Source organism: Pholcus phalangioides, unplaced genomic scaffold (assembly GCF_987345545.1).
Source record: "Pholcus phalangioides strain wild (caught in Gottingen) unplaced genomic scaffold, Ppha-v1.0 ptg000027l_1, whole genome shotgun sequence".
Classification (NCBI taxonomy): Eukaryota; Metazoa; Arthropoda; class Arachnida; order Araneae; family Pholcidae; genus Pholcus; species Pholcus phalangioides.
The window spans coordinates 2,675,737-2,794,401 of NW_028301617.1; the positions used below are offsets into that span (position 1 = coordinate 2,675,737).

Consider the following 118,665-nt stretch of genomic DNA (forward strand, 5'->3'; position numbering starts at 1 on the left):
TAATTTTCTCAGCCACTCATTCCTAAAATTTGCCATCCTAGGCTATAACTCGCTAAGTGCCCCCTTGTCAATATGCCAATGCCCACATCCTCTATTGCTTGTAACAAAAAGCTGTGTTTTGTACTTTCAGTTGCAAGGATTTTGTTCAGGTTTAACCATGATTAGCCATTAATCTCGTCCATGGCTTGTCTTAACAATGCATTTGTATTTGGAACGTTAAGAAACAATTAAATGGAATAAAACCCTTGTTTATCTGGAACTCTCTGTTAATGTTGATTTACTCAAATGATAATTTTCTTTCTGTGAGTGGTGAGGAAACTATCGCCTAAGTCAGAAATCTTGCTTATGAAAATGAAGATTCCATTGGAGGTGGGGAGACTTCACAAATGCAAATGAGAAACAATGATTTTTTTTTAAAGTTTCTTCATGACTAAGTGTTTCTTTATAAGACTACATTCTGTTGGAGCTGCACGAATTGTGCAATGAACCATAAATAATATATAGGTAAGAAAAAATTTGCGATGCATGAGTAAAGCAGGGGATAGCAACAATGGTCTATATGTCAGTTGGACTCAGTTGAACCGACAGCAACTCATACTCCTGAACTCACCCCCCACCCCGGATGTTGAGTATATTTTTAGTTCTTTTCGAAAAAAATGAATTTTTTATAGAGCATTTTCCTCTGAGTTTTTACGTCGTGCGAATCCTAACCCCAATAATTAATGTAGATGAGGGAGTACTAGTTCGTCAAATTGATGTATGTTTGATTATCTAAAAATTTTGATGTATTGACATAAGGCTCATCCCAATGATGTCTTATAATCAACGTTACACCACATTAAAACCCCTCTGGATGTCTATAATAAAAGTTGGGGTTTGAGCTATCTACAGTCTTTACTGTCCATTTTCAGGCATATTTCAATGAAGGGATAGTGTAAATTTTTGAAGAGTAAGTCCCTGTTTTTGGTTGGAATCACTGTGTTTGTGAAAAGAGTTTCGGCCCACAAAGCATGCTCTTGTGAATGAAGAAAATATAATGGAATTATTCCTGCTGAAATGTTTAGATACCCTGCCATAAAGCTTGAGCAGTTTTACTTTTCCAAAATAATCAGCCTTACAAAAGTTCCAGATGTATTACATAGAATGTATTTATATGATTCCAGGCTAGAGAGCGGAATGGATACCTCAAAGAGAAATACAAGGAGCAGCAGGTCATCATTGATAATCTGCAGTCGTTCAATAAAACTATGGACTTACCACAAAGCATTGCTTCTCAAACTGGCAGTGAGTCATTTTGTTTAATAAGTTTGGCGTAAACATGATTAAGTAAAAAGGGGAAACACTGAAACACATTCTCTCAAGGGGGGGGGGGGTTATTTACTGTAATTGAATCTAAGTCAGTGTGAATGTCAGAAGAACCTGTTATCCCACACAATGCAGTAAATGTTGAGATGAAGGATGAATGCTATGCAGCTCAAAAATAAAGAGAATAATATTGAAGCTTAAATGATGATAGTGCTTAACTTAGTACCATAAGCACAATGTAAAGTTACAAAAGTAACATGAAGATTATATGACCCTCATGGTTCAGCCCACAACATAAAGGTTATGACCTTCATGTTACACTTTTTTACTTTTGTAGCTTTCCAAACCACTGAATGGGTGTAAAAAAAAGCATGTAAATGTCCCTTTAAAAAGCTGATTTTCATGATACATCATCCACAGGTGGCATTGTTTCTGATTTATCTGGAAGCCTTCCGATTTTTCAGCCTCATTGAAATCTTCTGGTTGGAAATCAGATGCTTCAGATTTTTCGTATCTTCATGGAAAAATCCCTGAAAACCCTCAAAAATCTATATGAAAAATATAAGAAATCCGGATTTCGAGCATGAAAAATCGGTAATCGTCAATTATTGGCAGGGTTGGTAAAAAAACCGGTTTTTTTGAAAAAAACCAAAAAACCGGGTTTTTTTTGTTTAAACCAGGTTTTTTTGGTTTAAACTGGTTTTTTTGTTTTAAATAGTATCAACATTAAAAACAATGAAATTTCTGAAAAATCATTCCCACTTCCAATAATTAACTAAAATAAAATGTTTATTAATGTAATTAACACTATTCCCATGCTAATTAAATCAATAAATATTTATTACATTTTAACAAAAACCAACTTTTGCAATTTAATTATTTTTTGCTTAACTCAATGGATTACTGTGTGTTTGAAAATTCTTTTAATGTTATTATTAACCATATAGTATATAAAGGTTTTTCTCCAGTTACTTTCAGGAAACTTAATTAGGAAGCTATTTTGCAAAAAGTAATAAAAATTAGGTGAATATAATGTATTTAATGAAGCATAAATAATGCAGATTAATTAGCAATGATTTACGATATACAGGGTGATTATAACTAAGGTTCTGATTTCAAAACACTGTAAAAAAGAACGATTGTCAGAATGACTTGCAAATTGACATGAATATTCCTGAAAAAATTCAATTTTATTTGATAAAGGGGAAAAAATACTTAAAAATGTAAAATTAATGACATCATCCAACACGTGGGAAATTTGCTCGCAGAATGGAAACGATAGCCAGTCATGGCAAAATGATACCTTAATTATAGCATTCACGATTTCATAATTCATGGAAACATCACAAAAAATGAAGTAATGGAACAAATAACTACAACTTACTTAAAAAGTGTTAAATATGTTGTCCACCGCGTGTTCTGGCTATAAGGTTGAAAGCACAAAAATTCTTGTTCAACAGCAGAATCGGAGTATGCCATGGTCATAATGTGGATGTGCTTGCAATTCAGCTTTACTAAACCAAGCGCGCGCCCTTTCCCATCCCATTAATATTCCTGAGGAACTTCTAACATATAGGGAATGTGCTGGAGATTGCAATTCACCAAAGTTTGCAATCTGACCACTGTTTATAGCATTTTGAGGTACCCCCACAGCCAGAAGTTGCAAGGGTTAAGGTGCATCCTGTCAAAATGGGTCTTCAGCAGCTGCTTTGCTGGTATTGCAATGTGCATCTTGATAGAAGTTCTATCCACCCACTGATGCTGTGGAAGTGCTGAAATGATGTGGTTGCACAAAATAGATTATACTGCGGGCCAAGTACAGCATCATCTACTTGCACATTTTGTACTTTTTTCTTTTGCGAAAGAAACTTCCATTGCTTCAGGAGTATCCATGCAAATTTTCAAATCATTCTGATCAGTACTTATTGTATAGTTTTGGAATCAAAACTTAAATCATAATCACCTTGTATATAGCTGATTATTTTTCATAAATCTGTTATTACTATACAGTAGAACCTTGATTAACTGGGCTTAACAGTGTGTGTGTGAAAGTATAAAAAAAACGATTGAATATATATATATTCAATATTCTGCCCACTTTTATGAGACTTTTTGAAAAAAACCACTCATAAAATCTTATGCATTTAAAGATATACCATCAGAATGTACCCCAAGGATATAAAATGTGGTAAAAATGAAACCTTTTGCTAATAATGAACCATTGTGATATTTTTCAAGGGAAAAAAATGATATTTAGGCAGCTTTTATTTGATTTTTTGAAAAAAACCAAAGTGGTTTTTTTAAAAACACCACTTGGTTAAAACCAAGGTTTAAACTATGGTTTAAACCAAACAACCCTGATTATTGGCAAGTAAAGTTGCTAATTATTGCTAAAAAAAATTGGGACAACGAAAATGAGATTTATGTATGGTTGCCACTCCCCCCCAAAAAATCCCTGAGCTTTCCCTTTTCCCTTTATTTGTTTTTTTTTAACATGTCATCACGTGATAAACTGCAGATTTTGCACGTCTATGAATTGGCACCTATATGATCATTGCTTACACATAATTCATTCTAGAAACATTTGCATTTGGCACTGCATTGTTTCGTATTAGGAAGAGAAATTTTTTTTTTTAACTTTCTCCTGGACTGATATGTAATATTAAATTTCTGTGCAGCAAATGTTCAGTGCCCAGAAGTGCTTTTTAGCTGTGTGGCGAGGAAGAACTTGGATGGAATGTTGGTAGTGGTCTAACTTCTGATATAAGTTTAGTTTGTGCCCCCCTCCAAGTTAGTTGTCTTTGTCAGAATTTGTTTTTTCTCATTATGGGTTCAATAATTAACCTATTTTCTAAAGTAATTCTTCGAATTTTGTTTTTAAAGTATTGAAAAAAAAACCCTATTTCTCTGAATGTTTCAGTTCCCGATATCATTGAAAGTGTGAAATTTTCCTTGGAGAAGGCTTCAGAACTGACACAAGCGCTGCAAACAGTAAGATAATGTGAGGATTAACCTCTAACCTTTTCTTCTTTTATTGTGTAACGAAATGCTGCGGTGAATTCATTTTTAGATTGTGCACACTTTATAATTCAGGACTGGTTTTGTCCAGCCCTGAATTATATTTCTTTTATCCATTCATCATATATGATCGGGCCACTTTTCTGGACAACCGAATACTATGATGTGCACTGAAAGTTTGTGTTGTGAGTATTATTGCTATAATATTCATACTCAAGTAATATTTCATTTGTAGGTTTGGCGTTAATTGACGGACAGTGTTAGAAGAAAGGCATCATTATTGATTCTGGTGCTATTTTTTTTCAATATACCGGTAGTTTTGATGTTTTAAAACCTGTGTCGTTGAAGGGACTGTGTAAAAAGTGCTTTTATTTTTAAATATTTGTGACCCCTTTTTTATAATAACAGATGCATTTTTCGTGTTTAATTAAATTGTGAAGTTCATATTTTACTCATGTGTGAAATTACTTGTATATTTTACTTATTGTCGCAATTTATTTTCTCTTTGTATTCAAAGATTGGCTCTCCAGTATGTCACAGTTTCATGTAACACTGAAATTAATCATAGGGAACCATTGAACCGATCAGAACCAAATTTTTCATTTTGTATAACAAATGAAGCTGTACATGAATAATGTGAGAGAATTTGCCTTGAAGGGTCAATATTTTTAAAATTGAATCAAGCAGCTTTCTCTTAATTATGCTGCATTGCTTTATGCATTATTGTTTGTTTTGTACGCAATTTATCGTTCCCATGCTTCACCAGAGTTTCTCTGAAATCACAACATGTTCACTTTTCATTCAAAGTGTCCAAATGAAAACTTTTCCAGTCTATTCCAAAAGCCTCCTCTTATCGGCCAAAAAGTGATCATATGATTTCCCAAGGAATCCCGATCAATCGTGGCAGCAATAAATTCAGTACCAGCGACAAGACTGCAGATCAAAGAAACAGTATAATAAATAAGGCAATATGTGCACCAGCATAGAGAGGAAGATGCAGAAAGTGTTGAATTTAATTAAAACAAAAAATGAATCCCTCTGGGTAAATGCTTCCATAACATTTTATAAACTTTGATAGAAGTTGAGGAATGTCCAAACTCATCATGGAAACATGACAACAATGGTTTCTTGTCTTCGATAATGACTTTTGTAATGTTTGCTTTGGTTATGATGGATCTTCAGGGCTCGGCACGGGTCACTTTTTTCCCTAAAAGTCACTTTTTTAGAAGCTGGTCACTTTTATTACCTATTTTCGGGCCTAGGTCACTTTTTCCACTTTTTTTAGCAAGAAAACCTAAGTCTCGCGCTCTTTTCCGCTGTCAGTGTTTTTCTTTTCTTCAAGGAGGAACTTTACCGGTTCAAGGTCGCTAATTTTCTCCCTCCCTTCATTGAACTACGATCGTACAAGGAACCCCTATATATATATATGAAGGCGTCTTTATCTTCCCGGGAGCATACCGTGTGACGTCAGCATAACTTGATTTCAAGGCGCTTGGAAAGAAAGCTCCTTATACTTGTAGTTAAAGAGTCGTCATTTTATGGAAAAGCCGGTCGGAAAAAAATAGCGTAAAAGGCTTATTTACAACAAAGAATTTTTTCCCCTCCTCTACTACCATTCTTTCTTATTTCCCCACTCATTCTTTCATTTTCATCTTATTTTAAAATTGATCCTTTATTTTATTTGTTTTAAAAAGTTTTAGTCCTAAGGGCCGAATTCCTTTCTTGGAGCATCGAGCAAGTTACATTTGTCGTTTGTTCTATCGTTACTTTTATTAATTTTTTTTAATATTTGAAATGACGATTTAAAGGCTCATTTACATTGAGCGAGTTTATAAAGAGAGCCCGTGCAGAAACTAACTTACGCGCAGCGGGAGAATACCAAAGCGCGCCTATTAAAGATGCGTACTATTAATACGTATTAAGCGTATTATTAGTACGCTTTGGAGAATTGAATTTCACTTGTAGCTGGCCAACGTTAAAGAAGCTCGCAAGTATTTTGAATTTACTTACAATAAAAAAAAAATCATCCGACTGAAAAACGCGATCTATCTAGAAATAAAATTCGTACTATTTTTCTAACTGGATTTAAATCTCAGCAAGAAACCGTAGCCCCAGATATGATCGAAAGGAGAACTATTTATGAAAAGATCACAGAATCCTGCAATTCAACGTTTATGGAAGGATGACGTCACTCTCCGCTACCATACGAAGGTTTTTAACAACTGGCTGTTGCGAAGATATATTTTGGAAAGAGAAAATTCAACTGCCCCTGCTGGGAATCGAACCCACGTCCTTTCACTTTCCGGTCGAATTTTCTCTTTCCAAAATATATCTTCGCAACAGCCAGTTGTTAAAAACCTTCGTGTGGTAGCGGAAAGTGACGTCATCCTTCCATAAGTCGCCATCTGGTGGCAGCGTCAGCAGTTGTGAGCTTGGCCTGAGTCTGGTCTGGCCGTCCATGTACGGTCCTTTTCAGTGTACACGAGCTCCAAGGAAAGATTGAGAGATTCGTTGCCTCTGTAGTCTAGTGGGTTCGATTCCCCGCAGGGGCAGTTGAATTTTCTCTTTCCAAAATATATCTTCGCAACAGCCAGTTGTTAAAACCTTCGGATTCAACGTTTAGTTTAACCAAATAAGATGAAAATTGGTCATCAGGCTGATGAAAACTCAGTTAATGTGCATGCGAGCCGTACATAGAGGTGGATTTAACGGTGGGCACATCGACCGCGCCTTTGGCCCCTACTTTATACTTTTTTCCTAATTTAAGGGGCGTAATATTAACTTTTTTTTATGCCCGGGGCCGTCAACAACTGACCTTCATCCGCCTCTGGTCGTAACTTAATTTAGAGCATCTTCACGATGCTGATTGTTGACTTAATATCGACATATTGCGCTCCATTCTCGGTGTTGTGTAAAAAAAGCCTTTTTAGACCTCGGAAGTTATTACAACGTTTTTGTCTCGAGTCGCTGTTATGACCGCAATAGGAGAGGGCGGGGTCTGGTTCCACGGGTGTTGAACGAGGAAGGGTGCCGAGTTTACTCTTTTTCCGTTAAAAAAATGGATACCGGCCCCGGGCGATAGTAAATTTTCGTTCGTACTTGCGGTGCGGGTTGCTACATACCGTGATCAAATCCAAAACACGGGGGGGGGGGGGCAATGCCTCGAATGGAATTTTTGATGGAATGGTATATTTAAGAAAAGGAAATAAATTCCTTTGCAAAATTATCGAATTTCACAGTCAAGGGGCAGTAAAATTACGTTTCCCCTCCAGAAAAAATATCGTATTACGGCCATGGTAAATCGGGTGCCCCGGGTGGGGGTGAATTCACTGTTTTTGTTCGTTGAAAATTACGGGAGGAGTCAGAGCTAACGTGGCGACTTTTTTTCGCATTAAAATAGGTAGCCCTGACAGCGGCATCCATAAACTGTATCAACCGCATTTATAAACCCCGTATGTCGTTGATTCGAATTTTGTGTTCATTTTATCCTAATTTTCCGTATTTCCCGATATATTTCTATCGATTTTCGCATATTTGGTTGATTCATGTTATAAATTATATATTTTTTTGTAATTTTATGTGGCCTTTGTCAGCCATCTTGAATTGACCGCCGCAAAACGGCGATTGGTTGGCGCGGAAAAAAGTCGCCACGTTGGTGCTTACAAGGTTCATGGGAAATTTACCGGGGAAGACCGCGGAGTCTTTTTCTGTTAAAAATTACGGGGGGGGGGGGGCAAAATTATATTGTTTCTGGGTAAAGTAGTAAATGTTTTTTTTGCTAGGGGTGTATGTTGTGTGTAAAAAAAAAGAAAAATATGTATTTACAAATTTTTCTCTCAAAAACCAATTTCAAAACTGATTTATTTTCTCCCTCGCCCAAGGGAGGGTATTATTTTGGAGCCCCCTCCGCCTGTAAAAGAGTAGACCCATCCACCCTTCCCAGTCCAGCCATAGGTGCAGATAGACTTGAAGGTCTTAGAGGTGCGGCAGATGACAATTGATATACATCATGTATACATCAGTAGGCTCTGCCATTGACGTTGGGGGGAGGATGGATTGCCCTCCCTCAACGTATAAGGGGCTGTTCAAGTATTACGTAAGCAAATTTTTAGCCATTTTTGACCCCCCCCCCCCTTGGCAGCAAAATTTCTTCATCAGCTCTGCCCCTCTGAATCCTAACTCATATTTTCATAAAGGGTGGTTGATGACGTAAGCATTATCGAAACCAACCCCCCCCCCATCGATGATGAGGTAATACTTGAACGGCCCCTAACAATTAAAATAATTTAGTTAATTTAATAATTTAAATAATTTATTTAATTCAGTAGTTTAAGTAATATTTTAATTTAATAATTTAAAATATTGTTTAAAATGTAATTTTAGTTTTTTTTTAAATCAATCATTATAGTAAATTTCTTAAAATTTGTTGGAAGATATTATACAAACCTAATTATGTAAATCAATTTGTACTAGTTAAAAAAAGTACATTTTGTATACTGTCATTCATAGCATAACATGAATGAAAAATCCACTAGAATGTAGATGGGACAAATTCTGTCATCAAATTTTGTGTTATTTCATTTTTTTTTCCTTCTTTGAATGTGAAAATGTTTTCTCGTTTTGAAGTTTTTCCGGCTTAAATTGATTTTAAGATGGGTTGTGGATAGCAATATGGGGGCCATTCAAGTATTACATAAGCAAATTTTTAGCCAATTTGACCCCCCCCCCTCCCGTCAGCAAAACGCTGACCCCTCTCCCCCCCCCTGTCAGCAAAATTTCGTCATCAGCTCTGCCCCCCCCTGAATCCTAACTCATATTTTCATAAAGGGTGGTTGATGACGTAAGCGTTATTCAACCTCCCCCCTTGTCATCAAAAGTCAGCAAATCGGAAACCCCCTCCCCCCCATCTATGATGACGTAATACTTTAACGGCCCCTATGGGGAGGGGAAAGGCATTGCTACTGTTACTTAGAAAGGATGTAATGTTACTCTCTCACACATAGTTGTTGATAAATTTGATAAGTTATTCAAAACTTTTCTGGTTAGCAGAATGCATTCGAGTTTGATTTATTTCACACTATTATGTAAAAAAAGCAATTTCGATGAGCTCCATTGAAATACAAAGTTTAGTGAAAACTAAATTCAATTTCAATTCATTCAATTTGGTAATAATCAAAATTCATTGTCCATTTGGTCTCTTTCTAAAATTATTTTGGTCACTATTGGGTCACTTTTTAAACATTTTGGTCACTATTTGCTCACTTTTTTAAACAATTTGGTCACTATTTTCACTATTTTTGAGGCCATGATCCGTGCTGACCCCTGGATCTTGAGCAATCTGTTTTCCTAACTCTAGTTCCGCGGAATAGGTAATGAGCCTAAATTGCCAGTGCAATTTCACACAAGTTTAATTCAATACTTCCTCTTTTACTTCAATCTTTGTCCATCATTTCGGCAAAACACAAAGTAGCTCGAATAGAAGATTTGCAGCTACGAGTGCAGTATTGCCACTGGCGTCATATGGCGGTGATACCTAGTGAGAGAGAAAAAAATGTGTGAATAACTGAGGATTTGATGTCTCATTCATTCCAATTTAATTTCATAGATTAAGAAAAATTGTTTTAATAATTACGCATTCAATAGTTTTTTTTGTAAAATATGATAGGGGTGACAAGATAAAGTTTGTAATTTTTGTAATAAAGTAAAGTGACAACTTTATTTTGCTTCAATGCTGAAATTCTGCAACTTTCATGAAAATTAGGAAAAATGCGAATTTTATAATTGTTACAAATTTCAAGCTTGTCATTTATTAATCACAACGATCTTGATGCAAATTAAAATCATAATTAACTAATTAGTCATTCAAATTCGTGAAAATTAGTGAAATTGCAATTTCTCTGATTTTTATAAATTTGAAAGCTTGTCATTTATCAATCACAATCAGACACCGTGGTCAGAATCAAGTGTGTCCTTCGCGTGGGCATTCTGACCACGGCCTACTTTTTCTCATGTAAGCAAAATTGGTCATTTAATAAAATGTGATACATAATTGTTCATTTTGATTAGCAATAACACTAATAAATGATTTGAACTCGAAATGTTCAACAATAAAGTTTGTGAAAAAAAAATCAAAATTCAATCGTTAAGATAAATTAGTTTTTTATCAATCAAGCCACTCATGTGGCATTCGTTGTTGTTTTAAGTAAATTCTGAAACGAGATCGAACGCGAGTATTTTCTTATTATATTACCTCATTTTCTGTTACGTTATTTCGGGTGTGAACGGTTCCACAGGAGGAAATAGAATTTCGCCAAGCAATGTAACAAGATAATGACCAAATAAAAAACAATAATGTCTGATATTGTATTTTGTTAAATTCCTATTAAAACATTTTATCCAAGTATTATTCACGAGATAGCCAAAATATTTGGACTCAAGCCAGAGAGGTTCTTATTCCTTAGATGAAACCACGATAATTAAACGTAAAAAAACAATCGAAAAATTCTCTGAGAGAGATATGATTGATAATTATTTAATAATAATCTTCGATATTTAGCGTATTAATTTGTAGGCAGGCATTTCTAGATAGGTATTTTTGATAGCTAGCAATTGTTTCCTCTTGAAATCCTCCCCTCTCGTTGGAGTTACCATCTGGTCTACAGGTACCAATAGTGCACACAAGGTGAATATTTGTAGTTTCATTCGGCGATGCTTCCACTATTGATGTTTCATAGTAGACTAGCATGGATATCTCTAGATGATGACTGCCCCGGAGCGAGGCAACTTCGACTGTCCTCTGGAGTGTTAATTGCATGCCTTCCTGGAAACCTGAACTGTCATGTTTCCCTAAGGAGGCTTGAGAATTTTTCAGTCGTAAACGTTACCATCTGAATCATTCTCTCATATATTCCGGAAGACGGATTTACAATGTGTAAATTCTAAATTTTGACAATTTTTACTACTGAGCTTCCGAAAAAAAAGTAAGACGTTTCTTTCTGATTTTTTTCTCAATCTAATTATTCGAATAGTACAGTACCAACATTAAAGGTATTTTGTTTCATGAACGGAGCCAGATCTTGAATCCTGCGAACTACGCGGCCGCAAAAGGCGCCAACTGAAAGGGGTAATTCTTTTTTCTCACCAAAACATTATTCGCTTACACTTGAAAAATGTCCAGAACCGATGTTCATGAATAGAGAGTTCATGCAAGAAAACATTTACGAGCCCAAATTTCCGAACATTTAGGATGTAGGTTACGTTGCTTACAGCCCCGGGTAGTTCATTGTCTACTATTAAATAAATTATATCTGAGGTTTAGGCTGATTGCAGCTAGTGTTGTTAATATATTCGACAACAACCTACTCCAGAGCGTCTTTTCGAATTTGAATATTCAAATATTGAGATTGCAATCTTGGATTTTGTTTGTGGCAAGAAACACAAGTAATAACATTGAAAAGCTCATATACAGTGAACCCCACTTATAGCGTTTTCCAAAAACTCATGAAAAACGTTGTTGGCGGGAAAACGTTTAAAACGGGAAATTTCAATATGGTAAAAGTTAGATACGAAAATAAGTCCTAATAAGCGAGAAAATTTTTTAAATGGGACCGTTAAGCGGAATATGCTGCAGTAATTTTAAATTAATCTGAATTTTTAAATGTAGTTCTAACGTATTTCACAGAATGTTTTTCTTTATTTTTGTGAATTCCACATCCCCCTCCCCACATCCTGGAGCAGGGCCCCTAGGCTGAGATTTTCAACGGGACCTTCTGTAATGAATTTATTGCATGAAAAAAAAAGATGGTTATTGTTTTTTTTCTCCTGGATCCCTGGGCTGGAGCCCTGTCAGCAGTGCCGTCTTAACGTATGGACCCACCCGGGCACGGCCCGTGGGGCCTCAAGATAAAAAAGGAGCCTCACAAAAATGAGATATAGTTGACATTTTCGAGGAGCATACATGTTAATTTGTCTGGTAGGGCCTCAGAAAAACCACTTGGCCCAAGGTGCTCTTAAGATGACTCTGATACCCGAACAAAGTGATATATCCACCCCCTCCTCCAGTAATAAGATCCACCCCCTCCCTTCTGGCTGTAAATGCTCACCTAATAATTTTTATGAAAAATGCTCCGAAAAAAGTTCACCAAATCCTATTATTCTGAGCCCCCTCCCGGGTGGATCCTGGCCCGTAAAAGGGCTGCGGCAACCAGAGTCCTGCCTCGAGCAAATGGGGGGTGGGGAGGCTTACAAAAAGATATACTTATTTTGCATGGTAATAAATCTTTTCAAGAGGCCCCCAAGAAAGTCTGCCCGGGGCCCCGAGAAGGCACTCTACGTCCCTGGGTGGATCCCCATAGGCTCCTTCCCACAAACAGGGTCGATGCTTGATCAGCCGGGCAAGATCACACTTTGGCGCCCTTTGTAATGTTTGGTGCCCTCTTTGGTCCGGTGCCACTTGCCCACCCCCACTAGTTGCGGCCCTGCCCACAAGAGTAGGCCGGACTGCAACTAGATGCTTATGTCATCCGGGGCAAGGACCATTTTGGTGCCCACCCCGTCTGATCCGACGCCCGGGGCACAAGACACGCTGCTCCCGAGGGCCGCAACTAGAGGGGAGCAGACACCGGGACAATAATTATCATTTTTTGTGTATTTTCCCACATTATAAACTTACTACGGGGGGGGGGGGGAGCATGAAAAGTTTGACCTGGAGGCATACCAGAGATCCCAGCCTAGGAGCCATGCTGTAGGATATGAGATCCATGGTTTTTTATAAATTCATTACTCTGTAATCAATTTATAAAAACCATGGATCCCATATGGCCCCATTCATTACAGAGTAATGAATATCCGGTAAAAAAATCTGACACAGCGGCCCTACTTCTGGAGGGTGGGGGGGGGGGGCCCTGGTGCACCAATATGTGTTAAGAACAGGGGTCACTCGAGAAGATATTTGTACTTGTGCGGAACATATTTTTGGTGTCCCCTGCCCATGTTTTTTTTTTTTTTGTCGACAAAGCTTCTCACTTTTCAACTCTGATTTCGCACTTCTCTTAGAACAGTGCCCAAGTGCCGATCCAGACGGGGAGCGATCACCCCCTCCCACGAGCCGAATAATACGGGAGAAATTTGTCGGTCCCGTGAAATACGGATGATCCAATGCACCTACACTCTAAGTCGCTTCTCCGACACATTGCCCTGGATCCGCCTGCCTTCACTCCATTCGAAGCTGAAGATGTCTGCCACGGCCTTATTCGCAGCTGAAGATGTCTGCCACGGCCTTATTCGCAGCTGAAGATCACTGCCTGAGCTCTATTTGCCGCTGAAGATATCTGCGTCGGCTTTATTCGCAGCTGAAGATGTCTGCCTTTGCTCAGGAACGAATCCAGGGGTGGGGGCGATAGGTAAGAACAGAATAATATTGGAAAATTTTCCTGCCCCGAAAAAATACGGGACGATTCAACTAACTTACACAATTTCGCTTCTCCCGACACATCGACTTGAATCCGCACCTGGCGGTGCCCCATACAGCCGCGCAGGTCGCACGGCTAAAGAACCGTCCCTAGTTAAGAACACCGATTATGGTTTCTTTTTCCGAATTGTTTCCAACTCTGCTTCAACATTACAAGCAGTGCTGTCTTAACGCGTGCCCGGGTGGACCTCAAGAGAAAAGGGCCCTCACAAAAATAAGATCCGGTAAAACATTTATAGAATTTACCAGTTAGGGCCTCAGAAAAACCACTTGGCCCGGGGGCCCTCGATGCTCTTAAGACGGCCCTAATTACAAGAGGGTGCCAAAATGCTTGCTTTACACAGCTAACCAAACCTCTAGTTGTGGCCCCGGGTCTACAATGGTCTTAAGTCGGCCTTGATGTACAAATGGATAAGGACAGAAAAGAGAAAGGAATCCCTGCCCGTGCGGGATCTATTTTTGGTGCCCACGATGACGTTTCTCAGCACAACAATTTTTTTTTACCTTCCAACTTGGATTTGGCACCCTTTCCTAAAGAGGTGCCCTATGTGGCTGAACAGGTAGCACGGCCTCTGTGGTGACTGAAACGCTTCAGCCTAATTTCTTATTATTTTTGTTTTCTTCATTCTATAAATTCTTTATCGAGGAAAAATCTGGTGAAGAATTCAGTGGAATCTGGAAATTCAGTGAAAAATCTGGCCTCTAAGGGTCCAACAAAGATCCCAGCCTAGTGATCCCTGCTGCAGGACGTGGGTGCGATAAACGCACCCAGTCTTCTCACTAGGCCAGTATGTCCTATAGATATTGTATCTAGGAGGTAATGAGTCCCGTATATACCGGGTGACTAGAAACGTTACGCCGTCCGCCTATAGCAATTTTTCTTTTTTTTGGCCTTGTAGCATTTGCAGCGAATTCACAATGGCACTAATAATTTTATGGAATTAAAATTAATTTAATACTCTCTAAAATACTTTAAGACATTCATTTTTAAAAATATTGTTGGCGCTGCTATCTACTTTCAAAATCAGAAGTGCCTAATGTGGTGATGACGATAAGCTCAGGTATAAAAAACTAAATTCTTCATTCCGCTTTGCTCCTTATAAACAAAGCTTATAAACTGGCCTGAAAGATCAAACTTCTAGTTCAGTAATTTTTTCAAGACCCAAGGAGACCTTTGTCCAAAACAAAGGACCTTCACACAAGCAGACGACAGGTAAAAATGATAAAAAGTGAATTTTTCCACACTCCACTTTATGGTAATGTGCTGCCCTCTAATCTCAAATTTAAAAGTGACTCATGTGGTGATGATGAAGTTCGAAGTAAAAAACTATATTCTTTATTCCGCTCCGTTCCTTATAAACAAAGCTCATAAACTGAGCTGGATATTTGAACTGAAAGTTCGGTTATTTTATTTGAGCACAAGGAGCCGTCCGAAACAAAGAACCTCTTAATGAGCAGACGACAGACGGTTTGTTCGGTTCCGTACAAGCTAAGCTCACAAACAGAACTGGAAGTTCGAACGGCCAGTTCAGTTATTTTTTCAGGGCACAAGGAGACAGACGTCCGAAACAAGTAACCTGGAGAGAAGCAGACGACAGAGATTCTCCGAGGCTTGCATCGAGCTTATATTACTGGGGGGAGCAACTAATCTAGCCGCCGCGACGGCAGCGACATCAAATGCAAGGAAATTACGTGACTCAGTGAAAACAAAGTTTTCGCCTGGCAATTTGCCCATCAGGTCGGTCTCTGGGTTTTATTGGGTTTTAATTATTATTTCTTTCATTACTTCTGGGGTAATTGTTTTCATCAATTCTGGATTTGTTTCTTTCATTAATGCTGAAATTATTTCTTTCATTAATGCTGGAATTATTTCTTTCCTTGATTCTGAAATTATATCTCATTAATTAAAGATTAAAAAAAGGATAGAGAAATTCATCCAAAGATGAAAAAAAGATGAAATTGTTTATTTCATTGATACTGGAATAATTTCTTTCATCAATTCTGGAATTTTCCTCCCTTAATTCTTGAATTTTCTTTCATTAATTCTGGAATTATTTCCTTTATTATAATTATTATTTCTTTCATTACTTCTGGAGCAATTGCTTTCATTACTTCTGGTTCTTGTTTCTTTTATTAATGCTGAAATTATTTCTTTTATTAATGCTGAAATTATTTCTTTTATTAATGCTGAAATTATTTCTTTTATTAATGCTGAAATTATTTCTTTTATTAATGCTGAAATTATTTCTTTTATTAATGCTGAAATTATTTCTTTTATTAATGCTGAAATTATTTCTTTCATTAATGCTGGAATTATTTCTTTTATTAATGCTGGAATTATTTCTTTCATTGATTCTCAAATTATATCTCATTAATTCTGGAACTGTCTCTTTCATTAATTTTGGAATTATATCTTTTTCATAAATTTTGGAATTATCTCTTTCATTTATTGTTTTAAACTCCTATTTATGCCATAAGAAAATAACGGGATCTTGTTACTTTTCACCGAGTCACGTGATGTTCCGACGAAAGATGTTCGGGAGACACTGTTCTCAGCGGAGACCGCTGACGTTATACTCTCTCCTGTAATATAAGCTGCCATCATATGTCGAAATTTCAGGCAACTCGTGCGATGATGAAAAAAGAGAGAAAGAGAGAGTTCTTGGTTATTTTTTAGCATAAAATTTTTTTGCGAGACGAAAATTTCGGTAACAAAATTCGTATATTTGCGATAATCGATTTTTTATGTAGAAAAAATAATTATTTTCTTTCCACAAAAAAATTCGGACAATATGGATGATCGAACAAATAAGTGAAAATACGGATTATGTGGTCTCCAGATAGGGTTACCAGATTCAATACTGAAAGGGAGGACGCCTGGTGCGAACCTTAGGCAGTACCGTCTTAACGCATGCCCTCCAGGCCGTGCCCGAAGGGCCTCAAGAGAAAAGACGTAGTTGAATTTTTCGATAATTTTTCAGGTAGGGCCTGCAAAAAATCCCTTGGCTCGGGAGCCCATGATGCTATTAAGACGATCCTGCCTGTCAGCCCCACCGTTGTGGGGGGGGGGGGGCCATGGAATTCCAATACTTGATTCCTTTACTTGTATTAATTTCCATTAATTAAGCAAAAACAATAAAAAATTCGAGAAATGATCAAAGTTACGTATATCTGATAGAGATGATGAAGCGCTTTAAAAGTATGACAAGAATTTATGCCTGTTCAATACGGTTCGGGCCACAATACGGCAGGTGGACCACGCTATGAATTTTGTAAATTTGAATGCCATTCTCTCTCAATGGATCGTGTTTGATTACGATCTAGACCAGTGGTTCTCAACCTTTGAAAGCCCGCGGCCCGGTTTCATTTATTTTTGTAAGTGGAAGGCCCGGTCAAACACATGATTAACGGAACATGAATGGGGGAAAAGGAAACGGCAGATCAGTCGCGGCCCAGTATGAATAATGTCAGGGGCCAGTACCTGGCCGCAGCCCGGCGGTTGAGAAACACTGATCTAGACTATCAACTTCCTGAAATATCAAAAAATGAGTGTTATAGAAAAAATGCGTTCTTTGAGGAAAAAAATCCCCTGTTCAAGATTTACGTCCGTAACTCGAAAAGTTTGTAAGTCGGGGAGCAACTGCATAAAATTTTTTTAGAAGGGCCGCGAAATTCTCCTAAGCTCAGACCTGTCTCTAATTTTTGAATTTAAATATCTCAGGGAATAATGCAGTTAAAAACATGTAATTTGTTTGTTGGGCTCAGAAGAGAAAGAGCAACAACTGTCTAATTGGAAGTTAGAGGACGGGGAAAGGGATCGTATAAAAATTTACATTTTTTATTTTGCGTACACTGTATTTTCATGTAGGAGCAGGTGGGTCTGGTGCCCCGGGCGCATCACAAAAGGGGGGGGGGCGCAAATTAAACCATTTAACCTACCCTTCAGCATTACGAGGGGGGGGGGTGCCTACATGAGTAGTTTTCCTGGATAACCAAGTATCTCCAGGTGCGGCCCTGCCAATAGGTATCTTATTTATGACGAATCACCGTTATATATTGGGTATTTTTTCTTTTAGATACATTTTCAAGTTTGTAATTTACACCTGGTAGCATTTCTTTTACTTCTACAGATCAAACTACACAGTTGATCCACTAATGACCCACAAAAATCCTGTCCTTATTCTGTAGAACTTGGTTTACTGCATGGGCCCATCTGGGCACTTCTGGCACCGGGATGTCAAGTGACTATTAGATCTGGTTCCGATTTTCAAGAGTAAATATGCAAATAGGTAGGTAGGAATTTTTAGCTAGGTTGTAGTCTAGTTTGCAATATTATTAGTTTCTCATCTTTAGTGCCATCCTTGCGATAATGATCTTCAATTAATACAATCAAGTGTTCTTAAAATTTTAGGGTCTTCTATCGGATGATCGCTATTGAAAAAAAATTGCACATTAAAAAAAAAATACCGTTTGATATGGGGCGCGGTAGCCCGGTCGATAAGATGCTCGCCTAAAGTACCAAAGGATGTTTAGATGTGTCGCGAGTTCGGTACCCGGTTCGTCCTTGTCAGAAAATTTTCTTGACACAGGGATACAACAAAAAACGGCGACTTAACCGCGGCAAAAAATTGCTACCGCAGGGAGTCCCCTCATCGAGGGTTTAGCGCACCAACCTCTCGACGAGTATAAAAACAAGCCTGCCGTTCGGAATCGGCAATGAATTGTAGGTCCCGGTCTAATTAGCCCTCGTGTGCAGAAAATGACCGTGGTGCGACAAAAATGATCAACCATTTGATATCTTTTTGTGATGCCCCTTTTGCACTGATGCCCTAAGCACGTGCTTATTTTGCTTAATGGTTAATCCGGGCCTGGATCTTTTCAATGTATGTGTGCGCGTGTGTGCATGGGTATAATTTCCCGGGGTTTGAGATTTTTTTTAGTAGTACCGTATGAGGGAGAACAACATAGAAAACACTTTTCCGTATTTATTTTCCATAAGGAATCCAGTATGCCATTAAGGGCCGTTCTAGTATTACGTCATCATCGATGGGGGGGGGGGGTTTCCGATTTGCTGACTTTTGATGACAGGGGGGCAGGGGCGGGGTTTGGATAATGCTTACGTCATCAACCACCCTTTATGAAAATATGAAATATTTTTAATGGCATCTTACTCGGTTCGCCAAAAACGAGAAAAACTTTTCGATAGTTTGTGTTCAATTGAAGTAACATCCCTCCTATTGATAAGTGCCCTACAGAGCCACTTTAGTGAACTCCAAATGTTTCGCGGATCCAAGTGATCTGGAAATGTGTCAGGGCCGCTTAAGTGCTCTGGAATTGTGCCACGCATCACTTAAATAATCTGAGAATGTGCCGCAGGTAATTTTAGTGATGTAGAACCGCACTGGGGGCCACTCAAGTGCTCTAAAACTACGTCACATGTCACTCAAGGTATCTCTAAAAGACTCACGGATCGCTTAAGTGTTCTGGAACTGTGTCTCGGGGTCATTTAAGTGATCTGAAAATATGCCACGGGCCGCTTAAATGTTCTGGAATTGTACCACGGGACATTTAAGTGATCTGTAAATGTGCCGTTTAGTTCATTTTTACAAAATTAGGTTTGAAGAGGGCAGGTCACATCAAGTAACCCCCAGGGCCATATTTGGTCCGCGGGCCAAGGAACTTTATGTGATTTATCATTATATGGCTTAGAGGGTGGGTCGCGATGAATTTATTAAAGATAAATTTTGAGCTCATAGCCTTCAAATAACATTGAAATTCACAGAAATTGATTATAATAACATATAAAGGTATTTTCTTCCGAAATTTCAATTTAAAAAAATTAATTTTCGATTGTGGAAAGGGGCACGAGAGAACCCCCCCCCCCATGTGCTCCCCCCCCCCCCTTGTGTGCGTCTCTGATCCCACCAATATGCGTTAGGTTTCAGAGGGCTGATGAAATTTTGCTGACGAGGGGGGGGGGGTCAACGTTTTGCTTACTTTTGCTGACAGGGGGGGGGGGTTCAAAAGTGGCTAAAAATTTGCTTACGTAATACTTGAACGGCCCCTTATTGGGTGGTCGATAAAGGATCTACCCTGTCTAGATTGACCGACTCACCTCCACAAGGTCGCCGCCAACAACATTGGTTCCTTTGAGTCCTCTAATTATCTCCAACATCTGTATAGTGGACAGACCTCCTATTTCTGGCGTACCTTCGAATAGAGAAAATTATTTATTGCATTTTTTTCAGCAGTAAACTGACGAACTGTATTTGAATAGATGACAAAATTTGTAGATTATCTGTAATTAGGGTGTCCCAGAACTCTACCGCCAAAATGAGGAAAGTCAAGACAAACATTTTTTTTTCAATGGAAACTAGCGTCGCATATGACTTTTATGTAACGTCCTGAATGAAATACCAGAAATTAAGGTTTCAAATACAGGAAAATACGGGACATCACCAATTATCGCCAAAAATGACACCAAAAGTGAACAAACTTCCTAAATATTACTCAAATTACGGAAAAATCATAATGTGGAGGAAAATGGAACATTACTGTAAATTGCAGTGGATTAAAACGAATTCCACAAAATAAAACGTTCATCAAGATAAATGTGGGAGATTGATATTCTTATATTTATAGTTGTAATTAACATAATATAATTAGGAGTCGAAAAATAATTTCAATCTTTGACTTCAATAAAGAATAAAGGTGTAGGTAGGCTTCGTGTAAAAAAACGGGAAAAACCGGGACACGTTTGCCAAAAAGTCGGAACGGCCAGAAATACAGGAAAAACCGGGACTGTAACGGGGAAAAAGGGACATATGGTCACTCTAGCAATAATGTTTGTGAGGAAAAACAGACGATACTAGAGGAAAGAAAAAAAATACAGTAAAACTCCTGTGTAAGACGTCCCACTCGGCGTTCCGCAAAAAAGTAACCGTCTGCAGAGGTGACCGCCGAATAGGAGGCTGTATGACAGGAAAAGCACATTTCGGGGGGTAGGGGGTTTGTCAAAATAACGGTTTTCAATGTCACAAAAGAAATCTTATTCTCTATTTACTTACAACGCCCACAAAACAGATATATTATACAGTGAAACCTCGCTATAATGATGTAAAGATAAATCCGATGTAACGATAAATCCCTCTACAATGGTATTTTTTCAAATGTCGTTTGGAACAGCCTATAGTCTATAATACAACTACAACGCTATACCACTACAACTTTTATTATTTTTATTTATTTTTCACTCGAAAAATATCCTTCGGTATATTTTTTTCAACTCATGTCACATGTTTCAGTTCTTCCTAGGATGTCTAATAATAATGTCGGTGCGTATAATCTGGTTGGCCTTTGTCATTCACGAGCTATTAGTTGATTGTTGACGCCGTCCATGTACGGTGCCTTTCAACATATATATATACGCTCCAAGGTTGAAACATTCTATCTGCTTCCATAGCTTAGATGGTAGAGCACTCGTCCGGCAAGCGAGAGACCGGGGTTCGAGTCCCCGTGGGGGGCAGTGATGAATTTTCTTCCTTGTAATCTTCATCTCCACAAATAACCAGTCTTTCGATGAATCTTGTAATAATGTCGGTGTTGGGTATCACCTAATCACCGAAAGTGTTTGGTATCGCTACTTTTCGTGCAATACACAAAAACGCATTGTGATAAACCCCCTTTACAGGAGCAATACACTTCTAACTGAATTTCTTCTATCAGCTAATCAGTTAAAATATTTTGTAACGAACTTAAATACTCAAAAGCGCATTTTTTTTGTTGATACTGAAAACGTCAATTTAGAAAAGTTGCCAACAGCAGCGTAAATTTGATGACACGTGATGATAATTTTGACCGTCGATTTCTCTACAAACATATTTTTCCTTGGTTCGGTATCGTAATATACATATCGAGGTTTTACTGTATCTTATTCTGCAACACAACATAATTTCTAATATTCCCATGTTCTACAATACAACTTGTAAGCTAAGATGCCAGATCATCCGATCAGTTCATTAATCTGTATTATCCGGAATCTGTTCTTTCTTTATAGCGAGCAATGTACGTGTCCTTTCATCACATTTCTTTTACTCCCTCACTGTTGTTCTACTGAATCTCTGAAGAAAATATCCTCAAAGCCGAAACTTCCACATCCTTTGTCTATTCGGTGAAGATCATGGACCATATTTGTCTGGTTTACCTTGTCATCCCGGGAGCAAATTTTTAAATTGTCTCACCAGCTAGCAGCAACCGTATAGAATTAGCCTTTGTAATCCTGTTTATTTGTTATCCGTTATTTTGACATACCCCCGAAATGTGCTTTTCCTGTCATACAACCTCCTATTCGGCGGTCACCTCTGCCACTACCTCCTATATACATATATCCTGTATATAGGAGGTAGTGCCTCTGCAGACGGCTACTTTTTTGCGGAACGCCGAGTGGGCCGTCTTACTGGAGTTTTACTGTATTTTTTTTCTTTCCGTCGTCTGTTATCGTCTTTTATCGTCTGTTTTCCTCACAAACATTATTGCTAGAGTGACCATATGTCCCTTTTTCCCCGTTACAGTCCCGGTTTTTCCTGTATTTCTGGCCGTTCCGACTTTTTGGCAAACGTGTCCCGGTTTTTCCCGTTTTTTTACACGAAGCCTACCTACACCTTTATTCTTTATTGAAGTCAAAGATTGGAATTATTTTTCGACTCCTAATTACATTATGTCTCTAATATATGAATAGGATTTTAGTGTCATTTATGAACATAAAATCCGATTGATCCGAAAAGGTACTATTGCTGACGTATAAAGATTATAAGGTTATACCTGCGGTAGACCCAAAACCAGCAACCAATGAAAGAGCAACATTTTATGACGTCGGTAAATCGGGAGTGGAAAAGAGGTTCTTTCTTTCATCTTTACCAGAGCTTGCTCGCAGGATATGGTCTTGGTTATTTGGCGCGATTGTTGATTGGCGCCAACATACGGAACCTCCACATAAAATTTTGTGGATATTTCTCACGTGTTCCTTAATTGGAGAGAATTTATTTTTGAAATCATTTTTACAGGCGCCACAAATTTCTTTCGCCATTATGACATACAAATCACCAAAGCAGGACAAGTCAACGTTAAGCGGGGGGGGGGGGGGGCTGCGCTTTTGGTGACGTCATGAAATGCTGCTTTTTCACTTGTTTTGGGTCTACCGTAGGCTGCAGACGCACGTCCGCGGAATGGGGGTGATTTTTGTATTATGTCTATGGAGCCTATTGTCCGTCCCGAGGAAAACTGGCCGCGAAGGGGGGTGGCGACCTAGGAGAGTTTCACTGTACTTTGGTGACTTCTGAAGCAGTGCCGTCTTAATGCATGGGCCCACCCGGGCACGGCTCGGGAGCCTCAAGAGGAGAGAGGGTCTCAAAAAATGAGGAATGGTTGAAAGTTTCGAGAATTTTCAAGGTAGGGTCTAAAAAACATCACTTGGCTCGGGGGCCCATGAAGCTCTTAAGACGGATCTGTTCTGTGAAGTTGAATAATACGTATCTCCCAAATGAACAGGTTCCAACCCTGTGCTCCCATTGGAAAAATTGTTTGTCTTGGCGTGTACTATCATCCTTCTCATTTTGGCGATAGAGTTCTGGGACTCCCTGTATACAGTATACCATTCCCGTATGCCCTATTTGGGTGGGTCAAAGTAAAGCTTGGCTATACAGTATACCTGTCCCGGGTGCGTATGCTGGATCCAAAGCATCGATATCCAAGCTGACGTAGATCGGTCTAGAACCCATCTTGGCTCTGACCTCTTCCATAAGCGGAGTCAACGATCTGTGCCAGCATTCTTCAGCCTTCACTACACAGAATCCCTAGAAATGATTTTCGCAAAATCAGGCACATAACGAATAGATATTTTTGACATATAATCGATCTTTATAAAATGTTCGTTTTCTAGCAAGATGAAGGTTACTTTATTGATGCTCCACTCGAAATCGTCCGCGGTGTACGAAGTACCTCGTATGCCTATCTGGACGATTCTTCCGGCGTCGAGGAGCCCGTCTTCAAATGCCCGTCGGAATGTGGTCCCGTGGGCTATTTTGCATCCCATCATGGTGTCGTTGGTGTCGGAATGGGCATCGACGTGGACAAGGCCGACTGGTCCGTATCTTTCCTGAAACAAATGCCCCATTAATTAAAAAAAACCAAAAAACATCAATGTTCTCGTCACGAGCATATTCCTGCGGGCCGCCTTGAGTTAGAGTTCGAAGGGAGGTGGGGGGAAGCAGGGCCGTCTTGAAAGCACCATGGACCCCCACGGGCCAAGTGATTTTTCTGAGGTTCTTCCAGGAAAATTTACGAGCATACTCCTCTTGAGGCCTCCCCTGGCCGTGCCAGGGCGGACCCGTGTCTCGAGACGGCACTGCTGGGGGGAAGGGGTTTGTTTTTGTATACGAGGCTTTTCGCATAGACGTCATAATCATCATTAGCATCGCTTTGAGGGACAAGCACAGGATGATTCCCCCCATAGAAATCAATGTTAGAATCGCCGATTTTACTGTAGAAACACGGAAATTTAGTGAAGTTTTCCACCACATCAATAACTTTAAAACTGAATTGAATTCTTGGTTCTCGAAATACTGAGTTCACTTAGAGGTACGAAATATGAGTATTAACTATAAAATAATTAGCCGGACCTACTTGGACCATCCATGCAATAACATTGATTTACACTTTTCATTCATATCTATTCAAGCATGGAAAATGAAAATTAATGTGTCAGTATTGTCTTTTGATATCCAACTGCATCAATTGATATAGTTTAAGATTGATTTTTTTAAATTAATTATGGTGCAAATATAAATTACATTGAAGAAATTCAGCAGCTTTTAGTAGAAAATTAGAGCTTTTTTTTTTTGTGAAGCAAAAACAGGCCGATCGACAACTTGAACTTCAAAAACATTTTCGAAATATTTAGCGCCCATCAAAAATATTTAAAAAAACATCGATTCATTTTTCTACATTTCTTTAATCTAGATTTCTTCCTTTCATGAGTCGCGCAGGAAGTCGCCATATTGGTTACCTTGGATACGGTTTTGTATGTCACGAGAGTCTCGCGACAGTAAGTCATCTGTCACAATGTATTGTATTTGTATGTCGTATGTACTTGTATTTGTATTTGTATAATTCACATGCGCAAAGTTGAAGAGGCAATTTCTTCAAATTAAATGGCGACTTACCGCCAAACGCTAGGTTAGTAGGGTTTTTTTTTATTTGAAGCCAAAAATATTTCAGAGAGATCAACGATTTCGCTCTTATTTTGTCATGATGGCTCACGCATTAGGGGCTTTTCGAGTATTACGTCAGCATCGATGGGGTTTCGGGTTTGCTGACTTTATATAAAAAGAGCGGGGCGTTGAATGATGCTTACGCCATCAACCAACCTTTATAAAAATATGCGGAAGGGTCAGCAGCGAAGGGTAAGTTAATAAAGATGAGCGTGTTGGTCGCTAATTGTCATAATCTTCTATATATTAACATTTAAGAATTATACGTAATTAGAATATTATTATTATCCACAATTATAGATCATTCCTAAAACTGAAAGTAAAAAAAGCTTAACAAAATTTAGATGGAGTTCGTACGTAGATAATCCTTCTCCATTGCAACATACGTGTAGACTTCCGCATTACAGTTCCTTCTATCGCCTGTCGCACTTTTTCTTTTCTCTACGCGTCCATGCATTTTTGCACACGGCGCGTCTTCAGCCATCAATCAGTGGGCCGCCGCAGTATCCTGCTCTAGAAAGAGCATTCTTGTAAACGAACCGGCAACCGAATGCGGCGCCAGAACTGGTAGTTTTTTTTCCGTTTTTTTCCGGGCCTCTTGCGGTTGCTCAGCAGGAATCGATGAAGGCTGCGCTGTCGTTGGGTCGTCCCTTGCTTCTGCAGATTTGTCAGAAGGAAGGCGGGTTTCACCCGATCTATGTCTTTACCATTTTTATGGATTTTGAAAGATTTATCATTTCTGCCCACAACTGGAAACGGTTCATCGTATAGTGGTCGTAGTGGGGCTAGAACTGCGTCATGCCAGAGGAAAACGTGACTTCCTGAATTGAATTCTTGGTGAGCAAACACCTTCGGCTTTCCGTGACATTTTGTTGGAGTTGGCAATAAGCTTTTCATGGTACGTCGAAGTTCCTTCACGAACTCTGGAGTAGTTATGTCACTAGGGGTTTCATCAAAGAATTCTCCTGGAAGACACGAATACCCCAGTTCACTCGCTGTGGCTTGTAGATCTACCTTGTAAATACATCGCAATCCTAGCAGGACAGTTGGAAGCGTTTTGGTCCGCCGCTCCGTCAAGTAAGCTTTTAGCGAGGACCTGAGCAATATAATGCCAGTTCTCTATGAGACCATTGGCTTGAGGGTGGAAAGCAGTGCTGTGTATATATGTTTAATGTCTAATAGCATGGCGAGGGATCGGAAAAGGCGTGATTCAAACTGTCGTGCCTGATCAGTGGTGATAACAGCTGGGATGTCGAAACGAGATATCTATGAGCGGTATAGTGCTTTGACCACAGCCGCTGTGGTGGTCGAGTTGTCATAGTGACGGACTCGCGTCGCGAGGTCCCAGGTTAGAACCCCACCATCGCCACAGTGGTGGTCGGCTGAAGTTGGTTTTCTGTGGTTCCCAACCTCAAGGCGTGAATGCGAGCCGATCTTCCCTTTAAAAAAAGTCTCGCCACAGAGAGCAACAGACCTACAAATGTAATTCAATCATAACACATCACTCACTTCACTTCTGAAATATATAGATGGCGGCGCTGAAAAAAATCAAACACAACACCACATACGCACTCAGACTGTTAGGTACACACACAGTTACACTCCCGGCACAACTCACTAGGTAGTAAATCACCCATAAACGGTGATAGACCTGAGTTGTGCTCGGTTTGAAAGAAAGAAAGTGCTTTGACCACTGTTAGTGCCTCGATGTTTGGTAAAGGTTGTGCCTCTACCCACCTAGTGAACCTGTCAATCATTGTCAAACAGCACGTGTTATTGTTTGAAGTAGGCAGAGGTCCTATTAATGTGAATGTAGTGAAAACGTGAATTTCTGACTGTGATATGTGTAACTGGGTTTTTCGTATGTTTGACTATTATTTACCTTTGGCAAGGTATGCATGATCTTGCCCACTTATTACAATCGGACATCAAAGTTTATTTTTGGCCAAATAAACCTGTCTGTGATGAGCTTGATCAAAGCTTTGGGTTTGTGAGGAAGTGAAAATGTTGTATCTCCAGGACTTTGGTACGAATGGGCGAATTTTGCCCGTAGAAATGCCACAACATAATCCGAAAGGGAAACCCGGAAGTTTTAACTTTTTCAAGTTTAATGATGAATGTTCGTATCTTAATGTATTCGAGTGTGGATGGCATAAAACATGGCAAAAAAAAGTTGAAGGTTTACGGCAGTATCTGAACAGTCAATCATTCAAACAAAATTGTTTCCTGCATTAAATCTGTGTCCCAAGGAAAATGTAAAAAATACTGCGTATAACATTCAGGTGATTAAAAATAGACTTGATGATGTGCACTGGGCCGTAACTACGATTTTTTGCCGCCCCCACAACTTTAAAAAATTCGATAGTTTTATAACGGTGTCCTTTGTTCCCACCTAAAATTGCCGACCCCTAAATTTTGCCGCCCGGGGCAGTTGCGTTCCCCCCCCCCCACCCCGGTTACGGTCCTGGCTGTGCATCAAGCTTTATGTGGAGACAGCGATGTCTCAACGCATGGGCTCACCCGGGCACCTCAAGAGAAAAGGGGGGGGGGCCTCACAAAAATGAGATCTGAGAAAAATCGCTTGGCCCTCGGGGCCCGTGATGGTCTCAAGACGGCCCTGAGAGATTTTATTTGGATATATATAGATATGATGTAGCAACAATTTTTTTTATCGCAAATTATCGAATAAACTAATTAGAACAAATACATTATTGAAGAAATTAACTACAAAAATCTTATATGTTTGGAAATTGTCAAATTGTATCTAACAATGTGAATATTTGATTTGGCAACTCCTCCCCCATCTTAAAAAAAATTTCCTGCCAAGAGTCGCACTGTAATCTACCTCAGAAATACTGTATATAGCGGCACCCATCTCACGGCACACCCCCCTCAGGAATAACTGCTCTACTCGGCACACTGTTTTATTTCGAAACTTGAAAAATATCGCTTCAAATGGAGCCATGGCTTCAGAAGGGAAGCAGGAAGTGCAAAAGGGGCCCTGTTGGCTCACCCGTTAAGAAGTTACTGACATCCTGCTATTTTCATATACAGTGTAACATCGATATAACGATACTCTATGGACAAAGAAAAAATATCAGTATCGTATCTTTTTCAACATCACCATGAACTATAGCATTGTTGAAATATTGGTTTTTTTTTTCTCCTGCCGTTCATCGACTGTTGACTTTTTTTTACAGGGATAGGCTGCTTCTGATGAAATGTTATACAGACAACCGTTGGCACCATCAGTCATGCAAGGTAGATCATTTTTGATCAGTAATTTGTTTCTATGCATAGGGTTGTAATCTGAAGTTTCTTGTGCCATTGACATTTCAATTTCATTGCTCGTGCCTGTGGATAGTTGCAGGGCCGTCTTAAGGGTATCATGGGCCCCCGACAAACCAGTCACGGCCCAGGCTCTGTCCCTCCAGGGATATAAGCCTTTTACCCTTGCGGGTTGGGTCGCGCTGGGGAAATATCATGGGCCCCCGGGCCAGTTGGTTTTTCGGAGGCCCTACCTGGTAAATCCTAGAAAATTTCAACCGGATCTCATTTTTGTGAGGGCCCCTCTTCTCTTGAGGCCCCCGGGCCGTGCCCGGGTGGGCCCATGCGTTAAGACGGCACTGGATAGTTGTATGTTTCCGTTATATTTAAACATTTACATAGTATATAATAAAAGCATGAATTTCAAACTCCCGATTAGCGGCCACCCTACTTTTGGGGACGAATTTTTTGTCCAAATGGTGTCCGCAAAAGAGAGGTTTTACTGTAATTATAATAAAAAAATAATAATGGTGTGCCATATACACATGATTCGAGCAAATATTTTTGTGGCAGATTATATGTAACCGCACACCGCCATGTGCGCACGATGCCTCTTACATTGCCCGTTGTGCGATCGTGTGGTTACCGTGCTGGATTCTCGTGGTGAGAATCCAGGTTTGAATCCCGTTGACGGCACAGTGGTGGTCAGCTGAAGCTGGTTTTCCGTGGTTTTCCAACTTCGAGGCGCGAATGCAAGCTGGTCTCCCACCTGAAAAAGTCTCTCCGCAGAGAGCAAAGAGACCTTCAACATGATAGTTTCAATAACCTGAAAATTTAAGCATTTGCCACCTTTACTTCAAAATATGGAAGGCAGCTTCAGCAAGAAGATGAAACAAACAGAACTCTGACAACATAAATACCTTAGGGCCATGCGTATAAACACACACACACGCTCCGGCATATACCGATTCGTTGAAGATACAGGATACACTCGTAAGAAATGTCGGGATCGAAAATATAGAAGAAATTTTGTGATACTCAATAAATGTGTATTGCGATAATCGTTGGTTGTTGTTCGCGCAATCGACTTACACTACGAGACGCGACGCGCGGTGGGAAACTGGGTGACTCGCCGAGCGACGTTTCTCAGGCTGATGACGACGTCCGCGGGATCGCGGATCGTTAACGGCTTCAACCTTGACCGTACTAACTGGACCTGCATGGTATACGCGTAATATGCGATGAATCGCTACGGAGTGACCGTGCAGCGTCTTTAGGCTTTCTACATCGAAGGCTGCCTCGCTGTAACGCCGGACCCTCGGAACCGCTCGTCTTTACAGCTGTTCCACGAAGTGCGAGTCCATAACCCAGGATCTTCCCACGGGCATGAATGACTTCCCACCCCCTTTATATACACTATGCAAGCTTACGAGGTTTATCGCTTTTTGATTGTTGCGATCGACAATGATCGTCGGGACTAATTGTTGCACAACAGTAGGCAAAGAGTGCTTTGTCGTGTTACATTACCGAAAGCAGAAAGCTCATTTCTACTGGAAATAAATTGTTGCGGACCATTCGTCTGACGCCGAAGGTTTTTGAAGTGGAAACTCCTATGGGGCAACGTAAGAGTGAAAGTTTGCGAGGGGAAAGAAACCATTAGCGTGGCAGGATTTTCCGGGTGCTAATATATTTGGTTACATGGAATGGTGGCATTTGAACAGGTCCTGTATTTTCTCGTTACGTTATTGTAAAGGGAAAGTCTCGAATATATAGCCAAATCTTGACAAACACGTGACATCATTTCAGTGATCGTGTGAAATGGACAGTAATAGGACGTCTCCGGAGCGAGCACAAGCAGTCTGAGAAAGCGCGTCCGAGTGGCTTGTTGGTAAGATGCTCGTCTACCACCGTGAAAAAGGTTACTGTCGCGGTCCTACGTTCAAACCCGCGGGAGGATATAGATAAAACATTTTTCCTTACGAGCTTGGGACGACCACCGATAGACAGCGCCTTCGTCTCCAACCCATCTCATTAATGGCGGTAAATTACAATGTAGCGATATGGTCAGAGTTTGTGTTTGGTTAAGTAGTCTGAGACCACGCGATCCCTAAAGTCAACAGCTACATCCCATTAGTCGCCAGTGAATCACTATTAAAATCTCGAGACGGTGTCCATGCTGTTACGTTTGGCAACTTATCGCCAAACACCAGCGTCTATTAACGATTTCGCTTTTATTTCGTCATGACGTCTCGTTGCTCACACGATAATACTACAATGATATATACAGTAAAACCTCGATAAGTCGCCACCTAAAGTTATCGAAAAATTATGACGGCTGGAGTGCCGTCAGTTTCAATGTGCAATGTTGTGAAAATCGTACAAATTTAAAGTAATATGAAATTTATTAAAATATGAATCAAAATAACAATATTATAAAATTTATTTTTTACCTTTTTTATCTCTTATTACTTAAATTATTGTGGTAAAATGTACTGTACACTTTGATTTACACTAGTAATTTTTAATTTAGACCAACAGAGCAACTGTTAGTCTAAAGCTATAAGTAGCTTCTATTCATAACATAACTCTCGAGCACATCAGTTTTACATATACATCAAATTTAATTTTAGTGTTTGAATTCTTCATCAGTAGTTCATGATGCAACTACACTGAAGAGCCAAAAAAACTGATACACCTGCTTAATATCGTGTAGGGCCCCCGCGAGCCCGCAGAAGTGCTGCAACACGACGTGGCATGGACTCGACTAATGTCTGAAGTAGTGCTGGAGGTAATTGACAACATGAATCCTGCAGGCAGGCTGTCCATAAATCCGTAGGAGTAAGAGGGGGTGGAGATCTCTTCTGAACAGCACGTTGCAAGGCATCCCAGATATGTTCAATAATGTTCATGTCTGGGAATTTAGGTGGCCAGCGGAAGTGTCTAAAGTCAGAAGAGTGTTCCTGGAGCCACTTTGTAGCAATTCTGGACGTGTGGGGTGTCGCATTGTCCTGCTGAAATTGTCCAAGTCCGTCGGAATGCACAATGGACATGAATGGGTGCAAGTGATCAGACAGGATGCTTACGTACCTGTCAGAGTCGTATCTAGACGTATCAGGGGTCCCATATCACGCCAACTGCACACGCCCCATACCATCACAGAGCCTCCACCAGCTTGAACAGCCCTCTGTTGACATGTAGGGTCCATGGATTCATGAGGTTGTCTCCATACCCGTACACGTCCATCAGCTCGAAGCAATTGGAACCGAGACTCGTCAGACCAGGCAACGTGTTTCCAGTCCTCAACAGTCCAATATCGGTGTTGTCGGGCCCAGGCGAGGCGTAAAGCTTTGTATCGTGCAGTCATCAAGGGTACACGAGTGGGCCTTCGGCTCCGAAAGCCCATATCGATGATGTTTCGTTGAATGGTTCGCACGCTGACACTTGTTGATGGCCCAGCATTGAAATTTGCGGAAGGGTTGCACGTCTGTCACGTTTAATGATTCTCGTCAGTCGTCCCGTTCATGCATGATCTTTTTCCGGCCGCAGCGATGTCGTAGATTGAATTTTTTACCGGATTTCCGATATTCACGGTACACTCGTGAAATGGTCGTACGTGAAAATCCAAATTTCATCGCTACCTCGGAGATGCTATGTCGTTCCCATCTCTCGTGCGCCGACTATAACACCACGTTCAAACTCACTTAAATCTCGATAACCTGCCATTGTAGCAGCAGTAACCGATCTAACAACCATGCCAGACACTTGTTGTGTTATATAGGCGTTGCCGACCGCAGTGCCGTACTCTGATTGGTTCCATATCTCTTTATTTGCATACGCATGCCTGTACCAGTTTTTTTTTCTCTTCAGTTTACAAAGTAATCTCGAACACTTTTGACTTGGTGGAGGGGCCCTGGGTAGGGAAAAGTAAACAGAAGACCTCAACTTGGGAAAGAATGTCTAATTTTTTTCAACAGAGATATTTCGTTTAAATTTCAAACCCGAAATTAGGAGAGCCCATGCTTTCTATGATTGATTATTATCCATACCAGTTGCACTTTGACTTGATATTAATTTGATAATTTGATTAACATAATTTTTGATTTCCTTGCACTTTGTGTAATCTTTGACGTATCAATAAATTTTGGTTTTGCCGGAGATGCCCAGCCCTCCCTGGGGGGGGGGGGGCGAAGTGCTTACGTTGCTTCTTGCGACAGAGCCTGGGTGTCTCGTGGTTTCTCCAGTAGAGCCCATACAGAAATGAGATCTAGCTTGAACAGTCCCCAACGTTTCAAAAACCTTAGTCGGCAAATGAACTTCCCCGGCGTAACTTTCGTTACTTAAACTGTTCCGTTTGGGTATATATAGGATTTTATGGTCACTTTTTTAAGCATATGGCAATGCTGTTAACAAGCTCGTTTTTATATACTCGTTTTTACTACGATATATTGTAGAAGGATTATCGCTATACCGAGTGGCAACAGTTTAAGGTAAAAGAATAAGACATTTCCAAGACAATCCAAAAAAGACTTAAAAAAATAGTGTTGTAAAGGGATTTATCGTTATACCGAGTATCGCTGTAGAAAGGTTTCACTATTATTCAATACTACAAATCCAGATATCGTGCTTACGTTTATGGCCTGTAGGATGGGATAAGTGATCGTGTGGTCGCCTCCCATGGATATCTGTTTGCACTTCCCACGACCGATGATGTCGCTGGAACATTTCCTGATGTCGGAGACTGCTTGGCTCAAGTCGTACATCGTTATCGGGATGTCTCCGACGTCTGCCACGTTGAGGTGCTCGAATGGGGCGTCTCCTGAAGAGAATCAAACAGACCTGTCACACGTTTATTTTCACAAACTTTCATGGCGATTGGGATGGATGTAAGTCATTTTGATTTCCAGAACAATCTTACCCGTGGCTGCATTGCATGGTCTCAGCAGCGAAGATTCAGCTCTTATCTGCCTGGGACCGAATCTGGTTCCGGATCTGTTGGACGTCCCACAATCCAGAGGAATTCCCACGAAGCAGACATCCAATCCTGGCAAAGATAGAGGGGAAAAATGGAGAAGTATTCATGTTGGTAATTTCGGCCAGAAAAGAACTGACCTTAGACCTTGACTGGTGCGAGCCGGGGTTCCATTGCGTAGTAATGATATAGTTTAGCGAACTTCCTTCGTCAAATAACTCTGCCGATTGCACGAGCAGCAGTGCGTATAAGCCATGATTGGAATAAAAGCATAAGAATGTGGCAAAACCTTTGGCCAAAAAAAACCAAAAAAGATAAAAAAAAGGGGGGGGGGGGACTGTCCCATAAAATACATACGGGATGTATGGTCACTTTATTCCTTGTTATTCGTTGGTGTAGAGGCGCCATCTGTTGTTAAAATACCCAAGTGACGTTGGCAAGAGTCAACACCAGCTAAAGCAGAATGCTTAGGAAGTTGCTATTGCTGCAAGAGTACGCATGCACGTGTCCTCATTTTCAAGTTTCGGAATCCAGCAACCCCACGTCATAGGCCAAGAAGAAATATTAATTAGCAGCGCAGGGCCATCATTTAAACTTTTTCCGGGGGGGGGGGCAAAGCACATACTCAATGTATGTATATATATATACAATTTTTAGTGTATTTTCAAAAGCCGGGGCCTGCCCCCCACCCTAAATGACGCACCTGATTAGCAATTCTGTTTTGATCGGGAAACCATTATGATTTTTTCCGCATAGTGGTGCCATCTGTTGTGAACACTGGTAAGAGGGTAGAGCTAAAGCCGAGTTTTCCTAGGAGCAGGTTTCCTGTGCCGAGCGCAACGTGATTCGCCCAGCGCGACACGCCGTCCACTCACCAGTACGAAAAGCAGCATGACTGTTTTCCTACGGAGCGCAATACGCCTCACGACAGCGCTTTACGTCGGGCGTGATTGGCCGACTGCTTCAAATGCGTCGCGGTTTTGCCGATATTCTCTTCACTCTTGTGTGTTTTCTTTTCCTTCAAACCGGAGCATGCAGACGACAGAGTAGCTGATGCCAAAGCCATATATTTTATATAGCCGCCTTGATCTGATGCGCCTTGCTAGGAAAACACAAACGCGTAGCGTGATTATGTAACACGTTTCTGTCGGCGCGAAATAGTCTAATTCGGTTCACGCGGCGCAAGAAACCTGCTCCTAGGAAAACCCGGCTTTAACAAGACTGTGGAAACTTTCAGAAATGCCAGTAAATGAAACAAAATACACAGGGTCTTTTTGCTAAGGAAAACCGCTTGCCATGCTCCAAGAAAAGCAAAATAAATAATTGACCAGATTGTGGGAACAATGTATTATAGGAGGCACGGACCGTTATTTGCTCTTTTTGATTTTTCTAGTGGTTGTGTTTTAGTTAAGGGAAAATAGTGGGGGGGGGGGGAGGCGGATATTTTTGTTTGGCCAGTACAGTGGCGTCATCTGCTGTGAAATTTCAGAAAAGTGAGGTTACCAAGGTTGCGCGCAGGCGTTCTGTTTTTTGAGTTTTCAAATCTGGTAACCCTACCGCAGCACAGTTCCAGAACATTAAAAACCTTTTTATAAGGTAGCGTCATCTGTTATCAGAAATTTCTATCAACTTTCATCTACTGATATATGAAAGATATCGTCTGAATTTCTTACCTTCCGCAGATTTCTGATACGGCAAACGCATGAATGTGGCGATTCCTCCCGGTCTGGGCACATCATTCCCCGACAAAGGTTGATTTCTATCCTTAGGACTTTTAGTCGGAGTGAAATGGCAACGTCTCACGAGTCGGAGGGTGATCTTGGATGCTGATAATCTCAAAACGAATGGCTCCATTCCTATAGTGACAACAAAGATAAGAAGAAAAAAAAAGCCTGGGTTATAGGGTAGAAGGACGCTTCTTTTGGTCTTGTCTGGACTGGAGGGAAAAAGACATTTCGAGTGGTGGTCGTTATCAGCACGACCTCGTTGCTCTTGGCTCGCGATCACGTGACGATGATTCGTTCACTGATTTGGTTCCTGACGTCTCTCACGGATACCATGTGTGTTTTCACGTTATCCCAGAAGTGGATTTGTCGCCTGGTCGCTCACTGACCTAGTGCCTTGCTATTTAGGTAAAGTCTTTCGGTCACTCGCACACATGAGCGGAGATACGTGGGGAGGGCTTAGTGTCAATGACGGATACGACTGACGTCAATTCTTATATGCACACACAGTATAAGAATTGACATCATCACCGCCATCTTCCCTCCATAGCTTTACATCACCATTATAATGCTTCACTCCAGTCGTTCAAATTTATCTCCGCCTACTCTCACTAAACTGATTTCTCGCTCTTTTTCGATACTCTGTCATTCTTTTGATAACTCACGTGCTTGCATACCGTTTTGGTTACTCACACGCACACATGCCTGCAAACTCTTTCTATGTGTCACCCACTGATTACTCTACCAAACATCAACTCTGGCCATATCGCTATATTGCCATTTACTAATGCAGTCGAATCCCGCTATAACGAACTCCAAGAGACAGGAGAAATCACTTGGTTATAGCGAAATTTCGTTATAAAGAGATTCCAAGTTTTTGCATTGTCCCCTACGTAAACTTTTCTGAAGGATTGCAAAAGTGTTCGTTAAAACGAGATTTTCACTATAACGGTATTCGTTAAAACAGAATTCGACTGTATTAATGAGTTGGGTTGGAAATGAAGGGGGGCCATCTATCAGCGGTCGCCTCATTAAAATTAATAACAAAAAATAATAAAAGAAAGATATCGTATCTATATTCTTCCCCGGATTTGCACCTGGGACCGTGACGGCAACCTTCACGGTGGTAGACGAGCGTCTTACCAGCACGCCACTTAGGCTCACCCACTCACTCTCTGGTCCCTTGCTCTTTACTCACATGCTTGCAAACTCTGTAGGTGACTCGTTTGTTTACTCGCTGACCTAATCCCTAGCTCCCTAGGATCTGTGGGTTTTACCGCCAGTGATCAAATATATGTGCAATTAATAATAATATTTGTTGCCATAATTATTTATCCTATCATCTAATTTTTGAAGCTCACAAATTCAAAAGAACTTCGTTAAAAACGAAACATTTGTGAGAAATAGCCAGGACGGGCGAAACTATAAGGGGAATCACGAGAACTTCCCGTGAAATACTGGTCACCTGGTCATTCTACAATATATGCAGAACTTTCTGGTATTTACCAATTCGTAGGAAGTTCCTAAAACCAGTTCCTCAACCGCAGCGATACGCCACTCCGAGCATTTCAAAAACCGGTTTTTGATCTGTGGCTGAGTTGATTTCGACTTCCTTTCTTTCAAACCGAGTATGACTCCGGTCCTATCGCCATGTGCAATTTACTACCGAATGAGTTAGTTGTGCAGGAAGTTGTGTGTGCGTGAATTTTTTATATTGCAGTTTTTTAAAATCTATTTTTCAAGCTATGAGTGAAATGCAATGATTGAATATTCGTACCGTTGTAGGGTCTGTTGCTTTCTGTGGCGAGACCTTTTTTTTAACGGGGAGGAGATCGGCTCGCATTCGCACGTCAAAGTTGGGAACCACAGAAAACGAAATTTCAGCTGTCTACCAACTGTGCCGCCGGCGGGGGGGTTCAAACATGCGAGTCCGTCACTATGACCTTTGAAGACCAAACACACCACGCTTCCCATCTCAGTGAGATAAAATGGTCGTTACTATGACCACACGGCGGATATTTGGACTAATTACGCCGTCGAAAACCACTTTGAGCTATACCTGAGGTGATTACGACTGTTTTCGACATCGGAAACCGGTTATTGCACCGCTCGGAACGTTGTTGCGCTGAGGGCGCGGAACCAGCTCAGAGCGGGGGGGGGGGGAGTGTTAATGAGGCGCGTATGCACGTCAATAGTATTTACTCACACTAACCAGACGCCCGTCTCAAAAGTTTAGATAATGCACTTAAAATAACACGAAAAATACGGTGATTACAATTAGCCCCTTTTAATGGATAATACCTGAAACATTTCCATATTTATAGAAAAAATATATACTACGAAAGAACATTTTTTTAGAATATTTATAGTTTATGCAAATACAAAAAATGGTGGTCTCGAATGTTTAGAGAAAATTCAGATTTACAAAAATTGCAGGCTAATAGACCTTTCATTTTCTTATAACAACCTAAACACACTATCCCCCCGTGGATCTTACTAAATTCTGTAGGGCTTCAACGTCAAAACTGTACCATGCTTCCTCGATGGGTTCGAGGTCTTCAAGAGCTCTTCAAGTCATCAACAGTGGAATACTGTATTTCATTTGCAAACACATTTGTCGTATGTGTGCCCCATACATTCCTAATAGGATTCAAGTCAGGACTCATCGATGGCCAGGTCTAAAACCGACCGATACATTTTTGCGATTAAAGAACTTTTTTGGTGGCAGCAGATCTCTGAATAGACACGTTATAATGCTGAAATGTCAAGTTTGGTCCCCCTTAAATCTTCTCCGATCAGTAGCAAATTGTTCTCGAGGATCTCCTTTAAGCATCAGAGTTTTGACGACGGAAGTCAAAAATGTTTGATATTGCTCGAGTAATGAACATAATGTTCACCTGGATATGTATGAAGACCATACGTCACACATTCAACAAAAATGTCCCGTTTTTGGTAAATCTCCCATCGCCCTTACTGAGGGGGCACGAGCTATATTTGAATGATGATTGGTGTTGCTGAGCAATACCTTTCAAATGACTGGTGTTGTTTCAGCGACATGAGTATATATGTATATGTTCCGGCGTCCTTGTTTGACCAGCAAATTTTAAAAGTTAAGGAAACCCGACCATTAGAAGCAAATGCTGCCCATACCGTTATCGAAGCTCCACCTTACTGTCTACTGAAAACATCCGTCTGGAGCATGCGAGTTCCATTTCTTTGTTTGCATCACTAAATATGATATTAAGACATTTGTCTCGTATTTAAAACGTATGGTTTCGTGCCCATCCCAGTGTCTCCCTTCTCCACCTCTCTTTGGTGCTTCCTTGTGATAGGCGATTTCCTAAACACTCTTTTATGAATCAAACATCTCTGATCTGTCTATGGACTGTGCCTGTTGAAATTTTTACTCCAGGATGATTTCATGCAGGATCGTTTTTTGCGTTGAAGCCAATCTTCTCCAACGGTTTTTGTTTTCGCGTGAATTTGCACTGCGTTGCCTATCACAAGCAAATTTTGGCTTTTGGGACACACGTTGGGTAAATACACGTTTATCCCCTAAGGGGGACAGAGCGGGGGGCCACGGTTGGTCTGGAGGTAAATACACGTCAGACATTTCCTTTTGACCTGTTCAAAACAATAGCAATGCTTTTTTACAGCCTTTCTTTTTGCTTTCAAATGGACGAAGGATCACAACTCGAAGGATCTCACCGTACAAAATATGCGATGACTTCGAAAGTTTTATTTTTTTTTAATGAATACCAATCCGATAGCTTTCCACTTTTATATTATCACGTCTCTGAAACGCCATACAAACGCCAAGTAAAAAATAAATAAATAAAATGAAAATTTGAAACGGAACAGTTAAAAAGTGTCTAAACTTCTGAGACGGAACTGTATTTGCGTCTAAAGAACATTTGATCATTTTTGTCGCACCACGGTCACTTTCTGCAGACGAGGGCTAATTAGACCGGGACCTACAATTTATTGCCGATTCCGAACGGCAGGCTTGTTTTTGTACTCATCGATCGGGTAGCAATTTTTCTGCGGTCATGTCACCGTTTCTGTTGTACCCCTGTGCCAGGAAAGTGTCTAAAGGACAGAAAATGCCGATCGCGGAACTTACGTCGCAGTGGAGTCCGTCAGTCTTGAAGATCCTTCCCATCATCTTTCGGGAATGGATCACGGGAATTAATTCTTCCGGAATTTTTCCAAGCATTTTAATTCTTCCTGTTTTACAGTTTATAACGCTTTGACTCGAGATCTTGAGAAGAAATGTCGTCATCGAGTGGTTCCCTCATCTTAGACAACAACAACTGCTGCAGAAAGAATCTATTTATGTGTACCATGTGTGAAACTTTGCCAGAACCCAGAAGGGGGAGGGGGGAAACGTCTCTCTCATTAGTAGCTTTTTCTGCAGGATCGAGTGCGTGACGTCACCAGCATCTTAATGCTCTGAAAATAAGATAAAGATACCTCATAGAGTGGAAGAGAATGTCGTCGTCGATCAACTACGTCGGAAATCATCATATTTTCCCAGTTATGGACGACACGAGCGTTTTAATAGTCGGTACATCACGTCGTAAAGTCATGGGGGGAAAGACAGCATGAGGAACCATTCCTTCGGGGTGAAGAATTCATCAGTTAAAGATTTTGTTCCTGCTTAAAAGAAGGCATGTTATTGTGAAGGTATGGTCTTTCATAACAAATTAATACGCAAGGAATTTCAAAAAATACATCTTTTATAACAATTTTTGAAAACTATTCTTTTATATATATATATATGGCATGATGTCGCTCTCCACTTGTTTATTGCAAGATATACAGAATACATTTGATGTTGCGTGAAGGTGCTTGTTTTTTGAGATGTTGATTTTTGGGAAGGGAAAAAACTCGTACCTACCTTTACCGGGAATCGACCCGGGTTCGGACACTGATCTGGTTGAGATCAGTTGAAAAATCTGATGACCACGTTGAAAAAAAAAAAAAGATTTGTTGCATATTTTGACATTCCGACTCGTTCACTGTCATGACCACTATGCGAAGCATTTACGTATTTTTGGCCCTTTTCGACTTTTTCCTTATAAAAAAATGTCCCTTTTTTTTTTTTTTCAACGGAACTTGCTTTATTTCTCAATTTTTTACCATAATCGGGAATGAATGTATTTTGCATAATTTTGTAAATTTTGTGTATGTGTGTGTGTTATAATGAATACGTTTATATAAATATTCATTTCACATCTTTGCTTAGTTCATTTTTCTCCCACGAAATGCATTTTAGCAGACTTGATGTAGCATTTTTTTTGCCTCTCCAAGGGTTATTTAAAAAAAAAACAAAACAACAACAGTATTTTGTGATTTCGTCGACATTTGGCAACATGCTTTGTGAGAATTGGAGACGTCCCATATTATATATATATAATTATACCGATTTCCCGTATTTTTCTTGATGAAATTGATCTCTTTAAAACACAAAGAAATAAAAACTCCGCGCAAAGTACATATTTGAATCCCACTGATTATATCTTTCTTCAAAAGAGGTCTTGAAAACGGCTACCTTTCGTTACAATTACAAAGCTTAGCGGAATCTTCGATGTCGTTATAACCGAGTTTTCTGGTATATAACGTAAAAACCGCTAGTACACGTGATTACAGCGGCGTTCGATTCAAATATCGTTACTTATCGAAACTGAATGATTCTCATCTTGATTTAAACAGTTAAAACGGACGAAAAAAACAAACATGGGGGATTTTAAGGCGGGATCAGATTGGATATCGCCGCTCAAAAGTCCATTTCCGTACCAGTTGACACCAGATCAAACGATGGAAACTAGAATTTTTGAAATACATACATACCCTTTATTCCGAATCCGTGGTATGTGAGGGTGGCTCCAATCTGTGGATTAAAGGAATGGGAGAGACAGAAAAATTATGGACTACGTCTGTTGTGACGTAATAATCATTAGCCAATGAGAATTGTAAATTTTTTTTCAGATGTAATCTTTCATCTCGTCGACTTTTGGTCTCTGTTTCTCGCACGTCTCCTATCATGTGTTGATTTTCTTTTTCGGCTTTCTTTTCTATCTCTCTGGCCATTGGAGTGGCGGTGGTGATGGTCACTCATCGCTAACTGGCTTCCGTGTTATAAGGGGAAAAGAAATCAAAAAAAAAACCGTGATTTTTGGATTCCAGATCTTGGGAACCAAAGGGGGAACGAGCGCAGGGTCACAGTCAGCCCGAGCCCTAAATCTTGAATTTAGATCTTAGAAATCTCTCTCTCTCTCTGGTGAATATATAAACCGTTCTGAATCTAATTAGCATCGATAACCTAATTAATAACAATAATCATCGTTACATCGTCGAAAAATTGTGTGCGTGGATTTTGTTTCTTCTCCTTGACTGTATCTCCAAGTGGAGAATGTTAAGGTGTTTTTAGGAAATATCATTAAAGGTGAGTTTCTATTTGGTTTTAAATGCGTATATATATATTTTTAAATAAATTTCATTTAACGAATGATATTTGTGTACGTTCGCGATCATTGATGCTGAAATACACAAACAACTTGTATTACTTCATACTACTTTGACTTATAAAAACTTCTATTCATAATTCCAATAATGGAATAAACATTATGTAAGAATGATGTTTGTTTATTTGCGCATTGTATTTGGTTAACAGATTGATCACCTGTTCAGCTTAATCCTCGAATGTTATATTGCCAAACATTTTGAAGACGAAAACAATACTGAACATTGAGAAAATATTTCGAAAATATCTTCGAATGTAAACTAATTTTGAAGCGCTTCTCAGACCATTCTCGACCACCTTTGGGAGATATTCCAAAACAAATTGTTCAATATTTTTGAAATACATTCTAAAAGTTCTTGTGTCTGCAAACTGTATTCGAAAAACATCTTTTGAAAAGTCCAGAAATATCTTCAAATATAACTCCAAAATATTCGTATAATCATCTTAAACATATTCAAATACAGTAAAACCTCGGTACGTCGTCACCCTAATAATTCGTCACTCTGGTTAAGTCGTCATTTTCGTCCGGTCTCGTCTGGCTTCCATAGATAACAATGTTATTAAAACCTCGGTTACTCGTCGCTTAATTTCGGTTAACTCGTCACTATGGAAAAGTTTGAGATAGATGAAGAAAAAGCTTGATAAAACAACACTGCTATATGTTCGAAAGTGACCATAAAGGCATTTTATACCAAAACGAAACAGCTCAAACACACAAGGAAAGTGACACTGAGAAAGTTCATTTTCCGACAAAAGGACAGAAGTTTTTGAAGCGTTAAAAGGATTGTTTCGAGCTGAATCTAATTCTTGCATGGGGGGAGCCATCATTAATTTGGGGCTTCAAATTTAAACAAAATATCTTTGTTGATACAGCAGACATTTTTTCTCCAGCTGAGGCTCTCTAATGTCTGTTTTGCCCTACCCAGGGATCACTCCAGTCAAAATTTAACCCTCGGTTCGAGATTACTTAAAAAATATATTAGTTTACCAGAGTGTATTTAACCCTGACGCAGTATGTTGAATATTTAACGCTTAAAAAGTTCAAAAACTCATTTTCTTTTATTATCTATAAATATTATCAATATTGTAGTTTTAATCCATATTTTGATAAATAGGGTATCATTTCAAATTTATAATGATATTTTAAATTTATAAACATGGAAACTGACGACACTTCGTTTAAGTCGTCACTCCGCTTAAGCCGTCATAATTTCTCGATAACTTGAGTGACGACTTATCGAGGTTTTACTGTATATCAGTGTATATTAAACATATTATTAGTGGGGATAATATATTATTAAATAAGATAAGATACAATCAAATCCCGTTGTAACGAACTTCAAGAGACCGGAAAAATCACTTCGTTAAAACGAAATTTCGTTATAAAGGAATTTTAGATTTTTTTTACATTGTTCCTGTGTAAACTTATCTGGGGGATTAGAAAAGTGTTCGCTAAAACGATATTTTCGCTATAATGGTATTTGTTTAATCGATATTTTCGCTATAATGGTATTCGTTTAAACAATGTTTTCGCTATAATGGTATTCGTTTAAACGATATTTTCGCTATAATGGTATTCGTTTAAACGATATTTTCGCTATAATGGTATTCGTTTAAACGATATTTTCGCTATAATGGTATTCGTTAAAATGGGAATCGACTGTATTATTAGCGTACCTTAAATATATGCAATATCTCGAAATATTCTCAATCATCTTAAACATATACAACTGTACAATGTGCTGTTAACATATTTCTAATTGAAATCAACACACTTTAATTAATTAATGGGTATTTTTTTTTTTTGATTAGTTACTGTTGACCAAAAAATGAAGGATAAAATAGTTTTTCTTTATTTTACTGTTATCTATAAACAGATGTAATCTTGCTCGGCAAATATTTGAATTTCCCTTCTAATCTGGGGGACACGGCTGTGGCCCCCGCCAAGTCAAGCAAAACAAGCACGGCCTGGACCGTCAGAAAATATTCTTTTCTGGAGATACTTTTGAGACCCCCATATCTCCGTACTGGAAATGTCCAGGTATCTAAAACTTGGCATATCTAGAGCATTTTACAAATGGAATTAAACCTCAATTTCACTTCTTTTACTATTTGTAGGTCTTAAGAAATTCCGACTCAGAGTTTCGTTATTTTGACACTGGCTGACTCACTCACCGATTATCTCTGGCACTTCTAGCAGCCCTAGCAATATGAAATTTGGTATGAGAAGGAGATTTTTTTCACATATTCACCCAGTAGCTCAACCGCACAGTCACTCACTGGTGACGAATTGTTGTTCGTGAATTTTCCCAGCGGTATTTTTTCCATCGAGGAATTTTTCTATCAAAAATTGAAATGCGTTGCTGTGAATTTTTGTCGGTGAATTTTCCGTATATCATCCGGAACGGTATAGTTACCGTTTATATTCTTCGGGATAATGTCTCACACGAGTTCTTCGAATGAGAAGAGGATGAGACAAAATACAGGACGTCACAGATTTATTCACAGAACAGCTATTTTTACATGTACTTGCAAGCAGAGACAGGGACGCCGGAACATATATGCTCATGTTGCTAAAGCAACACCAAACATTTGAATGGTATTGCTCAGCAACACCAATCATCATTCAAATATAGCTCATGCCCCCTCAGTTCGGGCGATGGGGGATTTACCAAAAACGGGACATTTTAGTTGAATGCGGGACGTATGATCTTCATACATATTCAAGTGAACATTATGCTCATTACTCGAGCAATACCAAACATTTTTCACTTCCGGCGTCCCCTGCTGCAGAGATCTTGCAGGAACGCAATCCACAAATAATGTCTCGTCTTCCCGATATAATTTCAACAATTCCCTCGTTCCGCAGAAAAGCTGCGTCACTTATGAACAAAAAAATGAACCTTCTACATAAATCTCGACGATTCACGTGAGCAAAGACGTCGGAAGTGTTATGCACCTGTGGGTGCCCGTCGTGAGCTTCATATTGGAAATTACGATTTCTCAATCAATTCTGGGGTGCTCAGACCCGTGCCACAAAAGACCGTGGGTGTTCGAGCACCCACGGCATCCCCGGTTCCGACGCCACTGCACGTGACATCTTTATATTTCCTGTTTGGCATCATCACAGAGCCGAATCGGAGCTGTCGTCAGACGTGCCACCAACTTGGCGGTATTTACAGAGAATTGCATCCCCGATTATTTACAGGTGACGTAATAAATGATAAGTAATCATAAAATTTACATAATTCTCATAACAATATTTTCCGAATTCTTACACCTTTTGCTTTTGTGAAACTGAAGCTATCGTTCGACTTTTGTAATTCACACATATAAGCAAAGACCACATGATATACACTGGTGAAATAAATTAAGAGAATTTGCATATTTTATCGAATTTCATGAAAAGAACTGAACTGAATGTAAAACCACTACTTCTAGACAAAAATGCAAATCTTGTACGTCAAATACGTATGCGTACACGTGTGTGTAGGCGGAGCCAGTAGAGAAACAGGCTTTATAAGCGCGCGTAAGTTAAGACGCATTTCGTTCGCTAGCACACCTCGGCGAATTTCTTGGTGTTATTTTGCAGCAATCAGTTAATTTCAAATTGTAACAGCTAAAATGAGTAACCACCAACGTTTAGATGATGGAATGAGGTGGCGAATTGTGGGGAGGCTAGAAGCAGGCCAATCTCAAGTCCAGATTTGTAGACAGTTCAATTTAACGCCCAGCGTCGTGTGTAACTTATGGAAACAGTTCCAGGATACCGGATCCATCGAGAGAAAGCCTGGGCAAGGTCGTCCAAGAACCACGACGGCCAGAGAAGATCGCCATTTGTCGATTATAGCGAGGCGTAACAGGAGTGCTACAGCTTCTCAGCTCTCTCGTGACTTGTATGCAGCCACAGGAACCCGTGTATCAAGGGTGACTGTTTCCAAAAGACTTCATGAGAGAGGGTTGTTTGCAAGAAGACCTGCTGTTTGCGTCCCGCTCACTTCTACGGATAGGAGAATCCGTTTATCATGGTGCAGAGAGCATAGAGATTGGAGTATGGATCAATGGGCGACCGTTCTCTTCACTGATGAGTTCAGCCTAAGCACCGATTCTCGCCGTACGTTTATATGGAGAGAACCAGGGACCCGCTACCTACCCTCCAATGTCCGCGAAATCGACCATTATGGCGGAGGAGGTTTAATGGTCTGGGCAAGCATCATGTTGGATGGTCGCACACCTCTCCATGTCTTTGAAAGAGGCACTGTGACTGGTGTGAGGTATAGGGATGAGGTCTTGGAGCCCTATGTTCGCCTTTTCAGGGGTGCAGTTGGCCCTGAGTTCGTTTTAATGGACGATAACGCGAGTCCACATAGAGCTCTTCTGCTCGACGATTTTCTAGAGAGTGAGGATATTCGCCGGATGGATTGGCCAGCCAGATCTCCAGACCTAAACCCTATAGAGCATGTCTGGGACGCTCTGGGGAGGGCAATTGCAACTCGCAATCCCCCCTCCGGGAACCATCCAGGGAATGAAAACAGCGCTGCTGAACGAGTGGGACCAATTGCCACAGGAAATGATAAACTGCCTTATTTCAAGTATGAAATCACGCTGCGAGACCTGTATATCTGTAAGAGGGGACCATACCCCCTATTAACCCATCTATTAACCCATTTTTTTGTTTATTCTGCAACCGCTGTTTCATACCTTCCGACTCCAACGAGTGTTACGCACGATCATGCGTGTGTATTACAATTATTGAATTATTATTTGTTTTGTATTGTATCAATGTATGTACATATCAAATTTCATTAAAATCGTTACAGTAGTTCTAGAGATAATCGACGAAGTCTGCAAATTCTCTTAATTTCTTACACTAGTGTATCATATTGAGTTTCACTTTAATCCATGACTCATTCGCTTTGCTTCAAATAGATTTCGAAAATGTCCTCTGATTTCTCCTCGCTAAGAATCTGATCCGAAGTTTTCTGAAGCCATTCATCACAGACGGCGTAAGATTTTACCAGCAATGTCACAAACATCGCATCGTTCCTTTGCTGTCATCAAAACAATACCGCTGTTTGGAGATCCGTTTTGCAATTTCCCTCTACTTTGCGTAATCATGGCAACATTGATTGATACTCTTCGAGCATGAAACCATTCCAGTGCTCGGCTGTTACTCGTAGAACGCATGAAACGTGTATTTCGTAAATATTCCTCTGAGGAATTTCTTCTAGAAATCGTCGAAATCACGTTTTATTTTTTTTCCCGTTTTGCCATTCTTCAATATTATCAGCGTTTTCTCTCAATGCTTGACGCCCGAGTTTGAGAAAATTCCACTCCTTTTTTTGAAATTTTTGTTTAAGATTCTTTACTTTTTAAGGCATCCAAAATAATTGCTCGTACAAACTGAAATATTTTCTTTTTCGCGTCCATCTTTCAGTGGCGTATATACCGGGGGGAGGGGAGGGTGGCTTAGAGTGCTATAGCCCAGGGTGGAAAATCCGGAAGGGGCAGCAAATTTTAGGAATGAGTTACCAAGAAAATTAATACGTAATGGGAGCAGGGCGGCAAAACTTTCATAACCACGAATCCATCTCTGCCTAGAGAGCGAGAGGCTACGTCAGTGAATGACCTGGAGAGTTTGAAAGTATGTGAGTAAACAGAAAAGTGTGCAAGCGAGTGGGTGACCAAAATAGTGACCTAGAGTTTGCAAGTATGTGAGTGAACAAAACAGTGCGCCAGCGGGCGAGTTATCAAAAAATGACCTAAAAATCAAGAGACCGGATCAAGAGGGGAAAGAGTAGCGAAAAAAGTAACTGAGAGAGAAACAGAGGCACGTTTACAGGCTCAAAGGGCTACAGCCCGCCAAATTTAAGAAAAAAATAGTCAAGAAAACTAGACAAGGATATGAGAGGGGCGGTCATTTATTAATATTTGTAGCCAACGGTCAGCTAAACCATAATTCACATGCCTCTGGTCATGTGAATTTTTAGTATTGGAGATTTAAAAAAAAATTTGGTGTCTAACTAACTGCCACCCTAGTGCGCCGCACCCCTTGCACCCTCACTTAAGCCGTCCGTGTCCTCCCACCACCACAACCTATCTACTTCTCGGAACTTCATCACACAATCATTCTACGGAACCGGTTTTAAGGAAAAAGAAAGTGTTTCATTTTCTATGATGGATTTTTCTATCCCCATATCAAACTTTTATTCTTACGTCGCTAAAGAAGTTCCACTTCAAAAAGTTGAAACCCCTCCCCACTGCGAAAATATTGCTTACGCTGCTGGCTGTGTGTGCGTAGTGAGGTAACCCTTTCTATAGTCAGAAACAAATGATCACGCCACTGATTGACACGGCATATCACCATTATTTTGGATGTCGAATCGGAGACCAAGATGAATCGTGAGCACCTCATATTATTTGTAACACTTATGAAATTGGATTAATGGCAAAGGTCGAAGTGAGCATTTTGCCACTGCTTCACTCAGGCACTTATTTCATGTACTAGAGCTAACGATTTATCGATATGTTATTATTTCCTTATGTTCATAGAAATATAAATAAACTCATTTGAATGCATTCGTAAAGACTTCGTGAGAATTTGTTGAACGGTGTTATCACCCGATTAAGCGGAGCCGGATAGTCACCGTGTGAAAAATTTTGTTCATAAATTTCAAGTGATGTGAAGCACTGACACCAAGATGAAAAAAAAATGTCGTTTTGGGTTAGCGTGATATTTCTCTAGGTTTCACGATCTTCGTGTCCCGTTTTATTACCCACCAAATATGGTCACCATTACAGATAAGGGAAATGGAAATTACAATCGCGAATTCTGAACTGTATAACTCTGTTCAATTTTTCCAAGGCTTTGTGCTTGAAGATAATGGGAAAAAACAAACACACAACGTGAAAAAGTTGTAGTCTACGTCTCGGTTTTGAAAATACATCTCATATACATATCAGTTTAAATAATCCAATTATTATTATTACGTATTTTTATCATTTAACATACAAGTCATCATAAAAATCTTCAAGGACTAAATGAAGAAGAATAAGAATAAGGGCAAAAAAAATGATCTAGTTTTTCTTTCTAGTTCTGTCCTTGGCTCTATGCAAACAAATCTGTTGAAAGAGAAATCGGAAACCATCGTTGATTGATTGATTCCAGTCGCGATTCTCTGTTGGAATCCATCATCGTGAACTCACAATCTCGAAATGAGGTGAAAGTAAAACAAAATAATAACAATGATTTAAATATTGTTATTATTTTAATGTAGCAATGATGAAAATGGAAACAGGTCGTGTCCCGTTTTTCTCATTTTTTTATTCCATCATTATCATAAGACTCACAACCGAACCACAATATTTTTTTGAACTAAATACCGTTCGCTGCGAGAATAAAAACTCCATTCGCAAAAGTTCCTAGTTTCGAGACATCAACCAATTCTCCGCAAAAAAATTAGTCCCAAATGTATAGAAAATCTCGCCAGTTATGGCTGGAATCGCATAAAAGTTGCTAGTAAATTTAGAACTATGCAAAACTAACACGGAAACGTTGAAAATGATTGTTATTTGAGAAATACAGTGGAACTTCGGTTAGCGAGCGATTCGTATAACGAGAAAAAATTTTGCGCTTTGTTTATTTATTGCCACGTTTTCACAACTAAGCTGAGTATTTTTCGCTTTCGTGCACATACGTACTGTGGAAAATTGTAGGTAATATTCTTTCTCTCCCACAGTGTCCGGTCAGCGTGCCTCACTGGAAAAATTGAGTGTGACTATTACACGAAACTACATGTCGCATTGTAATCGCACGTAAGTGCAGCTGCTTTTTATATAAATTCTGCTTGGCCAGGAGTTGACCATAGAGGAACTGATAGACCTCCATTGCATGCAATAGCAAGAGCTTATATTGAGGGTATCTTTTTCTGAGGAAAAGAGAAGTTCCTCACTTTTCAATGTGATTAGAGAGATGTGTAAAATGTGGGGAATCCGTGCAAAATTCTGTAGAGAAGTAACAATGAAATAGAAGCACAGTAAAGCAAGCAATAAATCTGTCCAACGAGAATGCAATTTCCCATCTCCGAGAAATCCTAAAGAGGAGGCAAAAAGCAAGTGTCATTGGATACGTTCTCTGTAAAATCGCGCGAAAAGAATAAGAATGCAAACAACAGTGAGTTCGTAAATCGTCCAACACACGAGATAGTCCTCTTCTCTCTCGTTGTAAGTTAATTTGTATACATTATCGTATTATGGCGTTATTATATTATATATACTGTACTTGCTCGCTTGAAAGCTCTAATTCTTCACCTCTTTTTCTGTGTGTGTGACCCCCTTCAGCACTTGCCGTGGCTCCACTTTTCATTTGTGGCAACCTTTTAGAGTATTCCAGGGCCACATGACATCAGGTAGTATAATACTGTAGTATTATATAACATGCAAAACAAAAATTTCACTGGAACTTTTGCTGTCACCTATCGAATAAAACTGTTAGAATTTTTCGATTGAAGTTGCTGACAGGCTTCTAAATAGCGTAATAAAAAATATTGTAGCATATTGATAATATTTTAAAAAACAATAATATACATAAAATTACCAAATTTACTAAAAAATGTTATCAGTTGACGTTTGCGTACAGTAATGTGATGTTAGTAAATTTTGTCAAGCCCAGCCGTCTTTCGCTTTCATGAGTGATTGAGATTAAAGAAGACGTCTCACAGAGCCAAGGACGACTCTACTTTGCATAATTACTAATTTCATTTTACTTTACAAAAACATTAACCGTTAAAATTTTGAACTAAATTTGATAATTTAATAAATATTATTGTTTATAAAAATATTCTATTATACCACATCATATTATTTTTTCAATATAATCCCCGAATCGGAAACCTTTTACCAATGTCAATTGGAAAATCATATTACTTTTATTCGGTAGGTGGCAGCAGATATTTCGGATCAATGATTTATGTTATTGACATGTTAAGATTGCAGTGGTTCTTAACATAGTGCCATATGGTTCTCTAGCGTCTCTGGGATATCCTGGGGGCGGGGGGCAGGTGAAAATCAAATGAAGGGGAACCACGACAAGAGAGAGTGCTGAAGAGGGGCCATGAGAGAGAGATATGATAGATTTCAAGTGAATTATGGTGAGAAGAAAATGTTAATACTTTCTGAATTCACACAGCACAAGTATGGAATCAGGACTATCAAAATCCGCGGGACCATATGGGCAGGACCCGGGCCCCCATATCCATAGGGGGGAGGGGCACATGATGAGATCTGGTACTGCAATTTCTGGATGTAATTAATATGTAAGCTATTACTTCTCTCCAGCCAAGTACGGGTGACCCCAGAACACTTTGTCAGTGCCGTCTTAATACGTGGGTCCACCCTGGAACAACCCGGGGGCCTCAAGTTTGAAAGGGGTGCTCATGATAACGATATTTGGTCAAAAATTTTCAAGAGCTTCTATATGTGAATAGCGTACTAGACAGGAATTTCTATCCAAGTACGGGGCCGTAGAAAAATTACTGTATCCGGAGGGGGAAGTCGATGGGCTCTTAAAATGACCATGCACTTTTCTTGAGGACCCATGATGTTAAGACGCCCTCCCCGCAAGAGGGAAGTTTACTGATTTCTAGCCCAGGAAAAACGCGGGCCAAAGCAACACCTACTTCTTTAGGGGTGTTAGCCAAGGTCAATATCTCTGAAAATTGATTGGCTCGTCCAATATATGTATTTTATTGTATTATATATATATTAATATTGTTATTGCATTGTATTATTGATTGAATGCCGTTCTTATTAGTCATTTTTATGTGAATGAATAATTGTGGAACGAATTATCCACGTTTCCATTATTTCTTATGAGGGAATTTGATTCGAATAACGAGCACGTTCGTGAAACGAATTAAGCTCGTTAACCGAAGTTCCACTGTATTCTATTTTTCTTTAGTGGTAATTAGGATGACCATATAACACGTATTTCCCAGGACATTCCCGTATTTTTCAATAATTTTGGCCGCTTCGACTTTTTTGTGAAAAAATGTTCTGATTTTAAACTACTTGAATTAATGTTCTTTACGATATGACGATGTGTCGGGTGGGGCGAATTGTGTGAGTTTGTTGAATCATCCCTTATTTGACGGGACAGAAAAGTTTTCCCATATTGTTCTTCCCTTGGAGAGCGATCTTGTCCCTCCCCTCCGGATCCACGCCTGAGCGAAAGCAAATATCTTTAGCTGTGAATGGTGTAGAGGCAGGCATCTTCAGCTGTGAATGAAGCCTTCCGGCACGACTCAATCGGTAGTAAATTGGCTATGACGATAGACCGGAGTTGTGCTCAGTTTGAATGAATGAAACCGAGACAGATATTTTCAGCTGCAAATGGAGCGAAAGAAAATATCTTCGGATGAAAATTGAGTGGGCATAGGTGGAAATAGACATGAAAGGTTTGGGGGGAGCATGATGATGCCAATTCATATTGGCAAATTCATATACATAACGATCAATCGGTCCCATCAATGACGCTCCGTATCTTTGCCCATGGAATGAAGGTAGGTATATTCAGCTGCATCTACTACACCATACATGTATCTTGTCCATATTCCTCTGCGGAACCTCTAACGAATTTGTACGGAATGTGCGTGTAGTGAAACCTGACGTGAAGTTTGTTAGTGTGTAATGCTTGTTATGTTTAGTGCTGTCATCTGCCACCAGTTTTTCTAACTATGAGTGAAGTGTAAGGATTGAATAATTGTATCGTTGTAGGCCTGTTGCTCTCTCTGTGGCGAGACTTTTTAATGGGAAGATCGGCTCGCATTTGCGCCTCGAAGTTGGCAACCTCAGGAAACCAACTTCAGCCGACCGCCACTTCGGCGACTGTGGGGTATCGAACCCGGAACCTCGCGATGCGAGTCTGTCACTATGACCACTCGACCACCACAGCGGCGGTATATTCAGCTGGGAATAACGCAGAGGCAGATATCTTCAGCTGCGACTGGAACGGAGCCAAGCGAATTATCGAAGAAGCTACTAATCGCGTTGATATGCATCGGATCATCCCGTATTTTATGGGACAGACAAATTTACTCCAAATTATTCGGGCTCTTGGCAGCTATAATCCATTAATCCATATTACCGTTTCCCCCCCCCCCCCCGCATTCCCGGATCAGCGTTTGAGCCCAGGGTGGCAAATTGGAGGAATGAGTGGTCAAGGGGAAATTAAGGAAGACTAGAATGGGAGAAGAGCGGCATAACCATACACCCCCCCCCCGCTCGTGTGTACAAGTTAATAAATATTCAGTGAATAGCCACGAAAAATAAATTCCATCTCATACCAAATCTGAGCGCCCGTAATTGCCAAATTTACGACCGGAATACTATATTCTGTCTCGAGCTCGTCAGGTCGGCTATATTCAGTAACCATCCAACAAAGGCGAAGCCATAAATTCACGCGAGTTTCTCAGGGCGATGCCAATTCCGGCCGTTTCTTATTTTTATGGACAAAGAATGTGTGATTCTTCAGTTGCTGCCCACACACACGTGTTCTCGTGAACTTTTTTTCTTTTTTTTTCATGTCGTGAATCATCTTTATTTATGAAATCTAGTCGTGCAGCACGCAATCAACGGACACATTATGGGAGAAAAATGTAGAAATACCATGATGATCTAATCTTTGTCCTCAAGAGATTGATTATCCAACTTCTATAATCAGTGGTTATATATAGCGTCACGCGCAGCATGTTTAAAGGCTGCAACACATTACACTGACGTGTGACGTGGTTATCATATAATGTTAGAGACGTTGCGGACATTCGTGGGAATTATGATACGTGCAATTGCCACGTCACAGAATTTAAACGAATCAGAAATCACGTCACATCATTATAGTGTGTTTTGGCCTTTAGACCAGTGGTCCTGAACCTTTTCGATATCGCGGCCGGGAAATTACTTTTCCTTGACTCGAGGGGCCCGGTCTTGAGTTCAGTCGTACAAAATATCAACTACAGTCGACCCCGCTGATAACGTTTTCCCCGCTCAGTATGACTTATTTTCGTGGTCTCAACTCTAAGTATAATTCTTATTAAGATTTCCCGTTTAAAGCGTTTTCTCCGCTTACATCGTTTTCCATGACGGTTTTTTGAAAAACGTTATAAGCGGGGGATCCACTGTATTTTAAAAAATATATACAAAGTTGTATAAACAAATATGTAATTGTATGAACTTTTACTATAGTAATCACAAACTATTAATAAATAATTCCACATAATGAAAAAAAAATCAAATTGTTAATTACATATACATCTAGTAATAGGTGTCGATTTATTCATGTGTTTAGTGCGGGATGTTAACAAGCTATAAGTTCTTATTGAGTAAGGAAGAGATGAAATAATAATCTATATATGTAAAATCGGTTTTCTGTGTGTCTGTCGGTGTGTGTTGTGTGTTGTATTTCTCAATACAAATCTACAATTTTAGATCGATCGTCGCCAAATTTTGCATATACAGTATATATCAAATGGGACGGACCCGACTTGAACGATATAGGATATTTTAAAATTTCGTCAGAGCAGGGCAAATGCCCCAAATGGGCAAAAAACTGTCGGGCAACAATGATGTTTTTGGGCCTCAACAATCACTTTCGGAACGTTTACTTTAATGGTTACCGTGGTTCCCTAGCAATGCGTTTAAGACATTCATATGCCTTTACAACGGTTTGTCACTTCTCCACTCCTGTTAGTGTATGTATATGTATAATAGTTTATGCCTTTATAATGTGGTTTGCCACATTTCAATACTCTCAGTAATGAGACTTTTTGAACAGACGTCATAATCACCATCAGCATCGCTTTGAGTGTCAGGCAAAGGATGATCTTCATAGAAATCGGTGTTAAAATTGCCGATTTTACTGTAGAAATGCGGAAATTTTAGAAATTTTGTTTAATTCTAGATTTTCGAAAAATTGAGTTCGCTTAGAAGATATACGAAGCCCAGGAGATTAAATATGAAGTAATTATCCGGACCTATTTTTGAGTTGGATATCCATGCAATGACATTGTTTTCAACTTCTTATTTATATCTTCTCAAGCATGAACATTAATGTCTCTGTATTGTCTTTTGATATTCAACTGCATACATTGATATAGTTTAGGATGTTTTAAAATTAATTATGGGCCCGTAAAGTACATCGAAGAAATTTCACAGCTTTAACTAAGCATTTTTTGAAGCAGAAACAGGCAGATAGATAACCTGAAGTTCAAGGGGGGAATCGAAATACCTAGCGCCCCTTAAAAAAGGAAAAAAAATATTAATTTCTACGTTTCTTTAAATCTAGATTTGTTTCTTTCATTAGTCGCGCAGGAAGTTGCCATATTGGTTAACTTAGACACGGTTTGCATGTCCTCAAAGAAAAAGAGAGAGATATCACGCGATCCTAAAAGCCTCATTGAAGAAAACCCGGGCAGCTATAAAACCCGGATATTATTATTCCATAGCTTAAGGCCTCTTTCACACGGAGCGGATGCGGACGCGGGTCCGCATCTTTAGTTCAAAATTCGTGCATAAAAACTGTTTTTTCGCAATTTTTGTAATTATTTTTCTCCTTCACCCCTGATTCAGTGCCCATAGGCAGCCTAGAGGCATTCTTTGGTGGTTTTTAACATTGAGCCTAAAGATGCCTCTATTCCGATCCTCACAAGTAGTCGATGGGAGAAAATATCTTAAAATATTTTCAAAAAATTTTGAAAAAAAATCTGTCGTTTCGGAAAAATATGAAAGAAAATTCCAAAAACACATCCAATGTTTGAAAAATCCAATCCAAAAACATCCAAAACATTCGATGTTCCAAAAAAAAAAAAAAATTCAGCAAATAAAAAAGAATTTGCAAGTATGAAAAAAAAGGGGGGGGGGGGGACTTTCAAAATGTCTGTGCTTAGAAATATTCACATCACAATTCTGTCTTAGGCTGGGATTACACTATAAAAGTTTTGTAAAAGCTCTTTGATAAAACGTGAAAAATTCAACCATTAAGATCACCGGTTGCATTTGCTTGAATGCAACCGATGCGCCTATTGGTTGAATTTTTTAACTTTTATAAAAGATCTTTTAAAAAACTTTATAGTATAATCCCGGCCTCAAGTACGGATTACACTATAAAAATTTTATAATAATTCTTTTAAAAAAGCAACTAATAAAATTATCGGTTGCACTTGCAATTTATTAGTTGCTTTTTTCAAGTTTTAACTTTCGAAAACCTTTTAGAGTGAAATCCCATCCTTAGATTAGTGTCACTTCTGAAACATAAAATTTCATTTTTTCAGTTTATAGACTGAATATCGAGTAAAATAAACCTGTAGGTATCGGGGGAACCACCAAAAATATTCAAGCGCTAGGGTCTTCAAACGTCTTAATCCGGCCCTGAGTGAACACCGTACGTGGATAACGTTGTTTAATAAAAGTATTTTTTTTAAAGTTTAAAAAAATTAACAGATTAAAAATTTAAAAACATAACAAATATTTAAAATAATATTTCAGATATTCATATTTTTAAATAATTTTAAAAATTTAAAAAGAAAAAAATTAAAATTTTTAAATTAAATTTAAAAGTTATTAAAGTATGTAGTCAATTAAATATTCGTAATGGCTTATAGTTTTGGTCCCGTCAGTGGCCGTTGTTGGCAGGTTTTATTGTATAAAATTGTGAAATATGGACAAAAGGCAGTTAAAGTTGCTATATCTCCATCTCAGAAGGAAACGAAGGGATACACGTATGTAGGTACATTATATTAATGAGCAGGGACCATCATATGGTGTTTTTAAGGGTATTTATGGCAAATAATTAAAAAAATTCCGCGAAAAATCACCTTCAAAAAGTAGCTAAAGATGCGGACGAATTCGCTCCGCATCCGCATCGTGTGAACAGCTCCGAATAAACCTATTGTCAAAACTGCTATGTGCGGATGCGGAGTAGGGACTTATGTTTTGACACATGCGGACGACGTCCGGACCCGCATGAACATTTCCTAGGTGCGGAGATTTTTCGGCTCGTCTGAAAGGCGCAGTATATTCCAATTGTTAAAACTTCTTCCGGACCCGCATCCGCATCCGCTCCGTGTGAAAGGGCCCTAAAAGATACATACATTCTTTCTCTCTCTCTATAATAATCGAAAACTCATATTACCGGTACATAATGTGAAATTATGGTCACTGTACTATAATAAAATTGAGCGATTGTTCTTAGTTACGCGACATAAAATAAATAAGAAAAACTTGTGTACATATAGTAACTCCTCCAAAAAAAGTCAGCCGAGTAGCAGAAAGATGTCAGAGTTCAAACATTAGCTACCACGTCACCCGCCTTAGATATTTCAGAAACCAGGAAAAAATTCATATTTTAATCGAAGTTTCACGAACCGCTGAATTTAACGTTATACTTACCGGCACAAATTAATACTTCAATTTAAAAACGAAATAATTCGGTTTAGAAAAAAATTATAACTTCAAAAAAAGAGTGACTTGCCATGGATTATGGCACTAATGAGAGACTTTCGTTATTGTTTTCTACCCGTTATCTCGTTAATACCGCGCTGAATCGAAGTAACAGCCAAACGTGGACAGCCGAAAAGTTTGAAACGGTTTCTCTGGTTTGTTTTGAGCACATTCATAGTAGAAAAGGCCGTTTCACAAAGATACGTCGTAGGAAAAACAAAGAATAAGTCTGTCCCATCGCCACTTCATGCAAATTTGGATATTCGTTTTTTTTTTCTTTTCCAGAATTTGGCAAGGTTATTAGAATTGTGAGTATTTTAAAGTTTTTTTGTCGGATTCGCCGCAGAGAGCAACAGGCCTACAACGGTAAAATATTCAAACATTACACTCCGCTCATAGTTCGAAAAATATGTGGGTAGATGGCGGTACTATAACAAGCATTACACGGAAACGAGCTTCTCGTTAGTTTCACAGCACGGACACGCACATTCCAACATGCACCAATTCGTTAGAAGTTCCGCAGAGGAATATGGACGAGGTATATGTGTGGTTTAGTAGTAGTAGTTCTTCGTCGGATGACAACTCAGTTAGTTTAAGGGTCTCTTGATACGAAAGGGCTGCTGTCATTTTGTATTCAAGAAAAGGATTCGCGATCCACGTGCATTTGTCCCTTGGATCCATCCCCGTGTTCCAGATAATATTTTTCAAACGGCAATAGCGACATCTTTAAATGCGATTCAGCAACATCTGGAATAAGGGTTTTTGAATGCAAGTCATCTTCTTCCATAACATAATTCGAGCATGACCGAAACATTTCGCAATCATTTTCAGCCAGAGTTTGAGTTTTTCTTTTAAATGATTCAACTTTATTCCAAGAATGAAACTTCGTCGTTTCTAACGATTGAAGTTTCAAATTCAACTCATTTATAGAAGATTTATATGTCGCTGAGGTATGCCAGCACCTCCTAGAGATAGAAGGCCTCTGCATTATTTGCCGTAAACGTCATTCAGACTACCTAGCAAGTTTGCCACATTTTGAAACACAGCATCCTACTTCGTTTCTTCTTATTTTGGCGTAGAATCTTCCCGATTGGCTCACAAATACCGCATAGTGATTGGATGTGGGACATAGAAATCGCCAACTTTGAGTCCGATCATTTCTTTTCCTCACAACGATGATACTGGCACAACCAGGGAATTTTTTTTTCCCTGAATATTCTGAGTGAAAATGGACTACTTACTGACGTCACAAGTAGACTGCGGAGGCCTTATATCTCTAGGAGGTGCTTTGTATGCCAACCTGGCTACCCACTTTTTTATCTTGAAAGTAGTGGGACATATCACTTTTTTTACCAAAAAGAAACAATTCAACTTCCTTTCGAAGTTCATGTGTCCTCTTCAGAACTTTATTTCGGGACAGCCAACGAACTTCCGAATGAAAAAGTATATTTTTGTGATTGGTGTTCATTTCATCGCACGATACTCTCAACAATCTAGTATTCAAAGCGCTGTTTTTTTTATGAAATTAACTATTTTAATCGATTGCAACAGGACTTCGTTAAGTTCAGGAATCATTTTTTCAGAAGCCAGGTTTTGCCTGTGAAGGAAACAGTGCGTTGATATTAAATTATTGCCACTCACAATATCTTTGACTCTAGCGACCAAGTCCGAATGTCTCTACCCATAAGCTTTGCAGCACCGTCAGCGCAAACTCCAACGCAAAATTGGGCCAATCCAGTCCTTTATCTTTCATAAAATTATCCAAAACTTTGAAAATTTCGTTGCCGGTTGTGTTTGCAGCTAATTCCGAAACACTCAAAATGCCTTCCTTCACCTCATTATCAACGTGATCAATAAACCGAACGTACGTAAGCAAAATGCTGTGGTTTTGGACATGAATGGATTCATCCAGTTGTATTGCAAACAATTTTGGCATCTTAATTTTTTTCTACGAGTTGCATTTCAGTGTCTAGTGCCATGGCGGATGTGCACCTTTCTATAGTGTTATTTGACAATGGAATGCCTTTCATTCTAGTATTTACCGCAGACTGGCCTAACGCTTCTCGGCAAGAAGTAATCAAAGAAGTCTTGATGAGTTTTTCGCCAATAGTATACGGTTTTTTGCATTTGGCTATTTATAACAATATCAAGTATGAATCGTCAGTCTTCAAAGTTCAAGAAATAATTTTCTTTCCTGCTTGAAGAGCGCCTTTTTTGTTCATGAAGAACTCAATAGGTTTGTTTGCAAAATCGGGATGTTTCGTGCTGAGATGTATGATGAGACGCTTTTCATGGACAAAACAGTAACACAAATGACGCATTGAGGTCTTGGCAATTGAGTCGGTGTCAGGGCAAAGAATGAAACCACATTTCGAATAATCGTCATTGCATTTACGGACGAGCACTGACTTTTTCTGAGTGACATTAACTATTTTTTCCCCTCGTTATGCACGTCCTGAAACTGAAGATGGTCGTCCTGCTGGCTTGAGTGAGAGAAATCGGTATTTCTAGTTTCACTTTCGATACGAATGAATGAACGCCAGGGTCTTTGCCACCGGACTTATCCCGTTGCCGAGATCTCTTCCAGCCCAGTTTCGTGCCAGAGTCTGGAACAAAGTGAGTGTGTACACCTAACAGTCTGAGTGTGTAGCTAGTGTTGTGTATGATATTTCAGTGCTGCCATCTATACTTCAAATTGTGAGTGAAGCGTAATGATTGAATATTTGTAACGGTGTAGGCCTGCTGCGCTCTGTGGCGAGACTTTTTAACGGGGAGATCGGCTCGCATTCGCGCCTTAAAGTTGGGAACCACAGAAAACCAACTTCAGCCGACCACCACTGTGGGGTTCGAACCCGGATCCTCGCATCGCGAGTCCGTCACTATAACCACTCGACCACCACAGCGGCTCACTTTCGATACGGGATTTTTAACTCCAAAATTGAACAAAGTCCCTTGCCGCTGTGGTGGTCGAGTGGTTATAGTGCCGGACTCGTGATGCGAGAATCCGGGTTCGAACCCCACAGTGGTGGTCGGCTGAAGTTGGTTTTCTGTGGTTCCCAACTTCAAGGCGCAAATGCGAGCCGATCTCCCCGTTAAAAAGTCTCGCCACAGAGAGCAACAGTCCTACAACGATAAATCATTCAACCATAACACTTCACTCATAGTTAGTAAAACTGGGGGCAGATGACAGCAATGTTAACGTTTAGCGCCTTAGAAAAAAAGGGAATTTCTTTTTCTCAACTGTTAAACCATCTCTCATTTATTCAGATTGATTTTAGAAAACCTTAGGTTTGGGATTGAACCCAGAAACCCTCAGGTTTGAGGTTGAAGCCAGAAATCCTCAGGTTTTATATAGATTGATTTTAAAAACCCTCATATCCATAGGGGGGGGGCACATGATGAGATCTGGTACTGCAATTTCTGGATGTAATTAATATGTAAGCTATTACTTCTCTACAGCCAAGTACGGGTGACCCCAGAAAACTTTGTCAGTGCCGTCTTAATACGTGGGCCCACCCTGGAACAACCCGGGGGGCCTCAAGTTTGAAAGGGGTGCTCATGATAACGATATTTGGTCAAAAATTTTCAAGAGCTTCAATATGTGAATAGCGTACTAGACAGGAATTTCTATCCAAGTACGGGGCCTTAGAAAAATTACTGTATCCGGAGGGGGAAGTCGATGGGCTCTTAAAATGACCATGCACTTTTCTTGAGGACCCATGATGTTAAGACGCCCTCCCCGCAAGAGGGAAGTTTACTGATTTCTAACTCAGGAAAAACGTGGGCCAAGGCAACACCCACCTCTTTAGGGGGTGTTAGCCAAGGTCAATATCTCTGAAAATTGATTGGCTCGTCCAATATATGTATTTTATTGTATTATATATATATTAACATTGTTATTGCATTGTATTATTGATTGAATGCCGTTCTTATTTGTCATTTTTATGTGAATGAATAATTGTGGAACGAATTATCCGCGTTTCCATTATTTCTTGAGGGAATTTGATTCGAATAACGAGCACGTTCGCGGAACGAATTAAGCTCGTTAACCGAAGTTCTACTGTATTCTATTTTTCTTTAGTGGTAATTAGGTTGACCATATAACACGTATTTCCCGGGGTATTCCCGTATTTTTCAATAATTTTGGCCACTTCGACTTTTTTGTGAAAAAATGTTCTGATTTTAAACTACTTGAATTAATGTTCTTTACGATATGACGATGTGTCGGGTGGGGCGATTTGTGTGAGTTTGTTGAATCATCCCGTATTTGACGGGACAAACAAATTTTCCCATATTGTTCTTCTCTTGGAGAGCGATCTTGTCCCTCCCCACCGGATTCACGCCTGAGCGAAAGCAAATATCTTTAGCTGTGATTTTAAAGACCCTGGTTTGAGATTGAAGCCAGAAACTCTCAGGTTTGGGATTGAAGCCAGAAACCCTCAGGTTTTAGATTGATTTTAGAAACCCTAAGGTTTGAGATTGATTTTAGAAACCCTAAGGTTTGAGATTTAAGTCAGAAACCCTCGAGGTTTGACACTGAAACCAGAAACCCTCGAGGTTTGAAATCGAAGCCAAAAACCCTCGAGGTTTGAAATCGAAGCCAAAAACCCTCGAGGTTTGAAATCGAAGCCAAAAACCCTCGAGGTTTGAAATCGAAGCCAAAAACCCTCGAGGTTTGAAACTAAATCCAGAAACCCTCAGCCTGCACATAGCGCCGATTTTTTTTTTTCGAAGGAAACAGTACCACACAATTCTGAGAACCAGACACAGTCTGCTTCAATGTCTGATTAAACTCTGTCCGGAATACAGTATTTTGTGTATACCTCGCTGATTTGATGGCTGACATTTAACAGATTTCCCCATTCACACTTGTAATTAGATTTGTAAGAGCATTTTTTACGAGTAGTCAACAACAGCGGCCAACACCTTTGCATTGAGAAGTATGCCGCTTGGTCGCGGGCGTTACTAGCACCTGTCCTTTTAGTCTCCAGGGCATCGGTGAAAATGATATTCCCATCACAGTGACGATGGACCATATCACACATCCACATAGCCATCGGAGTTTTTTTCGGTAAACATGGGAGAGCACTTTTAATTTCCCTAAAAGGTAGCTAATTGTCCAACATTCATGACGGATACTTAAACGTCGCACTACAAAAAACAAAACAAAGGAAAAAGTTCTCTGAGGGGAGGAGACCAGAATGTTCCGCATCCCATTCGCATTGCCTTGAGAACGAGGATCGCCTTGAGTCGAGTGACCATACGTCCCGTATTTCCCGGGGCAGTCCCGGTTTTCTTCCTTTTTCTGCCCATCCCGACTTTTTGGCAAAAGTGTCCCGGTTTTCCCGACGCCTACTTGGATTTTTATTTTTTTATTGAAGTCAAAGATTGAAATTATTTTTCAACTCATGCATTATATTATGATAATTACAACTATAAATAAGAACATTAATCTCCAATATTTGTCTTGCTGGACATTTTATTTCGTGGAATTCATTTTAATCCACTGCAATTTGCAGTAACGCTTCGTTTCCCGGCCATTGCGATTTTTCCGTAATTTCAGCGATATTTGGCAACTTTGTGCACTTTTGGCGTTGTTCTTGGCGATAATTGTTGATGTCCCATATTTACCCTTATTTGGAATCCCAATTTCCCGTATTTCTCTCGAGGAAATATGGTCGGCCTAGCCTTGAGAATGATATTCCCATTGGATTTGAACAAAGGCCCCTCTTCATGGCTATTCCTGCTTGTCACCGCGGAAATCGTTCGCTCGTTTATACTCGGATCTAATGAATTTTGTGGACAGAGATTTGAACAATATGTATTGTTTATGGCGGGGGGGGGGGGGGGAAGTTTCCTGAAATAAATTCCGTTATTCTGTTCAGGAAAACTGCATAGCAAATACAAAATAAAAATGATCTGGAGATGAATCTCTCGCGGCCCGGCACGATCGATGCCACGGCCCGGCGGTTTAGAAACACTGCTTTAAACGGTATGGATGTATAGAAGGTAGTAGTTATTTATTACTTACAGGCAATTCAATTCAATTCTTCGACAATAGCCCCGTCAAATCATCCAAGGACAATTTACTGCCGAATCCCTTCCGGGGGGAGCTGATGCGGATTTTCTTTTATTGTACATAAATAATATTCACAGCAAAATAAAAAAAAAGAAGAAAATATATACATGACATTATATATATAATGATAAGATACATAAATCTTTGTACTCAGGCAATCACAAGGAGAGGCAGGAAAAGAATCACTTGGATAAGAAACCGAACAAAGGTATATGATATCGTGGAAATTATTAAACGTCTAAAATGGAAATGAGCTGGACAGATGGACTACACGTGTTCTATAGTCCGTTTCAGGTTAACTTTGCAGTGAAGAGGAAGCCACGAGGGAACCGCATCACTCGTTGCTATGGGCCTCTTAACCAATGTATCGATGCGCGGCCTCGGTAAGGTATGGCCGATTCTGGCCAATCTCACTGATAAAAGTCTTTTTTTACGTGTAACGTAATTGCACAGTTAAATTAGTAATAATTATAGAATTAAAAAACCCCAGCCGCGATACTTTCAGAAATTAAAATGAGGTTTTTGAAATCATTTGTTTTGTTTCTTGATTAGAAAGTGTTTCAAAAATTTAGGAAAAATAATTATCTTCTATCAGAGCGTGTCACTTACTCTTCATTGATGTGCCGTAAGTAACACTAAAAATTTCAAAAAACATAGTAATATTTTTCTGCAATATTTCCCTTCCCTCTTAGCTGAAATTTATTTATAAAAAAAATTCCAAACAATAGTATGAAAGCAACATATAATTTTAAAATACTGTATATTAACCATTGCTCTCAAAAACTTGGGGATTTTTAGTTTTTTCTTCAATTTATATGGAAAGAAAATAGTGTTAAATAACACTTGTTTTGAAGCCAATCAAAAAAAAAATTGAGAAGATTAACTGTTTTCACGTGTAAATGCAGGAATAGCACCAAATAATAATAATGATACTGAAAAGTTTAGAATTTTTTTACTCACTTTTCTTGCCGAAATTTCCGTCGCTCGACCTCCCCCCTTCCCCGGACGGTATACGTCGATGCCACTTGTTTTCACGATAGTTTTAGTCTTTTGTTACGGTTGATGCGCTGCTCATGGTTATTACGGATGATTCTTATCGAGTTTTGTTTGCAGCGAGTATTCAAAAACCAAAAATATAGTATTCGGGAATGGAAGAGCAGAGAACTTTTAGCGTGGCTATCTCTGGTGAAAATAAAGATACAACTGTCACATAAAAAAGATGAAAGCCCAAACCACTGTGGACCCCCCTCTCCCACTCATTTTATCTGAAGAGAAGGCAAGGGGCATCGGGAGAAACAGGTGGGTGGAAGATGGCGTCCGTTTGTGCGAGTGGAAGACGCGACTCGTGTCAACACTCTCCGTGATCGGAAACTAAAACTATCCCATAAACATGGCAAAAAATAAATAAATAAGAAAAAGGAGGACCTAAAAACCCAAAATTTCTGCACCCATAGAGGGCCTCTCACAATAGTATCGAGACACTCTCGTGGAAGAGAAACACTTCCTGTAATCTATGAGGGAATACACAATATACAGAAACTGGATGTTGTGAAGATATTTATTATTTGAGATGTTAATTTTTTAAGGAAGGAAAGAACTCATCTCTGCCTCTACCGGGAGTGGAGAGCGACACTTAACAAGTGGAAAGCGGCATTCATGTCATATGAGGGAATATCTGAACTCACTGAAGCCTATTTTCGGGAGAAAATAAAACTGATTGTATATTCGTGTTTATGTAAGCCTATAACTGCATGTAAAACTGAATGAAAAATTGCATCGTTATGGGAAATTCAACCAAATAACGATATAAAAATATATATACAGTATATAATTGTGTAACGAAAAAAACACGACAATGATGTACTGGCGGGGAAAATTTCTAGGATATCGCGCCAGAGAATGTTGTTGCCGTTGCTATGGATTTTTGATAATGGTAACCAATATTTTTTATAATTTAAAAATTTTAAACAAATAAACATCGGTACAAAACGATATTTTTTCAGTATTTTTTTCAAAATTATAGAAAAAAAAGAAAGAAATATTCTGTATAAAGGTCAAGTCGGTCATACAGGTCGAAGAAAATGGCTTTCTTTCGTGATCATTCAATTGCCCTCCAGCCAATTCGGGGCAGAATATCATGGATTAGTCTGCCTGAGTGTGTTCAGGGTCGTCCCAGTCCTCCTGCCACATTTTTTAATAAGTGGCTTTTGAGGAGCCTTTTGGCATGGTGGGGAAATTTTATTGATCTCGTGCTTTGATCAGATAGAGCGAACATACGGGGGCGTATGTTCGCCCTATCGAAATAGCCATTATCTGTGTCTCATATCTACAGGGTGATTCTAAATTCATGAGACAAACTTTAAGAGGGTATAAATGACACCTGAACAAAATCATTTTTGATCATAGAATGTGCGGTTGAATCGTAATAGTAATAGAGGGTGTTTTTGGTGAGGTGCTGTTGTGCACTCTCCAAAAACACCCTCTACCGTCTATTGCTTCTATTGCTATTCTACCGCACATTCTATAATCAAAAATGTTTGTTCAGGTGTCTTATATCAGTGTCTTGCAACCTTCAAATTCGTAACCTTTTCATTTTAGCCCATGCCCCGACCATATTTTCTTCTCGTCTCCCCCCCCCCCCCCGTCTTATCCAGGGCTCCCTCAACCTGATCCAGGGAAGAAATCTTTCTTGAATTCAGTAAAACTGAATTTATAGTGAACGGAAATTTTGTAAATAAGGTTGACCCCTGAACCAGCCGACGATCCATAGTGCGAGGGGGGTGATGGGATAATCACCCCCCTCGCACTATGGATCGTCGGCTGGTTCAGGGGATTCTCGTCCGATGGGATAATCACCCCCTCCTCAAGAGTCGAATTATATGATAAAAAAAATATTGATCTGTCGGAATGATCTAATAAACCTACACAATAAATCACCACTCCCTATAATATATCTCCCTGGATTAGCGCCTACCTCGAGCTAGAGTAATATTCAGTGAGCTTCTTTCATGTTGGGATTTTGTGCAGGGCAGTTTCAACATTATTGGTCCCCGAGAAAAGTGATGTTCTGGGGCCTGTAACAATTTATCTGTAAGCTTAATAGCTCTGTATAGAACCCCTCTCTTTATATACGTCTCAGCTCTGTAAGCTCTCATCATATAGGTCTCTAATAGATAGATCTCCATGCGTTAAGATGCAGGCTTTCTTCTCATCTAAATTTTTTCTGAGCTCTGCCCCCATCCCTTCATCCCTTACTTGACCATCTATCATGGCTCTCCTCCCACTTTATTTTCTCCCGTGCCTCCCCCCACTTAAAATACCCCATTTGTCACGGGGGGGGGGGGGGTCATCACCGGTTGAGAACCACTTGTCTTATACCACCTCCTAAAGTTTGTCTCATGAATTCAGAATCGCCCTGTATTGTATACCGGCTCTAAATTTCCCCCCCCCCTTTCATCCTAACAAACTGCGAAGCAGAAATTAAGAAAAACAAGAAAAGAGTCCACCCTTCGAGGCTTCTTTGTTTTTCATGGACGTTCCTTCATTTGCAAACATGTGATAAGGAATCTACTGGAGTCGATGACGTATTGCGTCATTCCCACGGCCTCTCAGTATATGGTGGCACAGTTCGTTTTTCTTTCCATCCTTCTCCTGTTACTGACATTCAGAGTCCGAAGCTTCTTTATTTTTTCAGCCCCCCCCCCCCTTAGCAACAGAGCCATGAAAAAAAAATTGAATAGATTATTCTGTGTGCGAGAGTATATCCTTCCCTCCTATATAAATAGCATTTCCCATCCATCGCTATTGTAGCATAATGGTGATTCATTGAGGCGAAAAACGGGACAGTACCTATTGTCAAGCAAACACTGTCGCCAATCGTTGATAAAAGACGCCAAAAATTGACCGACGACCAAAACAAGTGCTGACTAGCATGCAGAGGCGTCGAAATAAAGAAAATATTGCGGGGAGTGGGGGAAGAGAGGAATGCTGAAAGTTTGATAATTGTCCCGTGTATATATACGGGACTCAAACCCTTATGCAAGGGATGGAATGATGCGTTGCATTGTATATTCATTAATTATTGAGGTGGGGGTGTCTCAGCTCCTTCATAAAATTTATTGGGGCGGGGGAGGGGAGGTCGTCTAGGACAGGCTCAGCCCATAGGTGTTGGCCTACCTCAGAGTGTTTGAAAGAGGACTCCCTTCTGTTGGGTATAAACAATGACCTTCAAATACCCAACAACAGAAAGAATTCGTCAAATAAAACGACTACTAAACCACACATTTACCTTGTCCATATTCCTCTGCGGAACTTCTAACGAATTGGTACATGTTAGAATGTGCGTGTCAGCGTTGTGAACCTGGTGTGAAGCTTGTTTCTGTGTAATGTTTGTTATAGTGCTGCCATCTACCACATATTTTTCGAACTATGCGTGAAGTTTAATGTTTGAAGATTTCACCGTTGTAGGCCTGTTGCTCTCTGCGGCCCAATAAAACGACTGTGGCGCCATCTTTTAGTTAGAAACTTAATTAATTTTGCAAACCGATGTGTTTAGAACTCCAGGTCCGCCCATAACAAACGTGTAGCACTCGTTCCATCTTCCTGTCTGTCACTATTTAAAAAGAGTACAAGAGTTATGTCGTTTCAACGTACATATTTCCGTGAAAAGATTCTACACTTTAACCACTGAGTAAAAAGAACCAATTGCATTTCGGGTTGGTGTTGGGAGCTTTGGAAGAATTATGAAACAAAAAAGGGGGATTGCGTTCAAACTGCGAGAATGTTTATGATATCCTAAATCAGTGATGTTCAACCTCTTGGGTTTTCTGAGCTGCATTGGGGCGAGGGGGGTCTTGTTTTGAACCACTTTTGGGATGTGAAAAATAGCTGATAAAAAGCACATTGAAGTCAAATCTATTATTTTTAAAACAAAGAAAAATCAGCTAAGCCATTTTTGTTTTCTCTGTTTAGGGTAGGGTGTGGGCCAACTCATGCCACGCTTGCCACAAGTTGCACGCCATGAGTGGCATGCGAACGATTTTCCAAAAACTAAAGATATTCTATTTGTCAATAAAAGAAATTCTGCGCAGCTTCTAACCTCTTTACGACCACGAGCGTAATATTACGCCCAAACACCAGTTCAAAAGTGAATTCAAACATGTGAAGTTCTCTCTGTGTTTTCTTGTTCGAGAAAAATAACGGGGAAATATGGCACATCGCCAATTATCGCCAAAAACGATGCCAAAAGTAATCAAAGTCGCCAACTCATGCTAAAATCACACAAAAGTCGCCAACTCATGCTAAAATCACACAAAAGTCGCCAATCACGGGAAATGATGCGCCACTTCAAATTGCAGTGGATTAAAAAAAAAAAAGAAGACAAATGTGTGAGATATGAATATTCTTGTTTGTAGTCGTAATCATCGTAATATAATTTCTGAGTTGGAAAGATAATTTTAATCTTTAATTCGAAGAATAAGAAGTAAAGTTGTCTTCGTTGAAAATACGTGAAAAACCGAGACATTTTTTCAGAAGAGTCGGGACAGCCAAAAAAAATTTAAAAAAACCAGGACGGTTCTGAAAAATGCGGGACGTATGATCACCCGACTTGTACATGAAGTGGTTAAACAATATCTCTTTCTTATAAATGATGGGTCTTGTATAGGCCACCAAACCAAAAATTTAGTATGGTAGGCGCTCTTAAAATACTAGCTACTGTATGTGATGACTTTCTATTTAATGCGTTTGCGTTTCTGCTTGGTTTTTCATCTTTGGACATCCCATGTGTTTCTGGACGTCCCATGTGTACGATATTCAGGATCGCCAGCATTGTATAATACAGTTACATCGGATACCCATGAATTCTTGGGGGAGGGAGGGTAGCTAGCTCCTATTACAAAGTTTATTAGGAGGAGGAAAGCCCAAGCAGCCCGAGTCCTCAGGTTACGGTGCTTATGTCCAACACGGTGTAGGTAAGACGAACTTATAGTTTAGTTTAAAACCGAGCACGCCCAGGCTCTGTCGCTTTTGGGATATAAGCTCATTGATCGTGAGATCGTGGGCGTGCCGGAAGAAACTCAAACCGGCAAGCCGGCCGGGAAAGCACACCTGGTTCGGACCAACACCCTGCCAACCCCCCAAGCAGCACAGCCACATCCCCCCCACCCAAACCCCCCAATCCCCGGGCACATCACCGCTCGACAAAGTCAGGACAGCACCGCGAGTGCGATTCCCCCTCCGTCCCGACACCCACGGCAAGGCCCCGCCGGTGCGGTCCACAGCGCCCCAACACCCCCCCCCCACGTCTCGCGAAGGGAGACCCCCCCCCCCCCGACCACCCCGACCCCCAAGAACTTCTATTGTGGATATGAGAGAGCAATTTTTTACAGGACGGGAACATCGCTTCTCATCAAGGAAAACATGGAACGCCTCGCAACAAGGGCCTCAATCGGAGCGTTATTCTTGACTACGTATGAAGTTGTTTGATTTGTCGACATTCAATCTTGTTCTCCTTGTTATTTCAAGATGAATTTATACTGATATACGTTCATAAACAATCTGAATTGTGATAATCGAATTCGTGACTCAAAGGTGAAAATTTTGAACTCAAAAGAGTGACAAACGGAATATATTTACGAAAATAAGAGGAGAGCTGAACAATATTTAGTACGAACGGAGAGAATGTCTCTGTCCCGTAAAGCGGGACGTATGGTTTTCTGTGTTAAAATTCGTAGAGTGGCATGCGCATGGAAAATATAAGCCAAGTGGTTGTGCCACTGCTAGGAAAAAGGTCAGCTATCCCTGGTTTAAGCCAAAGCATACTTAAAATCTAACAGCGAAACTCTAAAATATATTAGATAAATATTCGCTCAGTTTGAACCTGCTTATTGGTGGACTGGATCAACACCCCCCCCCCCCCCTATAGATAAGATATAGATGTTATCTATAGGGGGTGTTGACTGGATACCATGGATATAAATTAGGGTTTCCCAAAGGGGCGTGGATGCAACTTACCGGGGAAGCGGTAATACTTACGGATACAAAAAAAAGTTGGGAAACTATGATATAAATACAGTGAAACCTCGATATAACTATACTCCGTGGACCAAGAAAAAATATCGTTGTAATGTAGATGGATTTATCGTTACATCGAATATCGTCGTGGCGAGGTTTCACTGTAATATAAAGAATTAGAATGGATGGAGATACATCTGATCAAAATGCCCCATATTTTTTTTTTTTTTGCTCATTCGACAACCCCATGAAGATTAGTAATACAGTAGAACCTCTCGAAAACGGGCACCCACGGGAGCGATCATTTATTTAATGAAGAGGAATGTCTGTTAATGGATAGTAAAAATGCATTGAGGCCCGTCGACGTCATTAAAAAAAAAAGTATCCGCTAACGGGATGTGTCCGTTATGGGACATTCCACTGTAATAACGAATTGAAGACCATGCCCTTGAACTAACAAGAAAAAACATGCCATTTTTAACAGAACGATAGGAAAAAAACGGGACTTTTATATCGAAACGATGGGACAGAACGGCGAGACGGCTTAAAAGGCTGTGTGTCGTGCCTCAAACGATTTGCTATCCTAGTAATTTAATTTAGTCGCAATGGGCAGTATGTGGTGACCATCTGAACCATATTGTACGGGACACATTCACGAACTTTTCCGTTTTTTTTTTGGTCGTGACCAGTTTTTGCAGAACTGTCCCGTTTTTTAATACCAAGCTTACTCTAATGTTCCTATTTCTAGTACTCTCTGATTTTTAATTGCCCGCCCGTTAGCAATTTTTTATACATGTATCAAAACATAAAAAAATCCACACTTTGATCTCTCACTATTCCGCCTCAACATTTCTCAGGAAACAATAAGTTCAATGGAAACAGTATTATAATCACTAATTAAAATATCCTAACAAACGGTGTTGCATTGAAACAGTTTCAAATCAATATCTCATTGAGACCTGGTGGCATAATTTTGTGAAATCCTCTTACACAGACAGGTTACAAAGTGTGCGTATGTGTTTTTTTTTTCCCTCTTTTCTCTTTTTTGTGTGTAATCTTACATTTCCACATATAATTGGCGATTACTCCCACGCGTTTAGCAAGTTTTCTGGTGAGAACAGGCGATATCCCACGTTCAAGATTCTTATTTCCAGAATTTTTCTGGGTGAAATATAGTCAGCCCGTTGCTAGTGATAGTTTCAAAAAAATTGGCGAATTTTGGCTGCTGTCCCGATTTCGACCTATTGAAATATGGTCAACCAAAGAATAGATTCTTTTTGATTTATTTATTTTCTTTATCATTTTCTTTTTCATCAAAACGTGATGTTCTCGTGATTTCTGAATAATCTTTATATATATATATATACTCTATATAGTATATATATATATATATATATATACTCTCACACACACATTATCACATATTTCATCTCATTCTTAGGACCGAGATCCATTGTCGTCATGAACAGAGAAAGAGTCGTTCGTATTCTGCGGCGCTGAATAATTCTGAAAAGACCGAAATATCGATCAATAAAGAAATCTATCCGGTTTCCCTTCCTCGGGTTATTTATCGATGATTTGGCGACTTATTTTCGTTAGAGGAAAAGACCTTTTTTCGGATGTATTTCATCATAGAAGGAAAATAATATTTCTTATTCTTTTATTTGTGTCTCGAAAAATTACATCGTGTTAACAGATTTTCATTTTGCGCTATTTCATTCAATCACGTTTCGGTGCGCAAAGGACAAAGTGTCTAACAGATGGCATTGGCGTGGGAACCAATAGCAGTGAGCCTCTCTACTTTTCTACGGGAAGACAGAATGTGAGACTCGTTTTGAATGGTCAACACGTCAATCAGTAGGGTGACTACAATTTTATTCGATAATTTTGGCCGCCCCGATTTTTTTTTTTTTACGAAAATGTCCCGTTTTTTCAATAAAAAAACTTTTTTTTCTTAGTTAAAAGGTTCAGATAATACAGGGTGGACAAAAAGTCACCTTTTGCTTCTTAAAACGCCCTCTATATCATATGGATGTGTGATTTTCTCCGAAATTGATGTCGTAGAGTCGAATTTTATTTGCAGAAAAACAAAGTTCAAAATTTTGCCGATTGGTGGCGCACTAGCTCTCTCATCCTAGCGTTCTGGTGACAAATTCAATCTGAAATGAATTTTATCTGAATCGCTCGATTTTATTTTCTGACAGAAATCAATCAAAGAAATAATTTCAAAATTAACGAAAGAATTAAAAGTGTCCCGCGGCAAATCCCCAGATCAATTGAGTGTTGTGAACGCAGTTGATTGATCAGTTGAGTGTCTTGAACTGCAGTGCAGTTCCACAGCACTTAAGCGACTCATTTCCAGCTCACTTTAGTGATCCGCTGCACATTTGCAGATCACTTAAGCCGATTAATAGATAATTCAAGCGGCCAATGACGCATTTACAGATCATTTAAGCGACCTGCGGCGCTGCTCCTGATCAACTAATCAAGTGGCCCTGCTTTCTCCTAAAGGTTGAACACCCTTGCCCTAGTATACTGATTGGCAAACTACGGTCCGTAGACCAAACGTGGTCCGCTTGAATGTGATATCCGGCCCACCGCAGATTTCAAACTAATAGCATAGACATTTTCGATTTCACAGTGTATTTGAAAAAAAAATTCATTTTACGGGGATGAACCCTTTTTTACATATGAAAAATACAGTTGCGCGAGTTTAAATAAATGGAAATTTATCTAAAAACTTTTACATATGCAAAAAAAAAGTTTAACACATATGCAATATATAAATATGCATATAGAGTTGTTAAAATATACTTACTGTATTTGTTTTTTCCACAGTTGTGAACCCATATTGTCTCGTTAAATAAGACATTGCAAATTTTACAATAAAACCGTTCTTTCAGTATTTCTAAAAGGGATAATACTAAACAAATGAAGGTCCCAGATATGATCATTATAATGAAGCGATATCATCATTATCATATCTGGGAGCCCTCTCTACTACATGATCATATCTGGGCCCCGTTGGGCTCAGATACGATCATGTATATACTACTACCGCGACAATCTTCAAAGACGACACTGCACATTTCAGCTCTGAGCATAAAATTCCAAGTGCCGTATTACTTCCCCCCTCCCCTCTTTAGCCGGCATGCCGGGAAACAGCGACCGAGACCAGCATGCCTGGAATTTTTAGAGTCACAGATTCTAGAAAAATTCTTATATGAATACTGTATCTTTTTATTTTAGAAATCGATTGAATTTCCTCCATTACAATTGATTGAAATGCAAATCATGATCTTTTCTTCGCTTTCCTCGGCTTGTCAGGAACGGACCAGACCCTAACATTTTTAGTACTCTGGTGGGTCAGTGGTAGGGCCCGCCCTTTCTGCAGCGTGCGATTAGACCCTAATATTCAAAAAAGCTGATGTCCCTTGAGTTTTACTGCAATCATGCGGGGAAATACGGTCCGCCAGCCATATTTTTATTTTATTTTTTTTGGAACGCTTCTAAAAAAGTTTGCCCATCACTGGTCTAGTATAGTTTTTGATGTCGTGGACCCAGTGTCGTCTTAACGCATGGGTCCACCCGGGCAGGGTCCGGGGATCTCAAGAGAAAAAAGGGGCCACACGAAAATGAAATGTGGTTGAAATTTTCGAGAATTTATTTGGTAGGGCCTCAGAAAAACCCCTTGGCGCCCGGGGGCCCATGATGCTTTTAAGACGGCCCTGCGTGGAGCCACTACTCTCCGTAGCGCCGAAGATCAATTTCGACGAAACCCTACCATAAAATCCAAAATTTATTGTTTTTTTTATTGTTATTACAATTTGCACATCATAGAATAATATTGATTACAATTTTGCTGCACAAAATGTGTTATCCATGCAATGGCAGTAAATGAAAAGTATCCCGTGGAGACTCAGGGCAGGATTGACCCATATGAAGGCCCCAAGCACGCAAGTGATTTTGGTGCCTCCCCCCCCCCCCCTTACTTTTAACCTTAACGCATGACCTCATGACAATTAGATCTGTCTACAATTTTCACGAATGAATGTGTAAATAGGTAATCAATTATCTTTAGTGTGTGTGTGGGGGGGGGGAGCGATTCAGAAAAATCATTTCACTCAAAGCCTACAATCCCACGGCTCGGGAACATCGATTGTCGGGAGGCCTCATGACAATTTGATCTGGTTAAAGTTTTGGAATGAGTTAAATACGCAAATTAAGTAAGGTAGTAAGCAGACCACCCCGCTTCGAAAAATACACTGGATGCAAATATACATCTGTGTATCGATTTATATAGATACATTGAGTGCATATGCTCTTCGCCCCCCCCCCTCCAAGAAAAAGTCACGACGCCCCCAGAAAAAGTTGAAATAACGGTCCTGGTAGTAAGATAGTCAGGTATTTATACCAAGTGGGGAGGGGCCCCTCAGAAAAATTTGTTTTACCCAGAGGCCTATGATGCTGTTGAGACAGCTCTGGGCCTACGGTACTTTAAGGAAATACAGCAAAATTTCAATCCAAATACTGAGTATTTTGACACAAGTTCTTGTTTACAATTAACTTAGTTTTTCTGCTTTCGTGTCACCTTCGGGGGCCGCAACTAGAAACTAAAATTTACCCTGATAATAGTGGGGGAGATCTGTATCCATTTCACCCCCCCCCCCCCACAATTTTTAACGAAAAAATAGTAAACTCGGTACCCTTCTTGGTCGAGAGCCTGCGCACCAGAATCCCCCGCCCTCCCTGTCCTCAATCAGTTGCAGCCCTGGTAAATCTTGCAGTTGGTCTCAGCCGTGGTCTCAGTTGCAGCTCTTGAAGTTTTAGTATTTTCTACCAGATAGCAGGGCCGTCTTAAGAGCATCATGGGCCCCCGGGCAAAGTGGTATTTCTGAGGCTCTACCTATAGTAAATTTTAGAAAATTTCAACCCGATCTCATTTTTGTGAGGCCCTTCTTCTCCTGAGGCCCCCGGGCCGTGCCCATGCGTTAAGACGGCACTGCCACATAGTTGGTGCCCGGAGAAAAAAAAAAGATAAATTAGTACTATATACTTGACCATTTTTTTTTTGTGGTGCCTCTTTTCTCTTGATGCCCTAAGCACGTGGTTATTTTGCTTTATGGTTAATCCGGCCCTGCGTGGAGACCCCCCCCCCCCCTTACAAAGTACTCACTGACCACCGGAGGTCTGCGCGGAACAGGATTGAGGAAAGATTAAAGTATAAAGAATAAAATTTAAAAAAAAAACACTAGTATTAGTGCCTGTTGCCAAAATTGGCGGATATTTTTGGCTGTTTTCTTCGGGATTTTTACGCCCCGTCCCCCTCCCTCTTTTCACCCATCACGATCCATTAAGATCGAGGGTTGCCAAAACGAGTGCGCAGGGAATGACGTCAACACCCACCCTCCCCTCTCGTGGCCACGATCATTCCATCGACTGTGAGCTGTGTTAAAATGCATGTCCGTCAGCTGATTGCCGTCAGTACTCGGTTGCTGTGTGCTCAAGGAATCCCGGGTAGCGTCGAGGAGGTTTGCACTGAGGAAATAGCACTACATAGGCTACCCCCCCACCTGTAAATAAATTTACTTTTCTCCACAAATGGGGTGAACATCCAGCGGTGATTATCCTTTCGGACGGTCCCTTTGGTGAGTGCTACCACTGATCTCTCTTATCCTTATAAGCGGAGTGACCTTCTAAACTGATTTGCATATAAAAATATGAATTATGATTATTATTATTTTTAAATTTCTGGCATAATTATTCACGAGGATGCTCGTTATGTCAACTACACGTACATTATTACATCGCTCGTAATTACTATTGCGCGGTGTTGCATCATCGTAACGGTGAGTCAGTGAACGACGTCGGGGGGGGGGGGAATTATCCCTAATGTGTTCACTCATTAAGCGTAATTTGTGCAGAATTAATTAATTTTTTTACAAATTTGGTTTTTAAAACGTGAATATTTTACATGTTTCTTTCCTAACATTGGAAAAAATAACATTAAAAAAATCCTAACAATAAAAAATTTCAATTGACGTGGCAGTAATTTCAGAAATTTTTTTTCAGTGCATTGAAATTATTGTTAGTGTTACAAATTAGTATTATATTTTTAAAGTTTTAATAACTTCCATGCGTGTTTTTTTTTTTAAAAAAAACCTTAAATTATGAGTAAATATTCGTTTTTTAGACATTTCGAATTAGGGGCAGTTCAAGTATTACGTCAGCAAAATTTTAGCAGTTTTTGACCCCCCCCCCCCCATCCCCGTCAGCAAAATTTCGTCAGCACTGTCCCCCGACCTCCTAACGCATATTGGTGGGATCAGAAACGTATACGATAGGGGGGCTGGGGGCATAGGGGGCTCGTGCGCCTTCCCCCCCCCCCAGACTACAAAAATTATTTTTTAATGCAAAAAAAAAAAAAAAAATATATATATATATATATATATATATATATATATATATATATATATATATATAATTATTATTTTTTTTAATTGAAATTTCGGAAGAAAATACCTTAATATGTGTTATGATCAATTTCTGTTAATTTCAATGCTATTTGAAGGGTAAGAATTCAAAATGTCTGTCTTTTTAAAAAATGCATTGCGACCTCACGCTTTAAGCCAGCCATCTTCAACCTGTTGCTCGCGAGCACCAAGAGTGCTCAATTCCGTGCGTCCGATTTCGTGCTCGCAAGCACTTGACCAACGCTTCCATCGAACTCCCTGCAAAAAAATTTCCTTCAAAGATTGCAATTTCGCAGATTTCAGCCATACCTGCGTCAAAGTTGCCGTCAGGGGTGTTCTTGGTTTTATAATGGGCATATGCAGCACTTACGACTGGAGAAAGGGTGAAGCCCTACTGCTCTAAAACATATATGCTAAACCCATGGCCCTCGAGGCTATCTGATGTGACCCGCCACCTGAAACCTAATTTTGTAAAAATGAACTTTTTACAGATCGCTCAATAGACCCGTGGCACACTTTTAGAGCGCTTAAGCTGCCCGCAGTGCAGTTCATCACTCAAGTTACCCGCGGCACATTCCCAGATTACTGAAATGATCCGCGGCACGTTACCAGATAACCCCTTTACATAGGGTGGACAAAAAGTCTGTAGAAACTCTAAAAATGAATAAAAACCGGAAAAATAACTGAAAGAAAGTTTGCAGGGTTAGCATCGCTAGGTCACAGGAATTTCTTTGACGGGGAAAACAAAACTGCCGATAGGTAGCGCTGACGTACACAAGTCAAAGAAAAGATACGTAAATAACGAACAGAAGAAGGCCCCCCCCCCAAATCATTTTATTACAGCAGTATGTGTCCCACATGACCACCACCACAGGGAATAACACATTGCAGACGAGTCACAAATCCAGTAACGGCAGAGTGCAGCAGGCCCACATGCACGGTTTACAAGGGTGAACTGCTTGTGGATTAGGAGCGCAAGTTCTTATAACCGTCTCGTTAGCATATTTTCACCGAAGTCGCTCGTACCAGCGCCACCCATCGGTTTTTTTCCCCTGTTTTAAAAAAAAATCCCGTGACCTAGCGATGCTAACCCTGCAAACCGTTTTTTATTTTGGTTTTTTTCCAGTTTTTATTCATTTTTAAAGTCTGTACTGACTTTCTGCCCACCCTGTATATGGGATTTCAAATTCTGAGTGCAGTCGAATCCAGATTTAAAGAATACCGTGTTATAGCGAAAATCTCGTTTCAACGAACACTTTTCTAGATTCCCCCAAATATGTTTCCAGTGTAACGAAATGATTTCACCGGTCTCTTGGAGTTCGTATAACGGGATTCGACTGTACTAAGCTCAGAACGGTTTCACAAAATACTGCGGAGTGGATATTTTCCACCACTCCTGTAAACGCGTTTGCCACGTGGGAACAGATGATTATAACTTAATAATCGCTGCTAATTCGGCAATTACCTTGCGATTATACTTTTGTTTCAGAGAAATGTTGCATTTTTCATTTTAAAAAAAAATCGCAAAACTCCGAGTTCACGTAACTTTGGGTAGCGTAAATAGGGCTGTATTACCGTGTGTATGAAGCTTCCCCACCCCCTTCCAACTTTTTCTTACACACACTGCCGAGTCTCTATTGACATATCTCCACCACCAACCCATCTGCTTGTCGGATCACGCATCAGTTTCTCTACGGAACCGGTTTCGGAGAAAAGAAAGCGTTTCACTTTCTGTGATGATTTCTTTTCCCTCGTAGGATTTCACTCTTATGTAGCTAAAGAAGTTAGCTTCAAAAAAATTGAAGAGTCGAGTTCGTGTCGAAAAGGCCTTACTTGCTTTGCTCTCATGGAGCCCCCCTTCCCCAAAGGTGCAAATGGGGAGGGGGGCTCGTAATAATGAAACTAAAATAGCAAAAAAAAAAATTTAATTTTATAGCAGCGTCAACATTTTAAATTATTGGTGACCGGCATTGGTCATAAAAATCGTGGGGGGGGGGGGGGAAGAGTGTCTCGGTCGCAGAGCTTTTTGATATTTCGGAGCTGGGCCCCCGGGCTGGATGTCCATCAGTCTCCCTTATATGGGGGAAATGCTCTTGAATGCTCAAAAAATGTTGATTTCTAATGAAAGTTGTTGAATGCGAGTTTTCACAAAAGTGACCGCTTAAGCGGAGTGGAGTGTAGAGACTCACTATTAGGAGTTCAATAATATTAGAAAGCCAAAGAAGACAATCGGAATTTCAGAAAAGTGACCCGGTAAGAAGAGTGACGCGTTATATCCGGATGACTCACTAACGAAATTTGACTGTATAGGGGATTTAAGTGCACCCACATGAGAAGGTGGGCATTTATTAATTTTTATACTCATTTATTATTCGTCTGCTCAGCATGATCCAAAACTTTATTGGGGGTGGCAAGTACCCTGTGCCTTCAGTGCCTATATGTCACCCCACACAAAGTGTACATTAGATTTAACTTATTTAACAGGGTGCGTTAGCCCAGGTCAATAAGATACTCTCCTAAAGTACCAAAGGGTGTTTAGAGGTGTCGCGAGTTCGACACTCGATTCGACCTTGCCAGGAAATTTTCCTGACGCTGAAATACGACAGAAACGGCGACAACATGAACACACAGGAAACGATTGCTACCGCAGGAAGAGGTTAGCGCACCAACCTCCCGATGAGTATAAAATATGGCAAAATGTCGAACTCTGCCTGTCGGAATCGGCAATGAATTGTGGATCCCGGTGTAATTAGTCCTCGTAAGCAGAAAATGACCGTGGTGCACCAAAATGGTCAAACTTATTTCCGATTTATATTCTGTATTAATCTATATATATATAATTGATTTTGTGTGTGTTTCCTAAACAAATCTGCAATTTTAGATGGATCATCGCTAAATTTCGCATATATACCAAATGGGACCCGACTTGAACGATAGGCAACTTTAAAAGTTCGCCAGAGCTGGACAAATGCCCGAAATGGGCAAAAAACTGTCGGGCAACATTTTTTTACCATTGTTCTCGTTTCATCAGCATTGTTTCTTGATACTTGGCACACAAGTTAGAAAACATTTCATTCTCTTTTGATCTTTCTGTTTACGTTCTTCTATTTTTTTTTTAATTGCATCCCAAAAACAACTGCTTGCAAAAACTGTAATATTATCTTTAGGCGTTCATCTTTCTAATGTTTTAAACATACCGTAAGCGGAGATGACTTTGTGGCACTCGGTCTTTATTTGGTTTTTTTTTTTAATCTAGCGCCAAGCTCGGAAGCAACACGAACTTGCAACGCCACAATCTGGAACGTACTGCAACTTATCGGTCACTCTGCTCCGTTCGTTACCGCCACAGCTCATTGTAGAGCAACAGTTTTAACGTATTGAAACCACTTTGTCAAACTTTCTCCTGTGCAGCTTCCAACGTCTGCCGAATGATTAATACAAGCAACTATTTCAACAACTGAACTTGTTGGCACTGAAACTACGCTACTAGATCGTAATTAAAATCTTTAATGCATGAGTTACATTTGCTTAACCTAAAAACTGTTGCTCTCCGGGGTGACTTTGTGACAGCAAAAAAATTACTGATCTGATGAAGAAACCGACATTGATGGCATTTTTTTTTATCACTCCAAGATTCAGATGCAAATATGACAATGTTTGATTCTGTTGAAGATATCGAATTTTTTTGAAGAATCTGCTAAAGGCACCTCTTTCCTTCCAGAGACGAGTACCAATGCTCAGAACAACACTGACAACTCACCACTGTCTGGAACGAGAAGAAGAGAGAGAGATTGTTACGTTTAACATAGACCAGCTTCATGGGTACAGTGTCCAAAGTTAACATCAATCTTTACTGAAGCAATGCCAGAAGGTTTAAGTAATGGGGGGACAAAAAAATGGAAGTGGCCCGCACAACCAGACGAGATTATGTACAAAAACGAAGTTCTGTTTGCAATTCAACCACTTAGGTCTCTTGGAACGCTAGGTATTTTCCACGCGCCTGCTATTAAATGAAAGTGTGTAAATAACGTGTACTTAACAATGAAATTTACAATAAATGTTTCATTTACGACACTTGTGAAAGTTCTTGTTATACTTTGTTACTACGTTTTCGTTTCCGTATGCTTTTTGTACTAAAAATACACGTCACAAACTTTTTTAAAAAGTCGCCCAACATTGCGAGGGTAATACTCGTACTAATGTAAAGTTTGTTAATACGTATCCCGGACGCCACTGATTTTTTTATATACTGTTTTTTTTCATTTATTGTCACGTATTCTTTTTTGATTAGGGATGCAGATCGGACAAGAGAGTTTCGTCACATTGCGAAGCATCGAAGCCACAAGAGACTCGAAGCCTTGCACTTTCAGTCGTTATAAGAACTACATGAACGAGGAGTATCACAGCTACACACTTCACCAGCAAGGATCGTATCTGAGCTATCGTTGCTAGAAACAGTATTTGGGAATTCCGAAGTAATATCCACACACAGTTCATCACATCCTTCAAAAGAATTAAAAGCAAAGGTAGTTTCGGTTTCAAATATAAAAGGTAAGTTTGGTCTTTGCAATGGCTTAGTTTGTCAATATGGAGATTTTGCATTATTTTTTTCCCTTCAAGAAAATCTTTGTTCCCGCAGGGACTGTCGAGATGGGTCATAGAGCTAAAGACACCAACGACGATGATTCATCAGTTCCAGCACAAAAGTCCACGATGGACCAGCCATTCGATGATGACGTCGCCGAGTACAGGATGGCCGACCCGCCGGACGGTGGTTGGGGTTGGGTGGTGGTCCTGTCGTCCTTCATGATCCACGTCATCGTGGACGGCATCACTTACACCTTCGGGATCTTCTACATGGAGTTCCTACATCATTTCGGCGAGAGCGAGGGAGCAACGTCGTGGGTAGCTTCCATCATGGTCGGCACTACTTTCTGTATAGGTGAGTACAACCAAAGACTCCCACATACTAGTATCTAGGAGGCTTTTGTACAACACCCCATTGATTGAGGGAGAGATGCTGTTCTCGGCCGGAAGCGTAATTACAATCCCTACTCTCTTAGTAATACAGGAAGCATTAGCACTCCAGTAATTGGTTATTGCGAGCAAAAAAAGCTAGCAAGACGTCACGAGAGGCGGAGTTTTGGGCGAAACTTAATTTCAAATTTCATTAACGAACAATGAGAGCATGTTTTTATTGAATAAGTAAATGATAAAGGCATATGCATGTCTGAAACTCATTGCTAGGGAACCACTGTAGCCAAAGTAAACGTTTCGAAAGTGATTGTTGAGGTCCAGGCTACTTTAAAAGTTCTGAGAAACTTTTAAAGTAGCCTATTGTTCAATCCGGGCCCTGTTTGGTATATATGAAAATTTGGCGTCGATCAGTCTAAAATTGTATTTTCTGCAGTTCCCAACTTCGAGACATGAATATGAGCCGATCTCCCCGTTAAAAAATCTGGCCACAGAGAACAACAGGTCTACAACATTACAATTTTCCTTCATTACACTTCATACACTATGAATTGAGGAAAAAACTCGTAGTTGTGTTACAAAATTGATTTCAGATGGCAGCACTACACATAACAAGCATTACACAGAAACAAACTTCACGGAAGGTTCACTATACAAACACACACACATTCCAATATGTACCAATTCGTTAGAAGTTCCGCAGAGGAATGTGGACGTGGTGCACGTCTGGTTTAAGTAGTAGTCTAAAATTGTAGATCACGTGATATCTCCCGTGATTTGGATCACGTGATATCTCCCTCTTTCTTTGAGGGACATACAAACCGTGTTCAAGTTGAACCAATATGGCGACTAACTGAAATAAACAAATCTAGATTTAAAGAAACGTAGAAATGAATATATATATTTTTTCTTTTTCAAGGGGTGCCAAGTATTTCGATTCCCCCCCCCCCTGAAGTTCTAGTTATTCATCTGCCGGTTTCTGCTTCAAAAAATATTAAAACTGTGTAATTTCTTCGATGTACTTTATGAGCCCATAATTAATTTTAAAACAATCTAAACTATATATATGAATTTATGCAGTTAGACAATGAGACATTAATTTTCATACTTAAGATATAACATTGATTTCAACTTTTTATTTATTGCATGGATCTCAATTCAAAAGTAGGTCTGGCTAATCACTTCATATTTAATCTCCTGGGCTTCGTATATCTCTAAGCGAACTGAATATTTCAAAAATCGAGTATTGAATAAAAAATTTTAAAATGATTGATGTGTGGCGGAAAACCCCGCCAAATTTCCGCATTTCTACAGTAAAATAGGCAATTTTAACACTTATTTCTATGAGGATTACCCTTTTCCTGACCCTGCGATGCTGATGATTATGACGTCATTCAAAAAGCCTCATTACTGAGAGTATTGAAAATGTGGCCAACCATTATAAAGGCATAAACTATTATACATATACATATGCTAACAGGATTAGAGAAGTGACAAACCATTGTAAAGGCATAAAACACGTCGGAAACGCATTGCTAGGGAACCACGGTAACCAAAGTAAACGTTCGGAAAGTGATTGTTGAGGCCCAAAAACCATTGTTGCCCGACAGTTTTTTTGCCCATTTGGGGCATTTGCCCTGCTCTGACGAAATTTTAAAGTAGCCTATCGTTCAAGTCGGGTCCCATTTGGTATATATGCAAAATTTGGTGACGATCGATCTAAAATTGTAGATTTGTATAGAGAGAACACACAGACAGACAGAAAATCAATTGTATATATACAGATATAGATTTCCAGGCTATCTATATATTTTTTTATAGAGCCCTTTTCTCTGGATCTAAGTTAGCGGTCATATCCATTTGACTCGACAGTGTAGTTAATGTAATCTCTTGCAAGATAAGATTTTGGCAGATATGAGCGGTGTCAGTGGAGGGAAAATAAAGCATGGTTACAGTGTATATTTTATCGCCGAAATCTATTTCCCATTCGTATCAGGTTTTTTTTAATATTATAAGTGGGAACTGTATTATTTAAAAAAAAAGTTATCTTATCACGCGATGAGAGTAGCAAGTGTTGAAAAATTACTCGCCTCAAGCAATCCGTTTGTTATGGTGTGGTGTAGGATAACCGATAAGCTGCATTTGTGATCATTCTGATTGGTCGTCGCCGATGCTCTTTGGCCAGATAGTGGCGACCTATATTAGTGAAGAGGAAAAGAAACGTGACCCCCGACCGTATTTTCGATATTTTGCCGTTATGGTTTGTTTAACTGACGTCAGAGGGAGCCACGAGCTATCCAATTGGATGGTTTTTCTTTCTCCCCTCCCCTTACCTACTTTCTTGATCGTTTTGGTCTTTTAATATAAGGTTTTCGACTTATATATTAGATATTTGTCACCAAAAATGATGCCAAAAGTGTCAATTATGAATGAAATCACGGAAAAGGGGCCAAATGATGTGCTGCTGGAAATCGCTGTGGACTCGAGTGTAATTCATGAGAAGAAAAAGAAAATTGCTCAGCTTTTTTTTTTAGCCACAATTATAATAATTTTATTGATAAGTTGGGAAAACAATTTAAATTCTGATTTCAACGAAGAATTAAAATTAAAGTGCATTTCGCTGAAAGCAAGGGAGGAGGGGGGGGGGGAAACGGGGCATTTTGATTTCAAAAAAGTTGATGGCCATTAAGCAATACGGGAATGTTCTGGGAAATACTGGTCATATGGTCTTGACAAATATCTTTAAGAACATGGTGTCTCGAGCGGAAATAACATAAATATATTATAGTCATCGTATGACGCGTAATTTCGGCCAACTCGACTTTTTTTCGGAATAATGTCCCGGTTCTCAACCGGTGCTCCCTTGGGGGCTCCGTGTGAACTCCCCAACGGATCCACTGAAGCTTGTGGAAAATTTACAATAAAAAAAACCCCCAGTAAATTTGAAGAAAAAAATCCTGTTTTTGAGTGATAAAAATGCATCAGTAACTTTGATGAATAAATAAAAAATAAGCCCACGATTCTGGGGCTCTGCCATAGAAATTATACACCAGAAAGGGCTCCGCGAGTCAAAAAGGTTGAGAACCACTGTTTTAATGAAATCATATAGATGGAGATAATTTTCGACTTGAATATTTAAGCTTAGAGTTATAATATAATTTATAACTCTAAGCATAAATATTCATCTCGCATATTAGTCATACTAAAGGTCTATTCCCTGAAATGCATTTAAAGTCGCTGCAATTCGCAATATATACCTTTTTACTATTAGTTATGAAAGATTTTACCGAAAAATGACGATTTCGCCAACAATTGGCACTTTTGACATGAATACGTCTTTCAAGTCGTCTGTAAGATAGTCGGAGCATTCGCAAAAAAGATGCGTGACAAAATTCTTTTCAAACTCTCATATCTCAGGAAGTACTTACCTAACGCAAGTCAAAAGCGATGGTGTCCGATGCGCAATTGCAGAGGTGCACGCAATGATATCGCTCCGGTTTGGATATCTATTCTATTCTGGTCTGGGCACCAGTGTCCCGCTGCCTTTATTCGTAACTAACTGATTTACGTTATATCTCAAAGTACGCAACGCACGTCAACGGCAATGGTGTTGTCAGATGCACATTGCTATCTACAAATCCAATGATATCACCCCGGTTTCACACAATGTCTCCTCCCGTCTGGGCACCAGGCCCACTACCCTGATTCGTTACAAATTGTTTTCCGCTGTATCTCGAGCAGTTCACAACGAGAATAGACGGGATTGGAACCGTTTGTTAGCTATTCCAAAGACGAAGCTGATGATAATGTCAGTATCTAACACGATTCAAGGCACAAAACGTATTCACCTCAAAACCTGCTATTAATCAAATAATCATTGCTTATTAATTATTAGGAACACCTAATACTTTACTCAAATTATTAGGAACACCACCAACCGATGGGGAAAAAAAGTTTGAGGGCAAACTTTTTTTCCCCATCGGTTGGTGGTGTTCCTAATAATTTTCCCGTTTTTAACCTCTTAATTTCCCGTATTTTTCTCGGCAATGGTTAACTCTGGTATCAGTAATTTGGTCGTGTAAATGGACTATATTTGGCGAGAAGTCCGATGTATGGTGTTGTGATTTCGCCAAAAACCGTCCACTCATGTTTATATATATATATTTTTCTTTGTCTCAGGTCCCGTAGCAAGTGGACTGACCAACAAATTTGGCTGTAGAGCGGTCACAATAGCTGGCTCACTCGTAGCGGCGTTCGGTCTAATACTAAGCACCATCGCACCGAGCGTGTTGTGTTTGTATTTCACTGCAGGTCTCTTCGCAGGTACGACTTCATGACATTGGAATTAATCCACTTTTTAATATTATTGGATGTAAATGTTGCCTTAATAATTCTTACATGGTTTTTTCCCTTTTGGTTGATCTTAGGTGCTGGTTTCGGCTTGATGTACCTGCCCGCCATAGTATGCGTCACCTGTTACTTCGAGAAGAGAAGAGCTTTCGCCACCGGGATCGCAGTTTGTGGATCTGGCATCGGGACGTTCGCCATGGCACCGATCATCGGGTGGATGATCGCCGAAATGGGATGGCAGGGAGCCATGCTGGTCGTATCCGGCATCGTGCTGAACTGCTGCGTGTTCGGGGCCTTGTTCAGACCTCTACCAAGAGTCCCGGTCAACCGCAAGCCCACTTTGTGTTCCCTGACCCCGGATGGACTAGCAAACGGATTCACCAACGGGATCCGGAAAGGATCGCTGCCCAACGGGACCATAGACTGCGACGGAGAGGTTCGTTTCGCTCACCTCAAGAGAGACAGCATCCCCATGCATTCGAAGTCGGCGCTGCACATCGACCAGCAGTCCGACAGCAGGAACAGCACCGACCTGTCGAAGTATGCCATGACCAAGTCGATCACTGTTCACGCCGACGCTCTGAAAACGTCGAGGTCGAGTTCCCTGGGACCGCTGAGCCGCAAGGACATTTTCTACAGCGGGAGCCTGGTGAACGTCTCCAGTCACCGATCGGGGTCGCTGGGGTCGTTCTCGGCGAGACAATCCGTGTCGTACCCGTCGCCGAAATCGGCCGAAGACCACCAACAGCAGAAAGGCGCCAAAGAAGGCTTGAGGCAGAGGATCTACCGCGTGCTGTGCCCCCAGGAGATGAAAGAAGCCTTCGAAGAGATGATGGACTTCAGGCTGATGGCCGACGTCATTTTCCTGATGTTCGGCTTCTCTAATTTCTTCACGAACATCGGCTTCAACGTGCCCTTCGTGTACACCAGCAACCGCGCCTACGGCATGGGCATCGCCGACAAATACTACTCCGGCTATCTCCTGTCGGTTATAGGGATCGCAAACACGGTCGGCAGGATCATACTGGGTTACCTTTCGGATATACCCTGGATCAACCGACTCTGGCTGTACAACGCCAGCCTCACGATATGCGGACTTTCCACCATCCTCAGCATATTTTGCAACTCGTATACTCTAATGGCCGTATACGCCGCTGCCTTCGGAGCAACTGCTGGTGAGTAGACGTTCGATTATTTGCCGAATGAAACTTTTGTTACACGGTTTGGTAAGCACTAATCAAAATTTCATGAAATTTTCTCTGTAATACGTGGCTCACTCAAGTTCTGACACCACTTGTGATCAGGAGTTGATCCAGAGAAGGGTTCCCACGAGCGGAAAATAGAGGTCTCGTAGCGTAAAATACGGGACCTGTAATGTTGCGGGACCCCATGCTGCAATCAATCCCACTTAGTCACCCCTCCTTCGATGCCCCGATTTGTGATCAAATGAGAATCTAATATATATATTATTTTGTTTCTAGGAGCTTATGTGAGCTTGACTTCGGTGATCCTGGTCGATCTCCTCGGTCTAGACAAGCTGACCAATGCTTTTGGGCTGCTGCTGGTCTTCGAGGGAATCGCCTGCCTTATTGGACCTCCTATCACAGGTAAATTACGCGATTCCTATAGGCATACGACGTTGACTGGAATGCAAGTCTTATTTTACTTACGGAGAACGAGCTTCTAAGAACAGATTATGAGAAAACTGAGTAGAAAAGATCTGACGTTCAAACTCGATTTTTGCACATTGTTACATAATAAATATTACTTTGTGAAGGTGGTCCTTGGTCTTCCACGGACCCTTTGTGCCAATAAGCGGAACACAAAAGGTTAACCCTTGTTCTTGATCAAATATGTAAATTGGTAGGCAGGTACAATCCAGCCAGATAGAGGGTTCCGAAACGCATAGTAACAAACCTTACATTGATGCAAGTACAGGAGAAATCGTCCTGTGATTGGTCATAACGAGTGCTGAAAGAAAGCATTACGTCATAAATTCGAGATTAAATCCAAGTAGCCGCCTGACGTCAAATATGACGTGAAAATTTGGTCATTTTCTCTGAATGACGTCAGTCAAAAAAAAAATCACGTCATTTCAAAGTCATTTAATGACCACGAACAATAAAGGTGAGGAAATAACGTGATTCTTGATGATCTTAATGAAATATCAGGTCATTTCATGACCTTATTAGCCATGAAGGTCCTGAAATGACGTGATTTTTTATGGCGTAAACGATTTTGCGTCATAAAATTCACGAATTTCTTTCCAACTGAAAAATTCTGTTCCGGATTAAAATATCAAAATTATCCAAAATGTTTGTTAATAAACCTTCAGAGAGTGTTTCAAAATTACCCTAGGCCTATTCGTTACTGGTTGTCACAAGATAAATGAAGTACTTTCAATTGCGATTTTATTTTGAATGGAAATGCAAAATTTTTCAATGAGTAATTGTTCATATAAATTTATCAACGTACGTTATATAAATTATAATTGCATCCATATCATATTTTTTACGGACGATCAGAAGATCTGTGAAATCTGTCAAAAATTCAAAAAGATGCAACGAATTCATTGATCTAAAAAAAATGAATTTTTTAAAAACTTTTTTTTTCGATAATTGTAAATAACGCAAATAATTATATTACTATATTTTTCATGGAAAAAAAATTAAATAAAACGAAAAAATAACTGCCATCGGCTAAACTCAGCAAGAGATTAAACGGTAATTGTAATATAACTAATCAATACTTTTGAAGTCTTCATTAAATAACACCAGTTGGTTACTGCTACGATAGCGCGATCGGTTAAGGCATGGCGTGAGATACATAGGGACAATTCGGAGAGAAGCCAAGTTCGACTCCGACCTGCGCCAGAAGGTGATACTTTCCCCCCCCCCCGTCTCTTCGAATAGCGCCATCTATCTTCTGAAAGTCTAACTATTTGCAAATAGTCATTTTTTGACGTTTCCAAAATGGACATAATGACCATTTTATCACGTCATGTTTGAGACATTTTATGACTTCCAAAAAACGTTTTTATTGACGTCAGGCGACAACTTGGGAAGGAAGAATGAAGTTTTTCTTTTTCGCTTACTGCTTTTTTCATTTTCCTCGGTTGATTGCAGACTCAATAGATGGCCTTCCGTGTTTCATTTCCGGGTGGTTTGCTCAGGTGGCATGCGTGACCTGGGGGGGACTCTCCCTTTCTCAGGCTTGGTCTCTTCTTGTCTGTGGGGCTGCTTCAGCGTGGATCGCTGATGGGGTTAAGGCGGTGAGTCCACCTCTGGGATTCCTTGGGGGATTTGCTGCTTTCCAGCACACTCCCTATACGTTAGAGGTTCCATAGGAATAGTAACGTGGGAGTGTCTGGTTGTTCAGGTTGATTGTAGACGCTATCTTAATATTATTAGCACACACTATAATATTTCTATTATATACAATTAATAATAAGAAAGTGCTGGCAACCACGCGAAAAGATAGAATGGCTGGCGTGTTTTTTCCTTCTCACATTTTCCTACCCTTGTCGTAAACTTCTTTGCCAAGAATAACGCCAATGGTGACGCATTGCTACCTCAACTCACAAAACAACCAATCCCAAGAATCTGAATTTCTCCCTTACTCGCATGAATATAAAGTTTGTTAATATGCTTCCACAACATCGCTTTGGTTGCAGGGAGCGTCTTGTCTGCAACTTAATGCCCTTTTGGTTTGTTTTTAACCCTTTTTTTATGTGGTACCTTTCCTTCCACAGGTTGGCTGTATGATTACACTGGCTCCTACGATCCGGGTTTCACAGTATCTGGAGCAATGATAGCTCTCAGTGGGATGATGCTGTTCTTCATACCATGCGTTCAGAGATTTCTGGACAAGAGGGAAGAGAAACGAGCCATTTCATCTCGCGATTCTGCTGCTGCGGAGACGAGACAAGTGCAAGAAGCCTCCGCTCGAGTCTGATCCTACCTTGTTCATTTGTTGATTGTCAAAGACGTGCCATCTTAGATTTGCATTCGACTGTATAAGTAAAATTTTTATGGTCAACTAAGCGCAGGAGGAAATTGAAATATTATCCCATCCATGTTATTTTTTGAACACCTGAAAACAAAATGGGAGATTTCTCTTACTGCACTTATTAGACCACATGTTTTGTTTTGATGTCATGTTTTAAATTGGTGCACCTAATTGAATTTAATACAATAATCAATCATTTTGAATTAGAATATAAGAGATGATATTGAAATAGGTTTCCACTCCATAGATAAACTGGTTGTTTTATATATCGTATAACAAGTTGTGTGTGACTATAAGTTACAGAAGCGACTGTAAAATAATGTGTATATATACAATTGCAATTCTTTGTGAAGGAGTTTTTTTTTATGTTTGCATTTCTAATGATAAGTTCTTTATGAGAGGGTTACGAATCCTTGAATTGCAAAAAAAAAAAAATTACATTTGATACACCACAACTTGAATCAAAGTTTTCAAATGTTGTTGGGACTAATACCATCTTATTCTCATGCTCTGATTACAATTTAAACTCGTAGAATAATTTGTTTACATGCTCACATTCAGATTATAACAAGGATAGAATCCAAACTCTTGGAATAATTATTTCAGAGATGGGACAAATATTCAACTGCTATTCTGCATTCGACCCATTGGCTGAATAAAGCTTAGGTATATGGCCGAATATTTGTGTAAATCTAAGCACAGCAAACTAATTTTAAAAAATTAATTGGAATTTTTTTGCATAAATTAATATAAAAAATTTACTGATTATATTTCATTGTTTGGTGTACATATTCCTTTCTGTGAAAGAGGTTGGGTCAGGGTTAATTTCTTGGATAAGTAAAGCATTAAACTGAAAATAGAATCTTACTGCAATTACACACAAGTTCACTAACTGAAGGATGTACCTAAACACAAGAAACGTATTCAGCTACTGAAAGAGGTAAAGAACATCTAGAGAGGAGAAATAAAAAAATAAGTCGTAAATTTTATGAGGCATTACTAGTTGAGCGTAAACAATGGTTGCCATTTTCTTAATTAAAATGTAAGATTGAGACAAGTGTTTAAAAATAAATTTATTCTGTATAAGTAATATTAAAATATACATTATATTACTAAAATTTGATTGTCAGTGCCATCGCAATATAAATATTTCAATTACCAGTTTTTTAAATGTTTATTTAAATGATAAGTTACATAATTAAAATTCATTATCAACCATTTAAAATTAAAAATATTATTTATAATTGTGATGAGTTTTGAGATTTATATTTGGCCGTTGAGTATTCAGTGAATTCTCACCATTCGTCTCAACCCTAATTTGTTTACATCCTCGAAAAAAAAAAAGTGAAATCCAAACTCGTGGAAAAATTTTATATTCTCTCATTCAGAATAGCAGGGGTTCGTGGCTGAAAATAGGGATCTCTAACAGAAGTGTGTAACAACAGTTGTCATATATGTCCAGAAATTTTGCTACTGAATGGCGCATGGTATAAGGCTGGGATTGACTCTGATCCAAGCAGATGGTTCTTCCTTTGTAAGCATTGCTTAGAGCCATCTAATTTCACACTGGAAAATTGCAACTCTGTCTCACTGTCAGAATTGACAAGTTTCAAACATTACAACATCCTTTTTTGATCCTATGCACTAAACGTTATCATTCTTTATCTTCAGTATGTGTAATACAGAAAACAAAATGGAATAAAAGCAATAACTGTGCTCAGATGATTCCATTATTTTTACACGGCTCATGTGACTATTGTATAACTGCATTAAAATGTTTCTATTTCAAATTAATTTCTCGCTCAATGTCATGATACTATGTATTCCATGAAAGCACTATTTTTTCATCGCCAATAGAGCGATAATTTAACAGTATTTTCCTTCCTCCAACACAAAAGAGCCAAAAATGAATGTAAATTTTATTTCGGAATAATTCTGAGAAAAAGCAATTTACACACATGTATAGATATACACATTTCATACATTAGTTGTTTATGTATACAAACGATAGGCTGATTGTGTATGTGCTGATTACGGCTCAAATTGATGTGCTCAGTAAGTGAATCTGTACCAACAAATATGTATATATACCATGATTGAAGAAAAAAAAGAAAAATTGAGTTATATTCCGCAGATGTGAATGTGTATTAGGTCACAAAAGTGCCTTTCCTTTAGGTGTTTGGAAATCAAATGAAAAATAAAACAAAAATTTGATATTTCATGGTTGTTTTTTTGTTTGTTAATTGTATCAGATCAAACAGCATTTTATGAAGTAAAAAAAGTGAAAATTTATAAACTTGTAAGTACAGTAGTCTCGATAATCCTAAGTGAACAGGATCGGGACAATGTTTGATTTTGGGAAACACTGATTGTATGGAAAAATAGGAAATACACCTGCATATTGCATTACACATTTTCATTACAAGATTTGTTGAAGCATTTTGTGAGATATGTTTTTTGTGCAATTCCCTTTTTACTGCATGCAGAACATGAACGATTCTAATTGAAGTTACCATTGAAAAAATGAAACTTGTTCTCATTCGATGAAATGTAGTTTCTCTAGCTTGTTTTCTATCGGCCTAAGATATTCCAGGGGGCCACGGATGAAAATCTTGCAAAAAGGAAGCCGTGAAAAGTGACCAAAAATATTTAATTTCAAACAAAATGCTGTATTCATAATTTTTCTCCCATTTAAATAACATTAACATGAGGAAGGAAATAAAAGTGTTGCATGTAAATGCATAGGTTACAGTAGAGAAGCAAAATTCTCAAGAGGACTGTTATTATAAATCACTTCAGAATAATTATTTTCTATAAGAATATTCTCAAGTTATTAATAGCTCAACATGCTTTCGGTGTGTTCAAAACTCGAATATTAAGATTTCTCCTAGTTTGGTCAATACACCCTTTTCCGCAGTTCTTGCATGGGATGAAGTAGATACTAGGATCTTTGAGTTGAGAAAATATATGAGTATTTGTTGGCTGTGGAATATTGTACGGAAGTCTAATTTCTTTAAGATGGATGAGATCATGAAACTTGAGAAGGGACAGACAAATAGTTCGGCTATTGCCCAACACTGCTGGCAACTTTCACATAATTTTGAGAAAGCGTCTGTTTTCAAAAAAGCAACACAATTCCGAACTGAATTTTCTCGAGGGATACTTTATCAGAACTTGCCAGGATTTCCTCATTAATGATGGAAGGAACATGCCTCCTATTTCGTCAGCTTAGACAGGCTTTATTAACTTCAGTCAAGACAATGTTCAACACTTTAAAACAGATGGCGCCCCAATTTGCATCCAAAGGATCCAAAACTTAATTTCAAACAAAATGCTGTATTCATAATTTTTCTCCCATTTAAATAACATTAACATGAGGAAGGAAATAAAAGTGTTGCATGTAAATGCATAGGTTACAGTAGAGAAGCAAAATTCTCAAGAGGACTGTTATTATAAATCACTTCAGAATAATTATTTTCTATAAGAATATTCTCAAGTTATTAATAGCTCAACATGCTTTCGGTGTGTTCAAAACTCGAATATTAAGATTTCTCCTAGTTTGGTCAATACACCCTTTTCCGCAGTTCTTGCATGGGATGAAGTAGATACTAGGATCTTTGAGTTGAGAAAATATATGAGTATTTGTTGGCTGTGGAATATTGTACGGAAGTCTAATTTCTTTAAGATGGATGAGATCATGAAACTTGAGAAGGGACAGACAAATAGTTCGGCTATTGCCCAACACTGCTGGCAACTTTCACATAATTTTGAGAAAGCGTCTGTTTTCAAAAAAGCAACACAATTCCGAACTGAATTTTCTCGAGGGATACTTTATCAGAACTTGCCAGGATTTCCTCATTAATGATGGAAGGAACATGCCTCCTATTTCGTCAGCTTAGACAGGCTTTATTAACTTCAGTCAAGACAATGTTCAACACTTTAAAACAGATGGCGCCCCAATTTGCATCCAAAGGCAAACTCTCCAGAAGACCAAACAAGCATCACCCCTTCAACGACTCACTTGTGATTTCTGACCACGAGGTCCTGATGACTGCTCTCCATTGTAGAGCTGAAACACGTCAACCAATTAAAATTTTATTTGTCTTAAAAGCATGTCAATATTTTTTATAAATTAAAACCAGGCAGTTCTAATTTTTGTGATTAAATTTTAAAGCAAGAGAATAAAAATTAAAAAATAACAGCTGAGAGAGAAGTGCAAAGAAATACGAGTGACAAGAAATTTGAGTGTCATTTCCTTCAGTAAACTCAAAGAACACACACACACACGGTCCTCTATCTTTAATAATAAATAACGTGATCCTCACATATTCCCAAGGGATCAGCATGATCCGTCCAGGGAATTTGTTAGTGTTAGTAAACATCCATGCCCGAACCAGGATTCGAACCCAGACCTGCACAGTGAGAAGCTAGTTCCCTAACTACTCGACTGCCAGGCGGCAATGAAGATTATAAGAATGGCTCTCTTTGTCATTCCACATTGGTTTTATCTTTCGCTTATTTCTGAAAATTTAATTTTAAAAGAAATTTTTTTAAAATCTTTTCTAAAGATTTTGGAAGCCTTTAATCTCTCACCATGACAGAATATTCTCGAGCTAAAACTTGCCATTATGAGGTGATTGTGATAAAAATTACTTTGTTTTAAATATTTTATGTTTCAGGAAATGAAAAAACTGATTTATATTTCATAATATAAACAAAATTAGTAAGACAAATAATTTAAATTTAAGAGAAAATGAATATTCTCTAATTTTTACATCCATATAATATTCTCCGGATTGAGATGACACACCCTAATCACATCCACAATCACATCTCTAATTATATCACACATGTGCCTCATCTTGTCTTCTCAAAGAAAACCAGGATATGTAAATAAAATGAACCATGCTTCTATTGCTAGTCTATCATAATTCATTGTGATTCACAAGCAAAGAAAACAAATTCTTGTCAGTGAAAGGATTGACCCGTTTTATTTGTATATTCCGATCCTCCTTGAGAAGACAACATCAAGACGGCACATACACAATCTTCAGACACTTAGAGACAATTTTCATGAAAATATAATTATCTATACAACAGGCTTTATGTTCTAGTTTTTAATCATGCGACACGAGTTATAGTACATATGAGATATTACAGGATTCATCGAGTACCAGAACTCAGCTGACAGTGGCAGCAATAACAGAAACAGGCAGGATTACGACAGATCGTCGTCATCAAACAAATCATCAAAATCTGTGAAACAAGAAAGAGATTTTGAAAAAAATCTTTAAAAATATGTACAGGCTATTTTTTTTCACCGTGTGTTATGGCAACATCTTAACATTCCAAGCAGAATCAAAAAACATGTTTCCTTAAGCACATGTCAAAGATAAATATCTGCTTTGAGAATAATCCCTTGATCTTTACTGGTTAAGAAATTTCAAGTTGAATTACGTAACAGCCGCAGCTGGATACTTCGTCATCTGCATTTTAATGTCTCACCCAATCATTATTGAATCACCCATGTCAAATTAATCAGAAAAATGCATTTCGCAACCCGACCCAGTTCCCCCAAAGCAGAATATACTGAAATATGCAGAACAATATGAAGAATTTTAAGGGAAGAGTAGACAACCACAGCCGGAACTAGATGGGGGGGGGGCACAGCAATTTCAAGTGGAAACAAAGGAAACCATCATAAAATTGTCAAATTTTGAAGTTGTGGAGGACACCAGAAATCCTAGTTAAAGCCCTGAGAAAACACTATTATGGGCATTTTCACCACAGAACATTTCCAGTCAGCCAAAAGGGCCCATTGCAGAACAATGCAAAACATTCTGCTTTGTGGCCCAGAGCACCAGACCCACCGACTTTCACTCCTAGTTGCAACCCTGGAATTGCTTAGGGAAATGGGGAAAGCCACCAATGGTGGGTCCATTTCACAGGGTCTGTGGAACGATATCTAATTTTTTAGTCATTGAATTCAGTGAATAGGTTTGTTAAAACAATAGCTGTGAACACAGGGCCGTCTTAAGAGCATCGATGGGGGAGGGAGGGGCTTTCGGATTTGCTGACTTTTGATGACAAGGGGGAGGGGGTTTTGAAGGTTGCTTACATCATCAACCACCCCTTTTTGAAGATATGAAATATTCTAAGCTGCTGACGAAATTGTGCTGACAGGGGGGGGGGGGTAAAAAATAGCTGAAAATCTGCTTGCGTAATACTTGAATGGCCCCTTATGGCCCTATCTCTTCACCCCACCCCCCCCCCCTAAATTTTTTTCACCATTACTGTTGTCAAGGTATAACTCAAAAAGAGTGAGGATGCACTCAATTCCATTTCAATTTCCATCATTCAAAATTTTTAAAAGTTTGGGTATCTAAACAAAGGGTTAGGCTGCTGCCCCTTACAGCCTGCCACCTGGGTTCACCGCACCCCTTGCACCCTCGCTTACAAGCCACCCCTTATAGACATATGCAGCGCAACTCCCAATAACAACCATCCCTGTTAACGGACACTTTTCTGATTCCCGGTCCCATGGAATAGGGCTTTAAGATATTTCACTCCCAGTTAGCAGACACTCTCGATAGCGGACAGTAAAATCAGGGGAGCTCTAATTTTTTTTCTTTGAAACTGTATAATTTATTAATTTTTATCTTATATCAGTACAACATTTTTTTTTGTATCTATTCTTTCTCCTTAATTTCTTCGAGATGTCCAATTATTGCTGCTTTGCTAGGCTGCGAGAGGTATTCCACATTCGAAATATGGTTTATACAAGGTTTATACTTTTTATCCAGAAAACATAATATTCATCAATTGAACATGTCGATCTGGAAATCATACACAAAATAATGCATCAAGCTGCTATGGAAAAAACAAAAGCTGTTACACAGCGAACTGTCAATCAAAACGGATAATGATGTGGTCAAACTAAGAAGCTAACCCCCGTTCCCCAGATGGTGCTGTGGGCAACTTTGCGGCCACTATCAATGCACATCGAGAACACTTATTCTTCAGCTGTTTTAATGTTTTCTACATTTTCCTCAAAATTCTTCCAGAAATTGTTCTGAGACACTCGTCTCAGCATATTCTGCTTTGAGGAGGGGGAAGAAGTACAAACATGTTCAATCATGATTCCGATATAACGCCAAGCTCACTATAATGACAGAGTTCTATGAAATAAATGGTGACTTTTAATTGGGTTTGTTAATATGTTTTTAAACGTATAAGGAGTTTTCAGGTAGGGGGGAAATATAGAATTTCCATTAATAAAAGCAAAATCACAGGAAATTTTTCCCTTTTGGGAAAAAACATGACAGTGCATTGTCAATCATCGACCAAGACAGTTTGAATTAACTATCATTACTACACTCAAATCACAGCAGCAAAAAAAAAAAAAATCACAGTTTGGCCAAAAAATACCAAAAACAGGACAGACAGACTGAATAGAATGTATGCTCAGGTCATTACAGACATGGATCATCTAGTCGGTTCGATTGTTGAGAGGCAAAACAGATGGCGCTATTTCTGGATAATGTAGTCGCTTGAGTGCCAAAACTTTGCCATTTCTTTGTGACTTGGCGCAATGGTGATAATTCATATTACATTTGAAGTAGTTCTGGGGAGGGGAAACAAAAGCGAAAACTTTTACGCTTTTTCTGGGTTAATTCTTTGGGAATAACTTTCTTCCTTCCCCCCCCCCCTCCCCACACACACACAAAATTAGGGACTTTTTGCAATCATCATTTAAATCCAATATATTTTAGAACTTTTTGGAAGTCTGCAAGATGGAGTAAAAATTCTGGAGACTTGGCAGCTATGCTGCCAGCTGACAATATATATAGCGCCTGAGTAACGTGGTGGTAAGGTGTTCGTCTACCACTGTAAAGGTTGCAAATTGAAACCCAAAGAAGAATATAGATACAATATTTTCTCTAATGAGCTTGAGGCAACCACCAGTAAATATATGGCACCTTCATTTCCAAAACAAGATATGGCCGGAATCTGTGTTTTGTGAAGTAGCCGAGACAATATATAATATATAGATCATATCACGTACCGTTGAAGAAATCTGCATGCACAGATTTCTCGTTCGCCGCTAAATCCATCAAGAGTCCGCTTGAGCCTCCTGCCTGATGAGAAAAAAAATTCACAAATTACAATCAACTTATTGCTTTGTTTACATTATCGAGAATTCTTTATTGTTGTGATCGTGGTTGTCAACAGCCATAAAAGTTGTTAACTTTATCAGAAGCAAGTTTTTGAATCAAATTTTTAAAAGATTTTATGTAAAAAAATATGCAACGGAATACGTCTAAAAAACACATGCAACGTGAATTTCATTTTATGTATCGCTCGCACGCACACATTTTTTTGCTCTTTGGAAACATCTATCTTCACGAATTTTATTCGACAATTGACGCCACTGATTGTCATTCATAAACAAATTTTGATAATGCAGGAAACGCGTCCACCTTTGGAAATATACCCAGTCTCTTGCAATTCTGCTTTAGGTCAACTTTACATTTTCTTTCTTTCAAACCGAGCCCAACTCAGGTCTATCACCATGGCCAATTTACTACCTAGTCAGTTATGTCAGAATGTATGTATGTATGTATACCTAACAGTCCGAGGTCTGAGTGCATCTAGTGTTGTGTCTGATTTTTTCAGTGCTGCCATCAGTGGTGTCGGAGCCGGGAGTGCATAGGTGCTCAAGCACCCACTGTCATTTGTAACATCATCTCGGCACCCCCAGAAAAGATTCAGAAATAAAAATTTTATGTCTCCTCAACTCAGAACCCACGGATTCTGATACCCTTACATATGAATGACCAAAAGAAGCTACCTGGGGACAGTGGCTTCAAAGCCGTAGGTGCTCCAGCACCCACGATAATTTATGGCATGGGTCTGAGCACCCTGAATCGATTCAGAAGTCAAACTTACTTATATAAAGATCAAGGTTATTTTATAAATAGATCTTTATATTCTTATATAAAGATCTGTTTGTAGGCCAGTTGCTCTCTGTGACGAGGCTTTTTAATGGGGGAGATCGGCTCACGTCTGCACCTTGAAGTTGGGAACCACAGAAAACACACTTCTACCGGCAACCACTGTGGCGCCAGTGGGGTTCGAACCCAGGACCTCGCAATGACACTGACCAGTCGACCACCGCAGAGGCGATCAGCATTACCCCATAAAAGTTTTGTAAACGATCGTTTAGAAAGCTTTTCTAGTGTGATGGCAACCTGAAACAAGTTTTCTGTGTATTTCAAAGGTGGCGAAGAAGAAACACATACTCATTATATGACTGTTTCGTAGTTTTTACTTTATTATATATTACATGTGTTTAAAATTACTTTTCAGAAGTGGGAGAGGGGGGGTCACAGCTATCTTCACTCTACTCACACAAGGGGTCCGTGGAACTAAAAAGTTGAGAACCCCTGCTCTAGACAATTATAGGCTTTCTAGTGATCCTTGTTTCGTTCCTATATAGGTACTTATTTATTAACGTAGGGAATTATTTATAATCCGGAGCTTATTTATGTTTATACAGTAATATTTTTTCTCGTGTTTTGTCTAGAAAGTGATATTTTTATTCCCTATCAATATGCTTGTTGGTTTCCATTATTGTTATTCAGTTTCCTATTCTGGCGATTTCCACACCCCCCCCCCCCCATGTCCATAGCATCCGACGGCCTTGGCGACTTTTTCACTTTTTCTCAAGCAATCGGACGTGTTCAGCGCTGGAAAAAATTTCACCAAAAATCATGTTGGATTATACTATAGCTGTTTCGACGCTGGTGTTCGAAACAACTGAAAATGACAATAAAATAGATAAGGACAGCATGTTAGCTTGAAAAAATTATTGTCGCCAAAGAAAATTTTTGAGAGCCAAAGCACCGAGGTAATCAGTTGGCGACAAAAAATAAGCACTGAATTACGCACAACACAGATTACAGAATCTTAGCTAGGGTCGTTACTACGTGTGTGTGTGTGTGTGTGGGCAGGGGGGGGGGGTTTAGAGGCCTGAGATTAAGGAAGGCGCAGAAAGCTAACCAGATGTATAAAGCTGAGGTCTTCAACATTTTCCTAGTCACGCGAGCACACAGTTATATCGTTCATCAAAAGAGGAGCACCCTTTCGGCAAGTTTGACGTACAAATGCATGAAATCAATATGATTTTAATCCTTGAATGCAATTTGCACAAGGTGCCTATTCGGGACGTTGGTTTAGTGCTAGCGAGCACGAAAGTCGAGCACTACGGGTGCTCGCGAGTGACGGGTTGAAGATGACTGGCATAAAGAAAAGCATCACAGCCTCTCTGGCCAGAGGATCCAACAGGTTAGAACGGGCCAAATGATTTTGTAGGTCTCTAATGTACACATGTTTGCACCAAAGGGGGGGGGGCCTCCCCACCTTCAAGTCTTCCTTAGAACCTACCTACAGCCAGGGCCGCAACTAGATGTTTGGTCACCCGGGGCAAGCGCGCATTTTGACGCCCCCTTGTAATGTTGAAGGAGAGGTTTCAGAATGAAATTTGCGCCCCCTCGGGGTCTAGCACACGGGGCACGAAACCCCCCCCCCCCCCTGCTTTCCCCCCTAGTTGCGGCCCTGCCTACAACAAATATTATTATTACCTCTTCCAAATCCATGTAAGGACCAGCACCTTCCGGAAACATTTCATCAGCAACAACAGCACAGGGTTTCATCTTGGTGTTTTAACACAAGTTGGATTCAAAGCCCAGACAAAATGACAAAATACAATACAATACAATAATAATTATACAGGGCTCTCGGCTAAAATGACAAAATCCGAATCCACAACAAACTGCGAGACGTTCCTGACTTGTACTTGCAATACTTGTGCTGCCATCTATTCTCAAAATCGTAGGTCAATCACGCTATAAACTGACCATTTTTCAAAACAATATACCGGACATCGAGGTTCTAAATACGGGAATTGCCAATTACCGCCGGAAATGGTGGCAAAAGTGAGAAAAACTTCCAACTGTTGCTGAAATTTCACTGCAAAATCACTAATGGAGGGAAATGAAGTACTTCTGCAAATCGCAGTGGATTAAAAATGATGCCACGAAAAAAAAACGTTTGAAAAAAAAGATGACAGATATGCGATATGAATATTCTTATTCACAGTAGAAATAATCGCAATATAATTGATGAGTTTGGAAGATAGTTTGGATCAAGGCCGTAGTGAGGGGAGAGGGACTCGAGGGTCTGGTCCCAACCCCGAAATGTAGAAAATGCCTAAAAAGGGGGGGGGAGGGGAGATTGTCAAATCGATTGTTCTATCCTTTTGGTCTCCTCTCCCCCCCCCCCCCGAAATGAAAGTGATCCCTGTCCGAACGAGATTTCTAGCCACGGGCTTGATTTGGATTCTTGACTTTAATAAAGAATAAAAATTCAAGTTGGTTTCGTTGAAAAAAAAGGGTCATTTTTACAACAACAAAAAAAGTCGGGATGGGCACGAAAATTTACGCGAAAATACGGGGATGTCACGGGAAATACTCGACGTATGGTCATCATACTCGTGCAGAAGTTTTTTTTTGCGGGGTTTTGGGATCAAGAAAGCTGAACAGTAAACAATGTGAATGAACCCTAGAAACAATGTGAATGAACTGAACTAGATGAAAGTTCGTTCGGTTCCCTAAAAACAAAGCCCATAAACCGAACTGGATACAACTAGAAGTTCAGTTATTTTCTCGGTTTACAAGGAGGCGACCAAAACAAGGAAGAAGCAGACGACAGGTGAAGAATTTCCATTATGTTTTCATTCAGTTTGGTTCCTTGCGAGAAAATCAGATAAACTGGATGGAACTAGAAGTTTAGTATTTTTCCGGGATTATAAGGAGACGTCCAAAACAAATATCTTCCGAAGTAGCAGACGAGAGGTGAAAAAATGACCATACGTCCCGTACGTTCTGGGATATTCCCGTATTTTCCACGTTATTTTGCCATTCCGACTCTTTTGTAAAAATTTCGTGTTTTCTCTGTATTTTGAACAAAGTCCACTTGAAATTTCCGCCGCTTCCTCAGATTACTCTTCTTTCGGAATTATCGTCTCTGTGTAATACTGTACCCACCACCACGGTCCCCACATCCTGTAGCATGACCAAAGGCTGGGATCTTTCGCGCGCCCCCCCCCCCACTTTCACGAGTCCCTTTGTGATAAATTCATACCGTGAGAAAAACTGATGAGAATCGTCTCGGGCTTCCAGGGCAGAAGCTTTGTCAGCTCAACCCATGACCCTCACATTCTGGGGCAAGGCCCCCTAGGCTGGAATCTTTGGCGAACCCCTAAGCCAAACTTTTTACGGGCCCTTCTGTAGTAAATTTATAGCAATGAAGAAACAAAAAAAGTAATGGTATTTGTCCCGGGCACCAGAGCTGGAACCCTCTCAGACCACCCTTGTCCCTTGTAGAAGCCATGCCCATCGCTTATAAGAATCACGTTTTGTTCAGCGAGATTGTGATGTTTTTAAAGTAATTTCTTGTTGAATATTTCAATTTCTAAAATTTTTAATTAGTTTAAGCCTCTACAGCATATCGTTGTTCTTAGACATCGTTCGTTGTCAGTGTAGACTGAATAAAATGTTACACACAGTAACTGTACCATTGTCATGATCCCCCCCCCAAGGGTGGGGCTGACTGGGCACCCAGCCACTTTATTGACTTTTGACGTCATTGTCGGCGATAATTGGCGATGTCCCGTATTAGGAATGGAAATTTACCGTATTCTTTGCTCGAAAAAATACAATGAGTGTGGAGTGGTAGGTGGATCAAATTGGTTCTGTGGCTTCCCGAATTCATTGAACTAAAAACTACATCAGAAAGTTGATTTATTGTTTATTTGATTCACAGTTCTACAAAATTACTTTGCTAATGTAGTTTGAAATGTCTTCTTTTTGAGATTTCAAAACGTCCAGACAGAATTACAGATGCTATTGATGCGAGGGAAGTGTCGAAAGTACGGAAGATGATGTGATCAGAAGACGGGAACAAAAAAGCGGCTGTATAGTCTCGTACCAGTACTTGAAAAATCCAATTGTCAGTATATTTTGTTCGATTGGGAGTGTCCTCATTTTGAAAATTCAGACTGATCTCCACGGGTAATCGGAGTCTCTTGCCAACATAGAAAAAAGATTGCTATTTGATGCAAAATCTGAGTAGCGGACGCCTAAAAGTAAAAAAAATAGAAATAAAATCAAATCTTTGTGTCCCCAAAATAACTGCATTGCTCTGTAAAAGTTAATTCAGACATCTAAAGCACAAAGGGGGTATACAGTATACCGTCTTCGAAAATTATGTAAATACAGTAGAACCTCTCTCTTGCGGACACCGGCGGGACAAAAAAAAATTCGTTCGTGAAAGGGGAAAACTCCCTGATTAACCGTTACTCAAGGGGTTTGAAATGTGTACTTTTATTATACACGGGGAAATTATTATTTGCCCGTGAAAGAGGAGTGACCGCAACTGAGAGGTGCAACAACAGAGGGATTTTACTGTATTCCTAATTTATCATTTATTCTATCATTGTCCTTTTTGCGCCTGTAAATAGTCATTATTATTGTTTCAGCTGTAAGGGGCTATGCGTAAATTTTCACAGGATAAGCAGAAGAAAAGAACTTGGGTGGCGTGTACGTCCTCTCCCAGGGGTCCTTTTGCTGGCGGCAGTGATTCCACGAATATTTCGGATCTCTTAGAGAAGATTATGCAACAAAACACTGAGCTCAAGGTCTTCGTAACCAACAAGCTGGAAGAATTCAAACAAGTGATCGATTTCAATAATGCTGTCATAAAAGATCTGAAGGACTCTACAGTTCAGCTACAGAACAAAAATGAGGAATTGCAATTAAGAAATGAGGATCTCGCAACCAAAAATATGGAGATTAAATCCGAAATGAGGAACCTGCAATATAACATTACGGAGTTGAAGCAATATTCATGGCGTACTAACAGGAAGATTACTAATGTCCCGGAATCAGAAAATGAGAATCTGTTTCAGATCCTATCTTTAATGGTCGTATCTAACATAATGGTCGCCCACCGTGTGCCTAGTATGAATAAAGACAAAACTAAACTGATTATCGTTCAATTCTCGTCCAAGCTGGAGCGCGATCAGGTGTTGAAGGAACTGAAAGATAAAAAAGTAAGTGCGGAAGAAATTTTATTACATTTGTTCCAATCGCAAGCGACCTTTGTCACCCGTCCGTTCTGAGAAAGAGTCTCTTCCGCCTCCTGGAAAATGTTTTCCTTAAATTCTCGTACGGTGACGAGTAGGAGCTCACCAGAATTAGGCTCTCTGGAGAACAGCACTTGCAAAATTTATAGAAGAGCTGTACTGTCCTCGAAAGACTGGTTATATTTGGAGGCGATGACTTTCGGAAGAAAACTCAACTCTGCCTCCACTGGAACTCTTACTTCGGTCTCCCGTTTGCGGAACGAATGCTCTACCCCTAAGCAAGGAAAAAAGATTTTTCACCTCGGAGCGTATATATATGCTGAATATCTTCACGAGCTATTAGTTGAATGCCATCGTCGTCGATGTCGGAACCATTCAACATATGTATATGCTCCAAGGAGAAAAAGTCCATCTGTTTCCGTAGCTTAGGGGTAGAGCATTCGCCCCACAAACGGGAGACCGAAGTAAGAGTTCCCGTGGAGGCATAGTTGAGTTTTTTCCTTAAGTCATCACCTCCAAATATAACCAGTCTTTCGAGGAATCTCGTATTAACAAGTGGAGAGGATATATTTCTCTGCATATAATGTATCTTCCTATAAATGTGAGATCGAACACAGAGGGTGAGAAGAGGAACTCTAAAAAAAATATTTTATCTATTGCATTTTTTTTCTTTTCTCCATCCTTTTTCTAACGTGCGGTTAGGTTGGGACAAGGCTACCAGATTTATCGCTGATTCGTTAAAAAGAGATAATCCCAATCTCTCGCAAAAACCTTGTACGTGAAACGGTTAATGATCAAAAAATTTGTACGAATACAAACCAGGTCGTTTTCGTTCAGGGACACTCGGTGAGGAAATCTCTCGTATCACTTTGATACACCCGCTGTCTGATTTCGTGTTCGGCATGTGATGAGTTTCTGAAAAAGAGACGAAATTTTAAGCAAATTTTGGCATAATTCATTGGGGGTGGGGGGTATTATTCACACTTGAGCGATGGAAATACATATGCTATGTAAGTAAATAGCAATATTTCGAGCACAAGTTACGCTTAAGTACTTACCCGATGACAGCGATAATCGGAGAACAGGTTCGCATAGGGGATTAATTGTCACGTACCCTGAATAAGAATACCAGAACTCATTAATCGATATCGAGAAACAGGTAATTATCTGATATTTGAAAAAAATATGAAATTTATAATCTTTAGACATATAATTTTTTTTCCTCAGAAAATATTAATTTTCGTAAATGAATCCGTTCGAGAGAGATTAAGAGGATCAAATCATATTTATAAAATCGAGACGAATTCCAGACATGTACTATCATTTGGCCTTTTACGAGAAAAAATATTCTTCGTACATGAAAAAAAAGCACTTGATTTTTTTTTCCTGAATGTGTGAGATCCCAAACTTACTTTACAAAACAAAAATTTCATTCATTTCAGCACTTCTATCAGTTTTAAATTTGGTTTTTTCGCCCGATTTCAAAGAAAGAATAAAGTTTACGTCTTTCTGTTTTCAATTTTAATGTTGTTTCTGCGGTCATGAAACAAACAAATTGTCATGTGGTCGGAAAACAAACAGGAAAGATTTTTTTTTTCCGAATATTATGCCGAGGTCTGATTTCGAAGAGAAAAGCCTACTAGTTTCAGCCGGGAATCGAACCCAGCCCTTTTCCAATCCGGATAAGTGCTGTTCATATAAACTGAAGAGCCAATAAAATTGGTACAGGCATGCGTATGCAAATAAAGAGATATGGAACCAATCAGAGTACGGCGCTGTGATCGGTAACGCCTATATAACACAACAAGTGTCTGGCATAGTTGTTAGATTGGTTACTGCTTCTACAATGGCATGTTATCGAGATTTAAGTGAGTTTGAACGTGGTGTTATAGTCGGCGAACGAGAGATGGGAACGACATAGCATCTCCGAGGTAGCGATGAAATTTGGATTTTCACGTACGACCATTTCACGAGTGTACCGTGAATATCGGGAATCCGGTAAAAAATTAAATCTACGACATCGCTGCGGCCGGAAAAAGATCATGCATGAACGGGACGACTGACGAGAATCATTAAACGTGACAGACGTGCAACTCTTCCGCAAATTGCTGCAGATTTCAATGCTGGGCCATCAACAAGTGTCAGCGTGCGAACCATTCAACGAAACATCATCGATATGGGCTTTCGGAGTCGAAGGCCCACTCGTGTACCCTTGATGACTGCACGACACAAAGCTTTACGCCTCGCCTGGGCCCGACGACACCGGCATTGAACTGTTGAGGACTGGAAACACGTTGCCTGGTCTGACGAGTCTCGGTTCCAATTGCATCCAGCTGATGGACGTGTACGGGTATGGAGACAACCTCATGAATCCATGGACCCTACATGTCAACAGGGGGACTGTTCAAGCTGGTGGAGGTACTGTGATGGTATGGGGCGTGTGCAATTGGCGTGATATGGGACCCCTGATACGTCTAGATACGACTCTGACGGGTGACAGGTACGTAAGCATCCTGTCTGATCACCTGCACACATTCATGTCCATTGTGCGTTCCGACGGACTTGGACAATTTCAGCAGGACAATGCGACACCCCACACGTCCAGAATTGCTACAAAGTGGCTCCCGGAACACTCTTCTGACTTTAGACACTTCCGCTGGCCACCAAAATCCCCAGACATGAACATTATTGAACATATCTGGGATGCCTTGCAACGTGCTGTTCGAAGAGATCTCCACCCCCCCCCTCTTACTCCTACGGATTTATGAACAGCCCTGAAGGATTCATGGTGTCAATTACCTCCAGCACTACTTCAGACATTAGTCGAGGCCATGCCACGTCGTGTTGCGACACTTCTGCGGGCTCGCGGGGGCCCTACACGATATTAGGCAGGTTGACCAGTTTTTTTGGCTCTTCAGTGTATATATATTACAGCTCTTTCTTATATTTTTTATTTCTTTCATACCGTACATGGTCCTGACTCTACCAGCAAAAATTCGCCGGTTTTAACCATTGCTCTCATTGGGAGCAGAATCACATGGGGGGGGGGGGGCTTTACTGTAATGTATATATTGCACATATTTACATACTTATACATATCGCAAAGAACATATGCTCTCAGTATATGTATGTATAAATACAAGCAATTTCTTTCCGAGAAATTTTCAGTTGCCAATCTTCAAAAAACATTTTAATTAACAGAAATTGATAAATACACCCTTAAAAGATATTATCATTCGACATTTAAATTTTTTTACGAAATATGTAATTACGAAATTTAAGTAAAAAATATTTTATTTACAAAAATTACAATATTAAAAATTTTTTAAGTCAGCTTGGGGGTGGATATCAGCCCCCCTAATGGTCGTTCTCCTGCGTACATGCCTCAGCCTACACGATGAGATTCGGTATTATGATTTTCGAAAGTAACTATACCAATACATAAGCTTTTTACTTCCAACTCAATGCATGGGCTTTCTGAACATCATCATCTTGCCGGTAGGGGGTCGCTATTAAAACGTCGAGACGGCCCTGAACAGAATCTATACAAAATCAGTAAACTGTAGCCCTGTTGCCCAGTGATCGACTGTGTTTATAAGATTTTTTGCTCACTATAAGTTTACTTAAAAAATAAATTCACACAAAAAAAGTAGAAAGGGTCTCGTTCCTGAATGGTTGCCCTGGATAAGACGGGGGGGGGGGGGGACGAGAAGAAAATATGGATCAAAGATGGAAAGGAGAGGGACTACGGGCATGAAAAAAAAAATGCCAGGGAACATTGGTTTCAAGTATGCAATGGGGAGCACAACAAGGGATGACGTGATAAATCAAACATACTGAAATGAATGTACTCACTACACATGACCATTGGTAGAAAAATGAACAGAACTAACGAAAGACGCAAATCTTTCTTCATTTCCAGGACTTTAGAAAAAGTGGACCTTATTGTTCCGAAGACAAACCAATAATGTTCGAATCACATGCGATTAAAATGCACAGTCGTGTATCTTCGATTTCGAAATTGTTTTTTCGGGTTTTCTCCTCATTTCCAAACAATTCTGAGAAAAACACTTGGTTTTCATCCGTCGCACGTTGCGACATTGAAGTTCGAGGCATTGTGAAATTGTTTCATTAAACAAAGAAAGGAATTAAGAAATTTGAAGGTTTTATTTCTCGATTAAGTAAGAGATTTTTCTTTCCCGTACATCAAGCTTAATTTGAAGGGCATAGGTCGTCGCACAATATTACAGTAGAATCCCGCTGATTCGAACTTATTGGGACCTGGACGTAAGGGCGTACGCAAGATCGACCTTTGAAGGTGTCACAAGGGGTGTGGGGGGGGAGGAACCAAGAGAAATCTCTTCCAGAAACATTTTGAGTTGCTAAACTCCAAAAAGTGCTTTAAATCAACAGAGATTAATAAATGTAGCGTAGAAATAAATGAATCGTCAGGTTTAAGACGGCATCGCTTGAAGACGGCACAGTGTTATCAAGTTAATATACTGCATGAAACTTGTGTTATTTCAAAATTAGTTTTTGCAAAGAATTTTTTCTTTATCTTTGCGTAGTTTTATTAAGAATAATGAGTTGTAGCTTTCGAAATACACATTTTTATAATGATAAAAATCACCAAAAATGGTAGCAAGCAGTTTTATTGCATTCGTTCTCTTCATGCAGATAAAAGTAGTATAATGAGGAGAGAAGTAGCCACACACAATTAAGTCACAAAGTTGAAAATTTAACCTTTCCCATCATTTTTAAAATATATTACATATACCAAGAGTATGGGTTCATTTTGTAGCCCTAATTAAAAATAATGACAATAAGTGTGACAAACTTTAGAATATTTATGTTAACCCCGTTAGCGGTCAAAATTTTTGGTTGCATGAGTGTCCGTTATTGAGAGGTTCTACTGTATAATGATCGCAACTATAAATAAAAATATTCATCTCACATGTTTGTCATGTTAATCGTTTTACTTCTTGGAATTCTTTAAATCCGCTGCAATTTGCAATATTACTTTATTTCCTGCCATTGGGAATTTTTCAGTGATTTTTAGCAATAATTGGCTACTTTCTTTTACCTTTGGCATCATTTTCCTGTGATAATTGGCGATGTCCCGTATTTCTTAGAATTAGGAATCCAAAAATTGCCCGTATTTGTTGTCGAAAAAATGCAGTAAGTGCGCAGCGGTAGGTGGATAAGCTTAGTTCTGTGGTTTTAAACTTTGTGTGGATAGAAAACTACATCACACAAAGTTGATTTATTGCTTATTTAATTCAGAATTCTGCAAAATGGCTGTCGTTGGAGATCAAATCGTCTTCAAATCAACATCAAATATTTTTAAGTTGATCATTTTTTCATGTTATATTTTTATACGTATTCAAACGCGAACGAAATGGAATCTTTGCTAACAATGAAAACTTGATCACACTACTGTTGAAATGAAAACAAATTCAACGACAAAAGAAGTCGAACCCTTCCAATTGTTAGATTCTCTTTGCATTGTTCAATCTCGAAAGGAACGAGTATAAAATGAGGTGTCTTGAAGAGACCGTGTTGTTCGTAAGCAGTTCAATATATAGTTTGTTTGTTTTTTTCTTTTTTAAGTAAAAATCGCCTAATCGACGGGCCGCGAAATCGCGTGGAGATTAGAGGAGGTATAGAAGGAGGCATAACTTTTTTCTTTACCTTCTCTGACGAAGCGCATCGTCATTTTCAGACACCTAAACGAAAAGTTAGCCGTTAAGGAATTCGGAATATGGCGCTAACCAGATTGGCACTCTGGTTGCAAAGGTGGTTAACTTTTCGCTGACGCTGTTCGAGACGTCCAATTTTTTTCTCTCTGGCGTCTGGGTGTTAGAATAATGACAGCGCACTACACTTCGGCCGGCTTTCGAGTTCGCCGAAGGCTGCGGAAACGCGTGAGACGATTAATGGAGCCGCTTGCTAAGCGTCGAAAGGTTCGTCTCTGCTTCCAGGCGTGGTGTCCAAAGTGGGAATTAATCAGATATCTCTGGAGATAAGAAACGTACGAAGATTCATCGCTTGGATCAGCGCTAGATGGTATGGAAGTTAGGTGCAAAGTATGACCACTGACCGGGAAGGGGGGGCACTTGATTGTGAGGTGGTCTCGTAATTAGATGCCTCGGCGAGGAGGGAGGTGGTCATCCCCTATGTCGGTGAAGATGAAGAGCTTCATTTCTGTCTAGAAAGTATTTTCTCCAACTACAGATGTGCTGGTAATAAACTAGCAACAAACATCGTACGAACTTGTATTCTAGATCTTTGCTTCACCTAGATGCGAGGTTAGAACAACACGCCAATCAAGGAGGTCCAGTTTTTCTTGACTCGAATTCTCCTTTTGAAATATATTCTTGGCTGGCTTCCAATCACATTCAGTTGATCTAAATCGTTTTGAATTAATTTCACTAGCCAATGAGTGCACGGGTGACAAAATGTTCACAAGTGCTCGGATTGGGGGTCTCGTAGACCTATCTTTGAATATATATTTTATACAAAATAATTACGCAGCTTTTATTTTTAATATTCATTCTATTAACCAATAATTATATCATTTTACCTCTATTATGGATACATTGATGCGAAAGGAATATAATTAACCATCGTTGTACTATATACTTTTTTACAGTAAATTTAAAATTACCACCATCAGATCACCCATAACAGAAAGACCAGACGCGCCTCCACGTTAATATTCGTGAGAACCTCTAACGTATTGGAGAAGCGCCGGAGACCGTTTATTGAGCAAAAGAAAATTTGACTGCAAGAGCCATACAGAATGGACACAACCGTGGAAGACAATACTGTCCCATCACGAGTCCAAGATTCTTGGATATAAGAAAAGGAAAAGGAGACAGAGCAGTGCGTCCGCTTTCGAGGGAGCTTGGTGTCCAGACCTAGGCTCCCACCCGGGCCGTCTGCGCCGGGGAGAATCTCTGCTGGCCGTCTGCCAGAGAGTGATGGCTCCCATCCAGAAAGCTGGAGAGCCAAGTTTTACCAAGGGGGGACACCGCGTAGTCTTTCTACGACGGTTACAGAAAAAAGATTGAGCGAAGCAGAGTGTGCCCGTACTGTGCAGATTTCCTAAATGATGAAAATAAAGTGCAAGAAAGTACAGTATACAAATATACAAAATGTGCAAGACGTGGTCCTATAGTTACGGCGTCGACATCAAGGAGCTTACACAAGGAAGATCGGCGGACGAAGCACTCTGTGACGTTGTCGGCAACATCAAGGAAGCCAGGACACAAGGAAAGCACGTGGCGCTGGTGTCCATCGACATCAAGGGCGCATTCGATGCACTTCGGTACACCAACCTGGGAAAGATCTTTGCCCAGATTCCCGCACCACAAGATCTAACACAGACTTTGATGCACCTCCTGAAAGACAGGAAAGTGGCCATGGAGCTGGGAGGTGAGCTCGTGGAACATAACCAAACGAGAGGTAGTCCGCAGGGCTCGTGCTCGGGCCCCCTTATGTGGAACGTCACGGTGGACGACCTACTTAAACAGTCCTGGGAAGAGGGAGTACGCGTCCAGGCCTTTGCGGACGACATGCTCATAGTCATAGCCACAGAGAAATGGAAAGAGATGGAAGGAAAGGCCACCAGGACTCTGGATCAGATGGCCAATTGGCTACACAACAACGATCTGGAGCCGGCAGTCGAAAAGAGTTCTTACCTGTGGTACAGTTCAAGAATCAAGAGACCCAAGATAAGGATGAAGGGAACCAGGATCCCATGGAAGAAGACGATGAAATATCTTGGGGTCACTCTGGACAAAGACCTGGACTGGATATCACACGTAAAAACCCAGGGAGCCAAGGCGAACGCTAACCTTCAAACACTGGCGAGCATGGCAGGCCCAAGATGGGGACTAACGCAGAAGCTCAGAAGGATATTGTACGACCAGGTGGCTATCAAGATAATAACATACGGAGCTGCTGCGTGGTACCAGGACCCATCAGAGAAGCTCAAGAGGCAGCTGGACAGCCTGCAGGGAGGTTTCCTGCACCTTCTCACAAGAGCCTACCACAAGACGTCAAAAGCAGCCATGCAGGCCATCGCAGGAGTTCCCCCACTGAGTCTTCAGACGGTTCTAAAACCCAGGATGGAACGGGTGCTGCCTTCGTGAGAGATACGAGGATGACGTAGTAACCCAGGAGTGGAAGCAGAGGATAATGACAGGGTGCACGATTTTCCAGGCGGAGCTGTTCGCTCTAAGAAAAGCGGTAAGCAGCTTGGAAAACACAACGACCCAGTCCAAAGTAGACAGCCGGTCCAGCCTGGAAGCCATAAGAGACCCCCCTCACGAGACACGAGGACGCCAGGACCGTCCGCAGGGCTCTATTAAAAAATCCAAACATCCAATTGAACTGGGTTCGTGGCCATGTCGGAGAAAAAGTGAACGAGGAGGCGGACCGATTGTCCAAGACAGCAACCTTGAGCCGTACGATCCTCCTGGAAAAGAAGATTCCAGCAGCGACTGCAAAAATGATAATAAAGATTCACATCCTTGGAGAGTGGCAGAAATTCTGGGACCACCCCGCCACACATGGGAAGTTAATCCATAGGGTCCTGCCCAAAATACAGTGGAGAGAGAGATCTTGGAGCAGAGAGAAGACGATATTCTTCTCGGGCCACGGGCCGTTCCCCACCCACTTCCTCCGCTTCGGGATCTCAAACAATGACAAGTGCCTGTGTGGAGGAGTCGGAAGCCCATTGCATTACGCAACAGAGTGCGAAAAGACCTCAGAGTTCCACCTGGTTAAGCCGCTCCCTCAGTTGGAGCATGAATGGTTCAAAAGGGTTGAAAGAGATGGAAAAGCCCTGGAAACCATCAAGGACCTGGTTAAATTCCTAGAGGCCAACCAGGAACATCTCCACACCAAGAGGGATGAGACCATCCAGACTCCACATGAAACGCAACAACTGAGGAGGAGCGAAAGACTGAGAGCAAGGGCAGAAGCCGAAGACAGCGTCGATAGGGTACTCTCCCAGGAAATAGAAGATTTAGAAGACGAAGAATACGACACAGAGGGAGAGCAATCGGAGAGAGAAGAAGCGGTCGAAATATGGGAAGACTCTGACTTCAAATAGGATGATCCAGTGAAGAGTAACCAAGAAACAAAGTCCCAATGATCAGTGTTTAAACTGTGAAGCACCCAACCAAAAGCTGAGAAGCTTTTGAATAAAACAAACAACTTTTTGAACAACCCCCTCCCCTCATGCTGAAAGGACCTGGCACCTGGTCGGACCAATGTGACACGAAGGGCTCACACTGGCCAACAAGCCAATGAGGGAAGACGCGTGGTCCAGGACCTGGCCTGGCCACGGTGGAGGGCTCACCCGAGCCAACAAGCCAATGAGCGAAAACGTGGTTCAGGACCTGGCGCTTGGCCACAGAGAAAAACAAAGGGCTCAGGCTCAATAAAGCTGGAGAGGACATCAGAAGAGCTCATCGGAATAAATTGTATATTGTATAATAGAAATATTTAAATCTGTATATACTTTTTTTTTAATAATGTGTATTCAATGTTCATGTATTTTATATTTTTATATGCATAATAAAGCACCCGACATCACCCAGCCCCCTCATCCGGGCAATGGCTAAAATTGACAATGGTCGATAGAGCCTGGGCGGTACACGGAATGAAATGAAATGAGTTTCAATGCTGACACACATTGCTTACATAAAATACAAACCATCATGACAGATACATGTGAACTGTATAGATGCGAAGAAACATGCGTAAATTGTACAAATGCGAGTTTTACGTGAAATCCAAAATGTGCGATACATGACTGAAACGCATTGAAAAGGAACCACAAAGCAAACATTCCAACCGGGAGCAAGAAAGGATCCCGTTTCATACGGCTGCCGATGCAAGCGCGCAAATGTTGTCGGACTGGGCACTTTGAACACTCACCGTACATTCGTGCTGCCCCTGTGGTACTTCCGTTCGCAGCTCCGTAAATGAAATGCATGGATGCTTTTTCAGTATTACTAAAGTGCGCCATTATCAAGTACGTTACAACGGTTGCCCGCTGGAATAACTTCACGGGGCTTTTTTTTCTTTCAAACGGAGAACAACTCGGGTCTATCGCCATCTACGGGTGATTTACTACCTAGTGAGTTGTACCGGAAGTGTGTGTGTGTGTACCTAACAATCTGAATGCGTATGTAGTGTTGTGCTTGATTTTGCAGTGTCGCCATCTGTATTTCAGAAGTGAAGCGAGTGATTTTTCATGATTGAATTGCATTTATATTGTTTGTAGGTCTGTTGCTCTCTGTGGCGAGACTTTTTAAAGGGGGAAATCGGCTCGGACTCACGCCTTGAAGTTGGGAACCATAGAAAACCAACTTCAGCCGACCACCACCACTGTGGGGTTCGAACCCGGTACCTCACGACGCGAGTCCGTCACTATGGCCACTCGACTCGTCACTAGCGGCACTTCGCAGGGCTGGCGTCCGTGCCTTTTATTAACAGTGATGCAGATTTTCATACGGCTTCTTCCCCAGTTTACATTTGCATGCATGGTGTTCTTTTTCTTCCGATAAATTTCAACAGGAATGCCGTTTTAACGCTTGCGGAGCGGCCGTTTCTAGCGCGTTTGTGTTTCATGTTGGGCTATGCATTCTTTGATTCTTTGTATTGATGTGTATCAAAGCTCGATAAAGATCTTGAGCCGCTTTGGGTGTGTACTATCACCTCTGAAAGTTTTCCCGAATCACCCTGTATATACGAAGATATAGGATAAATCACCAGCCTCTAGCAAGGCTTATCTCATTCAATGCTATAAGGTACTTGCACCGTTTAAAATGTTTACTTAAAATGTAATAACTTTTCTTCTAATTGGAGCAGAGACGTAATTTCAATGTCAATGGAATCAGATAAATGTGAAAAATCTAAATATATTATTCCGATGCCAATATCTCCTTTACAAGCCCAGATATGGCAAACACCTTGGTCAGCCGATGTATAGTCGTAGATTGTTCTTGGGTGCAGACCAGAACCCTGCCCCCCCCCCCCCCGAAAAAAAACGTAACGAAATAAAATTCTCCCATATTCATAGAAAAGACAGAGTAGCAGTTATATCTCATCTAAAAAAAAATCGAACTAGAATATTTTTCTCGCCTCATGGCACTTTTCCAATACTGGAAATTGTTAAGCCTTAACCCGTTAAATTCATGGCTGACGTTCGAAATACGGAAAATTCAAGTTTTTACTTGAAATTTGAATAAAATCATTCAAAATCGAAATAAATAATCGTGATCTAACACTATACAAGGATAACGTAAAACAATCTAACCAGAAAATTATCTGGAACTGCTAAAAAAGGCCTCCCGTAGGATAGCCGAACATCAACATGGCGGAATCACAGGCAGTCAGGAGAATGAAAATAAGTCACTCGATTGACGAACCGTTTTCACCGGAACGAACGAAGCGAACCGCGCACAAGAATCGCTAGAAAGATCTAATTAAAGTTTACTAGAACATACCGGAAAACGAAATTCCAGATCCTAGATTCCGAGATGTTGACAGTTCAGCGCCTTAGTAACGTCTGAACCCCCCAGACCCGAAGCAAACAAGGAGCAGTAAACAGCATACCGTTATTATCACAAGGACCTATTTAATGTTCGAAAAGCCATTTATGAAGCATTTAAAAAAAAAATGATGCTGTGACTACAAAATGTTCTGTAAAAGGAAAACGACCCAACTCTACTTTTTTCGTAGGACCCGTCACTGTTGGAGATTCGCAGCCAACTTCTTACCGCGGGACGCCACGGGTGAGCGAGGAACCGGAAATGTCTCAACCGGGTTCTTCCTGATGGCGCGATCTTAGATAGTTTGCCGTAATTCCGATCGGCTTTCACCTACTCCTGAGCTGCCTGGCACGGCACTCCGACGGCCTGATCCTTTGGCCCTGTCGTCTTTCTTGGCTGCAGTTCTTCCAGGTTTTCTTCCCAAGCCACTTCGAGGTGGTGGCTCACTCTTCACGACGAGTACGTACTTGTTCTTGACTTTTTGAACCCGACCTGAAGACATTTCCGCGACCAGACATTGCTTGATTTCTTTGTGCCTCGCCTTCACATCGATACGAAACAACAACTCCAGGTAAAATTTTACTCGGCCGAGTGTGAGCCCAATAGAAGACGAGGTACGGCGCAACACGGAACGGACTTGTAAACCCAAATTATCTGACATATTTTACCTGCAAATCACGGGGTTCGAACCGCACACAGAGATTAGACTTGTGATTGTTTACGATTGGTATCTCAATAATAAGATAGCGAACTGTGTCCTTTGTAACAGATGGTATTGGGACTTGAGATATTTTCACAATCAACTTAATTTTCTCAATGAATAAAAAAATTCGCAATCAAATGTTATTTCTGACTCAAATCACGTAGCAAAATGGAAACTTTTACCAGATTCGTTAAAACTTTGAAACACCAATTATTTTCTGTTAATATATTTACTTACGTACGCGTGAGAAGAAAGAATAATTAATACAAGACAACGAACCCCTCGAAAGAATGGTTATATTTGAGATGACGACTTTTAAGAAGAGAAAATCCACATCTGCCGCTTTGTGTGAAAATCCATCTGATCGCTCGTTTGCTGGACGACGCGTGCTTTACCCCCCTAAGCTATGGAAACTGATAGTTTTTCTTCCTTGGAGCGTATATATATGTTAGTGCCAAAGCCCGAAATTGGCCAATTCGCAACGGGACCGGCCACTTCGAAAATTGGTCAGTTTCGTTAAATATTGACCGGGCATTGGCCGACCAGTTTACGAAGTGGCCGGTGATCCCTAGCCAAAGTCGGATAACAAAAGACATATTTGGGATCATCGTCAAGTTGGAGTATTTTTTCGTGGTATTTATGTCCACGTTAGTTATGGCAACCCATCAAACCCCAGTCACGATGCAGTAATCTTTTTTTTCTCCCAAATTTGGCAGAAAAAACTGTATGTGTGTTTATAAATTATTTTTGTAGTTTTTCTCTCAAATTGCACTTATTTTTTCTCGTGACATAGAGCTAATCCAATACAGCTGATATATGTAGACATGCATAACACGTTGGCGATTAAAACAATTGATTTGGCTCCTACCGGGCCGTCTTACATCGGGTTTTGGCCAGAGATATTCGGCCACTTCACGAAGTGGCCGGCCAAAATTCGAATCGTTTCTGCAGTTCAGACTTTGGCCAAAACTCCTGACCAATTCTAGACGGGGCCTGCCCCTTCGTGAATTGGCCGCAATTCGGGCTTTGGCAGTAACATATATATAAGTGATACCGATTCTAGAATATGTACTTACAAAACACTATGGTCGAAAGACAGTTACATTCCTTAGCGTTTTATATGCAGCACTGTATATGAATTATAGAATTTTAGTTTTGCGTACCTTGAAACATATAATAGAATAACCAACCTAATCATAAAATAATAACGTAATCATTTTCGTGGTGTCTCTTTCATAGATATTGCAACACAAAGCAAGGAATACCGCTGCTAGTCAGGGACTTCGTAACTGACACTGAAATTATTGTGCATTTGCTGATGTCGTTTTCCTTTGTACCGAAGGGCGAGCCCTATTCTTTCTGATCTCCTTCCTTTCTTTCAAGCCGAGCACAACTCGGGTCTATCGCCATGGACTACTTAGGTCTATCGCCATTTACTACTTAGTGAGTTGTGCCGGAAGTGTGTGAGTGTGTGTACCTAACAATCTAAGTGCGTATCTAGTGTGGTGTCTTATCTGATTTTTCAATGCTGCCATCTATATTTCAGAAGAGAAGTAATGATTGAATATTTGTACCGTTTGTATGCCTGTATTATTAGCTCTAAAATTACCACAGTTATCCAGGTAACGTGGTACGATCTAAGGAACTGATTTAATGAGCCATTCGCGGTTTCACTTTGTTAAAGCCTGACATGCATGGCTTAATCTTTGAGACAGGCATATGACTACTGGCAGGATCAACCAGGTACCTCTTTCGGATTTCTTGATTTTATCGTCTTGATTGAAAATTATAAGCCGTAAATGGGGAAGTTAAAAGGTATTATTTTTGAATACAGACATGTGTCATCAATAGGCAAAAGCTTAGTGTTTTTACAGTGTAGAGTTTCCTTCCATTTCAAGAGAAGATATAAGTTCGGTGTGTGTTATAAAATTTTCTTTGAATTTCTAAAATCGTTCACAGAAACACAAATTAATTGTCAAGAACGTGAGTAATTGAAAGAAGTATGCTTAATGTTCCCTAAACAAATCGTTAAGTCTTCAAAGCGTATTCGTGAACACCAAAAGTTGCTAAAATGTAAAATGAGCGGAGCTCAGCTGTGGACGCTTGAGTTTCCAGCAGTGGTTCCCAACCTGTTTAGTGCATACGCCAAGCAGATCAAGGGTAAAGACTAAACAAAGTACTGAGCGAAACTAGCAGAGACCACAGAAAGCCCACCTGAGGGTCCCTCATGGATGGAAACAAAGTCCCTTTT

The 118,665-nt window shown here is 40.0% G+C and overlaps 4 protein-coding genes and 1 long non-coding RNA gene across 9 annotated transcripts in view; 2 read left to right on the forward strand and 3 right to left on the reverse strand.

Moving 5' to 3' along the window:
- Positions 1 to 4,774, forward strand: part of LOC149068063 (protein MIS12 homolog) — a 12,929-nt gene extending 8,155 nt beyond the window's left edge. Inside the window, exons 6-8 of one of the 2 annotated variants that reach the window (XM_089251529.1) lie at positions 1,164 to 1,284; positions 4,226 to 4,306; positions 4,559 to 4,774. In XM_089251529.1, the coding sequence (XP_089107655.1) occupies positions 1,164 to 1,284; positions 4,226 to 4,305 (201 nt within the window). In that variant the 3' untranslated portion in view covers position 4,306; positions 4,559 to 4,774. The remainder of the gene's footprint in view (positions 1 to 1,163; positions 1,285 to 4,225; positions 4,307 to 4,558) is intronic. The other variant, XM_089251528.1, reaches the window with a different exon arrangement.
- Positions 4,775 to 9,718: 4,944 nt separating this feature from the next.
- Positions 9,719 to 40,924, reverse strand: LOC149068064 (uncharacterized). Its single transcript, XM_089251535.1, has 8 exons — positions 40,873 to 40,924; positions 34,969 to 35,151; positions 33,242 to 33,367; positions 32,955 to 33,142; positions 23,745 to 23,945; positions 23,499 to 23,643; positions 19,908 to 20,002; positions 9,719 to 9,856 (listed from the first exon to the last, which is right to left on the reverse strand). Exons 2-8 carry the CDS (start codon positions 35,147 to 35,149, stop codon positions 9,770 to 9,772), a joined length of 1,023 nt encoding a protein of 340 aa, XP_089107661.1. The 5' UTR covers positions 35,150 to 35,151; positions 40,873 to 40,924; the 3' UTR covers positions 9,719 to 9,769.
- On the forward strand, positions 39,480 to 92,156 carry LOC149068065 (monocarboxylate transporter 12-like). Of its 4 annotated transcripts, none has more exons than XM_089251532.1 (7): positions 39,480 to 39,705; positions 80,895 to 81,154; positions 81,243 to 81,545; positions 85,757 to 85,900; positions 86,005 to 87,102; positions 87,409 to 87,534; positions 89,679 to 92,156. In XM_089251532.1, exons 3-7 carry the CDS (start codon positions 81,254 to 81,256, stop codon positions 89,879 to 89,881), a joined length of 1,863 nt encoding a protein of 620 aa, XP_089107658.1. In that variant the 5' UTR covers positions 39,480 to 39,705; positions 80,895 to 81,154; positions 81,243 to 81,253; the 3' UTR covers positions 89,882 to 92,156. The 4 variants fall into 4 exon arrangements, with proteins under 4 accessions (XP_089107658.1, XP_089107656.1, XP_089107657.1 ...); XM_089251530.1 differs by lacking the exon at positions 39,480 to 39,705 and adding an exon at positions 40,919 to 41,467; XM_089251531.1 differs by lacking the exon at positions 39,480 to 39,705 and adding an exon at positions 75,563 to 75,778.
- A 2,881-nt stretch (positions 92,157 to 95,037) lies between these two features.
- On the reverse strand, positions 95,038 to 100,777 carry LOC149068066 (COP9 signalosome complex subunit 9). The gene is made up of 3 exons (XM_089251536.1): positions 100,579 to 100,777; positions 98,001 to 98,073; positions 95,038 to 95,191 (listed from the first exon to the last, which is right to left on the reverse strand). Exons 1-3 carry the CDS (start codon positions 100,648 to 100,650, stop codon positions 95,154 to 95,156), a joined length of 183 nt encoding a protein of 60 aa, XP_089107662.1. The 5' UTR covers positions 100,651 to 100,777; the 3' UTR covers positions 95,038 to 95,153.
- A 2,004-nt stretch (positions 100,778 to 102,781) lies between these two features.
- On the reverse strand, positions 102,782 to 108,230 carry LOC149068067 (uncharacterized). The gene is made up of 4 exons (XR_016195204.1): positions 107,997 to 108,230; positions 105,200 to 105,256; positions 104,961 to 105,056; positions 102,782 to 103,136 (listed from the first exon to the last, which is right to left on the reverse strand). It is a non-coding gene; the product is annotated as an uncharacterized LOC149068067 (long non-coding RNA).
- Positions 108,231 to 118,665: the final 10,435 nt, after the last annotated feature.

What these genes read in the sequence shown, in the direction of transcription:
- LOC149068064 (XM_089251535.1), bottom strand. Translation starts at nt 35,149, where the DNA reads ATGGAGCCATTCGTTTTGAGATTATCAGCATCCAAGATCACCCTCCGA. An exon ending in GTATCAGAAATCTGCGGAAG is followed by an intron (nt 33,368 to 34,968) that starts GTAAGAAATTCA and finishes TATCTTTGCCAG; the next exon opens with GATTGGATGTCTGCTTCGTG. An exon ending in TCGAGTGGAGCATCAATAAA is followed by an intron (nt 23,644 to 23,744) that starts GTAACCTTCATC and finishes AATCATTTCTAG; the next exon opens with GGATTCTGTGTAGTGAAGGC.
- LOC149068065 (XM_089251532.1), top strand. Translation starts at nt 81,254, where the DNA reads ATGGGTCATAGAGCTAAAGACACCAACGACGATGATTCATCAGTTCCA. An exon ending in CACTGCAGGTCTCTTCGCAG is followed by an intron (nt 85,901 to 86,004) that starts GTACGACTTCAT and finishes GGTTGATCTTAG; the next exon opens with GTGCTGGTTTCGGCTTGATG. An exon ending in TGCCTTCGGAGCAACTGCTG is followed by an intron (nt 87,103 to 87,408) that starts GTGAGTAGACGT and finishes TTTTGTTTCTAG; the next exon opens with GAGCTTATGTGAGCTTGACT.
- LOC149068066 (XM_089251536.1), bottom strand. Translation starts at nt 100,650, where the DNA reads ATGAAACCCTGTGCTGTTGTTGCTGATGAAATGTTTCCGGAAGGTGCT. An exon ending in CTTACATGGATTTGGAAGAG is followed by an intron (nt 98,074 to 100,578) that starts GTAATAATAATA and finishes TTTTCTCATCAG; the next exon opens with GCAGGAGGCTCAAGCGGACT. An exon ending in GCATGCAGATTTCTTCAACG is followed by an intron (nt 95,192 to 98,000) that starts GTACGTGATATG and finishes CTTGTTTCACAG; the next exon opens with ATTTTGATGATTTGTTTGAT.